We start from the raw sequence: 144,179 nt of genomic DNA, 5'->3' as shown, positions 1-144,179 counted from the left end.
ATTCCACATCTCAATGAGCCTAACTGCTACTTGTCAAACTGCTAGAGTATCAGAGAAAAATTTCCATAGTTATCTGAAAAGACTAATAAAATACTCCTTTCTTTTTTCAAATACATTTCTGTGTGACACTAGATTTCCTTTGTATACTTAAAACAGCAATAGACATACAAGCCAGATATTAAAAAGATTTATGAAAAAGGAAAACAGTGTCATTCTTCTTACTATTTGGGGGAAATAATATTTTTTTCCACAAAATTATCATTTATTATTAATATATTATATAACAGTTTACAAACTTTATCATTTATATTTTTAATGAATTAATAAAGAAACATTAAAAATTTTTCAATGTTAACTTTAAATATCACAGATAGCTATGTTTTACAACCCACATAAACAAAGCTCTTTGAAATTCTCAGAAACTCGTAAGAGAATAAAAGTGTCCTGAAACCAAAACGTTTGAGAATTGCTACTCTGGACATTACATGAAGCCTTTCATATGCATAATCTTGCTTAATTTTCACAGCCATTCTTTGCACTATATATACTACTACTATTTCCATTTTACATTTGATAAAAATGAGTCTGAGAAAGTTTAACAACTTGTTCAAGATCAAACAGCAAGTAAAAGAGAAGTATAAACTCAGGAAGTAAGTACAATAAACAATTTGTTTTGAATGGGAGCAGAATGGTGAAATTTTCACTGAGAGAGCAAATTTGAGCTGAGGGATGACTCAATAGTTAAAGAAGGGAAGGGAGACTTCCCTGGTGGTCAAGCGGCTAAGACTTCATGTTCCAAATGTAGGGGGCCTGGGTTTGGTGCCAGGGAGCTAGATCCCACATGCCACAACTAAGAGTTTGCATTCTGCGACTAAATAGCCTGACTGCTGTATAGCTAAAAAAATAAAAGTATTTTTTAAAAACTGGGAGGGCGGGAGTTCTAGGCAGTATGGGATAGCATGCAGGTTTGTGAATGAATGACTAGGGAAGGGGTTCCTAGCTGGTTTTGTGCCATGGATCCCTTTGGCAGTCTGGTGAAGCCTACTGAATATTACTGAGCATAATGTTTTTAAATGAATAAACCAAAATACATATGATTACAAAGAAAGTCAATTATATATTACATATTCCACTATCAAAATATTTTTGAAAAACAGAACTTCTGATATAGTGTTAAATATGCTTCTTTCGTTATTAGTGCATTAAATAACAAATTATAGTGGTAAAAGGTATTGATGAACATACATGATATTTTTGGAACAACTATAAAGTGATATGAAAATATGTGTGATTTCTACTGACAAAGCTTTGTTGTCTACATTTATTATGGAAGGAAATGCTATTTTCCAGTTAGAGGTCAGTGAAAATGCATAAACTTTTTCTGTCCAAGTTCACATATTCAAGGATCTTTGGACTTCAAAGATGCCTGGTCTAGGGTAAGTTTCACGGCCTTTTATTTATGTTTCCAGTCCTGGGGGTAGGCAAGCATTAGTGAACAATGGACAAACAGTAGCAGTAGTCATAATAGTGGTAATAATAGGGTTAAGAGTGATAACAATTACAGCAGTAACTGTTAAGCACTGACTACTGCCAAGAACTCTTCTAAGTGCCTTACATGTAAAGATCAGAAATCAGGAGGCTCTTTTATTTTATTGTACTTATTTGTTTTGTTATATTCCTTTGTTCTTATCAAGCAGCTCTTTATTAGGAATAAAGAAACCTAAATAATTCAGTCAGGATGAATAATCGAAAGAACTGGAGATAGAAGAGTTTGGCTCCATTTTCAGCTCTAAAATTCTATAATTTTTTTTTTTAAGCCTTAAGTGTTGAAATGTTGAATTACAGCTTTGTAGCTCATGTGACTATGTTATTTTTAATAGTATTCATAAGAATATAGGATACAGTATAGCATAGTTCAATTATTCTACAACCTATGTGAAATATGTATAAAATTATAAATAGGGGGAAGTTATTAACCTGGTTAAACTGAATTTTACAGTATTTTTGTACTTTGAAGACTCCAACTTTTTATTACATACTGTTTAATTCTATCTCAAACTAATCATTCATTTCTCAGAATTAAGAGGTACTTTCCCTATACCATCGGTTTAGCAATTGAAATATTCTATAACCTATTCGTCTAACTTTTTTTTTTCACAACTGCATTATAATACCTTTGAGGGCAAAGAATATATCTAACTTATAGTTTATGTTCCTCATAGCACCTGTGAGTGTGAGCACTTTGGTGGATGAGTTACTATGAAATGGTATAAAATTCCATGTTGAATCAAGCCTCCATTTTCAATGTTATTCTAAGTATTCCAGACAATTCTGTTCCTTTCATGTTATCAATGCCATGAAATCTGCTGCTTTTGTATTTATTTACATGGCAGCCTTTTCATATTCTTCATGGTATTCCCAAATGTGATTAAGATGGCGGAGTAGAAGGATGTGCCCACATCTTCTCCTGCAAGAACTCCAAAATTACAAGTCGCTGCAGAACAACCATCAACAGGAGAATGTTGAATCCCACACAAAAAAGATACCACACTTCCAAGGGAAAAGGAGAAGCCTCAGCAAGACCTACCCCAGCAAGGTTCAGTTCAGTTCAGTCACTCAGTCGTGTCCGACTCTTTGTGACCCCATGATTCGCAGCATGCCAGGCCTCCCTGTCCATCACCAACTCCCGGAGTTCACTCAGACTCATGTCCATCAAGTCGGTGATGCCATCCAGACATCTCATCCTTTGTCGTCCTCTTCTCCTCCTGCCCCCTGTCCTTCCCAGCATCAGGGTCCTTCCAGTGAGTGAACTCTTCGCATGAGGTGGCCAAAGTATTGGAGTTTCAGCTTTAGCATCAGTCTTTCCAATAAACACCCAGGACTGATCTCCTTCAGAATGGACTGGTTGGATCTCCTTGAGTCCAAGGGACTCTCAAGAGTCTTCTCCAACACCACAATTCAAAAGCATCAATTCTTCAGCACTCAGCTTTCTTCTCTGCTTTTTAATATGCTGTCTAGGTTGGTCATAACTTTCCTTCCAAGGAGTAAGCGTCTTTTAATTTCATGGCTGCAATCACCATCTGCAGTGATTTTGGAGCCCCCCAAAATAAAGTCTGACACTGTTTCTACTGTTTCCCCATCTATTTCCCATGAAGCGATGGGACCAGATGCCATATTCTTCATTTTCTGAATGTTGAATTTTAAGCCAACTTTTTCTCTCTCCTCTTTCACTTTCAACAAGAGGCTTTTTTTAGTTCCTCTTCACTTTCTGCCATAAGGGTGGTGTCATCTGCATATCTGAGGTGATTGATATTTCTTCCAGCAATCTTGATTCCAGCTTGTTCTTCCTTCAGCCCAGCGTTTCTCATGATGTACTCTGCATATAAGTTAAATAAGCAGGGTGACAATATACAGCCTTGATGGACTCCTTTTCCTGTTTGGAATCAGTCTGTTGTTCCATGCCCAGTTCCAACTGTTGCTTCCTGACCTGCATATAGGTTTCTCAAGAGGCAGGTCAGGTGGTCTGATATTCCCATCTCTTTCAGAAATTTCCACAGTTTCTTGTGATCCACATAGTCAAAGGCTTTGGCATAGTCAATAAAGCAGAAGCAGATGTTTTTCTGGAACTCTCTTGCTTTTTCGATGATCCAGTGGATGTTGGCAAGTTGATCTCTGGTTCCTCTGACTGTTCTAAATTCAATTTGAACATCTAGAAGTACACTGTTCAAGTATTGCTGAAGCCCTGCTTGGAGAATTTTGAGCATTGCTTTACTAGCATGTGAGATGAGTGCAATTGTGCAGTAGTTTGAGCATTCTTTGGCATTGCCTTTCTTTGGGATTGGAATGAAAACTGACCTTTTCCAGTCTTGTGGCCACTGCTGAGTTTTCCACATTTGCTGGCATATTGAGTGCAGCACTTTCACAGCATCATCTTTCAGGATTTGAAATAGCTCAACTGGAATTCCCTCACCTACACTAGCTTTGTTCGTAGTGATGCTTCCTAAGGCCCACTTGACTTCACATTCCAGGATGTCTGGCTCTAGGTGAGTGATCACACCATCGTGATTATCTTGGTCGTGAAGATCTTTTGTGTACAGTTCTTCTGTGTATTCTTGCCACCTGTTCTTAATATCTTCTGCTTCTGTTAGGTCCATACCATTTCTGTGCTTTATCGAGACCATCTTTAAATGAAATGTTCCCTTGGTATCTCTAATTTTGTTGAAGAGATCTCTAGTCTTTCCCATTCTGTTGTTTTCCTCTATTATTTTGCATTGATTGCTGAGGAAGGCTTTCTTATCTCTCCTTGCTATTCTTTGGAACTCTGCATTCAGATGCTTATATCTTTCCTTTTCTCCTCTGCTATCGCTTCTCTTCTTTTCACAGCTATTTATAAGGTCTCCTCAGACAACCATTTTGCCTTTTTGCATTTCTTTTCCATGGGGATGGTCTTGATCCCTGTCTCCTGTACAATGTCACGAACCTCCGTCCATAGTTCATCAGGCACTCTGTCTATCAGATCTAGTCTTTTAAATGTATTTCACTTCCACTGTATAATCATAAGGGATTTGATTTAGGCCATACCTGAATGGTCTAGTGGTTTTCCCTACTTTCTTCAATTTAAGTCTGAATTTGGCAATAAGGAGTTCATGATCTGAGCCACAGTCAGCTCCTGGTCTTGTTTTTGCTGACTGGATAGAGCTTCTCCATCTTTGGCTGCAAAGAATATAATCAATCTGATTTCAGTGTTGACCATCTGGTGATGTCCATGTGTAGAGTCTTCTTTTATGTTATTGGAAGATGGTGTTTGCTATGACCAGTGTGTTCTCTTGGCAAAACTCTATTAGCCTTTGCCCTGCTTCATTCCATATTCCAAGGCCAAATTTGCCTATTACTCCAGGTGTTTCTTGACTTCCTACTTTTGCATTCCAGTCCCCTCTAATGAAAAGGACATCTTTTTTGGGTGTTCTACCCGGTCTCGTAGGTCTTCATAGAACTGTTCAACTTCAGCTTCTTCAGTGTTACTGATTGGGGCATAGGCTGGATTACCGTGATATTGAATGGTTTGCCTTGGAAACGAACAGAGATCATTCTGTCGTTTTTGAGATTGCATCCAAGTACTGTGTTTCAGATTCTTTTGTTGACCCTGACGGCTACTCCATTTCATCTAAGGGATTCCTGCCCACAGTAGTAGATCTAATGGTCATTGAGTTAAATTCACCCATTCCAGTCCATTTTGGTTTGCTGATTCCTAGAATGTCGATATTCACTCTTGCCATCTCCTGTTTGACCACTTCCAATTTGCCCTGATTCATGGACTTGTCATTCCGGGTTCCTATGCAATATTGCTCTTTACAGCATCGGACCTTACAGCACCAATCACATCCACAACTGGGTATTTTTTTTGGCTTTGGCTCCATCCCTTCATTCTTTCTGGAGTTATTTCTCCACTGATCTCCAGTAGCATATTGGGCACCTACTGACCTGGGGAGTTCCTCTTTCAGTGTCCTATCATTTTGCCTTTTCATACTGTTCATAGGGTTCTCAAGGCAAGAATACTGAAGTGGTTTGCCATTCCCTTCTCCAGTGGACCAGGCTCAGTCAGACCTCTCCACCATGATCTGCCCGTCTTGGGTTGCCCCGCAGGCATGGCTTAGTTTCATTGAGTTAGACAAGGCTGTGGTCCGTGTGATCAGATTGGCTAGTTTTCCGTGATTATGGTTTCAGTGTGTATGCTCTCTTGCAACACCTACGGTCTTACTCGGTTTCTCTTACCTTGGATGTGGGGTATCTCTTCACGGCTGCTCCAGCAAAGCGAAGCCATTGCTCCTTACCTTGGACGAGGGATCTCTCCTCATGGCCGCCCCTCCTGACCTTGAACGTGGAGTAGCTCCTCTTGGCCCTCCTGCTCCCGCACTGCCGTTGCTCCTTGGATGTTGGATTGCTCCTCTAAGCCGCCCCCTGGACCTCGGGTGTGGTGTAGCTCCTCTCGGCTGCCAATAAGGTAGGAAGGGCAAAATCACATTTAGAATCAAACCCCATACCCATCAGAGATGCTTGCCGGGTGCAAAAGGACCCAGAGATCCCACAGAGACTGAGTCAGATCTGCTTTTGATTGTCTCCTGCAGAGGTACGAGTCAGCAGTGGCCTGTCACAGGGGCAGGGGCTCTGGATGCAGAAGTTCTGTGTCACATAGCCTGTGGGCTAAGCCCTCTTGGAGGAGGTTGCCATTAATCCCACCACAGAGCAGCTGAGCAGATGACCCACAAAAAAAAGACCTGTAGCTGACTGTAGCTCAGATCATGAACTCCTTATTGCAAAATTCAGAGTTAAATTTAAGAAAATAGAGAAAACCACTAGACCATTCAGGTATGACCTAAATCTAAGCCCTTACAAATATACAGCGGAAGGGACAAACAGATTCAAGGGATTAGAGATGATAGACAGAGTACCTGAAGAACTATGGATGGAGGTTCATGACATTGTACAGAGGGCAATGATAAAGACCATCCCCAAGAAAAAGAAATGCAAAAAGGCAAAATAGTTTTCTGAGGAGCCTTACAAATAGCTGAGAAAACAAGAGAAGCAAAAGGCAAAGGAGAAAAGGAAAGATATACCCATTTGAATGCAGAATCCCAAAGAACAGCAAGGAGAGGTAAGAAAGCCTTCCTCAGTGATCAATGCAAAGAAATAGAGGAAAACAACAGAATGGGAAAGACTAGAGATCTCTTCAAGAAAATTAGAGATACCAAGGGAGTATTTCATGCAAAGATGGGCACAATAAAGGACAGAAATTGTATTTACCTAACAGAAGCAGAAGATATTAAGAAGAGGTGGCAAGAATACACAGAAGAACTGTACACAAAAGTTGTTCATGACCCAGATAACCACAATGATGTGATCACTTACTTAGAAGCAGACATCCTGGAATGCGAAGTCAAGTGGGCCTTAGAAAGCATCACTACAAACAAAGCTAGTGGAGGTGATGGAATTCCAGTTGAGCTATTTCAGATACTGAAAGATGATGCTGTGAAAGTGCTACACTCAATATGCCAGCAAATGTGGAAAACTCGGCAGTGGCCACAGGACTGGAAAAGGTCAGTTTTCATTCCAATCCCAAAGAAAGGCAATGCCAAAGAATGCTCAAACTACTGCACAATTGCACTCATCTCACACACTAGCAAAGTATTGCTCAATATTGTCCAAGCTAGGCTTCAACAGTATGTGAACCATGAATTTCCAGATGTTCATCTTGAAATGTATTTAGAAAAGTCAGAGGAACCAGAGATCAAATTGCCAACATCTGCTGGGTCATTGAAAAAGCAAGAGAATACCAGAAAAACATCCACTTCTGCTTTATTGACTATGCCAAAGCCTTTGACTGTGTGGATCACAACAAACTGTGGAAAATTCTTTGAAAGATGGGAAGACCACCTGACCTGCCTCCCAAGAAACCTGTATGCAGGTCAAGAAGCAACAGTTAGAACCAGACACGAAATAACAACCTGGTTCCAAATTGGGAAAGAAGTATGTCAAGGCTGTTTATTGTCACCCTGCTTATTTAAATATATGCAGAGTACATCATGCTAAATGTCGGGCAGGATGAAGTACAAGCTGAAATCAAGATTGCTGGGAGAAATATCAATAGCCTCATATATACAGATGACACCACCATTATGGCAGAAAGCAAAAAAGACTAAAGAGCTCTTGATGAAAGTGAAGGAGGAGAGTAAAAATGCTGGTTAAAAAAACAACATTCAAAAAAGGAAGATCATGGCATCCAGTCCCCTCATTTCATGGCCCATAGGTGGGGAGACAAAAGAAACAGTGACAGACTTTAGTTTCTTGGGCTCCAAAATCACAGATACAGATGGTGACTGCAGCCATGAAATTAAAAGATGCTTACTCCTCGGAAGAAAAGTTATGACCAACCTAGACGGCATATGAAAGAGCAGAGACATTACTTTGCCGACAAAGGTCTGTCCAGTCAAAGCTATGGTTTTTCCAGTAGTTGTGTATGGATGTGAGAGTTGGACTATAAAGAAAACTGAGTGCTGAAGAATTGATGCTTTTGAGCTGTGGTGTTGGAGAAGACTCTTGAGAGTCCCTTGGACAGCAAGATCAAAGTAGTCAATCCTAAAGGAAATCAGTCATGAATATTCATTGGAAGGACTGATGCTGATGCTGAAAGTCCAATACTTTGGCTACCTGATGTGAAGAACTGACTCACTGGAAAAGACCCCAGTGCTGGGAAAAATTGAAGGCAGGAGGAGAACGGATGGCAGAGGATAAGATGCTTGGATGGCATCACCAGATGTCACTTGGATGACATGAGTTTGAGCAAGCTCTAGGAGTTGGTGATGAACACGGAAGCCTTGCATACTGCAGTCCATGAGGTGCAAAGAGTGGGAGACGGCTGAGTGACTGAACTGAACTGAACATGGTAATCCTGAGCTGTCTCTGCTGTCACATACTGAGAATTGTTTAAGAGATGCATACTCTCCAATTGAAGCTACAAGAAGGGATTAAAGATAAATGTTTGCAGTGATCCCAACTCTGAATAGTATACCACTTCCTGAGTATGTAGATTCTTCTGCAGTGTAAAAGCCTTCGTTTAGTCAGTAAACATGTACTGGGTATCTCCTATGGGCTAGGATAGATCAGTTCAAGTACAGAGTGAAACCAAGCTGAGGACGGAGCATTGCAAGGTGTTTGTTTTGTTGAATCTTAGTGTGCACCGAAAGGAGTGGTGTGATGAACTAGGCAAATAGGAAAGGGACAGTGAGAATAACAGTCATGAGAAATAGCGAGAAGACACCCTCATCTGCCTCTCCTCCTCTGAGGCAGTTAGGCATTGATGTGGTATTTTATGACACTGAATGAGGATAAGGGAGGAGAGGGAACTGAGGAATTTCTATCATTGGAAATTCTGCCTAATGGCCGATACTAGAGCATTTATGCAGCTCACTGTAGGCTCTCAAAGAGATTTAGTATAAAGGGGACAAGACACTATCTCTAAAACAAAGTCAGAATAGAGGTTCATATTCTTCTGCTTGACATAGAGGCTGCTTCTGTATGGAATAAACTTGATGAAGAGAGTACTTTTATAAATTGTATTTTACTTTATTACTAAATAATAACAGGTAGCATTTATTATTTGCTAACATCCACCCTTGATGTTAAGGGCTTTTAAACATTATTATTGTTACTTATTCTATCTATGATTGTTAATAACAACTAACATTTATTTTAGTTCAGTTCAGTCGCTCAGTCGTGTCCAACTCTTTGCGACCCTATGAATCGCAGCACGCCAGGCCTCCCTGTCCATCACCATCTCCCGGAGTTCACTCAGATTCACATCCATCGAGTCCGTGATACCATCCAGCCATCTCATCCTCTGTCGTCCCCTTCTCCTCCTGCCCCCAATCCCTCCCAGCATCAGGGTCTTTTCCAATGAGTCAACTTTTCACATGAGGTGTCCAAAGTACTGGAGTTTCAGCTTTAGCATCATTCCTTCCAAGAAATCCCACGGCTGATCTCCTTCAGAATGGACTGGTTGGATCTCCTTGCAGTCCAAGGGACTCTTAAGAGTCTTCTCCAACACTACAGTTCAAATGCATCAATTCTTCAGCACTCAGCCTTCTTCACAGTCCAACTCTCACATCCATACATGACCACTGGAAAAACCATAGCCTTGACTAAACGGACCTTAGTCAGCAAAGTAATGTCTCTGCTTTTGAATATACTATCTAGGTTGCTCATAACTTTTCTTCCAAGGAGTAAGCGTCTTTTAATTTCATGGCTGCAGTCACCATCTGCAGTGATTTTGGAGCCCCAAAAAATAAAGTCTGACACTGTTTCCACTGTTTCCCATCTATTTCCCATGAAGTGATGGGCCAGATGCCATGACCTTCATTTTCTGAATGTTGAGCTTTTAGTCAACTTTTTCACTCTCCTCTTTCACTTTCATCAAGAGGCTTTTTAGCTCCTCTTCACTTTCTGCCATAAGGGTGGTGTCATCTGCATATCTGAGGTTATTGATATTTCTCCCGGAAATCTTGATTCCAGCTTGTGTTTCTTCCAGTCCAGTGTTTCTCATGATGTCCTCTGCATATAAGTTAAGTAAACAGGGTGACAATATCCAGCCTTGACATACTCCTTTTCCTATTTGGAACCAGTCTGTTGTTCCATGTCCAGTTCTAACTGTTGCTTCCTGACCTGCATACAGATTTCTCAAGAGGCAGGTTAGGTGGTCTGATATTCCCATCTCTTTCAGAATTTTCCACAGTTTATTGTGATCCACACAGTCAAAGGCTTTGCCAAGTCTATGCCCCAACCAATAACGCTGAGGAAACTGAAGTTGAATGGTTTTATGAAGACCTATAAGATCTTTTAGAACTAACACCCAAAAAAGATGTCCTTTTCATTATAGGAGACTGGAATGCAAAAGTAGGAAGTCAAGAAACACCTGGAATAACAGGTAAATTTGGCCTGGGAATGTGGAATGAAGCAGGGCAAAGACTAATAGAGTTTTGCCAAGAAAATGCACTGGTCATAGCAAACACCCTCTTCCAACAACACAAGAGAAGACTCTACACATGGACATCACCAGATGGTCAACACTGAAATCAGATTGATTATATTCTTTGCAGCCAAAGATGGAGAAGCTCTATACAGTCAACATTTATCTAATATTTAGTTTTTCTCAGGCACTATTTGAAGAGTTTTACATATATTGACATATTTAATTCTAACAACCCTGTGATGTAAGGAATTATTTTCTTCATTTTACAGATGTTTAAATGAAGCCACAGAAATGTCAAATAATTTATCCAACTACACGTAGATAGTAAGGAACAGAGCTGAGAGTTGATGTCATCGATGTACCAAGATGCTGCTGTAATAACTAAAGGAGGTAACGTGGGTAATATGCTAAGTGTCTATCACACAGTAGGTATGTTTTTGCTTTCCTCACCTTCTTCCTTTTCCCCTCATCAACTTTCTGTAAAAGAATGAGTTTTTAACTCACAAGGGTAAACCAAACAAATTTCACCTTGCTTTCTCATCATCAATGAAAAAAGATTTCCTTTTCTAAAAAGAATAAATACTTTATTCTTTGTGTGTGGCAAAGAGTTGGACACGACTGAGCGAGTGAACTGAACTGAACATGGTAACCTTGAGCTGTCTCTGCTGTCTGTGTGTGTATGCTCCGTTGCTCAGTTGTGTCCAACTCTTTAGACTCCGTGGACTCTAGCCTGTTGGGCTCCTCTGTCTATGGGATTAGCCTGGCAAGAATACTGGAGTGGGTTGCTATTCCCTTTTCTAAGGGATCTTCCCAACCCAGAGACTGAACCCACATTACCTGTGGCTCCTGCATTTGCAGGTGGATTGTTTACCACTGAGCCACCTGGAAAGCCAATTTCATTCTTTATTTACCTTAAATGGTCTAGTGGCTAAAAAACATGTAGCTATAAGAAGTCCTAGAAGAAAAGAGAAGGAGAGAAAGGAACTAACATTTATTCAAATCTTTTTTTTTTCTTTTTAAACTTTTAAATTTTATATTGGCTATAAACAATTAACAAACAATGTTATGATAGTTTCCAGTGAAGAGCGACTTGAAATCTTAAATTCCCAAGTACTGTGCTAGGAACTTCACTTGTGATTGTCATTTATTCCTCACAACAATCCCTGTCAGGTATTGATTATCATCCTTATTTTTTGGATAGCATTCTGAAACTAAGGGCATCCAGGCAGCTTCCTTGTTAGGAATGGGTGGAGCTCCAGATTGTCTGCAGTGTGTATAATGCTGCTGGCTTCATCACAATCTCAGGAGCTCTGTCTTTGGAATATTTGACCCCAGAAAATTCCTAACTTGGAACTCAAATAAGAAAGGGATGAGGCTAAATAATTTACTTAGGCAGGATTTTACTGGCAAAAATCAGTCTTTTATTTCAAACAACTTCCTGAACAAAACAGCTGTTTCTTCCTGAGCCTTGGTGGCTGAGTCAAGCAGCATTTGCCTGAATGTTAATCCTTAGATTATGCATTTCTTAATCAATTTGGCCGTAATTAGGTTGAGCTTACAAATTGTTATTCCGGGAATAATGATTGTCTTTAAGAGGCAGAAAGGAAAGCATCAGCATCATTCTTTGCCATCTCACCTCCCTGCAAGAACGCTCACTCACTGCCTAGGAGGGGTAGCAAGGCTCAGATTTCATTCCTATAGGTGGGTGACCCATGACCCATGGGCATATGGTAACACTGATATGGGCCCAGGGCTTGGTTTAAAGTTAACTTCTGTTTTCATATTTGTTACTCTGGCTTGACTTTTTCTTTGAGGTAAAGGGACCATAACACTGATATCAGCTGTATCCTGCTAGCATAACACTGGTGCTTGAAAGATTAATGAACACAATGATTTTCTTAGGTAAGTATGTCTTCATTTGGATAACTTCTTTCATCTGAGCAGCTTAATACATTTTGTAAGTATTTCCTCAGTCTTATATGTGAGGCAGGGTAAAGTAATTCTTGCAGCTTTGGCCAAGAGCATGCAAGTCCAGTGATGGGGGATTGTATTTGTGTTATTCATTGTTGTAGCCTTAGTAACTAGCATAGGATGCTTAATAAATACTTACTGTTGAGTCTCTTCTTCCCAGCTCAACTGACAGTCGGAAGTCAAATCTTGCACTGGTCATAGTCATGGTCAGTTTTTCCCAGCTCATCCCTACCTTTCTTCCCTTTCCTGGTATCCCTGGCAGTTTAAAAAGAAGCAGAGTGAAGAGAATCAGTCCTTAGCTCAGTTCCTACCAATTCAGAAAGAGACTGAGTTCTCCCTGACTGCAGCCTCTGACATTTCTGATATCCCCTTTTGGATTTAGCTCTCTAAATCTGTAATCACTGTGCGCAATTCCTAGTCCGTCTGTCTGATAATTCCCTGCCTTCCTGGATTGTGTGCATGCTCAGTTGCTCAATCGTGTCTGACTCTTTAGCGACCCCATGTACTGTAGTCACCAGGCTCCTCTGTCCGTGGGATTTTTCAGGGAAGAATACTGGAGTGGGTTGCCATTTCCTGCTCCAAGCGACCTTCCTGACCCAGGGATAGAAACCACATCTCTTACGTCTCCTGCATTGGCAGGCAGATTCTTTACCACTGTGTCCCCTGGATCATCTATACCTAATGCTTAGCTTTGCTTTGTTACCATCCAAGCCTCAGGGTGTCAGGGAATCTGAAGCATTTTTTCAGCGATTTTATGGGTGTGGACTCTGAGACCCACACAGCCTGAGAAAGATGCAGGTTGATCTCATGCTCACAGGGTTGTGTCGGGTGTCCTCTACCATGTTCTCAGGATAATTCATTGAAATAAAGTTAGATGTCTCTTTTATCAAGCATTTTTCTGAGGGATACAGAAACATATTGAAAAAAATCCCCGTCTTTGAGGACTTCCCTGGTGTTCTAGCGGTTGAGATTGTGCCTTCCAATGCAGGGGGTGCAGGTTCAAACCCTAATGGGGGAAGCTAGGATCCCACATGTCTTTCAGTCAAAAAGTCAAAACATAAAACAATATTGTAACAAATTCAACAAAGACTTAAAATAATCCCTATCTTCAGGGAAGTCAGTCAAGAGAAACACAAGCCTGCAATACAAATAATTGCAATACAGCAGAAGTACCAGCAGGAGCTCTGTGAAGGGAGTAACTGCTGCTGCTGCTGCTGCTAAATCGCTTCAGTCGTGTCTGACTCTGTGCAACCCCATACATGGCAGCCCACCAGGCTCCCTCATCCTTGGGATTCTCCAGGCAAGAACACTGGAGTGGGTTGCCATTTCCTTCTCCAACGCATGAAAGTGAAGTCGCTCAGTCAAGTCTGACTCTTAGCGACCCCATGGACTGCAGCCCACCAGGCTCCTCTGTCCATGGTATTTTCCAGACAAGAATACTGGAGTGGGGTGCCAATGCCTTCTCCAAAGGGAGTAACTAATACTGCCCAAAAGACAGAGAAAAAACTAAGCAGAGAAGGTGACAGCTGAGGAATAAGAAGGTGTTACTGTTCCACTGGGACATCTCCAGTATGAGTGGACATAACTGGGGCATTCTGGCCCAGACCCAAGGCATCTTCCCCCAACATGTGACAAGTGCCAAGACTAAATGAAAGGTTTCATTTTGCTGTTAGATGAGGGCTTCCCTGGTAACTCAGCTGGTAAAGAGTCTGCCTGCAATGCAGGAGACCCTGGTTTGATTCCTGGGTTGGGAAGATCACCTGGAGGAGGGCATGGCAACTCACTCCTGTCTTCTTCCATGGACAGAGGAGCCTGGCAGGCTACAGTTCATGGGGTTGCAAACAGCTAGACATAACTGAGCGACTAAGCACATCACATTGCCCTTTTATTACCCAGCTTCTATTTAACACTCAGCCCCTGAAATCTCCCTGTTGAAGACCATCCCTCTATTCTCTCATCTACACGTCTCCAGAGGTAGGCATGTGACTTAAGCTTAGCTGATCAAAACAATTAATGCCACTGGCTACAGTAATAGCTGGAATTTTGAGCATGTTGCCCAGTCAGAGCCAGTGAAATGGAAGAGAAGTTTTGCTGAAACTTCTGGGGAAGAAACTTTCTTTTTTCCTCCTGGACTTAATTTATGAAAAGATGTCAAGTCTGGGGCTGCTTCAGCCATATTCCCAGGTGGTCTGGAACCGACATGGAGGAGAGCAATGCTGGGAGAGATAGAAAGACTATTCTCGGGACATACCTTAGGCCACAGTTTAAGCCAGGCAGGAGCCAGAACAATCCTTGGCCACTTCTACTTATCAGCAGATGAAGCCCCTTTTTGCTTAGGCCAATTTGGATTGGATTTTCTGTCTTTCTTTATTCTGAAGAGGAAAACATCCAAGAGGGAACATGAATGCACTCCAAATACTGGAAGGATGTTGAGTAAGAGGATTCTTTGAATATTCTTATGTGTCTCCAAAGGATGGAACCTTAATCAGTAGGGAGATGTATTAGATGGTCAGATTTCAGATCAGTATAAGTAATAACTTTTTAACTTTGGGGGCTCTACCCAATAAAAGCAGCTAGAGGCTTTGATTCAACATGTAGTTGGTGGAAAACATGAGAGAGTGGAAGAAACATGCCTGCCCTCCCCTGTTAAAAACATCTTAAGATGGTTCAAGACAATTTAAAAGTGGTCTGAGTTACCTTTATCACTGTGTGAGATTTTAATACTAGAGCTTTCATTTAGTTTTATAATTCCTCAAAGTCAAAGAGAATGTGACTATTTATTGTTTTACTCCTCTTCTCTGAACAAACCATATATTATGACAAATCAGTTTGGGGACTTGGGACTATAATCTGTTTAATGAAAGAGAAGAGAATCACATGTAAAAAGGGCAAGAGTTGCTTTGTGAAACTTTTGCTTCACTTTTATAAATAAAACATACAGAGTAAGAGAGAGTATAGAGTAATATCTATAAACATGAACTTTGGAATTGGACTACAAAGATTAAAATTCTAGGGTTACTACTTATTAACTGTTATGAGAATTAAATGAGATGATATAGGTACAGAGCTGGGCAAGATACTGGCACAGACTAAGCACTCAATACATTTTAGCCACTCTGTTATTATTACTACATGATAATTCTTAGGAATTATCAGGCCCTCAGATTTTGCCAGGGCTTCCTGGTGGCTCTGATGGTAAAGAATCCGCCTGCAATGTAGGAGACCTGGGTTCAATCCCTGGGTTGGGAAGATCCCCTGGAGGAGGGCATGGCAACCCACTCCAATATTCTTGCCTGGAGAATCCCCATGGACAGAGGAGACTAGTGGGCTACAGTCCATGGGGTTGCGAAGAGTTGGACACAACTGAGCAACTAAGCACTTAGCACTTAGCACAGATTTTGCCAAACGACTAGCAGCTTTAAGATTTTCTAAGGGAGAAAAAAAAATTACCAAATGTTTATTGTGTCTTCTGGGAAGACAATTGTCAATTGCCATCCAAAGCCAATAGCAAGAACATGAAAAATAACCAAGTTACCAGACTGCACACCTTCCTGTTAGACAGAGGGCTTGTTTATTCATCGTTATAGAGTACCTGAAAAATAACTGTTTAAATGCTATTAACCATCTCAGAGTATCTGGAAAATAACTGCTTAATGTTATAAACCACTTCTAATATTTGGTCTCATAGCTCCTGATGCTCTTTCCACTACCTAAATCTCCTCTGTCCTTTGTTTCATCAAGAAATGTTTCCTGGTTCTTAAAAAAAGGAAAATCTCCCTCATCCCCTTCCCCTAAGTGCCCCACAACATGCAAGGAACACACACACACATACTCTCACACACACCCTACACACACCACACATATGTGATACCATATTAATGACTTTTCAATCTTCAGGGATATAGGCTGTTTTTAAGCATCTATTATATATCCTTGTCACTGAACTCATGATTTCCCACTTTATCTCATTCAGAACCCATGGATGAATACCATCTGGTCCTGGTGATTTACTGCACAGAGTCCCTCAAGGTGCTCCATACCTTTATCCTCAGAGACTGAAGAATCTCTGTCAAGGCCATTCTCTGCTTTGCCATAAAATGTGTCCTTGGAACAGGAATTTCCCCATTGTCTTCTCCAATAAATACTGATTCAAAATATTCATTTAGCTGCTCCTCTCCTTCATCATTCCATTTAAGATCCTCCTTCTCCTAATGAAACCTCTTAACATAACAGATATAGTCACCTTATAAAATGCCATGGACTCTTTATTACTATTATTATTTATCTTGATGTTTCTGTGTGTTTTGCCCATTCGATCTTTAACCTCTGTTACTTCTCAGCTGATACAGTTTGAATTTCCATCAGAGTATGTGGCTTACACAGAATGGTCATTAAAAAACTTTTTTTTAACATTTTTGGCTGCACTGGATCCTTGTGGCTGCATGCAGTCTTTCTCTAGTCGTAGCAGGAGGGAGCTGCTCTCTAGCTCCAGTGCACAGGCTTCTCATTGCAGTGCTTCTCTTGATGCAGACCGTGGGCTCTATAGTATGCAGGCTTCAGTAGCTGAGGCGCGTGGGCTCAGTTGCCCTGTGGCATATGTGGAATCTTCCCTTGGACCAGAGAGTGAACCTGTGTCCCCTGAATTGGTAGGCGGACTCAACCATTGGACCACCAGGGACATCCAGGAATGTTCATTTTAAGACAGAGCACCTTTAAAACGGTTACTGGTCTTTTTTTTTTTTTTTTTTTTTTGCTATAAAATGAGAATGTGTTATGCCTAGAAATTTTGGAAATTTTTGAAAAGTAAAAGAGAGCACATCTTTCTCAATGAGCACTGATGGTGTGTGTTTCAGGGCCCAACTTTTGCACTTTTTTCTGAAACGTAACCTGTCTGATTCCCTCCTCTCTTTCTTGTGTGCTGTGCTGTGGGGGAAGTGAGGCACCCCTCCCGTACCTCAAACACGGTTGGGATGTGTCTTCACTCAGCCTGCATGAAGAAGATGTTATCAAGTTTGTCCTGCAGGCAGGCCTGGCCTGAGAAGACCCTAGCTACTGGATGGCTCGGGGCGCTTGCCACTCCGAAGATTCATCGCATTCTCGATTTTCACCGAATTCCACTTCCTCTGTGAAACCCATGCTTCACCAGGCTTTCTCTTTTGCATTGAATCCCTTTTTTGTCCCACCAGCCCCCAGTTTGCATCACTTCCCCTTAGATATCTTCAGATCTCTTACATGTCAGTGAATTTCAGTCTCATGGTAAGGGAACTCTGACTTGGCCCTAGAACTTTGTCTGTTGAATGCCCCTTCTCTGATGGGTCAACCCTGAGGGTCTTTGTGAGCAGAGTCCTGGTCACCTTCCTTCTGCTTCCTCCCAGTTTCCCTAAGAACACCTTCGTGCAGCCCAAGCCAGGACAGATGTGCTCTGGAGTCAGACAATGTGAGTTTGAATCATGATCTCTGGCCATCTGGACTAGTAATGAATTTCACTGAGGCCATTATTACTTCATCTGAAAAATGGGACGATAATACAGTCTGTACCTTATAACACACTGTTCATTTTATTATTTATCTAACTCAGATAACATATGCTATGGGGAAGGTGTTTTTTTGAGGAGTTTTCAGAGATTAACAGCTAGTTTAAAGCCTTATAAAGTTTGGATTATTTATTCATTTATATGAATTATTTATTCACCTATAACAAAAATTTCATTACAATTGTTTCAATGTAGGAAAAAACAGGGAGCTAGAATATTTAATTTTTAATAACAATTATTTTATTTTTTCTTATGACATTTTCAACTTTGAAGTTTGTATTAAAAAAAAATAGCTATAAGCAGTGTTATGAGTGAATAATACCACTCCCCCGAAAGATATGCCCATGATGTGACCTTATTTGGAAAAAGGATTTTTGCAGATTTAATTAAGGATCTGAAGATGAGATCATCCGTGATGAATGGGGTGAGCCCTACATCTGATGACACAGATTTCTGTAAGAAGAGGAAAAGATATCCACACACAGAAGAGTAAGCCATGTGGAGACAGGGACAGATTGGGGTGATACCTCTACAAGCCAAGAAACACCCCAGGATTCCTGACAGCCCCTAGAAGCTGAGAGAAAGGTGAGACATGGAGTTTTCTTCACAGCCTCCAGGAGGAACCCGTCCTGCCAAAACCTTGATTTTGGACATTTCTGTCTCCAAATCTGTGAGATAATGAACTTCTGTTGTTTTAAGCCACCAAATTTGTGGTAATTTTTTATGGCAACCTTTGGAAACTAGTATATTTTGTTATTGCAAGCTAAAAATCCTATATTGGGAGATCAAGACAGAAGAGAAACAAACCTACAATCACCACTAAATTATGATCAAATTAATCAAAAGCAGTAGATTTCTAGACTTGTAAAACAAACAGCAGCATAGCTCATAGCTACAAACAGTTAATAAGAGAACATAAAGCCAAGTAAGTCATGTCAGCTGCTCAAGGCTGCTGAATGTTGCTCTACTCTTGGGATACCAGCTTTTTAAGGTGAGATGCTAATTCCCTATTATAGTTGTGCAATGATCAATTGAAGTCCACATGATGCAAGTCTATTCCTCATTTAATCAATCAAATGATATCCAATAGTCATGTGAAAATTTGAGCAGTGGAAGATATCCTTGCATATGCTCTATTACTTTATTATGAAGCTTAGAAATGAAATAATGCAAATACTACTCCTTGCATATTTACTGGCACCTAAGAAGAGCAAGGGCACCCCACTCCAGTACTCTTGCCTGGAAACGCTCATGGATGGAGGAGCCTGGTGGGCTACAGTCCATGGGGTCACTAAGAGTCGGACTCGACTGAGAGACTTCACTTTCACTTTCATGCATTGGAGGAGGAAATGGCAGCCCACTCCAGTGTTCTTGCCTGGAGAATCCCAGGGACAGGGGAGCCTAGTAGGCTGCTGTCTATGGGGTCGCACAGAGTCAGACATGACTGAAGTGACTTAGCAGCAGCAGCAGCAAGAAGAGTTTAATGAATGTTGTCCTTTCCCTGTAGAAAACAGGTATTCATAACACATACCCATGAATACAGAGCATTTTTACACACAGTAGGTGTTTTGTAAATACTGAGAGTACAGATCTTTTTCTTTCTTGAATTTCCTTGTTTTTTTTCAACACCAACTACCATGGTGTTTATAATCCAAGCCAATTCTTCCATGCACCTGATAAAAAGTAAGAATTTATAATGACAGAGGGATGATATGATATGTTCAGGGTTGATTTTTAAAAATCTTTTAAATTATACCACTATAAGTTATACAGCCATGTATGTAACTACTGTCTTCAGGAAAAGTGAGGAACTGGTGATAAGATGTAATAGAATAACAAACATTCAAAGACTGTCCTCACGTGATCCTGTCTGTTTCTTCATCCAATGTCTCAGTCCTCTTAGATCAACATTTGTTTGTGTCCAGAGCTTAAAAACAAGGCAGAGGAAAGTCCTGAGGAACACTTGAGATGAGATGTGGGTGCAGCAATTAATGAGTGATTCTGAGATAATAGCAGCAGGGTTGTGTGGTTTTGTGGAACAGACTAGTTTTAAATTGAACAGAAAGTTTTAAATTGAATTGGAAGGGCAGAGACAGGGAAAGCTTTTTGGATGAGGACTTTCAAATTGGATCTTAAAGGAATATTAGACAATAGACTTAAATGTGTTTGTAGTCCTGCTAATGACACATTTCTTTCTTAATTCCAGACCTAAACTACTGCATAGAGCCTAACGTGTAATAGATAGACTTCAGGTTAAGTGTTAGCTGCTCTGTCGTGTCTGACTCTGTGAGCCCACTCTGTAGCCCACAGGTTTCTCTGTCTATGAAATTTTCCAGGCAAGAATACTGGAGTGGGTAGCCAGTCCCTTCTCCAGGGGATCTTCCTGACCCAAAGATTGAACCCAGGTCTCCTGCATTGCAGGAGGATTCTTTACCATCTGAGCCACCAGGGAACATGTAATAGGAGCTTGTCAAATATTTACTGAATTTAAAAAAGAAAAAGGAAGTAAAGAACAAGTGAGTCATCTTTGCCTCTTTTATGCCTCTTCAGTCTGATCTTAATACATAGATCTGTTGATGTCATTCACCTCCTCTAAAGCTTCACAGATGCCCTGCAATCTCTAGAGAAAGAGTAGAAAATGATCTTTGAGTCAAATAGTGTTGGGTTTGAATTCCAAATGCCTTCAGATCAGCCTCGGTCCTATCCTATGTGTTCTTAGCTCTCTTTCACACCTTTCTGTCCTTTTGATACCTAAATCTAACCATATTATCTCTCCTACCTCCCACCTCTCCCTTCAAAAGTTTATGTGGCTGCCCCTCTGTCTGCAGAATCTGGTGTCTAGCATCTTCTCCAGCTTCTGCTTTCTGTACTCTTTAAACTTTTCACTGTCTGGAAGGTGTCACATTTTCTCTTTCCTTTGGGCCTTTATGCATATTTAGAGTGCTTTACTTGGAATAGTCCTCTCTACCATATGCCACCCTCCCCAACCCAGCCACCCTGAGTATTAAGCTAACTCCTGTGCATCTTTCAAGTCAAGGCTCAAATGACACTTGAGGCCTCCCCTGCCCCCAAGTGGGTCCTGGGCTTTGAGGCTTGCAGAACACCTACACTTACTCCACCGTAAAACACACCACAGTTGATTGTGGTGATCTGCTTTATGATGGTTGTCTTTCCTACCTGGACTGGAGGTGCTGAGAAGGCAGTGACTATGTCCCATTCAAAATTGTCTTTAGTACCTGGCATAGCAACTGGGCCAATGAATATCTTTTGAATAAATTCAGTTCAGTTCAGTTCAGTCACTCCGTCATGTCCAACTCTTTGTGACCCCATGGACTGCAACATGCCAGGCACCCCTTTACATCACCAACTCCCCTAGCTTGCTCAAACTCATGTCCATCGAGTCGGTGACGTCACCCAACCATCTCATCATCTGTCGTCTCCTTCTCCTCCTGCCTTCGATCTTTCCTAGCGTCAGGGTCTTTTCAAATGAGTCAGTTCTTCGCATCAGGTGGCCAAAGTATTGGAGTTTCAGCTTCAGCATCAGTCCTTCCAATGTATATTCAGGACTGATTTCCTTTAGGATTTACTGGTTGGATCTTCTTGCAGTCCAAGGGACTCTCAAGAGTCTTCTCCAACAACACAGATCAAAAGCATCAATTATTCGGCACTCAGCTTTCTTTATAGTCCCACTCTCACATCCATACAGGACTACTGGAAAAACCATAGCCTTGACTAGATGGAGGTTTGTTGGCAAAGTAATGTCTCTGCTTTTTAATATGCTGTCTAGGTTGGTCATAACTTTTCTTCCAAGCAGCAAGCATCTTTTAATTTCATGGTTGCAATCATCATCTGCAGTGATTTTGGAGCCCCCCAAAATAAAGTCTGACACTGTTGCCATTGTTTCCCATCTATTTGCCATGAAGTGTTGGAACCTGATGCCATGATCTTTGTTTTCTGACTTGAGTTTTAAGCCAACTTTTTCACTGTGTTCTTTCACTTTCATCAAGAGGCTCTTTAGTTCTTCTTTACTTTCTGCCATGAAGGTGGTGTCATCTGCATATCTGAGGTTATCGATATTTCTCCCGGCAATCTTGATTCCAGCTTGTGCTTCATCCAGTCCAGCATTTCTCCTGATGTACTTTGCATATAATTTAAATAAGCAGGGTGACAATATACAGCCTTGATGTACTCCTTTCCCAATTTGGAACCAGTCTAGTTCTAACTGTTTTGGAACTGTCCAGTTCTAACTGTTGCTTCCTGGCCTGCATACAGGTTTCTCAGGAAGCAGGTCAGGTGGTCTGGTATTCCCCATCTCCTTCAGAATGTTCCACAGTTTGTTGTGATCCACACAGTCAAAGGCTTTGGCATAGTCAATACAGCAGAAGTAGATGTTTTTCTGGAACTCTCTTGCTTTTTTGATGATCCAGTGGATATTGGCAATTTGATCTCTGATTCCTCTGCCTTTTCTAAGCCAGATGAATATCTGGAAGTTCATGGTTCACATACTGATGAATCCTGGCTTGGAGAATTTTGAGCATTACTTTGCTAATGTGTGAGATGAGTGCAGTTGTGCAGTAGTTTGAGCATTCTTTGGCATTGCCTTTCTTTGGGTTTGGAATAAAAACTGACCTTTTTCAGTCCTATGGCCACTGCTGAGTTTCCCACATTTGCTGGCATATTGACTGCAGCACTTTCACAGCATCATCTTTTGGGATTTGAAATAGCTCAGCTGGAATTCCATCACCTCCACTAGCTTTGTTCATAGTGATGTTTCCTAAGGCCCATTTGACTTTGCATTCCAGGATGTCTGGCTCTAGGTGAGTGATCACACCATCATGATTATCTGGGTCATGAAGATCTTGTTTGTACAGTTCTTCTGTGTATTCTTGCCACCTGTTCTTAATATCGTCTGCTTCTGTTAGGTCCATACCATTTCTGTCCTTTATTGTGCCCATCTTTGCATGAAATGTTCCCTTGGTAGCTCTCATTTTCTGGAAGAGATCTCTAGTCTTTCCCATTCTGTTGTTTTCCTCTATTTCTTTGCACTGATCACTGAGGAAGGCTTTCTTATCTCTCCTTGCTATTCTTTGGAACCCTGCATTCAAATGGGTATATCTTTCCTTTTCTCCTTTGCCTTTTGCTTCTCTTGTTTTCTCAGCAATTTATAAGGCTTCCTCAGATGGCCATTTTGCCTTTTTCCATTTCTTTTTCATGTGGATGGTCTTGATCACTGCCTCCTGCAAAATGTCACAAACCTCCGTCCATAGTTCTTCAGGCACGGTCTATCAGATCTAATTCCTTGAATCTATTTGTCACTTCCACTGTATAATTTTAAGGGATTTGATTTAGGTCATACTTGAATGGTCTAGTGGTTTCCCCTACTTTCTTCAATTTAAGTCTGAATTTGGCAATAAGGAGTTCATGATCTGAGCTATAGTCAGCTCCCAGTCTTGTTTTTGTTGACTATATAGAGCTTCTCCATCTTTGGCTGCAAAGAATATAATCAATGTGATTTCAGTATTGAACATCTGCTCAGTAAATCTTTAATACAATTTTCTGTTGATGGCTGGGGCTGTGTTCCCTCCCTGTTCTTTGACCCGAGGCCAAACTATGGTGGAGGTAATGAACATAATGGCGACCTCCTTCAAAAGGTCCCATGCACGCACTGCTACACTCAGTGCCCCCAACCCTGCAGTGGGCAACCACTGACCTATGCCTCTGCCAGAGACTCCTGGACCCTCACGGGCAAGTTTGCATCAGTCTGTTGTGGGGTCATGAATATCTTTTGAATAAGTTAATGAGATCTAAAATTTACTGGCTGCATGACCCTGGAATGATAACTTTGCCACTCTGAATCTCAGTTTTTTCTTTTATAAAATGAAGATAATAGAACCTCATAGAGTCTGGTAACCTCTAAAGTGTGTTAGTCGCTCAGTTGTGTCCGACTCATTATGACCCCATAGACTATAGCCCACCAGGCTCCTCTATCCATGGGATTTTCCAGGCAAGAATACTGGAGTGGGTAGCCATTCTCTTCTCCAGGGGATCTTCCCAACCTAGGGATTGAACCTTGGTCTCTTGCATTGCAGGCAGATTCTTTATTGTCTGAGCCAACAGGGAAACCTAGTACGCTCTAAAGTATCTCTAAAATATCATATTAATATCTGCTTGTCTAATATTACTGGCCTTCCATGAGTAAATCCTCACTTGTCTTTTTACCTTATGTTCTGCTTCAACCGTTAATGGCACCAAAATGGACTTCTCAGCTTTTTCCTGAACACTGTCCTGTGTTTCCCCCATTGTCCCAATGGGACAAATGGGACAAATGCTGTTTTTCCTTCCTAGAACTACCTTCTTCTCTTCTCCTGATTTCAAAACCTCCATCTTAGCTCCATGAAGTCTCCCTTGATTTGTCTTAGTCAAGTTACTCCTCCCTTCAACTTTTGCTACATGTTATCTGCCCTTCTTCTAGAACATTTGTCACGTTCAACATTATGAAATAGTTATTGATGTACATCTTTCAGTTTAGCAGGCTCTAGAGTCAGTCTTCCCGGATTCATGTCCCAGACCTGCCTGCTAACTATATAGCTGTTGCCTATCTCATACTTGCTTCACTTAGTATGATAATCTCGAGGTCCACATACTAAGTGAAGTCAGACAGAGAAAGATAAACATGATATCACTTATATGTGGAGTCTAAAAACAATGATATAAATGAATTTATTTACAAAACAGAAATGGACTCAAAGACTTTGAAAACAAATTTATTTTTACCAAAGAGAAAAGTTGGGGTGGGGAGGCAGAGATAAATTAAGAGTTTGGGATCAACATTTACACACCTCTATATATAAAATAGATAATCAACAAGGACCTACTGTTTTGTACAGGCAACTGTACTCAATATTTTGTAATAGCCTATATGGGAAAAGAATCTGAAAAAGAATGTATATATGTAGCTGAATTTGCTGTGCACTTAAAACTAACACAACAATGTAGATCACTTATGCTCTAATATAAAATAAAATAAAAACCGAACTAAAAAAATAACAATGGCCTAGTTAGTCAGTTTATCTAAACCTTGATTCTTTTAGTCAATAAAGTGGGAATAATAACAACCATCTCATAAGTTACTGAGGGTCACATTAAATGAGATTATGTAAGTAGATCATTCAGCACAGTATCACAAATATAACCAGTGATTATGTGATTGGCATAATTAACATTATCATCCTCAGCAGCACCTTCTTCCTAATTAAACTCTGAATTCCTTGGGGATGAAGATGTTTTTATAGGATTCCCCTGTTGTACTTAGAACAATGCCTGCCCCCATAGTTGATGCTCAGCAAATGTTTGTTGAATGCAGGCATAAATAATATAGACAAATATAGACAAACAATGACTTTTTCTTTTGCTACAAAATGATGCAAGTTGACTGCATTTTTTAGCTTTTTAGTAACTACTGTCCCTGTGGATTTCCCTCAGCCTGAACATTTTGAAATAGTGCTAGTAGAATAGGCCCACTATGTTGCCATCAGTCTGGAATTTGGAAAATTACAAGCAGAATTAAAGAACAGTATTGGAATTATTTATTCTTTCTATGCCCCTTTATTGCATTCATTTTAGGAGAAATTATCTATTCTTGTTTAACAAGAAGATTACATTACATATTCATGTAGAAAGAATTTTACCAATTTGTGGAAACTTCTCAGATCTTGCCACATGTTAGATGTCAGGCAATGTCTCATTTGGAGAGAGGAAAAAACAACTAGAGTTACTGTGATTTACTGCAAGGCAAATTATTCTGAATTTCCTTGGTAAAAAGAAAATGAAAGCTACATTTGTTAAATATCATAGAGGTTCATCTTCTAAACAGCCTCTTATCTGGAAAATATATGTAGTCATTTTCCTGACTTAATAAGGAGATAAAGCAAGTTTCACTTATCTTAATTTTGCTTGTAATGAATATACTAGATGAGATTTTGCTATGATATGTGACTGCTCTTTCATTAACAGATTAGATAATTGCCCTCTTGGAATGGACCAACTTTATTATTTAGCACCTGACTTAATCCTGAAATAATCCAGAACTTTTTTTGAAAGTCAGTGTGCAGAGCTATGGTTAGAGGAAGTTCACTTCAATCGCTCAGTTGTGTCCGACTCTTTGCAATCGATGGACTGCAGCAGGCCAGGCTTCCCTGTCCTTCACCAACTCCCAGAGCTTGCTCAACTCATGTTCCTTGAGTTGGTGATGCCATCCAACCATCTCATCCTCTGTCATCCCTTTCTCCTCCTGCCTTAAATCTTTCCCAGCATCAGGGTCTTTTCCAGTGAGTCTGTTCTTCCCATCAGGTGGCCAGAGTATTGGAGTTTCAGCTTCAGCGTCAGTCCTTCCAGTGAATATTCAGGACTGATCTCCTTTAGGATGGACTGGTTGGATCTCCTTGCTGTCCAAGGGACTCTCAAGAGTCTTCTCCAACACCACAGTTCAGAACCATCAATTCTTTGCTGCTTAGTTTTCTTTATAGTCCAACTCTCACATCCATACATGACTACTGGAAAAACCATAGCTTTGACTAGGTGGACCTTTGTTGGCAAAGTAATGTCTCTGCTTTTTAATATGCTGCCTGTTTATCATAGCTTTTCTTCCCAGGAGTAACCATCTTTGAATTTCATGGCTGCAGTCACCATCTGCAGTGATCTTGGAGCCCCCCAAAATAAAGTCTGTCCCTGTTTCCATTTTTTCCCCTTCTATTTGCTGTGAAATGATGGTACTAGATGCCATGATCTTAGGTTTTTGAATGTTGAGTTTTAAGCCAACTTTTTCACTCTCCTCTTACACCTTCATCAAGAGGCTCTTTAGTTCCTCTTCACTTTCTGCCATAAGGGTCATGTCATCTGTATATCTGAGGTTATTGATCATTCTCCTGGCAATCTTGATTCCAGCTTGTTCTTCAAGCAGCCCGGATTTCACATAATGTACTATGCATAGAAGTTAAATAAACAGGGTGACAACATGCAGGGTGTTAAGTTAAATAAGCAGGGTGATAGCCTTGATGTACTCCTTTCCCAGTTTGGAACCAGTGCGTTTTTCCATGTCTGGTTCTAACTGTTGCTTCTTGACCTGCATACAGATTTCTCAGGAGCCAGGGCAGGTGGTCTGGTTTTCCCATCTCTTGAACAACTTTCCAGTTTGTTGTGATCCACACAGTCAAAGGCTTTGGCATAGCCAATAAAGCAGAAACAGATGTTTTTCTGGAATTCTCTTGCTTTTTCGATGATCCAATGGATGCCAACAATTTGATCTCTGGTTCCTCTGCCTTTTTAAAATCCAGATTGAACATCTGAAAGTTCTTCGTTTACATACTGTTAAAGCTTAGCTTGGAGAATTTTGAGCATTACTTTGCTAGAGTGTGACATGAGTGCAATTGTGCGGTAGTTTTAACATTCTTTAGCATTGCCTTTCTTTGGGAGTAGAATGAAAACTGACGTTTTCCAGTCCCGTGGCCACTGCTGAGTTTTCCAAATTTGCTGGCATATTGAGAGCAGCACTTTCACAGCATTATCTTTTGGAGTTGAAATAGCTCAGCTGGAATTCCATCACCTCCACTAGCTTTGTTCGTGGTGATACTTCCTAAGACCCATTTGACTTTGCATTCCAGGATGTCTGGCTCTGGTGCATCATGGTTATCTGGGTCTAAGATCTTTTTTGTATAGTTCTGTGTATTCTTGCCAGCTCTTCTTAATATCTTCTGCTTCTGTTAGGTCCATACCATTTCTATCCTTTATTGTGCCCATCTTTGCAAGAAATGTTCCCTTGGTATCTCCAATTTTCTTGAAGACATCTCTAGTCTTTCCCGTTCTATTGTTTTCCTCTATTTCTTTGCACTGATTACTGAGGAAGCCTTTCTTAGCTCTCTCTTGCTATTCCTCGGAACTCTGCATTCAGATAAGTTTATCTTTCTTTTTCTCCTTTGCCTTTCACTTCTCTTGTTTTCTCAGTGATTTGTAAGGCCTCCTCAGATAACCATTTTGCTTTTTTGCACTTCTTTTTCTTGGGAATGGTTTTGATCATGGCCTCCTGTACAATGTCATGAACCTCCGTCCATAGTTCTTCAGGCATTCTATCATATCTAATCCCTTGAATCTATTTGTCACTTTCACTTTGTAATCGTAAGGAATTTGATTTAGGTCATACCTGAATGGTCTAGTGGTTTTCTCTCCTTTCTTTGATTTAAGTCTAAAAGGGACTTAGGAATGATGCTAAAGCTGAAACTCCAGTACTTTAGCCACCTCATGCAAAGAGCTGACTCATTGGAAAAGACTCTGATGCTGGGAGGGATTGGGGGCAGGAGGAGAAGGGGACGACCGAGGATGAGATGGCTGGATGGCATCACGGACTCGATGGACATGAGTCTGAGTGAACTGCTGGAGTTGGTGATGGACAGGGAGGCCTGGTGTGCTGCAATTCATGGGGTTACAAAGAGTCAGACACGACTGAGCAACTGAACTCAACTGAACTGATACTAGGCCTGAGAAGTCATGGGTTTCCATGTGCCTTGGGAATAAGCCACTGCCTGCATGACACAGCTTCACAGGAAGTTGAAAGATTTGATCTCATTTAACTGTTGATCAAGGTGTGAAGGGCTTCCTAGGTGGCTCAGTGGGTACAGAATCCACCTGAATTGGACCGAGCACCCGTGCACAAGGTCTGAGTTCCATTCACACCAGTTGTTCGAGGGGAGGATCTAAGACAGTGGAGAGCTTGGAAGTCAACTACTGCAGAAAATGGGTTGGCAAGCTATGGTCTACAGGCCGGATCTGGTTCACTATCTATGATTGTATAGCCCAGAAGATAAGAACAACTTTACACTTTTAACTGGTTGGAAAAAAATAGAAAGAAGAATGATATTTCATGACATGTGAACATTACATAAAATTCAAATTTCAGTGTCCATCCATAAAGTTTTATTGGAACAGTCACATTCACCAGTTTCCATATTGTCCGTGGTTGTTTCTGTGCTTCAGTGGGAGACTTGAACTGTCACAGTAGAGACTGGGTGACCCTGAAATCTTGAAAATGTATTGTCTGGCTCTGTACGGAAGAAGTTTGCTGACCACTGGTGTAGAGGTGGCGCTAGTAGTGAAGAACCCACCTGTCAATGCGGGAGATGTAAGAGATACAGGTTTGATTCTGGGTTGGGGAGATCCCCTGGAGAAGGGCATGGCAACCCACTCCAATATTCTTGCCTGGAGAAGCCCATGGACAGAGGAGCCTGGTGGGCTACTGTCCTTAGGGTCACAGAGTCAGACATGACTGAAGCGACTTAGCCCCATATAGAAGGAAAGAGCATTAACACCCATGGAGTCAGTCTCAGGTTGAATCCTATCTCTTTCAGTTACTAGACGTGGAACCTTAGTCAAAGTGACCATTCATTCAAGAAACATTTCTTAAACTCTTACTGTTTCTCAGAGACGTTGCTTGGCATTTGAAATGTAGTGGTTTTCACACCTGAAGGGTTACCAATACTAGTTTGCTGGTTTCACTGAGAACGTTAAATGAAAGTAAGTATTCAAAGTACATGGCGTCTAGACGTTGCTCAATAAATGCTTCCCCCTGCCGCTCGCTCTGTCATTTATTAGGAGTCAAAGATGGGGAAGCCACTTAATTTCTTACAGTATTTACTCTTTCAACTATTAAACAGCTCAACAAATGATTTTTGAAAGTCCACAGATAACCACAGATAGCCATTCCACCCTAGTATTTTGGGATGGCTGTAGAAGTGGGGTAATGCTAGGGTTCCCTGGAGGTTCAGAGATGAAAAATCTGCCTGCAGTGCAGGAGACCTGGGTTCAATCCCTGGGTCAGGAAGATCCCCTGGAGGAAAAAATGACAGTCGATTCCAGTATTCTTGCCTGGAAAATTCCATGGACAGAGGAGCCTGGCGGGCTACAGTTCATGGGGTTGGAAAGAACCGGACACAGCTGAGTGACTAACGCTTTACTAATGATGGGAAAGATTGAGGACAGGAGGAGAAGGGAGCAACAGAGGATGAGATGATTAGATAGCATCTCCGACTCAATGGACATGAGCTTGAGCAAACTCTGGGATATAGTGAAGGACAGGGAAGCCTGGCTTGCTGCAGTCCATGGGGTCATAAACAGTCAGACATGACTTAGTGACTGAACAACATCAACAAAGGAGGCAAAATGGTGAGCTGAGGGCTGGCTGGGACCTAGCCTGGCATCTCAAGTGGTGATGTGCTGTGGACCTAGGGGAAGAGAGGCGTTGAAAAGGCAAGGCCAGGGAACCACAAACAAATGACTTTATAGTTTTGGTCTGGGCCTGCTTTCTTCAGATGTAACCTTCTGTGGGACCCAATCTTGGGTGCAGATGGTCTTTTGATATCAAAATACTTTCAATGGTTAGAATACTTCTAGTATGTGATGGGGCCAGAATTTCGAATCCTAGGCATTCTGATTCTGCTGCCATTAGTCATTACACCCGTGCCTCTCAAACTGGGGTCTAGAGTTACATGGATATCTCATCAGGGTTCCTAGAGTGCTCCACAAAAGCCTCTAAATTCAGAGTTTCATGAGAATCTTAGGAAAAAGAGTCAAAAGGTCATATAAGCACATTCCGGACACTCCAGTGATCCTTTATAACCTGGTATTGCCCTGTGGTGCCTTCTCTAAGTCTGCACTTGTGTTTACATCAGGTAATTTTAGTGGGCTAATAAGGAAAGAACAGAGGCAGCAGATCTAATAAGAAAATAATGTGTTGACACCATAGGAAGGTCAAATGATATTACTGCTTACTCTAAGGACAGAGATTTCACAGTAATTCTAAGTGAGAAAAGAGTTGGGAGAACCAAATCATTATACAGCACACAGGGGTGTTGGTGTGCTGGGCGAAACTGGAACATGATTAGAATGGCAAGCTAGTTTTTGCAAAACAGCAGCCACTGTGTAACTTGGATTTTATTAGTTTTGTGATTTTGCTTTGGTTTAATACATTGTACAAAAAGCTATGTGCATACAACATTTTAAAATCCAGTTGTTTAAAACCAAGTTTTAACTCATTTAAATGACATTTGATAAAAATGGTTCCAGTGATGTTCCAAATAACTCTTTATTATTATGTGATTTTGCCTTATTTTACAATTTGAAGCTTCACTGAATGAGGGCACTCTCTAAATTCTTTCTAAAGTGTTAAAAAGAATAGCCTAGAGCTGGAGAAAAGGCAGAAGAAATTTTACACACATTTTTGTGTGGTTGTCCTGTGCTTGTGTTGATGAGGTTATTTTTCCTTGCACAGGAATATGTCCAAAGGAGATAAATGCTGAAACTTCAATATGGTTATTTAAATGATAATCCTATTTCTTTCCTATTTCTTTGGTCCTGATCATTCAATTTCTATTCCTGTGATTTTTTGCTTATCAATGAAATGTCTTTTCATCAGATTCTGATGCTTATGCTACCATCTTCAGAATGGTTCTTGGTTCTTATTTATCCAGAGAAACGGAAAGGAACTATCAGCCACTGCTCGCCTCTCAGCACTTATGTTATAAATATATTTATTTGTTTAATGTCTGTCCTCCCATTAGAATGTAAGCTATGTGAAAGTAAGGTTTTTCTCTTGTTTGTTTCATTCAGGGATTCAAAACTGGAGGCAGTTTTTCATCCAGGGAATATTTAGCAATGTCTGTTTGTCAACTAGGATGGGGGCTACTACTGTCATTGGTAGGGATAGAGGCCAAGGAAGCTGCTAAATACCTTATAGTACACAGGACAAGCCCCCCTCTCCCACAACCAACAATAAAGAAGGCAGTCAAAATGTCAATAATGCTGAAGTAGAGGAACCCACAGTTGAAAAGTGGTGTCCAGCAAGTAGCAAGACTTACAAGTATTTGTGGAGTAAATGAAAAGGTAACTGACATATAATATGTGTCAGGGACTACATTAGAGGCTTCATAGATGTAGCAAGGTCATCCACTGAGATACTAATTTGTTTTGGTTCTCACTGGATTTTTCCTGGCTCCCTTTCCAGAAAGGTCAGAGTCGGGCATTTCCTGTCCTCAGAGTCTGTGACAATGTTAAGAAGTGGCAGAAGGAAAGTCCTCTGCTTGCCTTTGTGAAGGGTGAGTCACTGACATTGTGCCATATATTCTGGAGGGTCTTTCTGTGGCCTTGTGGAGAGAGGAGTATAGAGTCCTCATAGTGTCAAAGATTTAAGTCTTTTTTTCAACCTGCTAACCTAGAGTTTTGAAGTTGGATTTAGTTTGAAAAAATAACACGCCATTTTTTGTATATATCAATCTGTAGAGTAAAATTTATGCATTTTGTACATTATTTGTTTTAAAAATTCTTAGTCAACCGTGCAACACAGTAGGCGTTACTGTTGCCATTTTATAGATGAGAAAACTGAGCTGAATTAACTCACTTCAGATCATACAGATTACAAATGAAAAAGATAGGATTTGATCCTAGCTCAGTCTGACTTCAGAATCCCAAACCAGGGTTTGAAAGAGCTTGTGGGTGACAAGATAACCTACGCTTTCACGCAGTATAAAACTTCCTTCCTGGACCATTTCTTTTCTCACTAGGGTGGTTTTTGCTCCTAAAAATGGTTTTCTCTTTCTCCCCAGGTGGACTATTGATTAATTAACTAATACTAGCACCTACTGTATTCTTTGGAAGGAATGATGCTAAAGCTGAAACTCCAGTACTTTGGCCACCTCATGCGAAGAGTTGACTCATTGGAAAAGACTCTCATGCTGGGAGGGATTGAGGGCAGGAGGAGAAGGGGATGACAGAGGATGAGATGGCTGGATGGCATCACCGAATCGATGGATGTGAGTTTGAGTGAACTCCAGGAGCTGGTGACGGACAGGGAGGCCTGGTGTGCTGCAATTCATGGGGCTACAAAGAGTCAGACACAAATGAGCAACTGAACTGAACTGAACTGAGCACCTACTGTGTCCAAAATGTGAAGCTACCAGAGACGGCTTATAGGTTTTATTTTATGTGTCATCTCTGACCATTGATCACTGGCTATAAGTGTGTTGAGAAGGCTGAATGTAGAACTGAGCCTTCATCAGTTAGCCATCTGCTGCTGTGTCAGGTGGTTTGCACATGGTCCACACATTTACACTCTCTGAGGCAGTAAGGGCCAAAGATGAATAAGGTCTCCTATGGAAATAGCCAACCTTCAAGATTCAGCTCCAGTCCCATTATTCCCTCCAGAAGCTTTCCTGACCACTCCAGCTTCTCTCTCTTCTAATCCTATAGTCAAGGTGAGACAGGGAAATAGAACAATACTCATGAAATTAGCACAGCTGCATCTGAGTACTCCCCCTGTATGTATCTCACTTCCTCAGCTGGACAGCAAGGAACTGGAGCTCAGTGGGCAGTGCTGCTGGAGTGCCTTGTCTCTCACATGGCTGAATGTAATAGTCACTCAGTGAATGTTTGCTGAAAAGAGGGTTAAATTGAGTGAATGAGGTGGGATACTGTATACCTTTACCTATTGCTTGCTCCTTGGAAGAAAAGTTATGACCAACCTAGACAGCATATTAAAAAGCAGAGATATTACTTTGCCAACAAACGTTTGCCTAGTCAAGGCTATGGTTTCTCCAGTAGTCATGTGAGAATTGGACTATAAAGAAAGCTGAGCACTGAAGAATTGATGCTTTTGAACTGAGTTGTTAGAGAAGACTCTTGAGAGTCCCTTGGACTGCAAGGAGATCCAACCAGTAAATCCTAAAAGAAATCAGTCCTGAATATTCATTGGAAGGACTGATGCTGAAGCTGAAACTCCAATACTTTGGCCACCTGATGCGAAGAACTGACTCACTTGAAAAGACCCTGATGCTGGGAAAGATTGAAGGTGGGAGGAGAGGAGACGACAGAGGATGAGATGGTTGGATAGCATCACTGACTCTATGGACATGAGTTTGAGCAAGCTCCGGGAGTTGGTGATGGACAAGGAAGCCTGGTGTGTTGCAGTCCATGGGGTCACAAAGGGTTGGACACAACTGAGTGACTGAACTGAACTGAGCTGATTCTTATTGGATTGAAGAACCTACAAATATATACAAGATCTCAAAACTGAACAGTTCATGCCTAACATAGTAAAGGTCCTCCAGGATCCTGTTCTAGCATTGTGGTTAGTATATGTTCTGCCTGGTCAGTGTTCCTCAAACATCTGTAGTTGTTAAATATTTTGAGCATGTAGATTGAACATTTCTGTCTAAAACTCTGTCTAAATCATCTCTAGAAGTCATTATCCCATTTCTTGTTTTATTCATCTCCTAGGAGAAGGCAATGGCATCCCACTCCAGTACTCTTGCCTGGAAATTCCCGTGGACGGAGGAGCCTGGTAGGCTGCAGTCCATGGAATCTCGAAGAGTCAGACACGACTGAGCGACTTCACTTTCACTTTTCACTTTTCTGCTTTGGAGAAGGAAATGGCAACCCATTCCAGTGTTCTTGCCTGGAGAATCCCAGGGACGGCAGAGCCTGGTGGGCTGCCGTCTATGGGGTTGCACAGAGTCGGACACGACTAAAGCGACTTAGCAGCAGCAGCAGCAGCAGCAGCAGCACTTGGCATATCCAAAACACTCCATATTTTATTTTATTTATTTATTTTATTGTCTATCTTCCCCCTGAGCAAGGGGGAAGAATGCAGTGAAGACAGGAGTTTTGTCTTGTAGAGTGCCTGGTTGTTTCGATTACTAAACAGTAGCTGCACAAACAAACAACCCCAAACCTAGTGGCATAAAATAATAGTCATTCATTATGGGCAAAGATTTCGTGGGTTAGAAATTCAAACAGGGTACACAGTAGGTGTATTAGTTTTCTACTGCTCTTTGACAAATTGCCAGAAATTTAGCAGCTTAAAATAACATGCATCTATTCTCTCAGTGGGTCAGGAGCCTGGGTATAGCTTAGTTGGGCCCTCTGCTCAGAGACTCGCAAGATTGCATCTAGAACTCAAGATGTTGGCTGGGTTGTGTTTCTTTCTGCAACGAGGGCCTTTCTCAAGTTCACATGGTTGTTGGCAGAATCCAGTCCCTTATGGTTGTAGGACTGTTCACATTTTCTTGTTGGCTGTTAGCCAGGGACTGCTGTCAGCTTCTAAAAGCAGTCACTTTGCACGTGGCCCTCTCACAACATGGCAGCTTTCTTCTTCAAGGCTGGCAAAAAGGGCACAATCCCTCTTTCAGTAGCTTTTACTTTATTATATCTGGCTCACCCTGGATAATCTCACTTTTTATTAACTCAAACTCATCTCATTTGGGACCTTAATTACATTTGCAAAATCTCTTCACTTAGCCATGTGACATAATTAAGAGAGGGATATTCTATCATATTCACAGTCCTTCCCTTTTCCCCTCAACACACACTGAAGGAAGGGGCTTATACTGGATGTATACACAAGAGTGGGTGCAGGGGGAATCTTGGGGGCATCTGAGAATTCTGCCTACTGTAGCAGAAGTGTCTTGTAACAGAATCATCATGATGTTGAAGGTTGAGGGAGATCTCTGCTGGGAAGACTTGAATGGCTGTGGGGAGTGGTCTCTGATGGGAATGGCTGAAGGCTGGAACCATTTGTGGGCACCTGTACCCAGCTCTCTGGCCTCTAGTCAGAAAGAGCTCAATAAAAAAAAAAAAGGAAAAAGAAAAAAATCTCAGCTGGGATTAAAGACCAGAGACATATGTGGCCTTTCCTTGCGGACTGTACTCTCAGCTTGGGGGCTGGTTCTGAGAGGAAGCATCCCAAAAGGGATTGTCTGAAAGTATTTCAAGAAATCAGGTGGAAGCTGTTTTTTTTTTTTTTTTTTTATGACCTAGACATAGAAGTCACATAGCATCACTTCTGTGCCATAAAACTTTTTAGATTCCAAAGACATAGACATAGGAATGAAATCAAGAACAATTATTTGGCAGAGACATATTTTAAATGATGAGTAAATTGAACAGTGAAAATATAGGGAAAAGTGTTGGGCAAAGGAAACAGCATATGCAGAGGCATAGAAACATGGAAAAAACTGGGTACTTTAGGGAAACTGTAGGTAGTTCAGTGTAGCTAGAGCACAGAGTGTGTAGGGAAAAATGGAAGGTGATGAGTGTGGAGACGTAGAGGGTGGCCAGGTTGCAGAGAGACTTGTGGGTTATGCTATGCAGTTTTTCTGGAAGATTTGAGGACACACTGAGAAGTACCACGAGTTCAGGGAGGCATTTTAGAAAGATTCTTATTGTGTGTGTAGTATAGGCATAGATTGGTGGTCTGGAGAGCAATAAAGGGCTGCTATAATAATTCAGATGAGAGATGATGAGAATGAACTGTGGCCTTTGCATTGAGAATGGAGAAGAGAGGACAGTTTGCCACATCAGAGTCTCATTCAATAATTGTAGCATTGCTTTACTTGTTTACTTACTTTTGCATTCATTGCAAGCTGAATTCCTGTTCTTACTATTCATCACAGAGATTGATGTTCATCTGGAATGCGTGAGTGTTGAAACTCATCGGCATTAAGTCAGTCATGGTGTACAGTGCATCTGAGCACTACTCCCTATACAATCTTTACAGCTCGGCTCTGAACCGGCTCCCTTGGTGATGAGTGTTGGTGATGAGATATAAATACATTGAGATGAAACCACGACAGTCACCTTGGCTTGGAATACAGCAAGGAGACAGAATCTGATTCCTGCTTTGCTTGTGTTCAAAGCAGCATGACATATTTGTACAGGAGTGTTCTCTCTGGAGTGTCAAGTGCTTAATAAATATCACCTCTGCACATTTTTTTGCAAGTAGAGCCAGTTGAATTCCCAGGTTTCTAGGCCTTTTGCAGAGTTTGAGGTGAATGAAATTCTTCTATTTTTTTTTTTTTTCTTTTCACCAGAAGATTATCAAAGGGTTTATCACTTTTAGGATGAGGACAGATTCTTGACTCCTTCCTGCGTGCTTGTGTGCTAAGTCACTTCAGTCATGTCTGACTCTTTGCGACCCTATGGACTGTAGCCCACCAGGTTCCTCTGTCCATGGGATTTCCCAGGCAAGAAACCCAGGAGAGGGTTGTCATGTTCTCCCCCAGGGGATCTTCTCAACCCGGGGATCGAACCTACGTCTCTTCGTCTCCTGTACTGGCAGGTCGGTTCTTTATCACTAGTGCCACGTGGGGAGCCCTGACTCCTTCCTGCTGACCCTTATATTGCATATTGGGAAACTAAGCTGAGGGTAAGACAAGGGCTTAACAGCTGGTCAGTGGGGACACCAGGGGGAAATTCAGATCACACATCCATGTCATGTAACTAACGGACTTGTCATCTTTAATACCTGAAACAAATATATTTTGTTTAATGCATGTTTAGGAAATCTTGACATGAAGAATCCCTTCAATTCTGTTCAACAATGATTTATTTAACATGTAGCAAGCGCTATTCACAATGAGAGATTAATAACAACAAAAATACCTGTCCTCACGAAGCTCCCATTCTAGTAAGGGGAAATAATAAACAATAATGATAATAAAGAAATTATAACTAAAATTACATGTGTGCTAAAAGTAGCATTTAAAATCAATAGTGCATTAGAAGGTGAGGTGTTTTATAGCAAAAGGAAAGGTGAATGAATAGGCTGGCGGATCTGAGGGAATGGTTTGTAATCTTAAATAGGGAGATTATGGTATGCTTATTAAAAGATGTTTTTCTCCTCAGCTCCACCCCGTTATATTTGAAAGCAGAAGCCACTTAAATTGCTCAATCTTTCTGAGCTCCAGGTTCCCATTCATTCACTCAATCAGACAACACATTATTGTATTAGTGATGTTGGTTCCCATTCACGTTTTGGAAAATATCAATAAAAAACCGACACAGTCGCTGCTCTCATCTAATCTAGCAGGAAGGCGGACTTTAAATAAATTTTCAGAAAATAAAATGTTTGAAAATGAAAGCTTGGGGTGCTGTGAGAGCAAGCCATAAGGGATGTATAACCTAGTGTAGGAGTCTGGGAAGACCTCTGAGAAATTTCATTTATGCTGAGGCCTGGAGAATAACTGGGAAAGTAGGATGGGCTAGGACGGTAAAGGGTGCTCTGGATGGAGGAAACAGCCTGTGTGATGAGAGTCTGGGGTCTTTGATGACTCGACAGAAGTTTAGTATGGCTGGAGCAAAGAGGATGAAGTGGGAGATGTCTGGAGAGGTAAGTAGGGGTCAAATCATACAGGGCCTGTAGCCATGTAAATTATCTGCAAAACAGAGATGAAGAATGATGCACAGCATCTGGCATTGAGTAGGTATGCAGCAAATGATGGCTGTTAACCATGTAAATGATGACAACAGTAATAATGACATTCAGCAGTGCATAAGCCTAAGCCAGTTGAAAGCTGGTATCTTTGGCGTATCTTCTGGGTAAGGTAAGCTTCATGTTAGAGGCAGGAGGCTGACTTGGGAATGAAAACTGAATTTAAGTGAAAATGAAGTTATCCATTGACTTATGAGCCCAATGTGCATGTTTCCTGATTTTCTTGGCAGGTGCTAAGAGAGTTTGAAATTGGAAACAGGTAGATCTGGTTCCCAGGGTTAAGTCTTCCACAAACTGAGACCATGACCTTGAACAATTTTTTTTTACCTCTCTGGATCTCAGTGATTTTACTGTAAAATGGAGAAAGTAATACTGTTCACACTCAAAGGGCTCATTGAAGATCAAATGGAATATTGGGGAAATTTTATTGCAACTTCTGTAATGTGACAGTTTGGTTTGACTTACTCTTCATTACATTAATGGGGAAAAGATCCTAAGAAAAAGCCTCCTCTTTGTATTTTCCCAAGACCAGGTTCTTTCGGTCACAACTGTGATGTATTTCAACATTTCCCAGCCTGTGTGCTGATGCCTTCTTTGGTTATTAGGGAATACTGTTCTGAGGCTCCAGTGGATTTATAGGGCTGCCTTAAAATTCAGTCTAAGCTGAAAACAAATACAAAGTCGGGAACTGGTGGTTAGATCATATGACATTCATTCACAGTTCTCCATAAATAATGGGGTCTGTTTAGGTGGCAATAGACAAGTCTAATCTCCCCCATATTACTGTAATTATTAACTACTACTCCTAAAATCTATGGAGTTATCCTTATTGTTATTATTATGAAACTCAATCCCATTTCCATGTCATAAAGATAAACCAAATCTCATTTCAATTAGTTACAGCAGGAGGGAATGAACTTTAAACAGACATTTAATTTCTGAAAAAAAAATTAGGAAGTTCTTCATGGAAATGTTATGGCATTTTGAAACAGATTAATAGTTCAGTGTGAACACATCCACCCTGCAGCTAAATGATGGGTGTATGGTGATGAGGAGATAGGTTAAATGAGCAAAACCAGTTGATACCACTGGTTTGGTTCTAATCAAATAATGTTCACTTTATGACTCTTGAGTGCTATTCTTTTTTTTTTTTAAATTCACTTTACAGATTGAATTATTGGTCTTCCATTATAGATGTATTTTATTTATTAAGAGAAAGTAGTTGACTTTCAGGTGATGATAAAATTTAACAAAAATATTGCCACCCTAGATGCTATGGAGAGATTTACATTCTCCCCCAAAAAGTCAGACTCCCAAGATGTCGACCTGTAGCTGGGGGCAGAGGGGAGGGAACCCAGAGCTGATTCAGAAAGCTTGTTCATTCTTTCTTTTAATCTTTTCTTTTATTAACATTCATATCCAAGAGTGTGCCCACTTTTCAGCAGCTGAACATGACAAGGGGAAAAGGTTTCAGTGATGAATTCTGGTGTGTGTCTGTAAATTTCATGCTTGTGAAGTTGGATTAATAGCAAGGCAGACTGAAGTCCTTTTGTTCTTGCACAAACAGCTACAAAGCAGAGAGCGACAGTGTGAGCGTCCCAGTCTAGCAAGGCCTCGAGGCATGACTGGGGGGACCTCATCGTCAATCTCTGGCCTCTCTTCTGAGGGCTAATTATGGCATTTGTTCCACTGGGACCTGGATGGGAACCACGAAACGAATGTCAGCAAGACTTCAGTGTTTCTTTCAGCCTCCATGAAAGCTGGATTTGAAGGCAATCTTTCAAATCTGTTGCCATGGAATTACCATCCAAGGCCTTTATATATATTTCTTGGTTCTTAGGGAAGGAGTCTATAAGCTAAACTGGCTCTTGTGTGGTTACAGAAGAATTGGTTTTGGGAGTTTTGGAATATAGTTCCTTGAGGGCATAGGAACTGTTGATAGATGTATGATGGGATTAAACCCTCTACTCCTGGAAAAGAGAGGCCAATTCACTGTGCTGTTATACAAAGAACAAGCCTTTTGGGGGATCTCTCGTAGACAATTGAAATAAGTTAATAAGACTGTTATTAACTGTTTACCTAACACTTGTTATTTGTTATAAACAAGTAGAGCAGTTTATCTAACATCATTTTAAAAAGCATCTCAAAGTATTTCATCTAATTCAGTTTAGCACAGTTTATAGCCCTACTAATTAGCTTAGTGACTAGACATAGTTCTTCTTAAATGAGGGCTTATCTTCACTAACTCTTTGCAGAGAAATGAGAAAAATAAGGGCAACGTAGCTTTCCTATAAAGCCTAATTAATTTTTCAACTTTAGGCATTGAAGATATCCTTTTTTTTATGAAGTGATGCTGGCGGAGGAGCCTGGTAGGCTGCAGCCCATAGGGTTGCTAAGAGTTGGACACGACTGAGCAATTTCACTTTCACTTTTCACTTTCATGCACTGGAGAAGAAATGGCAACCCACTCCAGTGTTCTTGCCTGGAGAATCCCAGGGATGAGGGAGCCTGGTGGGCTGCCATATATGGGGTCGCACAGAGTCAGACACGACTGAAGCAACTTTGCAGCAGCAGCAGCAGCAGCAGCTGGTGGTAGATGGTAGTTGTTTTTTCAAATGCTCTTTACAAAATACAGAAGATGACAAACTTAGGTTTATTATCACATTAAAAAAGCTGTTTTTAAAATTTTCAGGTCAACAAAATTCCCAAATCTGAAAACTACTGTCACAGCAAGGGCTTTAGAGTTAGAAATACTATACTTCATGACTCACCAGCTATTTGATCTTGAGCAAGACAATTACTTTTCTGAGACTTGATTCTTCTCATTTGTAAAATGAAGACCAAAGTATCTATCTCAGAGAGATATTGTAAGCTAGCAACATTCATAAAAGTAAAACATTGGAAATGGTCCAAGTTAATGAATGCAAATGTTCACCAACTGGTGACTGGATAAACAATGATAGACCTATGCACGGAATACTATTCAGTAATAAACAAGAATGAACTACTGATCCATGCGATAACATGGGTAAACCCCTAAAATATGTTAAGTGTAAAGAGCTAAATACCCAAGACTACAAACTGTATTATCCCACTTACACTAAACATCCAGAAAAGACAAATCTATAGAGGCAGAAAGTAGATTCATAGTTCCCTAAGGCAGGGAGTGAGAACAGGGATTAACTGCAACTGGATATGACGCATCCCTTTTGAGTAACAGAAATATTCTAAAACAGGACCATGGTGATGCCTGTACAACTGCTGTTTACAAAAAATTATTGAGTTATATATCTAAAGTGGTGAACTTCTTTGGTATGAAATAATACCTCAATAAAGCTGTTTAAAGGCTTCCCAGGTGGCACAGTAGTGAAGAATCCACCTGCCAATGCAGGAGATGCAAGAGACGTGGGTTTGATCCCTACGTTGGGAAGATCTCCTGGAGTAGGAAATGGCAACCTACTCCAGTACTCTTGCTTGGAAAATTTCATGGACAGAGGAGCCTGGTGGGCTACAGTTCATAGGACTGCAAAGAGTTAGACACAATTGAGTGTGTGTGTGCACACACACACACACAGCTGTTTAAAAATTAATTTTAAAAGAAAAAAGAAAAAAATAAACTAACATCTGTGAAGCACTTAGCCTATTGCTGGTATATGGTATGTATAATTAAAGTGGAAGTTGATCAGTTGTGTCTGGCTCATGGACTGTAGCCCGCCAGGCTCCTCTGTCCATGGAATTTTCCAGTCAAGAATACAAGAGTGGGTTGCCATTACCTTCTCCAGGGGATCTTTTCAACCCAGGGATCAAACTTGGGTCTCCTGCATTGCAGGCAGATTTCTTACCATCTGAGCCACCAGGGAAGCCCAATGATCAATAGATGCAGAAAAAGGTTATGACAAAATTCAGTACCCATTTATGATAAAAACTCTCCAGAAAGTGGTTATAAAGGGAACATACCTCTATATAATAAAGACCATATTTGACAAACCTACAGCTAACATTATACTCAATGGTAGAAAGCTGAAAGCATTTCCTCTAAGGCCAGAAACAAGACAAGGGTGCCCACTCTCGCCACTTTTATTCAGCATAGTTTTGAAAGTCCTAGCTATGACAATCAGAGAAGAAAAAGAAATAAAAGGAATCCAAACTGGAAAAGAAGGTACACTGTCACTGCTTGCAGATGACACGATCCTATACATAGAAAATCCTAAGGACGCCACCAGAAAACTACTGGAGGTTATCAATGAACCTGGTAAAGCTGCAGGTTACAAAATTAACACACAAACTTTAAATTAAAAAGCCCCATGTATAATTAAGAGCATCACAATTAGAACCATGTTGGCTAACTTTTCAGAGAACTCTTCCTCCGCTATGACTTGTTGGACTTCTCACAAGGGAGTCATTAGTTAAAATCATTATGATTTCAGTGTCTATGTGTTACTATAGTTAAAATACATCCCTGCCTGCAAGGAAATTGCAACCCAGTTGGGGAGACAAGACCTATGCATTAAGTAATTAGATGCTTAAATAAGCCATTTTAAGATTAAATTCCAAGTTGAGTCACAAAGATAGTTGTTGGTCTGAGACTTCAGAAAAAAGTAAATTTTCTATGTCAGAAAAGGGGCCCGAAGCTGGATTTTGAAGCATGAAGAAATCAGGTAGAGGAGAAGAGGCAGAGGGATGTTCCAGAAAGGAAAAGAAGGATAAACAGTCACAGAGAAATGTCAACCATGATCACTCAGAGAGCTAAAAAGAGTTTGGGCTTTGACGGGAGACAGATTTGAGTTCGGACTCTGGACCACCTTGGCAAACTGTGTGACCTTGAGCAAGTAACAATTTCTGAGACCTAATTGCATTAACTATAAAGAGGTGGAAATAATACCTATCTCTCGGGATTAATGTTAGTATTAAGTGAGATATCCTACACAAATCTCTTAGCACGATGCCAGGCTTATAGAAGGTATTTAATAAACATGAATTTCCTTTCCTTCTATGCCCTCAAAAAGGTGATAATTTGGTTATGAAGCACATACTAGGAATAATTTTTTTAAAGACAATATCAGATTAAAACCAAATTTAAGAAAAATTTTAATTTCTAATTGGAGTATAGTTGGTTTGCAATGTTGTGTTAGTTTCTGCTGTACAGCAAAGTGAGTAAATTATACATATATCCACTCATTTTTAGATACTTTGGCCATATAGGTCATTACAGAGAATCGGGTAGATTTCCTTGTGCTGTGCAGTATGTCCTTATTAGTGATCTACTTTATATATAGCAGTATGTTAAAACCAAATTATATAGTTAATCAGACATTTTTATTTATTTTAAGATCTAGTTTATCAATGGATGCAGCTTATATTTCTCTTGGCAATACTCTTGATAGTTTTTTAAAATCAATCTTAATATGGTACAATTTACATATAACAGAGTACATCCATTTAAAGTATATAATTCAATGAGTTTTGAAATACGTATATACGGTGTGACCACCAGCATCAGGATACAGAACATTTCCATAATTCTCAAAAGTTCCCTCATGCTTTCTATCCTCCTTTCAATCCTGGCCACAGGTAACACTGTGTTTTCCATGACTATTGGTTAGTTTGCTCTTTCTAGAATATGGTATAAATGGAATTATGCAATATGTATTCCCTTGTGCTTGGCTTCTTTTGTTCACAATGTTTTTCAGATTTACCCATATTGTTGCATTTTAGTAGTCCATTCCATTTTATTGTTAAGTGGTATTCCATTGTATGGATATATTGCAATTTATTTATCCATGCTGGAAGAAATTTGAATTGTTTCCAGTTTTTAACTGCTGTGAATAAAACTTCAGTAAACATTTGAATACACCCTTTGCTAAACATATGTTTTCATTTTGGGGAGGTAAATACCAAGGAGTAGAACTGCTGTGTCGTAAAGTATATCTAACTTAATAAGAAACTGCCAAGATTTCCCAGTGTGGTTGCCCCATTTCACATTCCCAACAGTAGTACATGAGAGTTCCAGTTTCCTACCTCTTCATCAAAACTAAGCATTGTCAGTCATTTTAATTTTAGCAGATGGTTGGTGAGAAATCACAATATCTCACTGTGATTTCTAATTTATATTTTTCTGATAACTAATGATTTGGGGCTTATTGGCCATTTGTATACTTTCTCTTGTAAAATGTCTGTTCAATTCTTTTGTCCATTTAAGAATTTGGGCACTGGTAGTTTTAATCATTTTTAAAATGTCTGTCTTACCTTGTAATTGTTGTTCAGTCACTCAGTTGTGTCTGACTCTTTGCAATCCCATGGACTGCAGCACTCCAAGCTTCCCTGTTGTTCACCAACTCCCAAAGCTTGCTCAAATTCGTGTCCATCGAGTTGGTGATGCCATCCAACCATCTCATCCTCTGTGTCCCCTTCTCCTCCTGCTTTCAATCTTTCCTGGCATCAGTGTCTTTTCTAATGAACTGGCTCTTTGCATCAGGTGGCCAAAGGATTGGAGTTTCAGCTTCAGCATCAGTCCTTCCAATGAGTATTCAGGACTGGTTTCCTTTAGAATGGACTTGTTGGATCTCTTTGCTGTCCAAGGGACTCTTAGGAATCTTCTCTAACACTACAACTCAAAAGCATCAATTCTTTGGCATTCAGTCTTCTTTATGGTCCAACTCTCACATCCATACATGACTACTGGAAAAAACCATAGCTTTGACTATACAGACATTTGTTGGCAAGGTGATGTCTCTGCTTTTTAATATGCTATCTAGGTTTGTCATTGCTTGTTTTACAAGGAGCAAGCATCTTTTAATTTCATGACAGCAGTCACCATCTGCAGTGATTTTGGAGCCCAGGAAAATAAAGTCTGTTCCTGTTTCCATTGTTTCCCCATCTATTTGCCATGAAGTGATGGGACTTAGGCCATAATCTTCATTTTTTGAATGTTGAGTTTTAAGCCAGCTTTTTCATTCCTCTTTCACCTTCATCAAGAGGCTCTTTAATTCCTCTTTGCTTTCTGTCATAAGGGTGATATCATCTACATGTCTGAGGTTATTGATATTTTTCCCGGAAATCCTGATTCCAGCTTGTGCTTCGTCCAGCCTGGCGTTTCACATGATGTACTATGCATAAAAGTTAAATAAGCAGGGTAACAATATACAGCCTTGACGTACTCCTTTCCCAATCTGAAGCCAGTCCATTGTTCCATGTCCAGTTCTAACTGTTGCGTCTTGACCTGCATACAGGTTTCACAGGAGGCAGGTATGATGGTCTGGTATTTGCATCTCTTTAAGAATTTTCTACAGTTGTGATCCACACAGTCAAAGATTTTAACATAGTCAATGAAGCAGAAGTAGATGTTTTTCTGGAATTCTGTTGCCTTTTCTATGATCCAATAATGTTGGCAATTTGATCTCTGGTTTCTCTGCCTTTTCTAAAACCAGCTTAAACATCTGAAAGTTCTCAGTTTGCATACTGTTGAAGCCTAGCTTGGAGAATTTTGAGCATTACTTTGCTAGCGTGTAAAAGGAGTACAATTGTCTGGTATTTTGAACAATCTATGGCATTGCCTTTCTTTGGGATTGGAATGAAAACTGACCTTTTCCAGTTCTAGGGCCACTGCTGAGTTTTCCAAATTTACTGGCATATTGAGTGCAGCACCTTCACAGCATCATCTTTTAGGATTTGAAATAGCTCAGCTGGAGTTCCATCACCTCCACTAACTTTGTTCGTAGTGATGCTTCCTAAGGCCCACTTGACTTCTCAGTCCAGGATGTCTGGCTCTAGGTGAGTGATTACATCATTGTGGTTATCTGGGAAATCCAAAGAAGGAAAGATAACAATTTACATGGGGAACTGGGAAAAGCTTCATGGAGAAGTTGACATTAGAGGTGAGTCTGGAAGCTGAAAATGATTAGGATGTTTGAGGATGGAAGGATAGGGAAAGGTACTATGGGTCAGCAGAGGGACTAGGAAGCATGAGGAAAAGCCCAGAGGTGGAAAGGCTGAGGTAATGGTCCACAGACCAGCTTGAAATAAGACTGGTGAGTAGGCATATGTCCCAGCAATCCCATTATTGGGCATATACCCAGAGAGAACCATAATTCAAAATGGAACATGCATCCCAATGTTCATTGCAGCACTATCTAAAGTAGCCAGGACATGGAAGTAACCTACATGTCCATCAACAGAAGAACGGCTAAAGAAGATGTGAAACATGTATGTGATGGAATATTACTCAGCCATAAAAGGAATGAAATTGGGTTATTTGTAGAGACATGGATAGACCTAGAGACTGTCATACAGAGTGAAGTCAGAAAGAGAAAAATAAATAATGTATATTAATGCACATATGCGAAATCTAGAAAAATGACATGCTGCTGCTAAGTCACTTCAGTCGTGTCCGACTCTGTGCGACCCCATAGATGACCTTATTTGCAATTTGCAAAGCAGAAGTAGAGCCATAGACATAGAGAACAAATGTGGGTACCAAGGGAGAAAGGGGAGGGTTGGATGGAATTGGGAGATTGGAACTGGCATATATACACTACTGATAACTATGTATGAAATAGATAACAGATTAGAGCCTATAGTATAGCTCAAGGAACTTTACTTGATGTTTTGTGGTAAGCTAAATGGGAAGGAAATCCATAATAGATGGGATATATGTGTATGAATAAGTGATTTACTTTGCTGTACAGTAGAAACTGATGCAACATTGTAACACAACTATATTCCCCCAAAAAATAAAGGCTAGAGAGTAGGGAGCAGCATTGTGGCAAGTAAGTTCAATACACTTGTCTCTCACTTGGGGAGAGTTGCCTTAGAATGGAAAAAGAGCTTCTTAGAGAAACACACATGACAAAAACTCTTACTACTTCTAGTCAATTGTAAGTGGTAAGACTCTATTCAGGATATAACTAGACAGGCTAGGTCCCATACTCTGAACTCCCGTAACACTCTCATTTCAAGGTTCTCTATGCTTGTTGATTTACCTGCTTGCTGGGTTGAAGTTGGATGAGGGCAGGAATCATGTTGGTTTTACTAGTGTATTATTTCAGGGCCTGTTTATTTAATGAGCAAATTAATGAAAAATAAACTTCATTTCTGAGATTTAGAATCTTTGCAATAGAATAAATAGCTGTGAATTTCTACAGCTATTATAATAGTAAACTACCTAATTGACTGGAAAGTTTAACTAGAAGATTTTGTTTGAAGATTCTGGGTTTTATTCCAGCATTGTCTGTTTTAGCAGGGATTTTTACATTTTATAATAATAAGAGCTATAATGGAAAAAGGCACTTACTCTACACCAGACATTGTATTAAAATGTTCTTTATACAAAATGAGAAATTTGATGTCAAAAGAAGGTGAATTATTTGCCCATGATTCATAGTAAGTAGCAGAGTTGGGATTTGAATTCAACTCTGGTTGTGGGTAAAGTTAGTGTTTTTAACCACTCTGTTCTACGGGGACATTGGACTGGTGTTACATCACTGATTCTTTAAACAAAGTTCTTCAACTTGAGCCCATTATTCCTACAGAAGCTTCCAGGTGATACTCTTGATTTGATCAAAAGTGTGAATTTGAGCACCCAGGTTCTACCTTCAACCTAGACTAGCGTCTGCTGACCGGAAATGTGAAGTACAGTGACCAGTGGCTTGCAGAATGTTGAAGCTATTTTGCAGTTTAATTTTACTACCTTGCTGTTCTAGTGCAAATTTGGAGATAGCCTATTCATGGCACTTGAAAAGGATTCTCCTATGTTTTGCCTTTCTTTGAAACTGCTGAAATTTGGGAACTATTCTAAGTTAGGTAGCGTCTGCTAGGGTGCTAAGGGGAACAGGCTGCAGAGGATGTCCAACATAGCCTCGTACCTCTTTGCTTGGTAAATTTTGTATCACCTGAAAAATTTCCGCTGTTAAAAAAAAGAAGAGGGACTTCTCTGCTGGTTCAGTGGTTAAGAATCTGCCTGCCAATGCGAGAGACGTAGGTTTGATCCCTGGTCCAGGAAGATCTCACTTGCCATGGGTAACTAAGCCCGTGTGCCCCAACTACTGAGCCGTGAGTCCTGGAGCCAGTACCCTGCAGCAAAAAGGGCCACTGCAATGAGAGGCCGGCACGTCGCAACTGGAGAGTGGCCTCCACTCACCACAGCTAGAGAGAGCCCAGGCACAGCAGGAAAGACCCAGTGCAGCCATGAATAAATAAATAGACAATTTTTTTTAAAGAAGAAAAAATTCAATGAAAATTTATGCATTTTCCATGTGTATTAATTGTAGGTAAATCTGATTTTAGAAACAGCGTTGAGTACACTTGAAGCCAATCTTTAGGCTAAAATTTAAACACTCAAGTGGTTTCCTATTATTTTCAGTTGACTCAAGGAGCTATTTTCTCCTTTTTTCTACATATTTTTCAAACAAACTGTGTGTGCCTTCATACACATATATGTACCAGAATGCCTCCTTAAAACAAATAGTTTGGGTATGGTGAAAAACATATTCCAAGTAAGCCATTGCTTTTGTCGCATATCTTATGTGCCTTTGAGCACAATTCCTGAAATTCATTTCGTGGGCATTCACTTAGAATTTTCTGAAGAACAATTTCTCTGTAAATTATTAACTTTTTATTGCCACATTTCCTAGATTCAATCAGATTAACATTTAGTGTCATTTCTCAAATAGGGATAATCATCCTGATTATGCTTTGGAGAAAGAGCTTGCACACTATCTACCTTTTAGGCTTTTAATTTATCTTATTTATTTGGCAGGAATGTGTATATGTGCCGGGGCAGAGAGAAGCGGAAAGGGATGACACTTGATGGGAATGGATAAGTTGAGAATCATTCCATATTGAGTTTACGGCATTTGGTTTCCTCTGCCATGGGCATATCAGAAAGCCGACAAAATATGCAGGCTAAGGAGGACGGATTCCCTAAGTGGCTTCTGAATACAACATTTATTTCTAGCCAGTAAAGTTTAGCAAACCATGTCCGGTGCTGTTGACAAGTAGCACAAACTGAATGACAACAGTATGCTTTTGATGTGCTGGAGAAGGTAGGATTTGAAACTCCTTGCTTTACTGACTCGCCACAGTATGTGGTAAAGTCCAAAGGAGCAGCGATGCCCACACTGAACCCCCTTGCTATGGTAGCAGCTACTTCAAACATAGTTTCATGAATAGAAGCTCATTTGACCCTTGACCAGAACCAGGCTCTAAATTGGCAGTCTGAGAATCAGAGTAATTTGTATCATTTCAATTAGTTACTTGCTGCATAACGGGGAGGTCATGACTTTCTGCTGTGATTACTGCCCATGGCAACCAAGCTTGAATGTACCATCAGTTTCCAAATACTTTCACTTAATAAATGTAACTTCATAAACAAGGCTCAATTGTTGGGGGTGCACAACAAAGTGAATTATCCACTCCACAACTGAACGAGCGGAAGATGACATAACTTTGTCGGCAAGATCCTTTCAAATTTTTTTTTTTTCCTTAAGGGAGAAGCTGATAAATGGGGTTAATAACATTGGCTGAATGAGCAGTATTGATCTTTGGCTATGTAAAACAGCCAGGAGAGAAGTGAGTTTGTGTAAGAGCACTGTTGTAGTTCTGAAAGCCGGCAGTTTTCTTTCACTGTTTGCTCTGTATAACCAAAATTCAAAAATCCTAAAATCAATGTTGCCATTGTTGGATCCAAACAGCACACCCTTCCACAGACAATGCAAAGAATTTCAAAATATAGATAGCTCTCTGATACATACAGATCTGATTGTAAGAAACATTGGGTTGTTTTCTTTCTTGAACAGAAAGGGCAGCTTGTTTCAGGGTGAAGACAATGGTGTGTCTAGATGCCTGTGAAACTTCATGAACCCAGTGCAATAATTCAAGCCTTTGATTCGAAAAATGTTTTGTATGTCTTCCTCCACATCTGCAAATACCTCCACTTTCCCTTGATGCCAGCCAAGAGTTGTTAGCAAGTCAATGTTTTCCACTTGAGGAAGAAAAAAAAGTTCAGCACGTACATAAGTTTTGCTATTTGGCTTTTGTTTTTTGAATTAAAATAAAGGTTTCCTTCTTCCATGTCACAATCTATTAGCCAGTGGGAAACCTGGTATCACAGTTCTCTCCCATTCACCCCTGCATTTGTAGCAGATTTGACGGTGTGTGGAAACCAACACGGGCACTGCTCTGTGACTGTGTCACCTACAATCAGCTTGTGCTGTGGCTCAGATTAATCATGACAGTAGGCAATATTTCCAACATTATTAGAAGAGAAACCTAATATTTTGGGACATCAGGGATCTCTGAGCTGTTGTCCATCAAACTGAGAACCTTCATTTCCTACTCCTTGGATGGGTAATCTTAAGTTTTAACCACTTAATGGACAAAATGCTTCTTTAACCAAAAATAAAATAAAAGAGGAAGATGTGGCTATTCTGCTATTTAAAGATGTGTCTTGAGGTTATGCCCAAAAGGTTTGGCAGTCATGCTGTCCAGTAGTGGACTCCCATTCTTTCTTAAAAGCTATCCATCCTCATTCCTAAGTTTTTCTGGATTTCCATCCTTGGGAAGCTTTGTGATTAAAGCTGTGGATGGTGGTAGGATAGAGCTCTGTATGCTGCTGTTAAACTTTTATCTTATACATTTCCTATCATGTAAACAGAATGAAGATTTGCCAAGGACATCACCAGAACAATTTCCAGGAAGGAGATTGAGTTTGTGTTTGAAGGATACTTATCAATATCCTTATTTATAATAAGGATACTTATTATAAAAAATGGATTAAAAGTATATATGCCAAGTTATGTGATTCAATTTGACAGTACCATTTAGAAAGTGTATAGTTTTTAGGTCTGAATATACTTGCTTTGATGTACTTTTACCTTTTGTCTGGCTAATTTAGTTACATGACCAGGACTAAAAACTGGGTACTCTATCAATCCTTTGATACTCTGAATTTTCTTCTTTGTTGTTAAAAACCAAGACTATCAGATGCTAATGCAGATGCTATAGAGAACACACCATCATTCATGGCTTCCCAATGGTCCAAATCTTTCTGTATTAAACTTTCATTGAACATCTAATATAGTCTAAATACTAGGGATTTTAAAAAGCCTTTAGTCATGTCAAGGCAGCACACTGTGCTTTGAGAATCTGGTTCCTATTAGAAATGATGTATCATGATGACACAATGTGTCATCCATTCAGTTCATAGATACAGGAAATCAGAGCAACCAGGGGCTGTTGCCACACTTCTGGGTTCCTGTTTTAGACCTCTTCCTTTTAGCCCCTAGAAAAGAGTAAGTTTCAAATAAATATGTGTGGAATGAATGATTCCTCAAACTAATTTACAGGCAGTATTATCAGAAAGAGATCTAAGTCTTGATACATTTCCTTCGCATTTAGCAAGTTTTGGTATGTGAACAGCTTAACATTTTCTAGTTGAAATTATATAATGTATAAATTGTATAATAACAGACACTATACAATTAACTGATCTCGCTCTACCTTCTCATTCAATCTCAGGAAAAGAACCTGATAAAGTTCAGGACTTTTCCTGGGATCTTTCTTTCCTTTTTAGGCTTTGGCTGCTCCCAGGTCTATTCATCATCATTTTAGCTTTGAAAGTCGGTTCATTTGTCTTGTTCCCTCAGTTCTGTCACCTCAAGCTTCGAAGGTTGAGTCCCAGTTTCTTGATTGTGGTCTTTCACTGGCCCACTCCCTGCTGGTACCCACTCCATCATTCTTGCAGCTATTTGATCTTCTTGGTTTTCTCTGTGTCAGACTCTGCTCAGCCACCTGATGGTTTTTGGTTCCAGGCTTGCCACATATTGTCCATTCTCTTTCTGACTTGTCATTCCGTCACTAGGTTAAGCTTCAACCTTTTCTTTATTCTTTTAATTAAGAAATGGTTTATTGTGTTTTTTTTCTGATTGCATAGTCATACTTTGTTATGGAAATTTTGGAAAAATGAAGAAAAGCACAGTGAAAAACTAAAACATCTACAATCTCACCATCTAGAGAGCCTCACTGTTGCCATTTTAGAATATGAGTTCCCAGATGCTTTTTTCCCACTATTTTCCTTCCTTGTTTCCTAATTTTTTTCCTTCCCATGTGTTTTGGGGCTGTTTTGGATAGCTTAGAAAATTATTGGCTTCTTGAGCATTTTTTTCTTTTTATCATCAAAAGCATTACTTTGAGCATTTTTCTTCAAAGATTATCTCCAAATGCTATAAAATTCCGTTTTCTTCTATTGCCTCTGTAATTTTCCTTCTCATTTCCTTCCCACAGTTTCAGGCCCACATAAAATAACTCATGGTTTAATATAATACATGTTCTCCATAGACTTTTTGGTTTGGCCTGCTTGGATGTACTCTGTTATGAAGTTTTAATCTTGTAATAAGATTGTAATCTTCTTTGCTTTTCCACACATGACTGGCACTATTTTTTTTCTGGGAAAAATATAGGGTATTTCAAGCTTTTATGCCTTACAAACCCTATTACTGGTGGTTTAGCTGCCAAAGAACATAGGGTATAATACCCAGATTACCTTTCTAGACTTCCCAATTATAAAAGAGACCTATATATGTCATCCAGAAGTTAGGCATAATTCTACAAATTATGCACTAGTTTCAGTCTTTTTAAAACCTTAAAAGGCTTCTTGATCATTCACTCATTTACCCAGAAAAAATTTATGGTGCATCTTTTTTGTCCAATAGAAATATAATGTAAGCCACAAATGTGAACCACATATATAATTTATTTTTTTCTAGTAGCCACATTAAGGAAGGAAAAGTAAACCAGCAAAACTAATTTCAATTATATATTTAACTGACACAAAAGAAACAACTCATTGGAAAAGACCCTGATCCTGGGAAAGATTGAAGGCAAAAGGAGAATAGGGTGGCAGAGGAGGAAATGGTTAGATAGCATCACCGACTCAAGGGACATGAATTTGAACAAACTCCAGAAGATAGTGAAGGAAAAGGAAGCCTGGCATGCTGCAGTCCATGGGGTTGCAAAGAATCAGACATGACTGAGTGACTGAACAATAATTCTGTTTAACTTGATAGACTCCAAGTATTTTGTGTGCTTAGTTGTGTCCAACTCTTTGTGACCCCATGGACTGTAGCCCGCCAGGCTCCTCTGTCCATGGAGATTCTCCAGGCAAGAATACTGGAGTGGGTTGCCATGCCACCCTCCAGGGGATCTTCCCAATCTAGGTGTCAAAACCAGGTCTCCTGCATTGCAGGTGGAGTCTTGAAAGTCTGAGACACCAGGGAAGCCCAAAAATATTCTGTATAGATAATAAATATAAAAATTTTCAAAACTGTTTCTCGTGTCTTCAAAATCAGTGTTTATTTTATATTTGCAACACATTTAATTTGAATCAGCCCCATTTCAAGTATTCAGTAACCATATGTGGCTGTGGCTACCTTATTGGACAGCACTATTCCAGAGACTCTTGCTGAAAAGTCTTATGATGAGCAAGACAGATACAGTCCTCACACATAGCCTGTACTCTGATAGGAAAAGCAGTCATACATAAGTGAATATTAATATTATACCTACAACAAGAACAAATGAAGAAGCAAAAATGCCAGGCTAGGGCAAGTGCCAATTCAAATAGCTACACATCCAAACTATCTCTGGGACTGGGTTTGGGTCAGGGGGAAGAAATTCAAGTTCTCTATATTGTTTCCCCCATTAGGTTTGTAATGAACTAATTGTGTGATCTTGTGTGTGTGTGTGTTTTCAGTGGCCCAGTCATGTCTGACTCTTTGTAATCTTGGGCCAGTCAATTAACCTCTTCCTTCTGGACTCAGATTTGAATAATCACCCACAGCTCCTTGACTCTAAAGAACCTACATTAAGAAACAAAATAGAAGAACCTACAGTTAGGCAACTCTGCCCTATGTGTGTGCTCAGTTGCCAAGTTGTATCGAGCTCTGTACGACCCTATGGACTGTAACCCACCAGGATCCTCTGTCCATGGAATTTTCCAGGCAAGAATACTGGAGTGGGGTTGCCAATTCTTCCTCCAAAGGATCTTCTTGACCCAGGGATTGAACCTACATCCCCCGTGTCTCCTGCGTTGGCAGGCAGATTCTTTATCACTGAGCCACCTGGGAAGCCCAACTCTATCCTACTGCTTTCCATAATTATTAGTTTAATGTCTGTGTTCCCTGCCATATTGTAGCTAATGTGAGGTTAGAGAATCTTCCCCATTTGTCTATTTCTGCCTCTTCAGCAACATCTTTCCATATTTTTTGAATGAATTAATAACTGAAGGAGTGATGAAGACTGAAAGGCTTCCCACTTAAAATCTCTTGTTAGGATTAAAATTCATGTGTTAGTTTCAGTTCAGTTCAGTCACTCAGTCATGTCTGACTCTTTGTGACCCCATGAATTGCAGCACGCCAGGCCTCCCTGTCCATCACCATCTCCCGGAGTTCACTCAGACTCACGTCCATGGAGTTGGTGATGCCATCCAGCCATCTCATCCTCTGTCGTCCCCTTCTCCTCCTGCCCCCAATCCCTGCCAGCATCAGAGTCTTTTCCAATGAGTCAACTCTTCACATGAGGTGGCCAAAGTACTGGAGTTTCAGCTTTAGCATCATTCTTTTCAAAGAACACCCAGGGCTGATTTCCTTTAGGGTGGACTGGTTGGATTTCCTTGCAGTCCAAGGGACTCTCAAGAGTTTATGTTCTCCCGTATGCTGAACTTCTCCCTGCCTCCTCCTCTCCTTTTCTGTCATTTCGTAACTATTTGGGTAAGGCTTGCTTACTCTGTATCAGAAATTGTGAAAGACACTGGTAGGTAAATATAAAAAACTGACAGAGTCCCTGCCCTCAAGGAGCCTGGAGCCTTTTGATGTGTTGTTACAATTGATAACAGCTAGTCCCACCACTTCATGGGAAATAGATGGGGAATCAGTGGAAACAGTGTCAGACTTTATTTTAGGGGGCTCCAAAATCACTGCAGATGGTGACTGCAGCCATGAAATTAAAAGACACTTACTCCTTGGAAGAAAAGTTATGACCAACCTAGATAGCATATTAAAAAGCAGATACATTACTTTGCTGACTAAGGTCCATCTAGTCAAGGCTATGGTTTTTCCAGTGGTCATGTATGGATGTGAGAGTTGGACTGTGAAGAAAGCTGAGTGCCGAAGAATTGATGCTTTTGAACAGTGGTATTGGAGAAGACTCTTGAGAGTCCCTTGCAGTTGCAAGGAGATCCAACCAGTCCATTCTGAAGGAGACTAGCCCTGGGATTTCTTGGGAGGGAATGATGCTGAAGCTGAAACTCCAGTACTTTGGCCACCTCATGCGAAGAGTTGACTCATTGGAAAAGACTCTGATGCTGGGAGGGACTGAGGGCAGGAGGAGAAGGGGACGACAGAGGATGAGATGGCTGGATGGCATCACTGACTCAATGGACGTGAGTCTGAGTGAACTCAGGGAGATGGTGATGGACAGGGAGGCCTGGCGTGCTGCGATTCATGGGGTCGCAAAGAGTCGGACACGGCTGAGCGACTGAGCTGAGCTGAGCTGAACATTTACAGAGTTCTTTCTTTGTGTCAGGTATTTGATTAAGCACTATATTGTGCTTTTATGTGTAAAAATCTTCAGTTTGGTATGTTGGGTATTATTTCATTCTCATATTACAGGTGAGGAAATTCAAGCTCAAAGAAGTTAGATGGTTCACAATTGCATTGCTAGTAAGTATTGGAGTGGGGATGCAAAGCATGGTCAGAGATTATGCTCCAAGCCAATGTACTAAAAATCCTCCAGAATCTTTAGAGCCTGGGATGACCTATTGCACATTATGCAAAATTAGATAAAGTGTCATCCTTAAAATGAATAACTGGTTAGATATTAATATTTTAAAAATAATAAAGGGAAGTGTGATCTGTCTCCTCACTAAATCCTCCAAAGAGCTATTTCTTAGCCCACTTACTTTATGCCTATTTCTAATGTGTATGTATGTTTATATATTTCATATTTGTGTTTACATATATAAAATCTAAAAGATATACAGATGGCAGTTCTGAGATCCTAAGTCACACACTTCTTTTAAGCCTGACAGATGATTGACCATTTCTCATTGATCAGTTTTATTCTTTTCCAAGGCAGAGTTGCCCTTGAAACCTTAACTATTACCATGAAAATTCCACTAATTCAGTTATTTTGCCAATATCTTCCTGTCCTGAGGGTGTTTATCTTCCTTTCATTTCCTCAGCCAGCCCCCAGTGGCTTCCCTCCATCCCACTCTTTGTGTGTAAGCTTCCCTTAGGAATTTATGGAGCAAGAGTGCAGCCAGCAACTTTCTACACCGATTTTCTTTAGGTAATGATTTTCCAACTCCTCTCATCTCTTGTTTGTTTCATCCTTCTTCTCTAAATGTAAGTTTTAATTTTTCACAAATGTTTTGAGTTCCTCCCCTTAGATTCCTTGCTGCTCTTCCACTCAAATTGATGTTAGTTGTAGTTTAAGCTGAGGTGAAGTCACTCAGTCGTGTCTGACTCTTTGCGACCCCGTGGACTGTAACCTACTAGGCTTCTCCGTCCATGGGATTCTCCAGGCAAGAATACTGGAGTGGGTTGCCATTTCCTTCTCCAGGGGATCTTCCCGACCCAGGGATCAAACCCGGGTCTCCCGCATTGGAGGCAGACGCTTTAACCTCTGAGCCACCAGGGAAGCCCCCTAGTTGTAGTTTAATTCTGGATAACAATATTGCAATATGATTATTCTTCATAACTTTGAGCAATCCTTTCTCTCAAAAATACTAAATAGAAGTATCAAATAATATGAAGTTCAAAATCGTATCTTTGACATAGTTTTTGAACAACTTATCTCAAACAATATTTATAAAACTGCATTAACTTTTTTTTGCAATCTGAAAACTTCCAATCTGCATTAACTTCCCCTCCTGACTTTCCCCTTTCTGTGAGGTGGTATTCCATAGTGGTTACAAACATGGACTTGGTGTCAGACACATGCAGGTTCAAATTCAGTGACTGCCAGTTGCTCCTGGACCCTATTGTACCTTGTGCTTTCGTCTCTGTGCTTTCATTGGCTCATCTATAAAATGAGGATGACAGTACTTGTACTGTATGGCTAAAAGCTAATATTTACTTACTCTAAGTAATACTTTTATGATAACATCTAATCTTCATAGTGACCCTATGAAGAGAGAAGTCACATTGTACAAAGAAACTGAGGCACGGAGAGGTGAATACAATAATCATAAATGTAGTGTTTATAAATTTGAATTTTTTCAATTAATGCTATAGCACAAGCATTTTTCATGTTGACATAACTTTTAATTGCTTAGAAAATATATGTTTTAATGGTGACATATTAGTTAACTGTGTGGTTATTCTTTTATTTGCTTAGATATTGGCTTATTAAATATTTGGATTGTTTCGGTTTCTTCTCTATTCAACATGATATTGTGATGAACATATTTGGACATAAGATCCTTCTGTAATTCCAATAATTTCTTTGTCACAGATTCAAGGCAGATTAGAATCCAAGGGCAAAAACACTTTTTTAAGCTTCTGCCGCCTATTCTTACACTTGTTTTCCAAAAGCTTGTATAAATTTACATTCCCATTATTGGACATGAAGTTCTTTTCTATTTCTGACCATTTCTTTGTCACAGATTCAGGAAGAGGAATTAGAGTCCAAGAGCAAAAATACTTTCTAAGGCTTTTTCTGCCTATTGCTACACTTGTTTTCCAAAAGGTTGTATACATTTATGCTCTCATTAGCATGAGCGTGTCTGTTTTACTGCCCTCTTCCCAGGTCAAAGTCATCCTGTAAAGAGCAAATAACAAAGGTTGCAAAGCCTGTAACGCGGTGTCTTTCCCTCTAGCTACCTCAAAGAATGGGTAGTCTTTTCTACACTGTCAGCCAGCCTGCACTGGCCTAACCCTTCCCGCCAGCTTCATCTTGAGTTAGCAGATAATGGTCAGCTGCCCTTTAATCTCACCAGAGGAGTCTTGACATTAAGGATGATGCTTCTGTTATCATGTGGATAGTTAGAGCTTTTATTTGGCAAAGTCCAGCTAAATTGGGTAGATTTGTAAAAACTAAGGTGTAATTATAAGATGAAATGGTTACAGGTATTTGAATTGCATCCTTAGCCTGAGAAGTAGTGAACATTTGCTGCTTTGGACAGCAAAGAGTCTGTGGAAGAGTAGCTCTATGAGTTCTTTTCAGGAAAAACAAAAAAAACCCTCAACTTTATCAGGAAGATGATGTTAATTTATTATGTTCCCAATAATGGGTTCTGTGCTCAAAATTTACTTTCTTACACATACTAGCTCTGTAACCTTGGACAAGCTACGAAATCTTACCACCTCTCTATTTTCTCATCTTTAAAATGGGGATAATATTACCTATGACTCAGGGCTTTTTAAAAATAGAAATAAGATATGTGAATTCTTACTGCAAGTACTCAAGTCATGGTTCATTGCCTGATTGAATTTTGTTGCTTTTATATAAGAATCGTTAAGATTAAACTTTTTTTCCTGAAGCCATATTTGTTCAGACTAGATGTTAGTTGATCTTTGGCTTTAAAATCAGAGGGGCTGTTAATTAAACTATAGACTAAATATCCAGACTTTTAATATCCTGGGGGCCACTGCTCATACCTCCAAAGAGAAAGCACAAATTAACTCAGGAATGTTTCTCTCAGAATTGTGCTTGCAGTACTTTAATAAAACAATACTCATAATATAAACACCTGTTAGAAAATGAAAACCCCACAGCTGAAGAAAGAAAATCCGTGGAGTTCTAGTTCTGAAGCATGTCTGGGTCATAGCATCCTACTTTGACTTCTTGGTACTTTATGTAAAGCAAGTACATACTTTCAAGAAAAACTAGTGAACTACGTACAAGACACCCCTAACTTTTTCTTTCTGTGTGTGTGAGTTTGTTTTACCCTCTACCTTTTCAGCCAGAATGGAGGATAGATATTTCAGAATGCAAGAGAATGGCCATGATAATAAGAAAAGACAGTTTAAAAAAAGACTGGAAAGAAACACATCAAGATGCAAAAAAAGCTTACATTTACTGAGAGCCTTTAAGATGCCAAGCCTTGTGTTTAAGCACTTTTCAAAGGTATCTTTATAATAACCAGTGGAGCAAGTACTACTGTTATTCCCATTCTACAGAGGAGAAAACTGAGCCTTGGACTGTTGAAGTGACTTGTGCAAAGCAAGTGTATATGAGATCTGGAATTTAAGGCCATGTCTTACAGATTTGATTTCTTGGGTCTACCCTAGATGTATGAGTATGACATTTTTAACATCTAGCAGGTAGCATGAAAAATGTGACTACAGTAAGAAATTGTCATAGAAATCAAAAGCAGGAAAAAACACCTTGTAGATTATCCAGACTAACCAGACTTTCTCTATATTGTGTGGGAACTGAGGGGCAGAGATGCAACTTTTCAGAGATCACACAACCTACTCTGTGGCCAAGTGAAGATACAGATTGCTATCATTTGTATTAAACTTTCAAAAATCTTATATTATTAATAGTGAAAATTTCAGCCACACACAAAAGTAAAGAGCCTTCTATCATTCAGTTTTACAGTTACCCATATTTTACCATTTTTGATGACCTTTTTTCTTTTGATAGCTCTCTTTAGCTTTTTTTTTTTTTCAGGTACAGCTTTAAGTTTAATGTTGTAGTGAGTAATTTGAGAATTATGTATAATAATATATGCATGTAAGCATAGATACAGAAAGAGAATTGCTTCTGTTAAATCTGCCTTATTTAGCTTTTTACTTTAGATTGACTCTTTTTTTTTCTTTTTTTAAATTTTGTATTGGCATATAGACGATTAACAATGTTGTGGTAGTTTCAGGTGAACAGCAAAGGGACTCAGCTATTCCTATACATGTATCTATTTTCCCCCAAACTCTCCTCCCATCCAAGTTGCCATATGACATCTGTTTTCACTCCTCAGTGAGAAGGGAAATTTAAAAGTGACTAGAAATAATCATGAATTCTATTTAGTTGGGAAAGAAAGTGCCAGGATGAGAACATTTATGTTGCTCCCAACTAATATTCCATTGTGGTGCTTAGTTGCTCAGTTGTGTCCAACTCTGTGACTCCGTGGACTGTAGCCTGCTAGGCTCCTCTGTCCATGGAATTCTGTAGGCAAGAATATTGGAGTGGGTTGCCATTCCCTTCTCCAGGGCATCTTCCCGACCCAGGGATCAAACCTGTGACTCCTGCATTTCAGGATTTCCCAACTTTCCATATCCAAGATAATTTCCCCTCCAGAGCCAACTGAGGCAGAGGAAAGAGGTACTTGGAGTAGGAATTATAATTAGTTTTGTGAGATTAGCTCATCAGAGTCACATTTGATGTTAAATAACTGGCTTCTTAGTAAAATTCTCATTGAACTTGTTTCCCTGTTTGATCTGCTATACCCCCTCCCCCTCCCCCCAAAGGAGGGCACATTTTAACAAATTTCTTCAAGCTAGGACATTTAAAAGATCAAAGAAGATACCAGAATCCATCCATTAGCTTTTTATGAACAATGGTTCCCAAACATCTTTCTGCTTAAAATCCTATTATTTTTGTTAATGGTAATATTTTTGTTATTTCACATTCACTAAGCACCAACAATTAGCTAGGCATCAGTTAAGAACAAAGAAAATCTGTTTCAGCACTTAGGTGCTCAAGGCCCAGTTCTCATGCCCCTCTGCCCTCTCTGTGTCATTTCTGTGCCCAGTATTTGTCTTTGAAGTTCAGTTGTGCCTGATCCACAGAAGAGAACCTGAGGGAAATGAATACAGCTGAGCATGGACTGCCATTACCAGAGGGTCAGCTGTGTCTTTAGGAGTATCTTTAAGGGGTCACTTCATTCTCCCAGAGTCAAGGGGTAGCATCACTGTCAGGAGGGCAGAAGGGGTAGTTAGAGGAAAAAAAAAAAAAGGAGCGAGAGAAGAGGAGAGGAAGCTGGAGTAGTTCTTTTTAAAAATCAGTAAAGCCCTAGACCTAGAAATTTATCTCTGAAGAGTCAGATAGGAGGAGGAAAAGGGTCCATGCTTAAAATGCCAAAACGAAGCCCAGCAGATTGATTCTGTGCAGCCAGCATCAATCATGCAGATAGATTTTGCCACAAAATGGTCCAATGTTCCTTTTTTCTTCCTTTCTCTGACTTAGGCGTCCAGATGGTGCATGAACAGTGAAGAATGGGTGGATATTTTAAGACATCTTAACTAAGGTAGGGATGGCGACGCTAAGTATGAATTTCCCAGTTCTCCTTTCTCTATACACAAGAAATAAAATTCCTGTACTGAACTGCCAAGAAGTATCTGTTTCAATGGAACTTTGTGTTGTGCTGTTAAATCAAAGCTTGAGTATTCCCTTGAGAAAAGGAGGCTTTGAAACTAATTACTTTCTCTTGGTAGGGTCTATTTTTATAGGAGTACATTTAAGTGATTTTAATATATTAATAATCTACTAAGTGCTTTGGACTTAAGTTTTCACAATTAAAATATTTTTAAACTTACTAAGGTTATAAAAGTAATATGTGACCATTGAGGAAAAATTGGGAAATAGATGAAAGCACAAAGAAGAAACTAATCACCTATATGTCTACTTTCCCAAAATAACCATTGATAGCATCTTGATATATTTTTTGTCTTTTTTAAATAAATAAACAATCATGCTTGCATAATTTAGCTATTTATTTTCTTGTCATTGGAGCTTTAATGTATCAAGTATAAAAGAAATAATAGAAATAATATATAATTTAGGTCAGGTGAAAAATTAAAATGTAGGCTAGAATTTATAGAATTAATTTTGTAATTTTAAAGCATCAATGGTGAAATTGTAAGCTGTCTTGTCCTAAGACATGTTATAATTCCCTTTAATCAGCAACAATGGTGAAAACATGTGATCTAAAATTGTAGCATTTGCTTACAAACAGAAAAAAGAAGAAACAAAGAGAAACTATATGGACTTGCAGGCCATAAGAAAGCCTTGTGTTACTTAGCATTTAAAATCGTCAAAGATAGAAATTAAAAGTACAAAAGTTGAAGCATTGGTGACCACAGCAAGGCCTCCAGACATGAGTCAGCCACAAAAAATGCTCAAACTCATTTAAAAAGCTCTTTGTCATGGTCCAAAAAAACAACATTTTTAGTGTTTTCCTTTGACTTCACATCCCGCTATTGCAAGTACATGGCTAATTATTATCTGAATGATATCTATTATTCCTGTGTTCCAACCGGATATGATCCAAATATGGCCACAAACACATTATAGTGTGCAGCAAAATCAAAAGAATAATTCTGTTTTTAAGGGTTAATGGTATTTTCACTCCTCCTCAGTTTGAAACATGGACAATTGCTCTACTGTTGTCTATTCTAGGCAGCTGTGCAGAATAGTAAAGGTTTGGAGATCTTTGTAGGCAGGAGAAAAATTAAGCCTTTGTACACTTTTTGTTCAATATATTCTACCCAACACCCATATGTAAGAGTTGGACTTGGGAGTTGCAACAGGCTAAGGAAAGTTTGCACAGATAGACAGAGTTATTCAAAATTCTGTGCCTACTAAGCTCTGAATCACAAAGTGCAGTTACAAATCTTTTAGAGATTATATATAAAAATCCTTTCTTTAATTCTGCCCACTGTATTCTGTGGGTTTCACATATTATTTTTGAATAATGAACACATTAAACAGAATTAGTTGAAAGTTAGCAATTACCTCACCTTTTTCAGTTCTCAAACTGGTACTGTTCTTAAGCCTCTGAGAAATGGAGTGGTCTTATGAAAGAACATATCCATGTGTAGAAGGAAAAGCAAAAATATGAGTATAGTTTTAGATATCTAAAAAATGAATTTCAAATAATTGATGACTGTGGCCACAATTGAAAAGATATGGTTAAAATCATTTGTGCTTCCATTTGGTTTCCCAGGATGTACTATTCTGTATCTTTCTTTATGTCTCCTAAGCTTGGCATGAATGCAAACTATTCCTAACCTATATATGAACTGGGAAGTGTGAGCCAAGGTGACAGGGAGGTGGAATATGGGATAAGAAATATCATTGGATCTAGGATTTTATTCCATTTGTCACTTTGGAAATCATCTCTAAGAAAGATTTAGAAATCAAATGCCCTTTCTTATCTCACTCTTGTAATTGTGGGGAAAGGAATAATAATAGCACATAATATGTGTCAGGCACTACCTTTTTAGTATCCCATTTAATCATCACAACAGCTTCACAATTAAGTCAAAAGCTTACCGTGGCTGAAAGGGCCCGATATAATTTTGGCCCCAGTGACCCCTCTGCTCTCTTTCCCCACTTCTCTCCTCTTACATAAACCATCCCAGCCATGCTGGCCTTCTTATTCCTCACATATAACATATGCACTCCCACTTCAGGGACTTCATATCTATTGCTCCCTCAACCTAGAATGTTCTTCCCCCAAATATCTGAATGGTTTACTCCCTTACTTAACTTGGATCCCTGCTCCAACTTCACCTCATCAGTAAAGCCTTCCCTGATAATCACAAAAGAACTAGCAGACCTTGCCACTCTGTCTCCTTACTTTGCTTTATTCTTTTTAACAGTGCTTGTCACCACTAACTTTATATATTTGTTATTGTCTTTCATTGCCCATTAGCGTGTAAGCACCTTGAGAATTTACAGAATTATTTAAGAACTAGCCTTTGTCTATTCTTTTTCCTCCACTGATTGCTATGCTCAGAACTGCGCCTGACACATAGTAGACATCGATTATATTCATTGAATGAAGGAGCGAATGAAGAAACTGAACCTCAGACTGGTTAAGTAACTGTCCCAAGAATACATAGCACAGGGCAGAACCAAGATTAGAACTTGCATCCTTCCAGGGGCAGGTGGCAGACAGGATGCGATATTGGAATTGAGCTTCAAAAAATAAGCAGAACTTGTATCTAGAGTTTTCTGCTGCTGTTGAAATGATGTTGCCTACTTGTAGCTTTCACATCACCATTCCTTTTTAACATTTTTATTCCACTTAGGAATAAATCTTATTATTCCAGGAATGATGAATCACATGATACCAAAAGGATAGCTAACCAACTTGCTTACATCATAATATTTTTTCCTGTCTATCCATTCAGTGGGCAATGGCTCCTGGCATTTAAAGCTATGACTCAGATATGAAACTTGGCATAAGAGGGGGACTTGGGGTGCTCTCATTGTTCATAAGCATGGTTCACTGCTACACGTTCAGATCAGCTTCTTATTCCACGTGAAGCACTTAGCGCTATAGCTGGCCCTTGGTCTCAACACACGATTATCATTATTATTAGCATTATAATTCCTTGAACCATCTTCATCCATCAGTTCTGCTGTCTCTGGCGCTTTGGACAAGCCCTGTGCTTTCCCGGCCCTTGGCACCTGTGACATGTGGACAGTTGCAAGCACCTGGTTTGCTCTGACCGCTAACTTGGACACAGAGGAATCCTGAACTCCTATTTATAGCATCCACTGATATTTTATCAGCCTTTTGGCAGATTGCATCTGTGTGAGATCTTCAAGAAAACTTATGGCTTATTTCGCTAAACACTTTTGTTTAATCCAGAGAAATATACATCCCATTTTTCTCTACTGGCAGGTTTGATGATGTGTCCTTGAATGAGTTGCTTCAGCTCTCTAAACCACAGGTTTCCCTATATATAACATGAGAATAATAATGTTTTTATTATCATAGTAACAGAAGGAGTTAGAGATGGGATACAGTATATTCTTAAAATTATGTTGAAATATATTGTCATGCATGTTGAAATTATTATCATTTTGTGGTGATAAAGAGACTGGTGATGAAGATGCTGCTGCTGTCTTAAGTAATATTGGGAAACCACACTCCTGATATCCTTCCTCTGTCCTTTGAATTATGTTCTAATTAACACCTTTCTACTTCTTCCTCTTCTCCCTTATTCCAGTAGAAGCTGCCCAGGAAGTTTCTGCTGGCAGTTCTTAGAGCCAGGAATGTAATCCTCAGACTCAGGAAAGCATGCCCCCCACCCCCCCACTCCCAATCTGTGCTCATACAGGTCATGCTCTGAGCTGTGGATATTTTCTTTCTCTGCTTCAAACAGCTCTGTAAACAGCTCCAGAATCTTTGATCTTTCTCTTTTAGCACCACCTTAGACTATCTGTTGTTAGGCCTTAAGCCCATTATCGCTTTCTGTCCATCTGCTTCTAAAATGCTCTAAGGGGTCTATGGTGTACAGTGAGGCCCTGGAAGGCAGGAGCCATGCTTCATCCATCCCCAGCACAAAGCCCAGCGCCTGGAGGGAGAGAAGGCTTGCAGTGGGTGTTTGTGCTCTTGCTGAAATTTTCTCTCCTCTTCCATCATCCTGCTCTACCTACGCCTATTTGTATCATCTGAGTTTTGTACAGATATTCCACCTCAGCTTGATTTTTTCCTCCTGTGTTTATTCCACTAGGTTTACATTTTCTTTTTAAAAATCTATACACTTGGTTAAATACTTTAGCTACTGGAAATATCTATATGGTCATTAGAAATTTTAGGAACTTTTTCAACAGTATATTTTACTCTGTTGCTTCCCTCTCCGGAATTTTAAATGGAGAACAGAGCTTCTCTCCCTTTGAGCACTGCTTTTTATCAGATATTAAATTTCTTCCTTTTTTTAAAAAAAAAAAATAGAGATTTGCACCTCCTTCATATATACCTGGCAAATTTCCCGGACTTTGGGAAATTAATTTTGGCCATTATCCTAGAAAGAAAGGGAACTATCTTTCACTTTATATTCATAATCTCTGTTTTTTCTTGTATCTAAATCCTATTAATTCTACTAGCCCACTTCCATTTTTGTTTTAATAATAATAACTAACATTTATGTAATGCTTTACAGTATAAAAAGTATTTTCACATCCACTGTTTCATTTGAGCCTAACAATTCTATATGAATGGCAGAGATGGTACATTATTATTCCTGTTTCACAGATGAGAAGAAACAACCACACCCCATAGAGTTAAAGTAATTTTTCTTGGGTCCATTAGTTTACAGAAATTAGAGCCTTGAAGTTGAACCCAGCTTTCTCAGTCCAAATCCTATTTGTCTCCTACTGTTCTACACCATGTATCTCTAGAAAAGCCCTAAACATCTAGGTTCAAAGGTCAGATCTGTTATTTATGAATTTCGTTTTCTCTTTTTTTAGATTGCCATTGAAATCCATCCAAAACCATTTCTTAGCCATGATATTGGTTTTTTGTCTTAAACCTACATCTCCACTCTTTCCTTGGCTCAGTACTCAACTAAGAAAGTCCATCCTCCAGGAGAGTTTCTCTGACTCTTCAGGCTGGATTAGGTGGCTCTGATTAGAGTAGCCAGGGACCCCAGCTCATCTCATGCACCCTCATACGTCTAGGTAATCGTCCCTTCCCTTATCTGCATCTGTAACTACTGGGCGATGAACTGTGTCAGGGCACCAGCCAGCCTGTCATTCCCACCTTTGTGACCCCAGAATCTAGCACATTGCCAGGCACAGAGTAGGTGTTAGCAAGTATTTATGGAATAAATAAATGATTAGTGACAAGAGGAGTGGAAAGATTCTTTTGGCGGCTAATACGAAGAGATCCCAAGGAGGTCTTCTTTTGTTTCATGTGTTTGGGGTGGGGGTGCTTTGTGCAGGGGGTGAGCGTGGAATAGAGCCTGCGACTATGTGAAGGGACAAAGTCATCACAAAGCCATTTCTCTTAAGTACAAAAAATAGCCCTGTGACATTTCTTATAAAGGAGAAAGGGTATATTCAGCAGTGAACTATTTCTTTCTTTCTTTAATCATTGCTGATTTTTCTTCAGAGTCTGTGGCTATAGGTCATGTCTTTATGATTTTTCTTATAAAAAGCAAAGTGTTTTAAAAAAACAAGTAAATGTACTAGTTTTTATTAAGGAAGGGCAGTGGTTTTTGAAATTATACATCTCTCTGAAACAATTTTAGAAATATGGATGTACCAGATTACTAGAAAACAGTGAATAATTTTGCATTCTTGAAGCCAATATTGATTGACTTAAATCTGGCCAGTGATATGGAATCTGAGTTGATGGAGAACAGAAAGTATTAATACCACATTTGGGTGTTTCAATTCATCTAGCTGGCCCAAGATCTCAGTGTCTTTTATGCTGTGTTTGTGTGTCTATAATTAAGGTTGCATTTGGATTTTGTATAACAAAATCCTATTTCTAGAGGTGTATAACTCCATTAAAAATCCCTTTGGGCACTCATGGTCTTTGCCTGTGGAAACAAACAAACTTCAGTCCAACCACTGGGCAAACTGAAAATGGAAAAGGAAAACAATTGCTTCTAGTTATTACTACTTTTTTTTTAGCATCTTAAAAAAAAAGTAGCCAGAGGGTTTGAAAAGCCTGAATATAAAATAGCACTATTAAGTTTTGTGTGTGAATTTCTTGATATCTCTTGGAAACTCTTCTCTCTGTTAAAGCCAAGTTCAAGTGTCTGCTCCCAGTTTTGTCTTCACCTATCTTCATTTTCTTTTGTCATTTGAATGCACTTGCTGTTCAGGAATGGAAGTTTATTGGACAACAGCCTCAAGTGACATAAAAAATGAAAAAGGGAGCCAAGTTCTCTTTTCTGTGAGAAGACGGGACATGACTTCTCATGTGAGGATACATTTCAGATCCACTATGATAAGGCTGAAGAATATTCATTCAACTTTACATATGATTCCCTCTGTCCTTCCAGGACTGTTTCCTTTCCTGCAATGCAGGAGACTCGAGTTTGATCCCTGGGTCAGGAAGATCCCCTGGAGAAGGAAATGGCAACCCACTCTAGTATTCTTGCCTGGGAAATTCCATGGACAGAGGAGCCTGGCAGACTACAGCCCATGGGGTCACAAGAGTTGGACATGATTTAGTAACTGAACCACCATCACCACCAGGTCAAGGGCTAATTTTCCCTATGCCTGACATCATGCCCGACATATTTGTTTAATTTTTAAGGAGTTTGTATCTCTGCATGAAAATGGTGATGGGTAAAATTGCAATGCCTAGCCTGTAGTAGGGTCTCAAGAGTATTTTGTTGACTTGAATGTTGAAATGGTAATTCTAAAACACTTTCACAGTAGCTTAAGCACGTGTGCGTGTGCTGAGCCATTCAGTCGTGTCCAGCTGTTTGCGACCTCTATGGCCTCTAGCCCACCAGACTCCTCTGTATATGTGATTCTCTAGGCAAAAATACTAGAGTGGGTAGCCATTCCCTTCTCTAGGGGATTTTCCTGACCCAGGGATCGAAACTGGGTCTCCTACATTATAGGCAGATTCTTGACCATCTGAGCCACCAGGGAAGCCCCAGCTTAAGCATATTAATAGTCATAAAAATATCACATATTTTATCATGCTTTCCAGTTATAAAAATGTTTTTACAACCATTAGCTGATGGTATACAATAACCCTATGAAGTAGGCACAACAGATTTTATTATCTTTATTTCTCAGATGAGGAAACAGGGGCTTGAAAGGTCAAATGGCTGACTTATTGATATATGAGATTCATCCTATGTAACAACATCTTTGGTTCACAAGACTCATTTTTTTATGCTGAAGCAAAACACTCAGCATGTTTTGAGTAATACTTTTTATCAGATAAACTGTACAATATTGACAGAAAGGCTTCTCTGCCTACGGAAATCCTTTCCTCATAGTCAATCCCTTACTGACCTAGAGGGGAGTTTTCTATATCCCCAAAGCTTATCTGTCAATATTCCACCACTAGTCCAATAAAAGGTATTACTTGAAACTTGTCCCTATATTTTGTCTGACCAATAAAGGCAAGTAATTAAAAATATTGAGTCAGGATTCAACGCATATTGGGTATTGTTATGCTCTATTAGCTACATTCTTGAAAAATAATTCACTGCCTAACTATTAAAATAAAGTTTATTTATTTATTTTTGTTTTTTTAAAGTTGGTAATTTGGACTTTTCCAAAAACTAATCCAGATTTTCAGAGCCAGGTACCCTTCAGCCTGCCCCATACCTGGCCCCTTTATAGCTGGAGGGAGCACAGATGAGGCGCTGAGCAGCAGGTGATTATGAAACAGGACCAAAAGGTAAACAGGTCAGATCATTAAGCTGGCAAGACAGGGTGGCTCCTTTGAAGAGGGAAAGGCAGAAACATGGCAGGGTCTTTAGTTCTATTTTGACTTAGCCAAAAGTGGGGTGATTTAGTTCTGTTTACCTACTTTACAAAGTAGAGTTATTGTTACTCAGAACCCAGAGGTATGTATAAGACCTCCCTAGAGAAATGGGGTTTCACATGGGATACCCATTAGGGCTCTTGTAGCCACTGACCATTTCCACTCTCCATCCACACTCAGAGCACTCCACTCTGTGCTACAGGTGTAATGAATGGTTAACTGTTACACTAAAATATAAGCTCCATGGGGTTAGGATATTTTTAATCTGATTTTTCATTGCTGAATCCTAAGTACACAGAACAGTTCCAGGCACACCATAGGCACTCTATACATATTTGCTGAATGAATAACAAGACAGATCTGAAAAATTGAGGAGAGGAAGGAAATTCAGGCAGATACACAATTGACAAATTCTGGGAAGGGGAAATGAATGTTTGAAGGACAGTAAGGAATGTAGTCTGGCTAGCAGAGACTTTTATAAGGAAGTATTACTTATTATCAATGCAAAGTAATAGAGGAAAAACAATAGAATTGGAAAGACTAGAGGTCTCTTCAAGAAAATTAGAGCTACCAAGGGAACATTTCACGCAGAGATGGGCTCGATAAAGGACAGAAATGGTATGGACCTAACAGAAGCAGAAGATATTAAGAAGAGGTGGCAAGAATACACAAAAAAAGCTATATAAAAATGATCTTCACAACCCAGATAATCACGATGGTGTGATCACTCACCTAGAGCCAGATATCCTAGAATGCGAAGTCAACTGGGCCTTAAGAAGCATCACTACGAACAAAGATAGTGGAGGTGATGGAATTCCAGTTGAGCTATTTCAAATCCTGAAAGATGATGCTGTGAAAGTGCTGCACTCAATATGCCAGCAAATTTGGAAAAATCAGCAGTGGCCACAGGCCTGGAAAAGATCAATTCTCATTCTAATTTCAAAGAAAGGCAATGCCAAAGAATGCTCAAACTACCACACAATTGCACTCATCTCACACGCTAGCAAAGTAATGCTTAAAATTCTCCAAGCCAGGCTTCAACAGTACATGAACCATCAACTTCCAGATGTTCAAGCTGGATACAGAACAGGCAGAGGAACCAGAGATCAAATTGCCAACATCCATTGTATCATTGAAAAAGCAAGAGAGTTCCAGAAGAACATCTACTTCTGCTTGATTGACTATGCCAAAGCCCTTGACTGTGTGGATCATCACAAATTGTGCAAAATTCTTCAAGAGATGGGAATACCAGACCACTGTACCTGCCTCTTGAGAAATCTGTATGTGGTCAAGAGGCAGCAGTTAGAACAAGATATGAAACAACAGACTGGTTCCAAATAAGAAAAGGAGTATGTCAAGGCTGTACACTGTCACCCAGCTTATTTAACTTATATGCAGATTATACCCTAGTGGCTCAGAGGTTAAAGCGTCTGCCTCTAATGCGGGAGACCTGGGTTTGATCCTGGGTCGGGAAGATCCCCTGGAGAAGAAAATGGCAACCCACTCCAGTATTCTTGCCTGGAGAATCCCCATGGACGGAGGAGCCTGGTGGGCTACAGTCCATGGGGTCGCAAAGAGTCGGACACGACTGAGCGACTTAACTTAACTTAATCATGGGAAATGCCAGGCTGGATGAAGCACAAGCTGAAATCTAGAATTCCAGGAGAAATATCAATAACCTCAGATATGCAGATGATGCCACCCGTATGGCAGAAAGTGAAGAAGAACTAAAGAGCCTCTTGATGAAAGTAAAAGAATAGTGAAAAAGTTGGCTTAAAGCTCAACATTCAGAAAACTAAGATCATGGCATCTGGTCCCATCACTTAATGGCAAATAGATGGGGAAATAGTGGAAACGGTGACAGACTATTTTTCTGGACTCCAGAATCACCGCAGATGGTGACTGCAGCCATTAAATTAAGATGCTTGCACCTTGGAAGAAAAGCTATGACAAACATAGACAGCATATTAAAAAGCAGAGGCATTACTTTGCTAACAAAGGTCCATCTAGTCAAAGCTATGGGTTTTCCAGTAGTCATGTACGGATATGAGATTTGGACTATAAAGCAAGCTGAGTGCTGAAAAATTGATGCTTTTGAGCTGTGGTGTTGGAGAAGACTCTTGAGCATCCCTTGGATTGCAAGGCAACCAAACTAGGCAATCCTAAAGGAAGTCAGTCCTGAATATTCATTGGAAGGACTGATGCTGAAGCTGAAACTCCAATACTTTGGCCACGTCATGCGAAGAGCTGACTCATTATAAAAGACCCTGATGCTGGGAGGGATTGAGGGCAGGAGGAGAAGGGGACAACAAAGGATGAGATGATTGGATGGCATCACCAAATCGATGGACATGAGTTTGAGCAACTCTGGGAGTTGGTGATGGACAGAGAAGCCTGGCGTGCTTCAGTCCATGAGGTCACAAAGAGTTGGACACGACTGAGCAACTGAACTGAACTGATTGCTTATTACCTGTAAGAGGCCTCAAGCAACAATCATAACTTAAGTGCAGTACTTTCACAACACAGTCTTTATCACAGATCTTAAATGCCGTCAGGCCAAGTACAGAATTCTCAACTTTAGTTTGTAAAGATCCTCACCTGTGTCAAAAACCTAATAAAAGCAAAAACTTCAAAGTTCTAGCATCATCATTATTAATGACTGACCAAAAAGTGACATGGATCTGTCACTCAAGTTGGCAGCATCAGGCTTCTCAAGATTAGTGTTGTATCCTTTGCACCCAGCAAGTGTATCCTTTGCATCCATTAAAAAAATGAATGGATGAATATGTGTCACGATAAGTATATCTACAGAGGATCATTGTAAGAATGAAATAAGACAACATAAGTAAAGTTCTTGCATAGGGCCTGGCATGGAGCTAGTGTTTGATAAACAATTAGCTCTAGTACTAACAATGACCCTCAGTTTAGTTCAGTTCAGTCGCTCAGTCGTGTCTGACTCTCTGCGACCCCATGAATCGCAGCACGCCAGGCCTCCCTGTCCATCACTATCTCCCGGAGTTCACAATGACCCTAGACAGTAGCTATATCATCTTCATTTTACAGACGAGAATGTGAGGCTCAGAAAGGGTAGGAAACTTTCCCAAAGTATCCAGCTACTCTGACACCATAGCTTGTGTGCTTTTCCCCATTTGTAGAGATAATGATGCTTCAAGATTTGACAGTCATTTCTGTTGGGTGCAGTAAATAGATGAGCCAGAAAATATCAGTTTATTCTGTTCCAAGAAGAGTCACTGTGAGGCAAATTCTTGGAAATGTTCAGAGATAGTACAGAATATAAATGAAAGCAGAATTGGGTTACTGATTTTGCTAGACGACCTAATATTGTGGTTAAGAGACTAAAATATGGTATTAGATGGCTTTAGGTTAGAGTCCCAGCTGCTCCACTTAACAGACTGTGATTTTCAGCAAGTTACTTAACTTCTCCGAGTCTCAAGTTTCTCCTTTATAAAATGGAGATTCAGAAAATCACTTCTTTCATAGAATGAGATAAAGTAATGTATTTACATGTTTAGGTAAGCAGTCTATAGCACACCCACATGTATCCCATTTTGGTTATAAAGAATTGGCTGCATAATTGGATTTGCTTATTGGGTCTGCCTTGATAACAATTAAATTGGCATCATGGAAGCAGTGAGAAGTCAGTTTTGAAGTGGGCACTCCATTAAGACAAATGGCTTGGAAGGGATGCTCCCGCTTCCCTTGATGCTATATTGTTTTGGTCTGTCTAGCCGGAGAGCAAACCAAACAGCCGTGTATTGATTTACGGTATAAAGACGCTACCTTTACAAGATGAAGGGCTAGAAACTTTATTTTCTTTTAATGAAAGTTCAGCTTCTGTAGACCATAGCCAAGTCAGCTAGAAGGAACAAAGAAGAATGTGGGTTTTTTTTCCCCCACCTACAGATTTGATTGCTTTTAATCCCAAGGGAGAACAGAGTCAGAAGGTATTATTAAAGCATTAGCCCAATAACCTCTTAGAAAGATGGTGACCAATGTAAGCTTATAATCTCTAACTGGTCAAAAAACAGCAAATGAGACCAAAAAGTGACATAAATCTGTCTTGTACGGGAATTGGCAATTCCTAAATCAGCTGAGGAAAATTCATTCAGTGTGTTATTTATTATATAGAAAGTCATACTATATACTATGTTTTAATTGCTTGCAGTAATTGGCATTCTATCAGTTTGTTGATGAAGTCTCCATGTTATTTTCTTCCATTTGCAGTTCTTTATCTTGAAGAAAGTTTTAGGAATTTACCTATATTCTAAAAAGAGTGAGAATATAGATACAAACACAGTGATGGAAAAATAATCTTTCTGGTTTTGAAAATCTATATTATTTCTTCTATTAGCTTAATATGGAATTCAGGAATGTGGAAATCCATTAAAAATTTAACATTCGGAAGTTAATGTTTAACCTTTTATAACATGGTACACTTGTTCTGGATAGTTAATTGTATAGTTTAAAATTCATTGGTGGTATGTTTTAACACAATTTACATTTGAAATTTGAAAAAGTGGATGGAACTAATGGAGAAATATTGGGTTCCTCACTAAATTCTCTTTTGACTTCTCTGAAATGCACCGTTTTGAAATTAGATTTTAGAACAGACTTTTAATGCAAATATAGTAATAGAAAATCTATGTGCTTTGTTCAAACAGATAATGGAGTTGAAAAATCAAGGAAAGGAAAACTGGAAGATAGAAGAGCTTTTGTGTAATATGGCTAGAGGTTTCAAACAAAACTAGGCATCAAAATATTAGAACATGCTAACAGAACCCCATTGTCACCAAAACTAATTAGTGTTCTGCTGTTTAATGCAAACGCTACATGCTGTCTTGACCTTTTTACACGTCGTGTCTAAGGTTGTGCCATAAAACAGAGGGAAGCACAGAATGCCTCCAGATAGCCTCAGAGGTTTTCTTTTTTAAGTAGTTCAATTGATTGTAACAATGCAGGCTGTGTGTAGGACTTATTTAAAGGTGCTGTTTATTAGATCTTGATTACAAGGAGCCAGTGAATTAAAGTAATGTCATGCTAGGGAACAGTTTCCAGGGCAGAATGACTGCCATTTCTTTTTAATGTGATGCTGCATGGTTTAAAATACACTTAACATAGAATGCATGACTTTGAAAGTTAGCTCTCAGTAAACCCACACGACAGACAGAATGTGGAGCTGTGGATTCTCTGAAGAAGGTACAATAAAGCAAGATTTTCATGGTGCAGCAATGCAGTGCTAAGAAACAGTTATTGAAGAAGATAACCCAGCAGGATAGTAACTTGCAGACAGACACAGAAGGGCCTTTCATTTGAAAAGCCCCAGGCAGTTTGGAGGCTCTGACTCATGAGCTTCCCTGCAAGGCAGATGTGGTTTGGTAGTTCAGCAAGCGTCTTTTTCTTCTGATTTGGACTCTGACTCAATGTGTTTTCAGAGATTTGTCAAAGGACAGAAGAGGTGTAGAACCTTCTGTGGCTCTTCAAAGCTTCCATGGTGAAGTCCACACTTCTTAGGACAGTTCACAAGATTTAAGAAGTCCATGTATCCCAGTAGTTAAGCGCACAGACCCTCGGTTCTGATTGGTTGGAATTATGTTCATATTTTGCCATTTAGGTGGCATGAGACAGGCAAATAATATTCTCTAAGTCTCTATTTTTTGGTATATGTAAAATGTAGATGATAACAGTACCTACCTTATGGTTAGTAGGAAAGATTTATTGATATACATTAATATACTTTATATACTTTGATATACCTTTAATATACTTAGCATGACGCTTGGCATATAGCATGCTTTCAAGAGGTGGCAGCCAATGATATTGATAATGATGACTATTAACCACCGTTCTAGCCTCATCACATGCCGCTTGAGCTACCAAACCAGCATTCTTATTTGTGGCCACATGACTCATTCACTCTTTCCAAAGCACTACAAGCATTTTGTAAGTATTGTAGATATATAACATGGGTTATGTGTGGGTTTCCCTTGATAGATATTCAGTTCCTGGGGAGGAAGTCATATGTCTGACACATAGTACATTTCCAATGAGTGAGTGATGATTGGAATGAGACTTCCTCAAGGATCCTTTGTTGGTTTTCAGAGAGCAACATAACCCAAAATGGATTCCAAAAAGCATTAATCCCATACAAATATTTCTAAAAAGAGGGTTTTGGTCAAATAAGTTTGTGGAAAACTTATTCTATTCCTCTTTCAAGAGTTCAAGATAAACAGCAACATGTTAAAGAATTAGAATTCTGGGTAAAGAAGACTGTTTAATTTGACTCAGTGTTTAGTCTGACCAGGAACCTCACTCCACACTGTACCCCTACCAATTAACCTTCATTATCAATCCCCCAAATAAATTTCATTATTGTTATTCTTTTTGTGTTATTATTATTCTAACCACCCAGCACTTCTTTAAATCACAAATAATGACCTTAGCCATCATTCCTGCATAACAGAATTTAACAAGATTTTTTGGAAATTGAGGAGCGGCACTAAGGATTCCACCAATGATTGCCCAGGTCTATATCCTGTGAATCATCTTTGATCCCTTTTAGTTCATCCCTCCCCTTCTTGCAAAGACCTCTCTGGTTGTCCTTGGTAAAGATTCTGGCACATGTCCCTCTTTGTTCCCACTGCCACCGCACTGTTCCATTCCAAAGTGTTATCACTTGACAACTACAACAGGATGCTAAGTGGTCATTTGTGTCTCTGTCCTCTGTTTGTTCTGTATACTGCTGCCACGTAAATGTTCATCATATCACTTTCCTGGAGGAAGACGTCAAGACTCCTTGTTGTCAAAAGACATGGTTTCCAATTTGGGTTTCCTTCCAAAAGATGTTGGAGATACTGAACAGATGGGGCTCTGGATTCTCTACATCTGCTCCACCCAGAGCAGCTCTATTAATATTTTTTATGTATATTGAAAATAAGATTTTAGTTCCAAGAAAGGATTCTGAATTGTTAAAAAAAAAAAAAAAAGGTGGGCTGGGAGAGAAAGAAAGCCACTGGGCAAAATTGTTATTTTGTCATTCAGGGGCCCCTACAAGTTAGTTTCTCATTACTCTTTTCCACAAAGTTTTGCTCAAACCTCACTCATTTAAGGAAATGGCAACCCACTCCAGTACTCTTGCCCGGAAAATCCTATGGATGGAGGAGCCTGGTAGGCTGCAGTCCATAGGGTCACTAAGAGCTGGACACGACTGAGCGACTTCACTTTCACTTTTCACTTTCATGCATTGGAGAAGGAAATGGCAACCCACTCCAGTGTTCTTGCCTGGAGAATCCCAGGGACACGGGAGCCTGGAAGGCTGCCATCTGTGGGGTCGCACAGAGTCGGACACGACTAAAGCGACTTAGCAGCAGCAGCAGCACTCATTTAATCATTATATTTTGGCAGTCCTTCTTATATCTCATCCCTAGTCCTTTGCTTAAGTTGTTCTTAAACTGAACACTGATCCTGTACCAACCATTTTACTATAAGCAGTTTACATACATTATCTCACATATTATCAACAACAGTTCTATGGGCCAGGTGCCAATAATTGTTCCCATCTTACAGATAAAGCTTAGAGAAATTAAATAACTGGACTAGAGCCGTTTAGCTAATAAATGGAAGAGCTAGGACTGAAGTCCAGGCCCATCTGACTTCAAGTGTGCTGCCTTTTGCCTGACAGCATATAACAGCTGCCCTTCTTTCAAGTCTGCATTTTCCCCGCAAAATCGTCTCTGATTACTGTATCCTATAATACTTCTCCCTTTCATGAACTTCTTAACACTTACTATAGCTACACACACATATACCCTCTGCTATATTTTTAGGGCCAATGTTTTGTTTTTACAGTACATTCGCTGAGGGTACGGAGATTTTGTAGCTTATCTTCCCTCTAGAGCCCCACTGCTTTCAACCAGTGTTTTTCCAAAGGCAAGGGGTCACAAGGTTGACATGAACAGACAGATCGTGAGAAGTGTCAGAAGGCCTGAATTTTAGCTCCCTAGCTGGAGGCGGGAAGGGCAGAATGAGAACCTGGAGCCCTAGATTTCTTAGTTGTTATAAAAAGGGAAATTGACATGCTCCATGCGTGTGTGCCAAGTTGTGTCTGACTCTTTGTGACGCCATGCACTGTAGCCCGCCATGCTCCTCTGTCCATGGGGATTCTCCAGCCAAGAGTACTGGAGTGGGTTGCTGTGCCCTCCTTCAGGTGATCTTCCCAACACAGGGATCAAATCCTCACCGCTTAATGTCTGCTTGCATTGGCAGGCAGGTTCTTTAACACTATCACCACCTGGGAATACATGCTCAATATCTGCCATTTAATGTTGTTTTCAGAAGTAAATAAAAACTTTTAAAATGCTTGAATGCTGCACACATGCTCAGTATTGTTATTTCGGTGGACTTCAGCACACATGGATTAATAGACTCCAGAAAATGATGAGCCAGAGCAGACCAAAAGAAGCTGGACAGAGGTTGACAGTCAAGACCATTCAAACCAATGGATACATTTTCTCATTGCAACACTGTTATCCTTTTAGTCATCATTTAATGCAGCCCTGAGCTTTCAATAATCAGAATCAACCTCCCAGGTCAGCAAGCCAGAGACTAACCTTAAAACGAAGATAATACTTGTAATTTAAAAAATTCTAGTGGCCAGAAATAAAACATTTGTTACATTAAAGAAAGGCTACTGCACACCATACCAAGTCTCTTTTTGTTGTCTGGAGAGTTATAACAATCCTCTCCTGGCAGTTAGTTTTAAGATCATTAAATGATCCTCATTTGCAATATATTTGCAGAAGATTACAGCCATCTAAATTGACCCTGAAGGAAGACTTATTTCATTAATGGGCTGTCCTGTGCTAATGCATAAAGCTAGAAAAATATATCTATTAAATTCTTAATGTGTAAATGATGTTTCTGGCTTTCTTCTTAATTACAAAGCAAAATGAGCCTGAAGTGCACTATGTCTAGGAAAAAATGATCAATTTAATCCATCTTTCAGGGGAAGAACTTTTTTAGTCTATCCCCAAATTCCAGCTGGGAAAGCTCTTTCTAGGCATCAGAGTGGGGACTTTCTGCTTCCGTCAGGGCTACAGCAAAATGCGCAGCCTGGCTAGCTGGGGTACATTTCTCTCCGGGTTCTAATGAACATTCTATACAAAGAGGAAATGTGAGTTCTTAGACACGGTGCCTCCTCCCATTCACACAGTAAACCTAGCTTCTGCTAACTTTTCCTTGAAGCATTATTCAGAGACTTTCTGTGTGGTGGTACAAATGCATAACGAAAATGAGTGTGGATTTGAAAATGAATGATGCTGTGCTATTGCTCACTTATCATATACATGCTGAATATTAATGCAGCTATAGAAAGAGATTTACTGTATGTATATATTTCCAGTGTATGGGCAGAATCGCCTAACTAAAATCATAATAGAATGTAAGGATAACTGAGGGGACTCAAGAGCACCTCCATTTATCTGGTGTGAGGTTGCTTACAGTGGCAGGCAATATTTGTATGGGAAGTTCAGGGGTTTCTGTTCAGAGATGGCAGTTAGTGATGGTACTTTGATTTCCCAGGAGTTTTAAGTAGTTAAGACTAATAATTCTCTTTAGACAAAAACATAAATACACCAAGTCCTCTCTCTTCCCAGTTTGTATGTTCTTCTTTGAGAAGCAGAAATTAAGCAGAACCATCTCATATTTGTTATGCTCTTTGGAAGGAGCAAATTAACAGTTATTGGCAGTATGAAATATAACACATATACACATGTTTGGTTTTGAGATGCCCTGATTTTTAATTTTGCCATATGTGATACCTTTAAAAAGAAAAATTGAGGTACTGGTACTCAGAACTTGATAAATACCCAAATTTCACACATAGCTGTTTCCTATTCCAGTCCTGATTTTATGATACACTTTCAAAAAAAAAGTGCTTAAAATAAATGAAACAATTAAAATGGATAGCATTTATGAATTTGAGGGTTTTTGAAAAAATACAGAAATTTGAATATCATAACCAACTAGCTATCAAATTTATGATTTGTTTATTGTTGAGCATGATTCTTTTTTATGCTCTTATAGTTTTCAGTGTATGAATATTATTGTCAGTTGGCTTTATAGGTCTTTCTGTGAAAACCAAGGAAGAAAAAAAGCAATATTCCTTCTAAAAATTTATTTTGTATTTTTCATGTGAATGAGTTGTACTCATCAATGCTGAGAAGGAAATTCCTATTCAAATATTTATAACAGAATAATGCCCCAATTAAATCTGATCAGCAGACTTTCATAGATTCTCTAATATATTCTTAGCATGGTAGTAAAGAAAAGAAATCTTTTGAAAGGGGGAAAAAAAGAGAAAGAAAATGAAAAAAATTTTATCTTGTGGACATTTTATAAGTTGAAAAATTTTGCATTATGAGTTTTTTTTTTTAGAATGATGAATAAAATGTGTAAGAGAAAGTGCTCATATATTGCTACTTGGCTTTTACTCCACCAAAATGATTTCTGAAAGCTGTGCAGAGGGAGGATTTTTATGTTAAACCATCTACACTATGAGATCATTATATTCCTATACACTGAGGACAAGCAGGAGAATATAACTCTGATGAAAGACCCAGACACGTCTCTTCCTGCGCCATTGCCGAGAAGAGGAATAAACCTAACTCGGGAAATAGTATTACAACAGTTGAAGGTCTTAGAACAGTCTAAAGTACAAAATGTTGTGTTTGATTATGGTACCTCTGATCCAGTTGGAGAGCACCAGCAGATCTGGAAAGTAATTTTATTTAGGAATTTTAATCCCCAGCATGTAACAAATTTGCTTTTGGACTCAGTTTTTATCTGTAGTCTAGGCACCTCAGCTCGGAGAAGGCAATGGCGCCCCACTCCAGTACTCTTGCCTGGAAAATCCCGTGGACGGAGGAGCCTGGTGGGCTACAGTCCATGGGGTCGCACAGAGTCAGACATAACTGAGTGACTTCACTTTCATGCATTGGAGAAGGAAATGGCAACCCACTCCATTATTCTTGCCTGGAGAATCCCAGGGATGGGGGAGCCTGGTGGGCTGTCATCTATGGGGTCGCACAGAGTCGGACACGACTGAAGCGACTTAGCAGCAGCAGTAGCAGCAGGCACCTCAGCTATTTTTCTACTAACTTTGGGGAGAGTCATTCCTTCTGTCGCAGTCTTGTACAGATCAACTTTTTTAAAAAGTGAATTAATTTCCAAGAATAGTTGTGTTAGTGGTTCTCAATCAAGAGACTTTTGCCCCCTAGGGGATATCTGGCAGTGTCCAGAGACATTTTTGAGGGCCTTCTCTGATGGCTCAGTGGGTAGAGAATCTGCCTGCAATGAAGGAGATGCAGGAGACGTGGATTGGATCCCTGGGTTGGGAAGATCCCCTGGAAAAGGGAGGTGGCAACCCACTCCAGAATTCTTGCCTGAAAAATCCCGTGGATGGAGGAGCCTGGAGGACATGACTAAGGACCACCACCCAAGAGACATTTTCGATTTTCAAGCCGGGGGTGGTGGGGTGAGTGGGGAATGCTGCTGGCATATGGTGGATAGAGGCCAGGGATTCGGTTAAACATCCTATAAAGCACAAGACAAACCCAACTCCATCCTGACGTCAAAGAAAAATCCAGCCCAAAATTTCAGTGGTTCTGAGGCTGAGAATCCATGAATTAATGTAATGCTGTTCAGTTCAGTCGCTCAGATGTGTCCGACTCTTTGCGACCCCATGAATCGCAGCACCCCAAGCCTCCCTGTCCATCACCATCTCCTGGAGTTCACTCAGACTCACGACCATCGAGTCAGTGATGCCATCCAGCCATCTCATCCTCCGTCGTCCCCTTCTCCTCCTGCCCCCAATCCCTCCCAGCATCAGAGTCTTTTCCAATGAGTCAGCTCTTCGCATGAAGCGGCCAAAGTACTGGAGTTTCAGCTTTAGCATCATTCCTTGCAAAGAAATCCCAGGGCTGATCTCCTTTAGAATGGACTGGTTAGATCTCCTTGCAGTCCAAGGGACTCTCAAGAGTCTTCTCCAACACCACAGTTCAAAAGCATCAAACATATAAATGCAAAAACTTAATAGTCTACCAGAGTAAATACTTGTTTTTTGCTTATGTAAAGTCAAAATGTATGTTTCTGATCAGTGATCAGGTTTCCTCCAAATAGGGATTTAGAGACCCAGGCTCCCTCCTCCTTGTGGCTCTGCATCACTTAAACATGGTATCCAAATGTGCTGGAGGAGAGTGTATGAAGGATTGCTCTTAGGAGATTTTTATGGACTAAACTTATGCCCATAGGGTTCCCCTGGTGACTCAGATGTTAAAGAATCTGCCTGCAATGAAGGAGGCCCATGCATTGATTCCTGGGTCAAGAAGATCCCCTGGAGAAGGGAATGGCTGGCTACCCACTCCAGTAGTCTTGTCTAGATAATTCCATGGACAGAGGAGCCTGGTGAGCTACAGTCCATGGGGTCACAAAGAGTCAGACACAACTGAGCAACTAACACACACACACACACACCCATATCCATTTGACCTGGACTAGTCACATGGCCACACCTAACTGCAGGAGAGGCTGAAAGCTAAGTAATGCATTTAGCTAAGTACCCAAGTAGAAGAGGAAGTGGGTTTAGAATACAGCAAGCCACTCTCAACCACACTCCATATTTTTTCCCAGCAAATATTAATTTCTATTCAAATGAATACCCTTCCTTTCATTTTCAGACCATTAGAAATTACAGTTTAACTAAAAATCTTTTCTGCCTAATTTGATGTCATTTGCAGTTTTGGTAGCATGTCGCAGCTCTTAAAGTATTTTCACATACATTATCTTTCTTGATCCTCATGAGAATTATGTGAGTTGAAAAGAGAAAAAATATTTAATGAACATTTACACAGATCTCAAGAATTTATACTATCTCATTTCATTCTTATACTAGTCCTATTTTAGATACTATCATTATTTTGCATTAAAAAATAAGGTTTAAAGAGGTTAAGGGACTTGGTAGAAATGCCAAATCCTATGCTTTTGCTGTCTCCTGTGAGATAATTGTCAGGTATTATTAACCTCCTTTTTCAGCTAAGAAACTCATATCTAAAATCTTACCCAGGGTTCAGTTCAGTTCCGTTCAGTTGCTCAGTTGTGTCCGACTCTCTGCGACCCCATGAATCGCAGCACGCCAGGCCTCCCTGTCCATCACCATCTCCCGGAGTTCACTCAGACTCACGTCCATTGAGTCCGTGATGCCATCCAGCCATCTCATCTTCGGTCGTCCCCTTCTCCTCCTGCCCCCAATCCCTCCCGGCATCAGAGTCTATTCCAGTGAGTCAACTCTTCGCATGAGGTGTCCAAAGTACTGGAGCTTCCGCTTTAGCTTCATTCCTTCCAAAGAACACCCAGGGCTGATCTCCTTCAGAATGGACTGGTTGGATCTCCTTGCAGTCCAAGGGACGCTCAGGAGTCTTCTCCAACACCACAGTTCAAACGCATCAATTCTTCAGCGCTCAGCCTTCTTCACCAGGGTTACACAATTATAAAGTGGCAAAGCCAGGACATGAACTCCTCTCTTGCATTCTCAATCCTGTGCTTTCTCCCTGACTACTCCTCTGCTGATGTACTCTATTTCACCAACCAAGTCTATCAATAAAGCATTAAATTTTCTCTTAGAAGGATCAGCCTTTCTAGAATCCTATTCACTATATCCCCTTAGGGTTGACAATAACCCACGAATGATTGTTACTTAAGCTTGGGACACACAGGAGAGTTCAGATATAAGATAAAATAAACCTGGGTCCAAATCTTCAATGCTTATTAGCTAGGTGGTGCTCAGCAAGTCCCTGAACCTCTCTAAGCCTCAATTTCTTCATCTGCAAAGTGAAGATGAAATGCCCATTTCTCAGAATGGCTCAGGGTGAAATGAGACACTTGTGTAAAGTAATTCACAAAGTATGTGCTTGGTGCTCGAGAAATGTCCATTCCTTTCTCCCCTACTTCATCTGCTGTAGTGGATATTTGTGGGTTTTCAGCCTTATCGCATTCCTTCTTCTTTTTTTTTTTTTAATAAAGCTGTTCAGTTGCTCAGCTGTGTCCGACTCTTTGCAACTCCGTGGACTGCAGTGCTTCAGGCTTTCCTGTCCTTCACCATCTCCCGGAGTTCGCTTAAACTCATGTCCATTGAGTTGGTTGATGCCATCCAACCATCGCATCCTCTGTCATCCCTTTTCCCCATCATTCCCAGCATCAGGGTGTTTTCCAGTGAGTCAGCTCTTTGCATCAGGTGGCCAAAGTATTGGAGCTTCAGCTTTAGCATTAGTCCTTCCAGTGAATATTCAGGGTTGATTTCCTTGCTGTTCCTGGGTCTCTGCACATGCTCTATGCTACTGGGCCTCCAAAGCAAGCAGACATATATTAAGGAAAAATTGCCAGGGGCATTCTCATCCTTAAACATTCTACATAGGTAAAAACACTTCATATATCTAATAAGACTGACCAGAATGGATTATTGGGTTAATTTGTGGGGGGTTGGGAGAGAAATTGACAGACCACATAATTTCAGGGCCAATGAGACAGATATATATACATATTCTTTGCCTTAATTATGGACAAAACTGAATCTGGCCTAGATTACCATGACTGGAAATTCCTTAAGGTCAGGGAACATGTCTAAGTTTTCTTTGTATTAATCAATTTGCACAGGTTCTGGAAAGTCATACTTGGATAAATATTAGTGACTGGTTTGATTTCCTTGCTGTTCAAGGGACTCTCAAGAGTCTTCTTCAACACCACAGTTCAAAAGCATCAACTCTTCAGCACACAGCCTTTTATTTGTCCAACCCTCACATACATATATAACTACTGGAAAAACCATAGCTTTGAATATGCAGACCTTTGTCGGCAAAGTGATGTCTCTGCTTTTTAATACACTGTCTAGGTTTGTCATTGCTTTTCTTTCAAGGAGCAAGCATCTTTTAATTTCATGGCTGCAGTCACTGTCCACAGTGATTTTGGAGCCCAAGAAAATAAAGTCTGTCACTGTTTTCATTGTTTCCCCATCTATTTGCCATGAAGTGATGGGACTGGATGTTACAATCTTTGTTTTTTGAATGTTGAGTTTTAAGCTAGCTTTTTCACTCTCCTTTTCACTTTCATCAAAGGCTTTTTAATTCCTCTTCACTTTCTGCCATAAGGGTGATATCATTGGCATATCTGAGGTTATTGATATTTCTCCTGGCAATCTTCATTCCAGCTTGTATTTCATCCAGCCTGGCATTTCACATGATGTACTCTGCATGTGTTAAATAAGTACAGTGACAATATACAGCCTTGAAATACTCCTTTTCCGATTTGGAACCAGTCCATTGTTCCATGTCTGATTCTAACTGTTGTTTCTTGACCTGCATACAGGTGTTGCAGGAGGAAAGTAATGTGGTCTGAGATTCCTATCTGTTTAGGAATTTTCAATAGTTTGTTGTAATCTACACAGTCAAAAGCTTTAGTGTAGTCAATGAAGGAGAAGTAGATGTTTTTCTGTAATTCTCTAGCTTTTTCTATGATCCAACGAATGTTGACAATTTGTTCTCTGGTTCCTCTGCCTTTTCTATATCCAGCTTTTACATCTGGAACTTCTTGGTTCACATACAGTTGACGCCTAGCTTGAAGAATTTTGAGCATTAATTTGCTATTGTGTGAAATGAGTGCAATTGCACAGTAGTTTGAACATTCTTTGGCATTGCCCTTCTTTGGGACTGGAATGAAAACTGACCTTTTCCAGTGGCCATTGCTGAGTTTTCCAAATTTTCTGGCATATTGAGTGCAGCACTTTAACAGCATCATCTTTTAGGATTTGAAATAGCTCAACTGGAATTCCATCACCTCCACTAGCTTTATTCATAGTAATGTTCCCTAAGGCCCACTTGACTTCACACTCTAGGATGTCTGGCTCTAGGTGAGTGATTACACTGTTATGGTTATCTGGGTTGTTAAGACCTTTTTTGTGTAGTTCTTCTATGTATTCTTGCCACCTCTTCTTAACATCTTCTGCTTCTGTTAGGTCCTTTTGATAAAGACACCCCCATATCTATTTTGGGCATTCTCTCTTTCTCATTGTGCATAATATTGATGGGGATGTAAATCAAGTTTCTCTTCTCTCCTTTAGCCATGGGATGTTACCAGGACCCAAGTTGCGGTAATCAGTCTCTTTCTCCTAGGATTCTGAACATTAAGTGTAGTAATATAAAGACAGAAAAAAAGGTTAATATTCATTCATTTGAAAGGCACGTTACTATGGAGATTCTTAGAGCTGCATTTTCTTTTCCAAACGTGCTTCTTCAACCATGCAGTAGGTTCTCTATACAGCTGTATCTTTCCAATGCAATCTTTTTCTACTAAAGTTAACCAGAATGAGTTTCTTTGGCTTATCAAATAACCCAAAAAACTTACCCAGTTCTATGGTGATTAATTTTTTTAAATCATTGACAACAATGTCAAAAGGTGCTAATTGCAGAAGCTTGATAAAGACAAGATCTATTACAGCTATATTTTTTCCTCAATATAATAGACCTGTTCAGGAGGATATTAAATTAGTGCAATTGGATTGTTTTTAAACCATAATCTTGTAGAAACTGATAAATTTTTGATGATCATTCACTAATATTTATCCAAGTATGACTTTCCAGAACCTGTGCAAATTGATTAATACAAAAAAAAACTTAGACATGTTCCCTGACCTTAAGGAATTTCCAGTCATGGTAATCTAGGCCAGATTCAGTTTTGTCCATAATTAAGGCAAAGAATATGTATATATATCTGTCTCATTGGCCCTGAAATTATGTGGACTGTCAATTTCTCCCCGCCCCCCCCCACCCACAAATTAACCCAATAATCCATTCTGGTCAGCCTTACTAGATATATGAAGTGTTTTTACCTATGTAGAATGTTTAAGGATGAGAATGCCCCTGGCAATTTTTCCTTAATATGTGTCTGCTTGCTTTGGAGGCCCAGTAGCATAGAGCATGTGCAGAGACCCAGGGAACTATTTTATTGTAAAATTCCTCTGGGAGTTGCTGATTTCAAACCTCACAGGCTTCAAAGCCAACATGTGACGGCTCTGGAACTGCTGTAGGAGAAGGTTTCATGCAGCTGAGATGCCTCCTCCACACTCTACTACTCAATTATTACACCGTCAGCCTCTTCCGACCAGTGCTCCCTTTCTGGGGTGAACAGCTGGAGCAGGAAGGTTAGAAAAGATCATCTGTTAGTGCTGGGAAACAGTGCCTTCTAGCCAAGAATGTAGAGAACAAAAATCGTACATTAGTATCTGATGACCTTACTCCAGCCCTTTTAGGAGTCTTTAGTTCACAACGTATAAAATTAGACTTGCCAAAGGATACTCTCTATACCTTGTTCAAGTCCCAGAACCAAACTGTAAGGAGGTGAATGCATTCCCTTAGGGCTGGTACAATCAAATATCTATTCATTGTCAGGTCTATATTAGTGAGGAATCAACTGATTCAGTGATGGGAAGTCACTTCTGAAGCTGAAATTTGATATGTAGAGATAAGGTGGCAGGATTTTAAAAGACTAGAATCATTTTTCAATCAGCCAAAAGTTGGTTGAGTGCCTACTATATGCAGGGCATGTGTACTCTTTCCAAGAAGACATTGTGATTACCGTCAAGCTGATTAAAATATAGTTGATGAGCCATTACCTCTATATATCTTGTCCCTATAGACATAAACCTTTGAGAAACGCCTAACAGCAAACAAGTCATTCAACTATGTTTCAACCACACAGTCCTTTCTGTTGCTGGGAGATGCTACATCTCTTTTCACCATAGTGCCTTTTTATAAATGCTAATTCTTATTCATATACTCAGTTTTTATTGAGTGATTTCTTTGTGTCAGGTACACAAGACTCATGAAACTTACTTTCTAGCTGGGAGAACCAGGCATAGTGAGTGAAAGTCGCTCAGTCATATCCGACTCTGGGAGTCCATGGACTGTAGTCCACCAGGCTCATCTGTCCATGGAATTCTCCAGGCAAGAATACTGGAGTGGGTTTTTATTTCCATCTCCAGGGGATCTTCCCAACCCAGGGATCAAACCTGGGTTTCCTGCATTGCAGGCAGATTCTTTACTGTCTGAACCAGGAAGCCCCCCAAAAGTAAAACATCATCAAGAACTGTTAACTACTATAAAGGAACAGTCACAGTGTGATAGGGTAGACGGTGGCTGGTGCAGAGTGCGGGGTGAAGCTGCATCCCATATGGTGGATGGGGTTTCTTGGAATGAGCAATTTTGAACTGAGATACAAATATTGGACCCAGTTATAAGAAGAGCTTGGATAAGAGCACTCCAGGCAGAGGGAACAACAATTGCAAAAGCTTCATGAGACAAAATGAACTTACATGTTCAAAAAAGAGAGAGAAGATGAAGGGGCTAGAGAAGAGTGATGGGGGGTAGGTGATGAATTGAAGGTGAGACTAATAAGAGACAAGGTCTTAAAGGAAGGCGGGACAGATCTTAGGTTGTCACAGGCTGTAATAAAAAGTTTGCTGTTCTGTCTGGAATGACCTGGCACTTACTCTCTGCTTAAATCATACTTCCCTCCTTAGCTCAAATGCCTCCTGTCCATGGAAGCCTCCTCTCATACCCCAGTCTAGAATATTGTCCCCATGAGTTGATCTCACAGCACAGTGTACTTCTATTTTGCTGCACTTGTTACTGTTGAAGATAAATAATTATTCACGTAATTATTTGTTTAATATCTTTTCTCCAAACTAAACTATAGGATTCTTGAGGGTAGAGATTGGTTTATCTCTTTCACTGCAATGAGAAAATTAAATTTACTCACTAAACACTTAAATTTTTAGCCTTTGCTATATGCAGAACATGTAGAAGATGCTCTCTCTCTGTCTTTACACACACACACACACACACATATGCACACATACATATATATGGACACACACACATATGCACACATACATATATACGGACATACACACACACACACTTATGCACACATACATATATATGGGGCTTTCTTGGTGGCTCAGATGGTAAAGAATCCATCTGCAATGCAGGAGACCCTGGATTCAATCCCTGGGTCAGGAAGATCCCCTGGAGAAGGGATGGGCTGTCCACTCCACTATTCTTGTCTGGAGAATTCTATAGACAGATGAGCCTGGTTGGCTACAGACCATGGGGTTGCAAAGAGTTGGACATAACTGAGTGACTAACATAGGCACAGATACATATATGTCTATATTTATATATGGAATGAAAAAATGACAGTGTCGTTTTTATCCATTGCCTTCAATCACTTTCTCTCCTGGAATATGCAGCTGCTCCCTTTGTCCAAGAGGATGCAGAGAGTTCCACGAGATGTATATAGGGTCATGTTTCCCACTCAGAGGTTTGAGTCAGGGCTAAAGCTGGTGAACAGCAACTCCATTCTTTTCCTAAAGTCTTTGACCATATGTTTTCAGTTCTGAGTGAGAGCGAGGTGCTTCCTTCTCTAACCTTTTTTTCTTTTCAAATCCCTCTCTTCCTTTCCCCCTAAATTAACAGCGTATGGAGAATAGCTGGTATAAAGAAAGAGAATGTTAGAGGTGAGGATCATGGACAAGGTTCACATCATTAGTTTTTTTTCATTGCAAGCCATGATTTGGGCCATATTATAGATAAAAGCTTATTGTAATTGTTAACTGTACTAACAGTTACATTATGGTACCAGATATGACATCCTTATATACATCTAGGAGTCATGCTGAATAGCCAAGTGAATTAGATTTAGAAGGAAATTTGGGTTTCATTCCATGGAGCCTGTCCATAGAAAATGGACAGGATTTGAGGACAATACTATGGTTTGTCTTGGATTGTCCAGTAATGGGTCAAGAGGCAATGTTGCTAAGAGTGAGCCCTACATATAGAATCAAACCTAGTTTTAACTCCAAGCTTTGTTACTTGGTAGCTATGTATCCATATGCAAGTTAATTTGTTGGACTATTAGTTTTGTAATCTGTGAAAGATTATAACACTTAACTTCACAGGATTGATAGGAAGATTAAATGAGATGTTCAAAGAATAGCTCCTGGTCCATAGTAAGAGTTCAGACACAAACGTTTGCTGAACGAATATTATACTATCCAATGAATTATGTTTTCCTGATTGATCATGAACTAGAGTTATTTCCATTCATTCATTCAATAAATACTTATATTTGCTTAAAATTTTCAGAAACTGGTTTTAAAGACACTTCTTTTCAGTGTCTGGATTAGAAAAGAGTAAGTTAAATATATTTCTGGATTAGAAAAGAGTGAGTTATTGAAATCCTTGAATGATAATAACAATAACTACCAGGCACTGTAAGCCTACCATGAGCCAAGTACTAGGAAAATGTTTTTCCTATATGATCTCACCTACTCTTATCACAGCTTCAGAGAGAATAACTAAGTTTCCCAGGTGATCCAACTGGTATATTGAGGGACCAGGATTTTAAACTAATTGGCTGGACTCTAAAACCTGTGTTCTTAACAGATATCAAATGCAGCCTCCTTCCTGAGATTGTTGTGAGGGCCAAATGATACAGCACATGAATATGCTTTATCACACCAATAAAGCACTGTGTAAATGGTTCTTTACTATCATTAGTATCATTAGAAGTGATTGATTTGGTGGTATTACCCAGGGTCAACTATGCTTCTGGGGGTAGCCAAATGCCTGTTACTACGTGCACTTGAAAATTGTATTATTTAAATTAAGTTTTTGCTTCTGTTTTATTCAGAGGTCTAAAGTTTTCTTTCCTCCTTGCCTGACCTTTCCAAATTAGATTCGTTGATGGGTGGATGGATGGCAAGTGGCCCTTCTGTGTCTTTCTGGAGGATGCCCATTCAGTGCCTCCTTGTTTATAACAAAGGCATAATGGCAATTGGCCATGCTTTGCTTTTGTTTCAAGCCTGGGAAAGAGCATCTTTCTTAAAATCACTCTGATTCAGAATTCTTCCAAACCACAACACAGTGGCTTTGTAAAAATCAGGTGACTTTGAACTCATCATATTCTCATTTGATAAGAGAAGGGGAAAAAGTCTAAAATGTCATTTTCTGTTCTCTGTGTTCTAAGCACCCTGTCTCTCATCAGTCCCCTGCCAATACCTTACTGGCATTCAATAAAAATGTATTTTCACTTTACAAAATGGACTAATCAGGTCTTTTGGTTTTTTCCTAATTCGTGTCCTCAAGACATACAGAATATCTGCTATCTAAGGAAATGTTTATTTGTTTTGTTCTATTGTCCAGTAAGCTTATTACAAGTTCCGGCTCTGTATGTGTGTTTACATAGATAATGTGTCACATTAAAACCAGAGAAAATCATCTACTAAATTATTCTTTACGTGCAGCAAATCAATCTGGTCCCTTACTCCTACCAGAGAAGTGCAAATGGCACTGAACATCCTCAGAGTGGTTCATGTCCTTGACAGGTCAGTCAGAGGGTAGCTGAAACTGAAGAAGTCATATGCCACAGTGCCAGCGGAAATGAAAATTATACCACTCATACTAACGAGTGCATTTCCAAAGGGACTATTTACTGGCATTAGAAGTCTCTAAGCAGATGCCTCTGAACTTAAAATACACTTAATTCCTAAGGATTGTCTTGTAATTAATTTACCCAGATAGACTCCATGAGGAGAATGCAGGGCAAAGCATCACGTTGCTCAGCAGTTTGCAAACTTCGGGGAACACTAAGATAAATGATTTGATTTTTTAAAAACATCTATATTTATTTCCCTTATAACAGAATTGTGACCAGCATACAGTAAAGAAAAACACTTTCCAATTTTATAATCCAATCTCCTTTAAAAAAATCCAGCTACTGTCACAGGAAGGACTCCATGTAGCTGACATCAAAAGAATATCACTCATACTTTGGTTACAGCTTTTATTCCTATTGCTAGTCTGTAAACATCTCACTGAATGTGGCAAGCTATCCTGACTGTTTTCGTTATGTACACAGTGCTGTACAACAACGAATAGTTTTAACATACCTCTAATTAACAGGGCTTGTATTTCATGAAGAACAGCCAAACCCCACGTGACTGCTGACAGCTGTAGTTTTCCAGTTTTAAGGAGTACAGTTTTTTAGATGTTCAGATTTTTTTTCGGAGGTTCTGGTGAAAATTTGATAAAATGCCTATCCCTGAAGGTTAAATATCATGGTGTGACATTTGGATGAGCTGGCACACTAATCGGGGGGCATTAATTCCCCGTCAGCTTTCTGGTTTTTTCTCTCAAAGCTAGAGTTTTGGACTCGTTTGAATCAGAGTCCAAATCTTGCTGTCCCCTTGACTTTAGGTAAACTTCTTAACCTGTGTAGGCCTCAGTTCAATTCCTTAATAAAAGAAAATGATGATTATGATAATAACTGGTGGAATTTGAAGAATGATGACGTAACATATATGTTCTACCTAAAATAGTGCCTGGCACTTACTTAATAAGTGGTGGTTTTTATTATTACTATTCGCTTTTACACTACAACACCTTACTCATTTATTTTATTCCCTTAAAAGATATTTATCATACAAATTGATAAAGAAGTTGTGGTGTATATATACAATGGAATACTGCTCAGCCATAAAATAATGAAATTTTGCCATTTGCAACACCATAGATGGGCTTGAGGGGTATTGAAAGTGAAAGTGAAATTCTCTCAGTCGTGTCCGACTCTTTGCAACCCCATGGATTGTATAGTCCCTGGAATTCTCCAGGCCAGAATACTGGAGTGGGTAGCCTTTCCCTTCTCCAGGGGATCTTCCCAACCCAGGGATCAAACTCAGGTCTCCCACTTTGCAGGTGTATTATGCTTAGTCAAATAAGTCAGGCAGAGAAAAAACAAATGCTATATGATATCACTTATATGTAGAATCTAAAAAAAAACCCTAGTGTATAGAAAAAAAAAGAGACAGATCCACTGATACAGAGAACAAATTAGTGGTTACCAGTGGGAAGAGGGAAGAGGGAGAGAAGCAAGATAGGGATAGGGGATTAAGAGGTAGAACTACTAAGTATATAATAAATAAACTACAGGATATATTGTACAGCACAGGGAATATAGCCAACAATTTATAACTGTAAGTGGAGCATAATCTTTTTTTTAAAAGTATTTATCTTGTGCTTACTCTGTGCCCTGCACTGTGTGGGCATTTTCACATATCTCATCTGTCTTTGTCTTCACTACAACCTCACAAGTAGGTTTCATCGTCACTAGTTTATAGATGAGAGCAATGAAGATAGAAGGGTTCAGGAACTTTCTCAGATTCACATGTCTAGTCAAGGATGCAGCCAGACTTGACACTCAGGTCCATCTTTAATAAATACAGATTTGTGTCTACTAGGAATTAAGCACCCAACTACTGCACTGCGAAGACCAAGATTAATGCGACATGGCTCCACTCCCCAAACATCACGTTCTATTTGGGGGTGAGGAAGGAAGAGACAAGTACCAACAAAGCCAGACCATGACAAAGTCTATCCTTGTGGTAAAAGAGATGTGAAGGAGACTCAAAGAGTGTACAACTACTGTGACTGGGGAAACTGACAAGGAGAGTGCAGAGGAGGTGACTTTTGAGCTGGGTCTGGAAGAATGAATGAAATTTTAATAGATAAAAAAGAGTATTCCAGGTAGAAGGTATTTGCAGCATGAAGATGTGAAGGCTTGGGGTATTTGATGTGTGCTAAAGATGAACATGCATGCTTAGTTGTGTCCAGCTCTTTGCAACTCCATGGACTGTAGCCCACAAGGCTCCTCTGTCCACAGAATTTTCCAGGCAAGAATACAGGAGTGGGTTGTCATTTCCTATTCCAGGGGATCTTCTCAACCCAGGGATCGAACCCGCATCTCTTGCAACTCCTGCACTGGCAGGTGGGTTGTTTACCACTTGCCACCTGAGAAGCCCGGATGTTGAGGACTCCTAGGTTCAAATCAGGAGCTTCCCAGGTGGCACTAGTGGTAAAGAACCCGCCTGCCAATGCAGGAGTTGTAAGAGATGTGGGTTCAATACCTGGGTTGGGAAGAGCCCCTGGAGGAGGGCATGGCAACCCATTCTGGAGAATCCCAATGTACAGAAGAGCCTGGCAGGCTATTTTGCAAAGAGTCAGACACGACTGAGTGACTAAGCATATCATAGCTACTTCCAGACTATTATTCTACTAATCATAAGCTATTATGAGTACAATATATACTTCAGTAGTGACCACATTATATTAATATTCAGTGGTATAAAAAGTAGGAATAATCATGGTTTTTGTTTCTGGTGCTGCCATAATGAAATACCACAAACTGGGTGGCTTTAAACAAGAGAAATTTGTTATCTCATAGTCCTAGAGGCCAAGTGTATGAGATCAAGGTGTTGGGAGGATTAGGTCCTCTGGGAGGCACTGAGGGAGACTCTTCCATGTCTCCCAGCTTCAGGCAGTTGCTGGCAAGCCTTGATGTTTCCTGGCTTCTGGATGCACCAAACTTTTCCCTTCACCCCATGGTGCTCTCTGTCTGTGTTGACCGCTGTGTCTCTTTTCCTCTTCTTCATTTGGAGAAATAAGACATCATGAAGAAAATGAGGACATCCATCATTGGATTAAGGGCCCACCCTACTCTAGCATGTCATCATTGTAACTAGCTACATCTGCAACAGCCCTTTTTCCAAATATGGTTACATTCTGAAGTTCTGAGAAGGACATGAACTTCCTGGGGAGACACTCTTTAACCCCAGTTGAATTGCCAGTGCATGGTGATAGTAAGTAGACTGAGATGTGTTTAGGCTTTTTAATTCTCTACAGATAATGTTGTACCTAGTGTAGACCATTCCACTGCCCTTCCCCACTCCTTGGTGTACCATTGTTAATAGAATCTTACTTATATAATACAGTAGTATTTTACCCCCTTATCCACGGTTTCACTTCCTAAAGTTTTAATTACCTACAGTCAAGCATGGTCCAAAAACATTACATGGAAAATTCCAGAAATAAACAGACAATCCTTAAGTTTTAAATTTGGCACTGTTCTTGGAACATATTCCCTGAGGATAAGGATTAGGGGGCAGGAAGACTAGTGTGTGCTGTCATATCCATTTTATTTTCCTTGGAACCCTATAGAATTTGTTTCTGAAGGCAAGCACTCTTTCATTCATTTTTAAGTTTACCTTGGCCCTTAGTAATTGCTCAAGAAATGTTTGTTAAACTAAACTGTTTAGTTTGATGACTATTTCCCTGCCCAAATTATAAAAATTAATTCCTTATATCCATACTTCACACTTATAGTGAAGATACTGAAAGTCCTATAGCTGATATTTTAAGATGAAAAATAATCCTATTTCATCCTGTGAGAAGATTAGGCTTTTGTAAAATGCAGAGCTATTTCTAACACTGTTTTAAGTTCCAGTTGTGCTGCATTAAGGGGAATATTTTCTCAGTCAAGTAATATAAAGAAAATGGTGGATCACTGAAAGAAAAAGGTGTGATACAACACCTTTATATTAATTATGTTATTGTAACATAGATTATTATATTTCAAAGAAGATTCTATAAAGCACAAATTAGAGAGAGCTCACTCTCCTCAAGAAAGCTCAAAGTTTACCTATATAAAACCATGCTGTAATTTTTTGTAAATGCAATTTGTTTGATATCATTTGGAAAGTGATTGAAGAAAATAAGAGTTATTCATTCATTCATTTATCAAATACTTTATTGAATTTCTTACTACATGTCAGTTTCTATTCCATATTCTTGGGATTTCTTTATTGCCAATTTTTACATAGTCAGGTAATAGTTTGCAGCTGATAAATGTGCCAAATGAAGAAGAAAATTTCCATCCTGAGGAATTTATAATTCAGAAAGTCAAAACCCAAAGAAACTGTCACTTTCAAAATATCAGGATATTTCCAATCTTTGCTTTTTCTTCTTTTGACTCCATGACAGGTCAGATATGGCAAAGTAATTTGAAAGTCTGAGGACATTTATGTTGAGCAACTTACCATGCTAATGACAATTTGGGGGCCTCTACCCTGCATGGAGGAAAGTCTTACGCATTAGAGACAGTGTACTGAGCAGTTTATGTCTTACATTTTAATGCTTATGGGTTCATGGGTTCATGGGTTCATGTAAGTGGTTCACGTAAGAGACAGTGTATCTCATTATGTGGAGACTATAAAAATATTTTTGTGGACATGTTCAAAATAACTTTGAAGTTAGAAATTTGTAGCTTTATTGTCTGAAATTACACTGTGAATTTTATTCCATCTTGATATACACACATCATCAAATAAATGTACCAGTTTTCTACTCTTTTCCTATTTTTCATATATATGTACTGTGCATTGATATTGGTTTAAGCAATCTAGGGCAGTGGAAGAATCATGGAACCGAGGTCAAGAGATTTTGGTTCTTTTTCCCATTTCAAGAAAAAGAAATTGTTTGACCTTGACAAAATCACTGAAATTCTTTTTCTTTGCTTACAAGGATATTGAACTAGTTGAGTTTACATATATTAATATTTATAAAACAAGAAGTCCTCTTTAAAGAGTAGCATTGAAATATATTCATTACTGTGTGTAAAATACATAGTGAGAAGTTGCTGTATAACACAGGGACCTCAGCCTGGTTCTTTGTGATGACTTAGGGGGTGGGGGTAGGAGGGAGGCTCACGAGGAAGGGTTATATGTATACTTATGGCTGATTCACAATGTTGTATGGCAGAAACCAACACAATATTTTAGGGTAATTATCCTCCAATTAAAAAATTTCTTAAAAAGAAGAAAAAAGGACTCCTTCATCCAAGTCCATTGAATTATTTTACTTTCTATTCTTTGACTCTCTTTTTATGTAACAGCATGATTTCATAATTTTCTGAGCTCCTCCTGGTCTGATTAGGAAAGATCTCCAGAGAATTCTGCTCAATGGACTGTTTGGGGACAGCATCACAAAGTGGCTCAGCAATTCCTTGGGTAGACTGTATGTTGGAAGGGATGTTTCGTCTAAGTGGTTTTGTTTCCATTCTCTCCTCCAAGAATATGGCTTCAGGCTCAGTCACCTTTTGCTGTGAGGCTGAGCTTTGCCACACTCAGGGAGTAGCATCTGTTTCAGTGTTCATACGTATTACTTAAATTAACCTCAGGCTAGGTCTTCAAATTAAATTTCAAGTAAATTGCTTAAAATTCATAAGGATTCCTGTGTTCCTTGTTACCGTGCAAAGCCTTGACTGAGAGCACTTCATCTCTGTGTCCCAGTGCCCGACATGGAGACGTCATGAGACAAGCCAGTGTGGAGTGACATGGGTCGGTTTCCCTTGACTTTGAAGACAATTTCACCTCATCTTGGGCAGATATGTCTGTCTCCCTGACAATTTTGTATAGGTAGATATGTTGCATATTGAATTATATTTTAAATATACTAGCTATTTATATTTACTACTAGTAAATATGGCTTTTCCAGTGGTCATGTATGGATGTAAGAGTTGGACTGTGAAGAAAGCTAGCACCGAAGAATTGATGCTTTTGAACTGTGGTGTTGGAGAAGACTCTTGAGAGTCCCTTGGACTGCAAGGAGATCCAACCAGTCCATTCTGAAGGAGATCAGCCCTGGGTGTGCTTTGGAAGGACTGATGCTAAAGCTGAAACTCCAGTACTTTGGCCACCTCATGCAAAGAGTTGACTCATTGGAAAAGACCCTGATGCTGGGAGGGATTGGGGGCAGGAGGAGAAGGGGATGACAGAGGATGAGATGTCTGGATGGCATCATTGACTCAATGGACATGAGTTTGGGTGAACTCCGGGAGTTGATGATGGACAGGGAGGCCTGGCGTGCTGCAGTTCATGGGGTTGCAAAGAGTCGGACATGACTGAGCAACTGAACTGAACTAGTAAATATACTAGACAAAGGTACAATGACATACTTGGTGGGACAACCACTTAATCATATGTCCATATAATAACTTTACATGGGCTTCTTGGTAAATCACCCCCACTTCTTCACCTGGGAAGTGAAGATTGAATTTCAATGGCTCCTGAGGTTCTTTCACCACTAAAATTCCTTCACTGAAACTTAAGTTTTTTATGTAATAGCTTATTTTAAATTACAATTGGTGTAATTAGCATTACAGTTTGTCTTGAAAGAATTTTGATTCTCAAGACTTTCAAGTACATTATAGTGATTATGAGCACATATTTTGGAGATGGACAAACCTGGGTTCAAATCTCAATTCATTTATCAAAAGCAAGTTGTCATGCCTCTATCAGACTCATTTTTCTCATTGGTAAGTGAGGGTAATAATAAGATCTGCCTTATAGAGTTTTTGTTAGAATTAAATGAGACAATGTACATACACACTTTTTTTAATACTGCATAGGGGTTCTCTAGGCAAGAAAACTGGAACGGGTTGCCATTTCCTTCACCAATGGACCACGTTTTTATCAGCACTCTTCACTGTGACTCATGTTGGGTGGCCCTGCACGGCATTGCTTCACTGAGTTACACAAGCCTCTTTGTCACCGCAAGGCTGTGACCCCCTGAAGAGAGAGAAAAAAAGGGGGTGGCAGAGGATAAGAGGGTTAGAATGCATCACCAACTCAATGGTTATGAAATTGAGCAAAGGGAGATAGTGAAGGACAGAGGGGCCTGGAATGTCACACTCCATGAGGTCACAAAGAGTAGGACATGACAGCCCCTGAATAACAGCAACAACACATCACACTTAGGACAGTACCTGTCACAAGCAGCTATTTTTCTTACTGTAAGCACACTGGGATTGAGATCATGATGAAGAAAAACACTATAAATATATTTGTTTAATTTCAGATTGAAGATAATGACTGCAGGAAAAGACTAACTAACTTTATTTATTAAGCTGTACTTCAGATTCACTAGAACTCTCTCATCTGGGTAAGAAAATGTCCATGGAGATGAGAACAGCCGTTACACATCAGAAAGGCACTTGGATTGATAAATCATCCCTTGCTGTTGTACTCTTCAAATTAGCAAATGAAAGAGCATCTTTTAGCAATGGGGTGATATTTATAAATTAAATTTATTGATACACATGGTCTTGGTTATTATTTTAATCTTCCTCTCTAGGTATTTTGTAAGAAAATATAAGTCTTGTGTTTATTTCTGTTTGTTAGTGCTTTGATAAATCAGACATTTTTAGTATTCTATCAATGGCAAAAGTCTAATTACCTTATTGTATTCTGATTTATTTCTTTCCTTACTTTCTTTGCATCTGCAGCGCAACAAATGAGTCTCTGAAGAGATATATGTTATGATACAGTGTCAGTGAAATTAATCCTGATCAATTTTAAAGTTCACGTTTTTATTTGATGACTTTCAAGGGAATCACTAAAACTGAGATTGACTTGGTCTCTTCTTTTGTTGGTTAAATATTGTTGTTTGAATGTGGTGGATCCAAAGTGAAGGAAAAGGCCCTTTTTATGCTCTCAACTCTGTTCCATTTCCAAAGAAAAGCTGCAGCAATTCTTCTTGCCTATATATAAAATGAGGCTAATTGGTCAAAAAGAACACAGAGGCTCTGGTGGGCTTATAAATTTGGCATCTCATGAAGGCCAGAAGGCTAAGTCTTCCAAAATGAGAGAATTTTGAGTGCTATTGAAAATCTACACTTAGCGCTTTCAGTTTCTCCAAAGTTTGATTTTTCACAGTAATAAAATTGTTGTCCCATGTCTGTGTTACAGCTAACATCTTTGTCTGATGTTACATGTTTCTTATTTGAAAAACAAGAGAAAAGTTTGCACCCAAGTAAAGAAGAATATTGAGGTGACTTATTAAAAACAAAATTCTGGATAATATTTAGTGTTTACTTTTCCATGCAAAAACACTTAAACCCCCTTATATAATTTGACATATAGTTTTAGAGTTCAAGTACAAAGCACTTAGCCTGTAGTTGATTGAGAAAAACCAATGGTACAGGGAAGGAATTTCTGCTCTCCTCCACAATTGAAACTTGCCGAGATTTCTTGGTAGCTAATATGAAATACATCCATGTATAGCCTTCATACTGTTTTTTAAATTTATTTATTTTTGATTGGCGGGTAATTGCTTCACAATATTGTATTGGTTTCCGCCATGTATCAGCATGAATCAGCCATAGGTGTACATTTGTCCCCTCCCTCTTGAACCTCCCTCATGACTCCCACCCTATCCTACCCCTTTAGGTTGTCACGGAGCCCCGGTTTGATGGCCCTGATCATACAGCAAATTCCCATTGGCTCTCTATTTTACACATGGTAATGTATAGGTGTTCATGCTATTCTCTCTATTTGTCCCACCCTCTCTTTCCTCCTCCTTCCTTGTGTCCGTAACTTTTCATGCTGTTTATATAATTTTTATCCTTTTATGTCCTACACAGGTATTTCTTTTTTTGTAATGCCATTTTCTTTGTTCTGTGTTTAGTCACAAAAAATAATTCTAAAAAAAGTAAAGAAATATGGATGTTTCCAGAAAAATCTTTAACACTGTATACAGAAGCATCAGAAGCATATTTAAATATAGTATTAAAAATTCTCAATTTTCATTTTGAACTTTATTTCATGCTAAGCATAAATGAATATTGAAGGAAATGGTCATTAAGTAATTCAACAGGAATTGAAAATATTATAAATTTAGCAATGACCAGCATTTGATATATAAAACTTGTGCAATTATGGGGTGAAGGGAGAAATCTGAAAACCACAGCTATTTAGATTCACTACTTTCAAATTCATGAAGCTACGGAAAGAAATGTTTCTATGGCCACTATCCTAATACACTAATTATTTAGAATCTCCCCTCCAGCATAACCACCAAAAATCAAATCTTGAGGGAACTTTGGCTAACTTTAAATCACATAGCTCATTGTTCTGGGAACAAACCGATTTTATTTTTTCTCCTCCCTTTTTTTTATCGTTAATGTCAAGCAAACATTTATTTCAGGTGCAAAGCCTCAGGATATGTTAGTGAACACAGTGGCTGGGCTGTGCTAGCGCTTACTGCCCACTAAGTGGGTGGGAAAAGGGTGTTGTGACCCTCTTACCCTTCCCACCAGTCTCCCTAACAGCTTTGGCCTTCAGGTCAGCTCAATTTCCCCTCCACTGAGTGGCCATTACGGTGCCTGCTCGGTGATAAATGCTTTTTGTAAGAGACTGCTTTGCCGGCAGCTAGCACTAGGGAAGTCTGCCACCCGGGCCAGCCAGACAAACTAACATGCTAGCCCGCGATGGGCCTGTTACCTAGCAACGTGCCTGGCCTCACCAAAATGAATAGACCCACAAACAAAAATGAAAAGGAGATAAAACGAGTCAAAGTACAAGGGGGCGAAGAGGTTAATATTCCTCTGTCGAATAACTTCGTTTCGGAGAATTGCATTTTAACCTTTTTTTTTTTTTCAAAGCTGAAGGTGGAAACATGTATTGGAAATTAAATTAGACCACATTTGTATTTTTTTCAATGTTTTCTTTTATGCAGAATTTTCTGTCCCTCTCTGGCCATAATTTTCTAACTTTCTCTTAAAGTGGAAGGAGGAGCAACATTGGAAGGAAACACACAGTGGATAAATAAATATTTCATGTTTCCTACATCATCTTACTGTGTGGCTTTGAGCAGGTAGCTTAAGTTCTCTGTTGCCCAATTTCTCCATTGATAAAAGAAGATGGCAGAGGTAACTTATTAAATACAATGAGGGTGAGGTGTAATGTTTCACACCAGGTAAAGACTCCCATTTTCCTTAAATCTGAATACAGTGAACTCTTATTCTACAATGTAAGATGTTACCTTATAGATTAGTGAAGACTGTGCTCCATTAAATAAATGGCTTTAGCTTTGACATTCAGTGAAAAAGTGAAAAAAGTGGAAGTATTAGTTGCTCAGTTGTGTCCGACTCTTTGGGACCCCATGGACTGTAGCCCACCAGGTTCCTCTGTCCATGGAATTCTCCAGGCAAGGATACTGGAGTGGGTAGCCATTCCTTTTGCAGGAGATCTTCCTGACCCAGAGGTTGAACCTGGGTCTCCTGCATTACAGGCAGATTCTTTACTGTCTGAGTCACCAGGGAAGCCTCGGGGCACCCCAAAATTGTTAGGCCATTTTGATGCTGTATGTGTCTGAGTGTGTGCTTGTGTGTGTAATTTTGAGTATCCATGGACGGAGGAGCCTAGTGAGCTACAGTCCATGGGGTCGCAAAGAGGCGGACACAACTAAGCTACCACCACTGTTTGTTAGGTAAAAATGAATGAATGAGTCCAGATTTATTCAAAAAAGTTGTTTCACAAATTTTTTTTAGGACATCTCATTCCAAGGACTGGTATCTTGATAATTCCTACCATAACTGCCATCAACAGAAATATAAATGCATGATTCATAAATTTTTCAAATCCCCTTCTTATCATCCTCCCAATCACTGGCCTCTTTCAGGCCACCAGCTCACATTTGGATTGCCAGTTTAGCCTCCTAATTTCCATATTTCAAGTTTTCTCCCCTGTATTATACTGTCTGCCAAAGATAGCTGCTCAGTTATCTGGAATCCTTTGCTTAAAATCCTCACTTGGCTCCTTACTGCACAAACTCCCTTTCCTGACTCCTAAAACCCCTCACAGTGTCTCATCTCGGACTACCATGCATTGCGAGTCCTACCCTCATCCACAGAACTGCTCTCTGTTCTCCAGATGCACCAAGCTCAGGAGCCCCCTTCCTGCCTCTGCATATACTGTCCCTGTGTTAAGAAAGTACTTCCGTGTTCCACTTCTCCATCGAGAAAACTCCTGGTCCTTCCTTAAGATTCCGGTCACGTGCATTTCTTCTACTCTCAGGTATATCCCTCCAATATGCTTTCATGGCCCTTTCTACCTAGGTCTCACCTTGAGCAAGTCCCTTACTCTGTTGATTCACATCTGTAAAATGACATGGTCATGTACGGATGTGAGAGTTGGACTATAAAGAAAGCTGAGCACCGAAGAATTGATGCTTTTGAACTGCGGTGTTGGAGAAGACTCTTGAGAGTCCCTTGGACCATAAGGAGATCAAATCACTCAATCTTAAAGGAAATCAGTCCTGAATATTCATTGGAAGGACAGATGCTGAAACTGAAACTCCAAAACTTTGGCCTCCTGATGCGAAGAACTGACTCATTGGAAAAGACCCTGATGCTGAGAAAAATTGAAAGCAGGAGAAGAGGATCACAGAGGTTGGATGGCATCACCAACTCGATGGACATGAATTTGAGCAAGCTTTGGGAGTTGGCAATGGGCAAGGAAGCCTGGCACGCTGTAGTCCATGGGGTTGCAAAGAGTTGGACACAACTGAGCCACTGAACTAAACTGAACTGAAATGAACTGAATAGCACTTACTTCCTAGGATGGGCTTCCCAGGTGACTCAGTGGTAAAGAATCTGCCGGCTAATGCAGGAGAGTGTGGGTTTGATCCTTGGGCCAGGAAGATCCCCTGGAGGAGGAAATGGCAACAGACTCCAGTGTTCTCATCTGGGAAATCCCATGGACAGAGAAGCCTGGTGGGCTACAGTCCATGGGGTTGCAGAGAGTCAAACACAGCTGAGCAACTGCACACGCACTTCACAGGGCTGTTATAAGGAGTAAATGCATTAATAACATAGAAAGTGCTTAAAACTAACTATAGCACCAATAAACCCTGCCCTTAGATCTCAAACATTGCATTTATTTGATAATCACTTTGTCTCACCTCTCAGATGATAAGATTTCCTTGAGGGCAGGAAGTATGCCTTAATTAGCTTTACATCCCTCCTGCTGGACATTTGTTTGCCATTATGATAAAGTGTCTGTCTACAATGCCGGAGACCTAGGTTTGATCCCTGGGTCGGGAAGTTCCCTGGAGAAGGAAAAGGCAACCCACTCCAGTACTCTTGCCTAGAAAATGCCATGGACGGAGGAGCCTGGTGTCCATGGGGTCGCAAAGAGTCGGACATGACTGAGCGACTTCACTCACTCAATGAAGTTTTTGCTACAAGAATGAATGAATGAATGCTTCTATGGCTACCTGAGTTAATGATGGATTTTGTGCCCTTTATGGTTTAACATCCTTTCTTTTCAAAACAAATGTTTCACACTTAGTAAACTTTCCTCATGGGGCTTTTGGTTTTAGGATGCTCACGAATACAAGTGTTCTTTTCTCCATCTTCTGCTTCTATTGGAAAACCATCATAAACTCTCTTTTATTACATGGGCTGAACTTGGACACTTGAATTCCAGAGTTGCCTGGAAAACCCCTGTAAAGTGATTGTGCTATTTTTTGTTTCATGGCTATTAGATTTAGCTTCACTGTAGATTGCCTATAAATTTTATGGGGTTCAGTCTTTAAACGAGTGCTCTGACTTGTCATCTCCTTCTCTTTGGTGTTATTAGAATCAATAGTACACTTTAAAATCTAAAAATATGCTTATTTATCTTCTTAAAAAAAACTCATGTTGAGTACAAATAATTATTTTTAAAAGTAGTCACAAGTTTGTGGCTGACTATAGAATAAAATTCCAGGGACCCACAGACTCCATATGACATTGATCAATTGATCAGCGTACAGTATTAAACAGGGAAGAGTAGGGTCTTTAGAGCAGAACAGAGACATGAGTATTCTTTCCAAACACAGAAAATCACCCCCCCATGGACACCTGAGAGAAGATGAAACTTCTTGGTAAACTTAAAAGCCTGACAAATCTATTTTTCTTTTATCTTAAAGAGAGGCAGACTGTACTTGTGGAAAGAACATGGGCTTTGGAGACAAACCAACCTGGAAATGAAACTCATTTTACCATTTAACAAAACAGGTTAGACTAATCAAGATGCTTATCCTTTCTGACTCTCGGTTTCCTTATCTGTAAAATGGGAATCTTTCTTCCAAAATTTGATAGGATGAAATGAAATGCCACATATAAAATACCAAGCAGAGTGAGGGTACAGTCGTTGCTCAGTAATTATTAGCTTCCTCCCAAAGCTCTTTTTTTGTTTGTTTGTTTGTTTGTTTTTCCGCTCCCATCTAATATAAAAGAAACCCCAGACACACCATCCTAACTCTCCCTGAGGTTTTTATTTTCTGCCATCAGTACCTACCTCCAAGGATGAGATTTTTCTTTGAGGCTCTGGCCCCCAAATAATCCTTTTCACTCTGTTCCCTTTGAGATACTCTGGGATGTCAAAAAAACAAACAAACAAAAAGGACTCTATGTGGGGGCGGAGTGAGGGCGGGAAATGAAGAGTACAATAAAGGTATCAATAGCTGGCTCACAAAGCAGTTCAGTAACTTGAGACTTGAACCCTGACTGTTTGGCTCTCAAGCCTGTGCTTTTAACTGCTATTCAATTGCTGTCCACAAAGACAAAGGATTGTCTGGGGACAGGAAGTTGGTGTTGGAGAGGATGCTAGCTTTGGATCAGCCCCTGAATTTGAACTCCTTCTTGACCACAGATACTTAGTGAAGCCTTGGTGGTCGCGGTTTAGTCGTGAAGTTGTGTCCAACACCTGTGACCCCATGGACTGTATGTAGTCTGCCAAGCTCCTCTGTCCATGGGATTTTCCAGGCAAGAATACTGGAATGGGTTGCCATTTTCTTCTCCAAGGGCTCTTTCCTACACAGGGACTGAACCCAGGCCTACTGTATTGCTGGCAGTCTCCTGCATTGCAGTGATTCTTTACTAACTAAGCCACCAGGGAAGCCTTCCGTGACCATAACTGCCCACGTGCTTGGTGCAGCAGTGACCTAGGCTGGCATGGCCTTCACTTTCATGGCGCTCACTGTCTCCTTAATGTCCCACCTGCCCATGTCTTCATCCCAAGGTGAGGATAAGAGCCTCACTTCCCTCTGTTACGGAGTAAAGTGAAACAATAGGAGTTAAGTGAAATAATATTAAGAGACTGTTGAGCATTTCATCTGTATGCTAAGGGCTTCATACAGGTTATCTTATTTCATGCTTCTAATCATCTCCATGTTATTTTACATATAAAGAACCCAGGCCACTTGCCAGGGTTGGACCAGGGTGAACCCTGAAGCAGGTCTGCGTGCTGCCAGTGCACGTTCCCGACACTGAACTAAGGAATAAGAAGTGGCTGGCAGAGCCCTGGACACATTGTAGTGGTTGGTGCTCCCTGAGCTGGCAATCCCCTTCCTTCCTCCTCCCCTCTCTCCTCTTCTTTCATGCTTTCCTTCCCATCCTCAATCTTAAGTGCCCAGACAGTGAGAACACAGAAGTGAGAGCGAGAGATATGCAAAAGGGGCAGAAAGACTGACATGATGCCCTTCACAGTTCTCCCCACGGAAGCCCCATGGCCAGTACCTATATTCATTAAGCTCTCTTGGAATCAGTTTGGCTTTCCGAAACTTCGGTACTTAAGAAGATCTTATAATTATATTCATGAGTTGTGTTTTCATCTCTCTTCCTTTCTTAGTGTATGCTTTTCAATTTGTTTCCTCATCCCTCACTCCTCTTCTCTCATTTGCATACTCCTGTGTCTACCACATACTCAGTCTAATGATAAGACAGGGACTCCATCCAAGAGCTTGGGTGCTGCTGCTATTTCCATCGGTGACTTGAGCAGAGTTCCAGGGGTTTATAGCTCATTAGATTCTTGTTGGAAGTTTGGCCTGGCAATCAGGATCTCATTGTTCTGGATACCATACACATGTTGCTCTAGAGAAAAACAGCTTCAGAATGGCTTGCTCTCTTTCAGTGATCTCTGCCCATATGTCTCTTAGGTCTAGAGTTATCATGCATAGGTAAGTTTGAAAAACATCCTAGAAAATGAGAATGAGAATGACTTACATTTACAGGATAAATCTTGAAAGTGAGAGTCTTTTTGTGCCAAGAAATTATCTTGCATTGACCCTAAAGACTATTTTACAAGATTTCTGGGGATGGAGTCAACCACAAAAGAAAGTGTAAACACAGAAAGTTTAAGCCTTGTAAACTATACAAGCTGTCTCTATTGTCAGGGACACAGGTACCAACATTTAATGAGCATCTTACTTATATAACAATTTTTAATCCTCACAACAACCCTGCAGTAAGTGTTTTTCTTAGTCCCATTTTACAGATGAGAGAAATAGAGCCCAGAAAGATTAAATAAATTGCTTAAGATCTCACAGCTAGGAGATGGGATTAAGGCTCAGATGTGTGTGACTCCAAAGGCATTGCTATTCACTGCATTGTATCTCACAGGTAAAAATCAAAACAGTTGGTCTAAACAAGCTGTTCACATTGGGGTGGAAGGGAGGGTCTGGTAAGTGATAAAATTGCTGCAGGGAATGATGATGGGAAATTAGAAGGTGTCCCGGTAAAGAGGTAAATAGCATTGGGAAGCTTTGATTGTAATCTCAGGACAGGGAATAGAAGGAAAAGTCTAGTTCAAGGTGGTGGGAAGGTCAGGTAAGACCAAGGCAGGGTGCTGAGGTCCTTAGCGGGTGATGGAGACTTGCTTCTCAGATCAAAGAGAATAACACTGAAATTGAGATTATGTAAGAAGTGCTAAAAGATGGCTAATTGGAGACCCAATTACCAAGAAGGTTAGCAGTGGCTGGAGAGTGTTCAAAGAAATATAAGACCCATGGTTCTTATGCTCAAGGAATTCACATTGTGATGGGGTGAAAATAGGTGTGCACTTACACTAAAAAATTACAACATAGGCCATGTGGGTGACGCGCTAAGAGTGGCAAACTTGGTGTGTTTCCTCCCTGCTCCCCCATTTGTGCCAAGGATATTGAGCAGCACAGAAACATTATAGATAGGCCTTCGTGACCCACCTCCTTGCCTTCTTCCCCAGACTCCCTCTCACCATCCCTACATATCATGGCCACAGTGAGTCACTCTGTTTCTGCCGTCTTTCACTTTCAGAGCATGGCACCTGCCAATGCCCATCTGGAACACACTTTGCCTGCCTACTCCCAGTTCCCAGGTCCTAGCATAGTCCTCATTTGCAGGAAGCCTCCCCTGACCCTTATCTTGTCACCTGAGGTCTTGGTCCATCATAATCTTCTTTGCTTTCTTTTATAATTGTAAACTCTGTAAAGGTTGGGACCAGCTTTATTTTGTTCACTGTGGTTCAGTTCAGTTCAGTTCAGTTGCTTAGTCCTGTCCAACTCTTTGTGACTCCATGGACTGCAGCAGTCCAGGCTTCCCTGTCCATCACCAACTTTCAGAGCTTGCTCAAACTCATGTCCATCGAGTTGGTGATGCTGTCCAACCAACTCATCCTCTGCCGTCCCCTTCTCCTCCTGCCTTCAATCTTTCCCAGCGTCAGGATCTTTTTCCAATGAGTCAGTTCTTTGGATCACGTGGCCAAAGTTTTGGAGCTTCAGCTTTAGCATCAGTCCTTCCAACGTATATTGAGGACTGATTTCCTTTAGGATGGACTGGTTTGATATCTTTGCAATCAAGGGACTATCAAGAGTCTTCTCTAACACCACAGTTCAAAAGCATCAGTTCTTTGGTGCTCAGCTTTCTTTATGGTCCAAATCTCACATCCATACATGACTACTGGAAAAAGCATAGCTTTAACTAGATCGAACTTTGTTAGCAAAGTAATATCTCTGCTTTTTAATATGTTGTCTAGGTTGGTCATAGCTTTTCTTCCAAGGGGCAAGTGTCTTTTAATTTCATGGCTACAGTCACCATCTGCAGTGATTTTGGAGTCCCCCAAAATAGTTTGTCACTGTTTCCACTGTTTCCTCATCTATTTGCCATGAAGTGATGGGACCAGATGCCATGATCTTTGTTTTTTGAATGTTGAGTTTTAAACCAGCTTTTTCACTCTCCTCTTTCACTTTCATCAAGAGGCTCTTTAGCTCCTCTTCACTTTTTTCCACTAAGGGTGGTGTCATCTCCATATCTGAGGTTATTGATATTTCTCCCGACAATCTTGATTCCAGCTTGTGCTTCATCCAGTCCAGCATTTCTGATGATGTACTCTGCATATAAGTTAAGTAAGCAGGGTGACAATATACAGCCTTGACGTACTCCTTTCCCAATTTGGAACTATTTTATTGTTCCATGTCCAGTTCTAACTGTTCCTTCTTAATCTGCATACAGATTTCTCAAGAGGCAGGTCAGGTGGTCTAGTATTCCCAACTCTTGAAGAATTTTCCACAGTTTGTTGTGATCCACACAGTCAAAGGCTTTAGTATAGTCAAAGAAGCAGAAGTACAGTGACTAGCACAGAGTTGGTGCTCAATAAATATTTTTGTATAAATGAATGGATCATTTCATGATCACTCGGTGTCTAGTATAGCACTGGGAACTATTAAAAAAGCTAGGCATTATTCTAAGATCTTTACATGTATTAACTCCTTTAATCCTTATTACAACTTTATGGGATAGGAACTATTATTATCCCTGTTTTATAAATGAGAAAAGGAAGTTCAGGACCCAGGCATTCTGATACCAGAAAACTTATATTGGAACATATGGGAATGACTGTTATTTTTCTGGAGTCACATCTTTTAAAATTATAGGATATATTCATTTTTTATTGGATTAAGCCTTGAATTGGGTCATTCATGTACATTCTGCTATAAGAAGCTCCAAATCTGGTGAAGTCCTGGGCTAGCATCACCAGTGTCACTTTTAAACAAGAGGGGCAACAAGAGGGACTTCCAGAAATGAGGGAGTTTCAAGGTAGTTGGTGGTCCTCTCTCTGGAAGATCAAATGAAGAGGCCGCATCTGACTGTAAGTGTGTATGCTAACAAACTAGTTGGAGGCACTGCTACTAAATATCATTCATAAGTAACATCTGCTTTAACTCACATCCTTTCGGAAAATAACAACATCTTAGCATGCTCTGATAATTGAGTCTCTAACACCTGCAGGTGAGAAAACACAGATGGAATCATGGCACTAACAGATTTCTTACATGGGAACTGGGCAAAAGGGAGTGGAAGGGTTAAAATAATACAGTTCTTCACTATTGTGTTCATGATTGCTGCAGAAACAAGCACCCCCTGCAAAGGTCCCCCGGACCTAACAACTCACTGCTTGCTCGACGCCATGTCAATAACAGGAGCTTTGCCCATGGAGCACATAGTAAATAGTATTCCTTAACCACGTGTGCTGCTTAGCTGTTTTGTTACATTGAGCCATCAAAGCTTACTGAGCAGCCCCTGAGTGCCAGGCACTGACAAGTCCAGTAAATGCTGTTGGTGCCCCACCCATAGTTCTTGGCACTCACCTCCATGTTCTGAAGGTTGTAAGCACCTATGACTCTCCCTGAGGGTGTTTTCAGGTCCCAGGAGCACAGTTGGTCTGTAAGAAGACCAACAGATGGGGAGTCAGTGGATAAATGCCCAGCTGCCCTACCCCTTAGTGGGACAACATGTGGACATATTCTCCAGAGGAATTGGTGTCTTGCTTGATTATTCCTGGGTCAGGAAGATCCCCTGGAGAAGGGAATGGCAATCCACTCCAGTATTCTTGCCTATTGACAGCGTCTCCTCATTGACAGAGGAGCCTGCTGGGCTCCAGTCCACAGGGTTGCAAAGGGTCGGACATGACTGAACAACCACACTTTCACTTTCTTATTAGCCTCTTTCCCTCTGCTGTTTCCTCTCCCTAGTCTTCTCCATTTCCCAAATAAACTATTTGTACTTGAATGCTTGTCTGAGAGTCTCCTGCTAGGGAAATCCAAACTCAGAAGCTAGGCTATGGGAAGATAGAGGCAATCAAGACATGTCTGCCTTCAAGATGTTCACAGTCTATAAGATGAGAAAAACAAAATAATTCAGGGATATAAAAGTGTAAAAAATGCACACACAGGAGGTTATGGAATGTGGAGGAGAATCACAGAACTCACGGGAGTGTGGAGAGAGTGGAGTGGGGCAATCAAAGAGGACTTGCAGCAGGAGAGAAGACGAGTTGCTTGCCTCAGTGGTAAGTATCATGCTGTAAACGGTTTAATATTTGTAGAATAAATGATCTGTAACACAACACTTGTGTATCTATACAGTTACAGAAACACTATAAAGTGGAATTTTCACTCAGCCAGGGGCTTAGATTGCTAACGGTTTGGATTCGGAGGAAATACTCCTATCATGTATATGCGTTGGTTTGTATCATTCCTGTGTACCTGGGTTCCTGGTTCATTTCCTGTGCACACCTCCCACCATGAGCAGTTGGGGCTACAGTCAGGGTGGACAAACATGCTAACATTCCTGCTCTGCACGCTCTTTTCCAGTGCAATGCCAGGATTTGTTTCTCTGTTGCTCCCTGATGCCCACCACATGGTCTTGGTGGTGCTCCCCATTATTTTCCTGTGCTGGCATAAAAACAAATCATTATCATATACTTTTTTGTGCCTACTTTTTCAGAGTTTGCCCTTAAACTCTAAGCTTCACAAGGGCAGGGAGCTTTCTGTTTTGTTCACCAGTGTATACTCTGTACAACACAGTGCCTGCCACATGATGGGTATCAGTCAGTGTGCTGAATGAATGGATTGTTGGATTACATGAACAGGAACTCTTTGTAGAGAAAGTCAAGCTCTCATGAATTATTATGTCATAGCACTTGGCCCAGGACGTGGTAAGCACCATTAGAAGTTCATCAAACAAATGCTTTTTTAAAAGCTCAGTGTTAAAGAATAACCTCTATTAGTGACAGAAGGGAATTAGAACAGAATGTTTAGTACCTTTTATATTTTTCTTTTCTTGGTTGCCACTTTCCTTCAAATAGAAAGTCATTTCCGTAATTGCAAATGGTCATCAGTCACAGAGCTGCTATGCCAATCACTCTCCCTACCTCTTTGGGCAGCTCCCAGAAGCTCTTTCAGTCACATCTCAGAGCCTCAGAAGACGGTTAGGACTGAATGCCAAGTTCATGTTGAGTAAAGCAGCCACTGCCAGTGTAATTACCCAAATGAGAGCCTGGCTAGACTGCCAAGGGTTAGCCTCTTGATTCCTCTCACAAGTCCAGTTTTGACAGGTGGTCAGGTTACTTTCAAAAAGGAGATAATCTTTCTCCAAAGTGAGTTGCTAAATATCCAAAAGAGAAGCCATGCAAGAAAGCTAGTTCTCAGAACTCATGAAAGCTCCATGCTTACATCCACACCAGCTGTAAATGGGGTCTTCTCTTGGCAGGACCCTCACTGGAATAGAACCTTTCCTAGGAGATGTCTTAATCTCCCTTAAGAAGCTCTGTGTTTTTGGAGGATCACAAATCTTGTGCATGAGCTGAAACATCGTTTATTCCAAACCTTGGCATCCCAGCTGATCTTTAAGCACATGCTCTTAGAATAGTCCTGGCTTTATGATAAGGACTCTTGACATATGGTTTTAGGCTTGTCTTGATAGGAAAAAACAATGAGAACACCACCGACAGTAATGATGACTATTTATTGAGCTGTATGTGTATTATCTCATTTAATTCACAAAACATCCCCATGAGGTAAGTATTACTACTATTCACATTTTGTAGATGAGGAAACTGAAGTTTAAAGAGATTATGTAATTTTCCAAGACCATTTAGCTAGTAAGTGGTGGGGCTAGGATTTAAAACCAGACCCTTGTTTCTAAAGCTTTCTGCTGTTGGGCCCACGATCAGGACATGAAAGAAAAGAATCATTTGGAAGACTAGAAAGTCATACCCTTTTGCAAGTTGAGTCTCCAAAAGATGTAGCTTCACCCAGGGGCTTCTTTGTTGCTTCACAACAGGCCTTACACGGCAGATGAAGGATGTAACACTGAAAGGGAAGATGAGCAAGTAAAATCCCAGCTTCTTATTGATTGTGAGAAAATCCACTAATGTATTTATTTTATAACCTGATGATAGATACAAGTGACAACCATGTAGAGCAGAAACCAGAAGCGCATTCTCTTGACCTTTTTATAATATGTTACTCTTCAGGCAATAAGTGGCAAAACCAATATCCCAGCATGTCTACCAGGGTCAGAATGTGAGTAACCTCTACTTTTTTCTTTCCTTAGTCATATTAGGCTAGATTGTGCTGCAATAACAAGCAAACCCCAAACTGCAGTGGCTGAAAACAATAAAGGTTCATTTCTTACCCCTGCTACCTGTTCTTCATTCTTCATAGGCCTTCTGCTCCTGATTGTCTCAGGCAAAAATATGAGCTGATGAAGCCTCCCACAGCTGGAATGCCGATGGCTGCTATCTGTGCAGAAGAAAACCTGACAAATCACTCACTGGCTCGTAAAGGATCCTGCCTGCAATGGACACCTGTCACTTTTGCTCAAAATTCATTTTTTAAGGCACATCACATAGACCCAGTTAACTTAAAGTGAGGGAGCATTTACTTAGAAGGAGACGAAATTGAAATACTGGTAAATAGTATTAATGACTTCAAAATAAGATCCCTCAATCACATTCAAATATGCTTAGCTAAGAACAGATAACATTGTTCACTTAATAAAATAGATCTTGATTATTTCAAGCAGGTTATCATGGAACCTACCACAATATTTCCTTTGGCCACTGTTTATTGGTCAGCCGCTCACACATAGCCTTGAGCTTTGGAGGTCAGTGAGGGTCTTATTATCTTTGATTATTTAGTCCTAGTACAGTGCTAGCAGCATCTGCATTATTCATCTTGGGCTGAAATAAGAAAATACCCAAAATGGAAATTAATTTTCACAAAGTTCTAGAGACAAAAGCAAGATCCAAATGCCAGCATGGTTGGTTTCTGGTAAGACCTCTCTTCCTGGTTTGCAGACGGCTGTCTTTTCATTCTGTTCCACAATGGACTTTCCTTGATCCATGCACATGGGGGAGAGACGAGGGGAGAGAGAGAGTGTGAACTCTCTGGTGTCTCTTCTTAAGAGGATACTAATCTTATTGGATCAAGGCTCCATCCTTATGACCTCATTAAACCTTAATTTCCTCTCTAGTGCAAATATAGCTGCACAGGGCTTAAGCCTTCAACATTTGAATTTTAGCGGGACACACTCAGTTTATGACATCATAGTAGGCGTCAACGTTTCTTGAATGAGTGGATGGATGAATGAATGAATGATTCCAAGTAACCGATAGTCTTCCTTTTCTGCCCAGCCCCTGATCATATGCCAATTTTCCCCATCTTCATCTCTCTTATACTCTTTCTTCAGTTGTGAGGTTCATTCATTCTTCAAGACCCAACCGGAACATTGCTACGCTGAGGAAATCCTTTCTGATCTAATCAAACCCTCCTCTACCTCCCTAAACCTAACTAGTTATTTCCTCTTCTCTTCTTGTGGAACACTTGATACCTCCCTTGGTTAGTGTACTGATCATATGCAATTATAATTTTACACAATAGATTACCTTCCACACTGGTCTGTGAGCTCCTACAGAGCAGGAACTAGTAAGAGATGCCTGGCACTGGCTATCGAACCTGATTCACGTAGTGCTCAAAAATGTGTTGGTCAAATAAATGAATGGATGAATGTGTCTTCTGATGTGTTAGTTTTCTACTGTGATTGTGTGTGTGTACACCTATGTTTGGCATGCAGTTTACCCATATGCATACCAAGACTGGGACTGTCCTTAGCTGCAGGAGAATCAGAACACATTATGTTTCTCATTAAAACACATTCAATCAGGTGGGAGGGGATATATATGTATATGTATATGTGTGTATATATATATATATATGTGTATATATATATATAATTAGGCGGTGCTAGTGGTAAAGAACCCACCTACCAATAGAGGAGACATAAGAGACTTGGGGTTGATCCCTGGGTTGGGAAGATCCCCTGGAGAAACAAATGGCAACCCACTCCAGTATTCTTGCCTGGAGAATCCCATGGACAGAGGAGCCTGGCGGGCTGCAGTCCACAGGGACTCAAAGAGTCAGACACAACTGAAGTGTTTTAGCACACATGCATAATTATGACATTCATATTGATGTATTGAAGAGACAACATTGTAAACCAAACATCCTCTAATAAAAAAATTTTTTTTTAAATTCACAATAAAGCACATTCAAACATACACAACAGAGGCAGCCATTCTTGTCTCATCTTTGCTTGATTTATTCTCAGCTGTGATCCCCATCTGGCACCTGCAGGCTTGATGCCACCTCTTTGGAATCTGAGCAGTCCTCCAGGATGGCAGGGAACACACCTCTTCACCACCACTCTATCCCCAGAGCACAGCATGAAGCATGGAAGCTAGTGAGCACTTACTTAAGGTTTGTTGAATGACAGAGTTAAGCACCAAGGCCCTAGAAAGGCAGGTCCAAGAGGATTATTTTAAGAGATTTTCGACTTTAAAGAGGAAAAGATCTGACATCACAGAAGACTTGACATAGAAGATGCTCGTGTCAGATACGCTTGGCTGGGTTCCAAACTGTCATTCCAGAACCTTTGAGGAGATATGACTATCTCTTCTACTTGTGAAGATCTGGGGATTGGAGAGTCCCCAATATTTCAGCCTGCTGTAGCATTGCTGAACACAGGCTCCATACAGTCTCTGATGGCAAGGCCTGAGTCTTTGCTCTACAAAGACCGTATCTCCAGGAGGATGGTTTACAATTCTGTCTGTCCAATGCATGGATGGTTGTGCATGTGTGGCCTTAGCTTTGTTCAGAAGGTTTCAGGGACAGAGCAACTCCCTATCAAGGTAGACACTCAATAAATACGCATGACAAGAAATGAAACAGTGTTGTTCTGTGCAAATACAAAGCCTGCGAGCAGGTATGTCTGTTCCGTGTAGGAAGCAGGACCCAGGAAGAAAGCAGGGGGGCCTCGCGTGCCTTTTTCCTATCTGCCTCTGCAAACGAGTCTAGTGCCCTGGCCTCCACCAGTAGGCGGTTGGCAGAGGCTGCAGGCCGGGCCTGCGCGGCCCTGGCAGCCGCGAAGTGGAGGGTGAACCCGATGGCCTCTTCAGTCTATTTAGCAGGCTCTGAGATGTGTAAGTACATTATCTGCAAGGCTGGTAAAGAGCGCTTGGGGAGGATTTGTGGGTCTGTGGGAAGGACAAAGAAAAATGTTTTCTAATAAATTATTCACCGTCTCACAATCCCTTTTGGGCAGATTGTTGCTCTGTTTGCCCCGCACTGCTCGGAGCTTCTTCCCTCCGCATCCACAAGCGCAGTTTCTCACCTCCAGAGAGCAGCAGAGATCTCGGGCAGGCTGCTGCGGCTAATGGTGGCAATTAATAACTTGTCATAATCCCGAGGATGAAAGCGAAGGCGCCCCATCAGCAGGCGGGTCATGGCGCTGCTCGCAAGCAAATGAGGTGCAGGTGTGGCCTCCGCTCCGCACAGCGCCGACACCCGGGGCAAGACGCCAGCCCCAGACCCGTCCGCCCGCCGCCCGCCGCTGGCCGCTCCCGGGAAGCGCACAGCCCCCCGCCGGATTCACTGCGGTGCGGAGATATCCCTGGAATGTATCAATAAATCAGATCACTCAACACAGAGCCTGCCAAACACTTAATTGCACCCTTGAACACCGTTAACTCTGCCAGGCCCAACTCGCCTGGGATTTTTACGCCCCCCCACATCCCCGACTTGCTAAGAATTGCACATCTCAAACTCCCGCCTCCACGCAGGTTGTCCCCCCGCCCCGCCCCCGGACCCCACCCCCTCTCCTGTCTACCGTGTGCAAATACTGCAACCAGTAAATAAACAGCCTGATCTGATGAGCTCTCCGTTCCCCCGGTGGAGCCAGAGGACACGAAATCCTCGTCAGGGTTTTAGGAAACCAAAGAACGCAGAAGCACTTATTTCCCGACAGCTCCAGCCCCATTGCCTTTTCTCTTGTTTCCATTGCTGTGGGTCAGTTCTGCTTGAAATGAACCAAGTTTACAAATCTCTTCTGGTTTGTACACTCCTATTATGCATACGAGGTGATGCATTTGTAACTGTCACACAAGTCAGGGTGATACAGCACTCTCATCTGACCCTATTCATTTAAATGGGTGCGTCTTGATGACATTGATTCATGTTATAAGTTATATCCATGCATTATAATCTTTATGTGTCACCCTACTGGTTATTTCTACCACAATGCGGGGGAGGGGGACCGGGGGGAGGCGACTGGAGGTACAGCAAATGATGGTGAGTAGGGTTTGAGAGTGCTGTGAACAGTATGAAGTCCATATAAACTCCAAAGCTGTCTAGATAAGTTTATTTTGTGTCCCTATCTTGAGAGAAGAAAATTTACATGCAGAATAGTCCTGGGAGAGGTGTCTTCCGCTGTAAATATTCTGCTAACTTATTAATATTTGGAAAATGTGTGCTTCAAATGCATTTCACACCAAACAAAAGGGGTAAGTAAACATGATTATGCATGCATGTAAGTCTTTATCAAGGTGGGGTTAATAATGTTTTAAAGCAGAACTATTTCTCATGAAAATAGCTGCTCTTAATAGCCTCTGTCTCTTTATTGTGCTTCTTACTGAAACATAAATCACTAATATGTTTTCAGTGGCAAAGTACTCTCTTTTTCCATTGTATTCACAGATTTAGTGGCATTTCAAATAGATAAACACAAGCAACATCTATCAACACTACAAAAAGGGCGCCTTAATCAAAGCTCCAGGTCCCGGGTCTCAGCATCTCCATTTACCTTGAGATAAATCCATTGGTGTGACCACCACTGCACCGGGTGACAAATCACCCCAGCCGGCCGAGCAGCGCAAGGGCTTATTGGCCTTCCTTTAAGTGGTCTTACCCTTCAATGAAAAGGATGGGGCTTGTCAAGCAGGACCAGATTAAAGTTAGACAAAAAGAAATGATCTGTTATTAGAAAACTCCGATTGAGAATCACAAAACAGGAAAGAAATATGAATAAAAATTTCCAGGGGGAAGACCATCTGATCCCAACAGAAATTAACTCCCATTATGGGCATGAGGTAATAGATGGCCTGTAGTTGGTGCTAATGGGGATTTCAGAATAAGGACATGCGGGGGCATGGTTGGGGGTGTTAGTAGCGGCCCTGTGTGTTCAAGTGCAAAGTTCAGGAGTGGCCTGGGCTCCTGGCTTCCTGGGCTAGATTGTAGTGGTCAGGTGGAGCAAGGAAATTACAACAACCTTATGGATGTGAACACTCATTCATGATTGCCTAGGTATTTTCCAGAAGGTTAACCCTGACAGGAACCTCAGAGGCAGGTTGATTTTCCCATGTCTGGCAAAAGGGAAAACTAAAGGCCTAATGTGACTTGCCCAGGCATATAGCTGAGAGCAGGACTGAAGGTAGAACTGAGATGATCTGTCTGCTACCAATTCACTGGTACTCCATTATTTGGCCTCATTTTGGGAGATGACCTTGTTCTGCCTCTGGATTTAAGGATCTTGATTATTTCCCCAGTTAATAAGAAAGGGAAAAGAGAGTGGGGTCTCATAGTCAGTGAGCCTTCTTAGTGAAGTCTTGAGTTTAAGTTTGATGCTTGTACAAATAACAGTAGCTAAGGCTTTCTGTTTCTTACCAGGTACCAGGCACTGTTCATGCATTATCTCATTGTATCCACAGATAGCTATCACTATCATCATTTTCATTCTACAGATGAAGATAAGGTGACCTAAATAACTGAAGTAACTTGCCAAGGTTGAATAATAAATGGAGAAGTTTGTTTTAGGCTTGAGGATTTGTGCTCAGGACCACTATCAAGACTTCAAGGCAATGACCAATGACATTTCTTTTAAGGAAAGCATGTACAAACAAATACAACTTAATAAACAAAATGTATGCGATAACATATACACAAAAGGGGGTGAAAACTTGAGTGTTAAGGAAAAAAGCATGAGATTCCACTGATAAAAATAAATAAAATGCCTTCTGATTTTCCCCTAGACCTTCAGATTCTCCTCTGAGAAAAGGAATAAAAAATTAGGTGACTAAGGGACTGATGACCAGTTCCATTTTTTAAATGTGTAAGCTATGTTCCATTAGTAGTCATATAGATATGAATCTGTATGCACATATGTGTATGTGTGTGCTAAGTTGCTTCAGTCGTGTCCAACTCTTTGTGGCCCTATGGACTGTACCAGCAGGCTCCTCTGTCCATAGGATTTTCCAGGTGAGAGTAGTGGAGTGGGTTGCCATGCACTCCTCCAGGGGATCTTCCTACCCAAAGATAGAACCCACGTCTCTTATGTCTCCTGCATTGGCAGGAGCATTTTTTCTTTTCTTGTTTTTTGTTTTTGTTTTTGTTTTTTACCACTAGTACTACATGGGAAGCCCCATGAAGATATGTTACGTAACTATTCAAACAGGAGGGAGTTCAACATAATACAGAATGAATTTGGAAACCAATGGTCCCAGGTTTAGATGCCAACTCTGCCATTTCTAGCTCACGTGATTTTTTTTCTTTCTCATTTTAGTTGTGTATTTCTGGTTCTTGAGCAAGGCCATAACTGCTCCAATTCTGTTTCCTTACTTGTTTTATAAGGGTATAATGTCAACTTCACAGAGGAGTGGTGAAGATCGAATGAGACACCAGATGCCAAAGCTTAGCAGAATTCCTCCGGAAGGGTAAACGCATGGCAGCAGAATATATACCTCCACCGCCCCACTCCTGCCCTCCCTCTGTTGGGGAACTGAGAGTCACCCTCAGCTCATTTCTTGTCCAGCATCATAAAAAGGTGCTGACCTCAGAGGTACTGAATGGACAATAGCCTTGTCCACACGCTGCCCAACATCTAGTGTGTGCATAAAAATGCAATGAAGCTTCTGAATATTGATCCTCCACAGAGATATTTGAAAATTGCCAATTTTTTCATTTCCTTATTTCAGATTTCCTGTCAGATGGGTATAGGAAGGGATTCTCAAAGATGGAAGAAGGCAAGCTATCAGGATTACTGGAGAGAAAGAAATTGCAAACACATAGCAAAAGAAATTTTCAAAGAAATCCCAGTCCCCATACTTGAGAAAGCCAGACCAGCTGAATCTGCCCATCCAGGGAGTTAATAGGTCCATTGGATCCAGGGAGTTGATAGGTCCATTGGATCCAGGAAATTAATAGGTCCATTGGATCCAGGGAGTTAGTAGAACCATTGGATCCAGGGAGTTAATGGGTCAATTGGATCCAGGGAGTTAGAAGGTCCATTGGATACAATATGATGCCACAAGTTATCTATCTGTCTGTTGTATTTCTTAGGGTCAAATCTAGGAAAACAAGTTTAAAAGTATTGATACCAAGCTGGTCATTACTATATTTGATTTGTAAATATGTCATCTTATGATAGCATTTACGGGGGCCATTGTGTCAAGAGCTTGTTTTCTTTAAGTATTTACACAAATAATCAAGCTAGGTAAAGGAATGTTTTATATGCATTCTAATCTCAGAAATTTGTAGGTAATAACGCAGGGGAAGTACTATTTGCCAATTACTAGTGCCTCCATTCATCAATACAACTGCAAGTGCATATTCTCTGTGTATAACTGTATAATTCACTCCAGTTTAATAGGAAGAATAAAATAAAATATCTATATCAAATGTTTCTAATGTTTAAAGTGGCCCAAGCATGTATTATGTTTCATTTTTATTTAAAAACATTAAGAATGTGCAAGGCAACTGTGATGGATAATTACAGGCACAGCTATTGATATATTTTGCATTTGTGTTTATGTCTAAATACCTACTGCCTTCTTGATAAACTTCAATTAATATGCCTTCAAGTACTCTGAATGTAATTTTCTGATTAAATACATACACCAGACTCACCACCAACTCATTAATTTCACATAAATTGAATGTTAGTGTTTATATGCAGTTAAATGTGAGAAATAGCACGTCCAATAATCATTTTGCATTTAATATGAACTGAGAGGGTTTTCTTGATTCAGTCCTAACCAAATCCCTAGGACATAAACGAGGTAGTAACTGAATTCTGTGGCTTCAGAATTTGCACATTTAATGGGAAACAATTTGAAAGCCTCTGCTGGTCATTGGAAAGGCTGTTCCATTCTGCTTTTTCCACAGAGCAAAATCTTTCTGCGAACAATGCTTATTATTGATAGGTTTAAAACACCTCAGGTGCTTGCCCATTGCGTGTACCGCTGTCACCCTGTCTTCTGAGCAGTGGGGAAGCAGTGATGGATAACATAGAGAATAATACATGATTCTTGATTGAATGCAAAGCTATAATTCAGTCTTGGGGTTCTGCTGACGTCACAGTGCATGAGAATACAACTCAAAGAGGTGTTTCTTTTACTTATTTTTTAAACCAGGCAATCCTTGCATTCAGATATGGAGCCAGTGGATCAAGCCACAAACTCCGAAGACTTCCCTGGTAGTCCAGTGGTTAGGACTTTGACTTCCAAGGCACAGGATGCAGGTTTGATTCCTGTTCAGAGAGCTAGGACATCACATGCCTCATGGCAAAAAAAAATTGAATCATTAGAGAAAAAAAAAAAAACAGAAATAATATTGTAACGAATATTGTAAAGACTTTTAAAAAAACTTTCACTTGACATAGACTCCAGTCCTCCAGTGGTTTTTAAGGAGAAAATCTTTTGGGGGTGTAATTCCCGAGGCTGAGATCTGTGCCCTAGGTGAGCAACAAGAGAAACTGACACGGAGCATGTTGCTGGCTCCTATCCAGCCCGTTCCTTGCTTTGTTTTGTGACGGGAAAATGGAAAGTGTTAGATAGGAGAATAGAACGCTCTCCTCCTGACTCTTCAAGATGTCTTCTGATCCAGGGTTTCCAACCTTTTTCTGCTGAGATTTATTGTCTGAGAGTTGTTCCCAAGGCTCTCACCCCTAGGGATTCAGATTCAGTGGGTTTAAGCTGCAGCCTGGGGGAGTAGGTATATTTAACAAGTAGTCGAAGCTGATTCCTTAACAGAGTTTGCAAACATCCTTATCAGTCTCTCTTGGTGTCTTGCCTCAGAATTTCTTCTGCATTTGCAAGCTGCTTTACACAGTTTAGCAATCAATATAGTATTGGTTGATGCTGCCTCCAGTTAAATGAGAATATTTTTGACAAAGGATTTAACACGTAACACATAGTATGTCTCAATAAATGAAAATGTCTCCCCTTCTTGCTTTAGTTGCCTCATCAGAAACGTGTCCTCCCAACCTCAATATTAACAATTCAAGAGTGAAGATCAGGCTGTGTATTTCCTCTGTAGGCTCTGAAGTAATAAAGTAGGTATTTGAAAGTGATACATTGATTGATTTATGCTATCAGAGCTAGGATAAGACTGGCAGCTCCTTTTCTGTTCATACTTTTTTTGAATATCTAGAGCTATAGTACTTCCAAGGCTTATCAGGGAGTGAGTCTCTTTTCAGGCTTAGTTTACCCAGGTCACACTTCCCATGGTGCCTTCAGCCTTGCAAAAATGAATAATAATAATAATAAACAACAGCAGCAGCACTTTTATAGTACTTACCATGAAGCACTCCTCTCAGTGCTTCACGCACTACATGTAACTTATTTGCTATGCTTAGTTGCTCAGTTGTGTCCAACATTTTGCAACCCTATGGGCTGTAGCCTGCCAGGCTTTGCTGTCCATGGGGATTCTTCAAGCAAGAATACTGTGCCCTCTTCCAGGGAATCTTCCCAATCCAGGGATCAAACCCAGGTCTCCCACATCACAGGCGGATTCTTTACCTTCTGAGTCACCAGGGACGCCTGTATGTAATTCATTTAATCCTCCCAATATTCTTAATAAGACAGGTTCTATTATTATCATTTTGATTTTATCAAGGAGGAAACTGAGGCACAAAATTTAAAAATTTGCCTAAGGACAGTAAGTAACAAGGCTAGGATTTGAACCCATGTAATCTGGCAGCCAAAGATGGAGAAACTGTATACACTCAGCAAAAACAAGACCAGGAGCTGACTGTGGCTCAGATCATGAACTCCTTATTGCCAAATTCAGACTTCAGTTGAAGAAAGTAGGGAAAACCACTAGACCATTCAGGTATGACCTAAATCAAATCCCTTACAATTATACAGTGGAAGTGACAAATAGATTCAAGGGCTTAGATCTGATGGACAGAGTGTCTGAAGAACTATGAACGGAGGTTCATGACATTGTACAGGAGGCAGGGATCAAGACCATCCCCAGGAAAAAGAAATGCAAAAAGGCAAAATGGTTGTTTGAGGAGGCCTTACAAATAGCTGTGAAAAGAAGAGAAGCAAAAGGGAAAGAGAGAAGGAAAGGTATGCCCATTTGAATGCAGAGTTCCAAAGAATAGCAAGGAGAGATAAGAAAGCCTTCCTCAGCTATCAATGCAAAGAAATAGAGGAAAACAATAGAATGGGAAAGACTAGAGAACTCTTCAAAAAAATTGGAGATACCAAGGGAACATTTCATGCAAAGATGGGCTCGATAAAGGACAGAAATGTTGTAGACCTAACAGAAGCAGAAGATATTAAGAAGAGGTGGCAAGAATACACAGAAGAACTGTACAAGAAAGATCTTCATGACCCAGATAATCACAATGGTGTGATCACTCACCTAGAGCCAGACATCTTGGAATGCATAGTCAAGTGGGCCTTAGGAAGCATCACTACGAACAAAGCTAGTGGAGGTGATGAAATTCCAGTTGAGCTATTTCAAATCCTGAAAGATGATGCTGTGAAAGTGCTGCACTCAATATGCCAGCAAATTTGGAAAAATCAGCAGTGGCCAGGACTGGAAAAGGTCAGTTTGCGTTCTAATCCCAAAGAAAAGCAATGCCAAAGAATGCTCAAACTACCGCACAATTGTACTCCTCTCACACACTAGTAAAGAAATGCTCAAAATTCTCCAAACCAGGCTTCAACAATACGTGAACCATGAACTTTGAGATGTTCAAGCTGGATTTAGATAAGGCAGAGGAAACAGAGATCAAATTGCCAACATCTGCTGGATCATCAAAACAGTGAGAGAGTTCCAGAAAAACAACTACTTTTGCTTTAGTAATTATGCCAAAGCCTTTCATTGTGTGGATCACAACAAACTGTGGAAAATTCTGAGAGAGATGGGAATACATGACCATCAGACCTGCTTCCTGAGAAATCTGTATCCAGGTTAAGAAGCAACAGTTAGAACTAAACATGGAACAACAGACTGGTTCCAAATCGGGAAAGGAGTATGTCAAGGCTGTATATTGTCACCCTGCCTGCTTATTTAACTTATATTCAGAGTACATCATGAGAAATGCAGGACTAGATGAAACACAAGCTGGAATCAAGATTGCCAGGAGAAATATCAATAACCTCAGATATGCAGATGACACCACCCTAATGGCAGAAAGTGAAGAAGAACTAAAGAGCCTCTTGATGAAAATGAAAGAGGAGAGTGAAAAAGTTGGCTTAAAGCTCAACATTCAGAAAACTAAGATCATGGCATCTGGTCCCATCACTTCATGGCAAATAGATGGGAAACAAGGGAAACAGTGACAGATTTTATTTTCTTGGGCTCCAAAATCACTGCAGATAGTAACTGCAGCCATGAAATTAAAAGACACTTGCTCCTTGGAAGAAAAGTTATGACCAATCTAGACAGCATCTTAAAAAGCAGAGACATTACTTTGCCAACAAAGGTCCATCTAGTTAAAGCTTTGATTTTTTCAGTAGTCATGTATAGATGTGAGAGTTGGACTATAAAGAAAGCTAAGTGCTGAAGAATTGATGCTTTTGAACTATGGTGTTAGAGAAGACTCTTGAGAGTCCCTTGGACTGCAAGGAGATTCAACCAATCCATCCTAAAGGAAATCAGTCCTGAATATTCATTTGGAAGGACTGATGCTGAAGCTGAAACTCCAATACTTTGGCCACCTGATGCAAAGAGCTGACTCAATGGAAAAGACCCTGATGCTGGGAAAGACTGAGGACAGGAGAAGGGAATGACAGAGAATGAGATAGTTGGATTTCATCTCCGACATGAGTTTGAGCTCTGGGAGTTTGCAATGGGCAGGGAAGACTGGCATGCTGCAGTCCATTGGATCACAGTGTAACCCCACACAACTGAGTGACTGAACTGAACTGAACTGAACTAATTTGGCTCCACAGTCAGTACCTTTAACTAATATTCTATATTGCCTTTACTAGGAACATGGTTAGTCACTCACAGAGTCCTAGAACTATTGTAGTACCTTGGACACAATCTAATCTAAACTAATGTTACAAGTAAAAAGATTGAGACCAAAGAAGGGAAATGATTAACAGAAAATAACCCCACTAGATTCTCTCTCTGATCCCAACCTTACCCTCCTATATGTGATTACATTAAGTTTCAGAACATCTGTCTTGGAGACTGGTCCTGCCTAGTGCAGGACTCCTTTTGTTGAAGCTGCACAGTATTCTGAATGTTATATACCAGCAAAAAATATAAACATAAAGCTGAGCTTGCAAGAAAGAAAGGGCTGTCCCAGGCTCCCCTAAGGGTTTAGTGGTTAAGAGCTTGCCTGTCAGTGCAGGGACATAGGCTCAATCCCTAGTCTGGGAAGATCCCACCTGCTGCACAGCAACTAAGCCCATGTGCCACAACTATTGAGCTACTGCCGTAGAGCCCATGCCCAACAAGAGAATCCACTTCAATGAGAAGCCCAGGCACCGCAACCAAGAGTAGCCCCCCATTTGCCACAACTAGAGAAAGCCTGCACTCAGCAATGAAGACCCACTGCAGCCAAAAATAAACAAGCAGATCTTTTAAAAAGAAAGGGATGTCCCAATGCCAGTGACGAACAGAAGTTGCCATGGGATAGAGGCTGTAGTTAGTATTGCTGTTACCGTATAGTCAATAATACAGATACAAGATCCAGAAGGTACAAAAAGTATACAATAAATACTATGGCTCTCTCTACCCTTGAGTCCCAGAGGCAAATCAGGATTTTACAGTCCATGCCAATGCAACTATATACGTTTGTAAATTCTTTTGTTGTTGTTTATACAAATGATAGCATATTACATAGATTATTCAGTGTGTTTCTTCACTATGCAGTGTATAGTGAAGTGGTATATAGTTCCACAGTGTTACCTATAGAACTACCTAATTCTTTTTACAGTTATAGATTAGTCTATTTTATGCATGTATCAAACTTTATGTAAGCAGGTTCCTATTAGGGGAAGGTTGTTTGCATGTTTGTTATTTCTCTTTTTGTGGGTGTATCCACTGGGTAAATTTCCAGAAGGAGAATTCCCAGGTCAAAGAATAAATTTTAAATTTTTATCAGTAAGCATTGTATTAATTCAATTCCCTGCAATAATCTTCAAAAGTGATTCGTTCCCCACATTCTTTAAAAGCCAGTATTTTATCCAAATTTTTGTCTTTTGTCAATCTTGTATATAGTTCTCACTTGTATTTCCTTTATTATTACGAGATTTAGTACCTTTCCACATGTTTGAGTCGTTTTCCCTTTTCTTTAAACTGTTTGTATCATTTGCCCATTTTACTATTGTTGAAGCATTTTATGTATTAAAGAAATTAGCCATTTGATTACACTACATAAGGCAAGAATGTTTTCCCAGTTGATTTGCTTTTTTACTTTGTTTATGGCAGTTTTTTTCTACAAAGAATTTTGTTTAAAGTTTTTATGAGTTTAAATGTATCAAAGTTTTCTTTTATGGTTTCTGAATTTTATGTCATATTTAGAGAATCCTTCCCATTGCAAGATTACATAAAAACAAATTCTCTCATGTTTCTTCCACAACTTTTATGAATCATTAAAAACAATCTTTGATCCATCTGGAATTTATTTTATTGCAAGACGTACAATGGATCAGGCTTCCTGGTGGCTCAGCAGTAAAGAATCCACATGCAGTACAGGAACCTCAGGAGATTGGGGTTCAATCCCTCGGTTGGGAAGATCCCTTGGAGAAGGGAGGTGGCAACCCAATCCAGTATTCTTGCCTGGAGAATTCCATGGACAGAGGAACCTGGCAGGCTACTGTCCATAGGGTCACAAAGAGTCAGACACGACTTAAGTGACTTAGTATACACACATGCATGCATGTACAATGTATCATACTCATTTTTTAAAAACCAATTGTCTAAACACCATTTGTTAAATTATCTGGAACCCATGTATATCACTCTACTAAAGATGTATGTAAAAACTGGAAAAATGGTGACCACTAAGAGTTGTTCCTAACTAGGTAAATCTTGAAAGGGAGAAACAGGAAGGTGGGGCAGAGAATAAGAGACAGAGAGAGAAAGGTCAATATTTGGCCAGGAGTCCAAATTCAGACTGGAGAGTTTGAATAAAGATACAGTAGGCTTATAATTAATTGATTCCAGTTGACTCCATGCAGGATGCATGGAGTCTTCCTTTTTGACAATCACTTTCTACATTCTGGAGATGATTTTGCTTTACTGAGCAATTCCACTCCTGGATATATCTGGGAAAAACCCACTAATTCAAAAAGATGCGTGCACTCCAGTGTTCATTCAGTTCAGTTCAGTCGCTCAATCATGTCCAACTCTTTGCAACCCCATGAACCGCACAGAATGCCAGGCTTCCCTGTCCATCACCAACTCCCGGAGTTTACCCAAACTCACGTCCATTGAGTCGATGATGCCATCCAGCCATCTCATCCTCTGTCGTCCCCTTCTCCTCCTGCCTTCAATCTTTCCCAACATCAGGGTCTTTTCAAATGAGTTAGCTCTTCGCATCAGGCGGCCAAATGTGTTCATAGCAGCGTTATTTACAATTGCCAAGATAAGGAAGCAATAATTGAATGGATAAAGATGGGCCTGTGTGTGTTAGTTGCTCATTTGTGTCTGACTCTTTTTGACCCCATGGACTATAGCCCACCAGGCTTCTCTGTCCATGGGATTCTCTAGGCAAGAATATTGGAGTGGATTGCCATGCCCTCCTCCAGGGGATCTTTCCAATTCAGGGATCAAACCCAGGTCTCCTGCATTGCAGGCAAACTCTTTGACATCTGAGCCACAAGGGAAGCAATCTAAGTGTCCATTAACAACTGAATGGATAAAGATGTAGTATATATACACACGCACACATAAACATACACACAATGGAATACTACTCAGCCATAAAAAAGAACGAAAATTTGCCATTTGCAGCAACATGAATGGACTTGGAAGGCATTATGCTAAGTGAAATAAATCAGAAAAAGACAAATACTATATAATATTACTTATATGTTGAATCTAAAATATTAAAATAGTGAATAGAACAGAAAATAAGCAGACTCACAGGTATAGAGAACAAACTGGTTTTTCCAGTAGTTATATACAAACATGAGAAGTGGATCATAAAGAATACTGAGCACCGAAGAATTGATGCTTTCAAACTATGGTGCTGGAGAAGACCCTTAAGGATCCCTTGGACAGCAAGGAGATTAAACCAATCAATCCTAAAGGAAATCAATCCTTAACATTTGTTGGAAGGACTGATGCTAAAACTGAAGTTTCAATACTTTGGCCACCTGATGTGAAGAGCTGACTTATTGAAAAAACCCTGATCTTGAAAAGACTGAGGGCAAGAGGAGAAGGGGGCAACAGAGGATGAGATGGTTGGATGGCCTCATCAACACAATGAACATGAGTTTGAGCAAACTCTGGGAGATAGTTAAGGACAGGGAAGCCTGGTGTGCTGCAGCTCATGGGACTGCAAAGAGTCAGACACAACTTGGCAATTGAACAAATTACTTATCTGTGAATCTAAAAAAAGGAAAAACTAGTGAATAGAATAAAAAAGAAGGAGACTCACAGATATAGAGAACAAGCTAGTGGTTACCAGTGGGGAGAGGGGGAGGCAATAAGGGTTAAAGATTAAGAGACACAAACTACTAGGTATAAAATAAGCTACAAAGATGCATTGTACAACATGGAGAAAATAGCCAATATTTTACAGTAAGTGGAGTATATCCTTTAAAACTGTGAATCTATACCTCAATAAAAGAAAAAATAAGCAAAAAAAGAATATAGCTACATCAGATAACTTGGATGAACTAGAGAAAGGGAAAGAGTCAAGGGAGAAGCAACAGGATCCAATGGGCTGCATGCCCGAGGGAAGGGCCTCTGCTCTGCCCTCCATCCTCCTGAGGCAGAAACTCTGGAGGCAGGGAAGGCAAAAATCCCAGGTAGGTTTGGAGGGATTCAAAAGCAAAGACAGCCTGAGCCAAATTTGTCAGTAAGGTCTATGTCGGGGGGAGGCCTTGAGTAACATTGACCAGCAGAGTAGACCTAGCCCAAGGGGAGTCTGTGGATGGATGGGAGATAAAACCACATACTATGGCCCATAGCAGGACAATTAGGGTGGAGCAGAACACCCTCTCTCTGCTCATGAGATATAGCAGTCTTAGCAAGGAAGACAATGCAATGACCCAGATGGACTAACGACCCAACAAGCAATGACGCATTCCAGAGAATGCTAGTATGGAATGATGATTACTGAGGACATGATGACTCCCTCTCCAGCCCCTTGGCCTTACAAAAACCCTTGGAACAAGAAGGCAACCTCAAGTAAACATGAGGTTGCACAGTCCAAGATTAAGAATTTGGCCCTTGACAGACAGGGGCTCGTAATAGAAGCACACTTTTACAATAAAAGCATAAAAACCATTTCTTCCATACTTGAGTTTGGGAGCAAGGTTCATAACTCCTGGATGTTGTTAAGAGATAACCTGAGGCATATTAAACATCTTAGGGGTTTATTTGAGCAAATATCAATTTGAACTAAAGTGGAAATAGCTTGGAACACTTCACCAACAGGAACTGGGGAGAGAAAAGGTGGAAGCAAAGTAAGGAAATTATTGATTGGTTATAGCCTGAAGCCTAATTGGTTGTTTGTGATTGGATGTCCTTAGATTTCAACTACACGACCTAGAGGCAAGTCAGGCTTAGATTTTGGTTTGCTTGTGCAGGCGGCTGCAGCATCAGAATCACCTGTCTAATGGCCTCCTTGTTAAATTAGCTTAACAAGGTCAACTATTGAAATCATTGCCGCAAACTGGAGAAGCATCTCAGACCGCAAGTTCAAGAGAAGAATAAGAGGAGAGACTTCAATGAAGTGGCTCCTGGAACAGTAAAAATGGGTTAATAATGAGGATAATATTCCTCCTTTTGGAAGTCCATTAAATTTCAAGGCATTTTTGATTTGTTGCTTAATTTGGTTGTCAACCTTGTGAGATTATAGAGACATATTATTATTATCTGACTCTTACAAATGAAAGCACTGAGAACAACAACAAAAAAGCTATCACTTGGCTTTATTATCCAATAAACTAGGGCAGGTCCTTCTCAACCTCAGCACCAATGACATTTGGGGCTGGATGATTCTTTGTTGTGGGGATGTGTTGTGTGCACTGAAGGGTGTTTGGCTGTCTCCCTGGTCTCTACACACTCGATGCCAACAGCATCACCGATGGCGACAACCAAGAATGTCCCCAGATATTGCTGAATGTTCAGAGGGAGCAAAATCTGCCCCCCATCTCAGACCACCTCCACTCACCTTCCCCGCTTGAGAACCACTGACCTAAAATGAGAGCTGAGACATAGTGCAGTGTCTGGACTCTTAGTTCCAAGTACATAGAAGAAATCCAGGGCTCCTCCCTCATCCCCCCAGGTCTAGCCTGCCATAACACCAACACACCAGAAACCTCTTTAAAATGTTCTCACAGCATTTTATCTCTGAAAGCAACCTTACCATTCATCTCTACACTTTCAATTTACATGTGAAAATGCTGAACTTTGTAAAGTTTCAGTTATTTTTTCAAGAACATGAAGCTGGTGTGTAGGGGAGCTGGCACTTGAACCTGAGTCTCCTCTGTCAAAGTCAGGATTTGACCTGCTACCTCATCGATGCCTAGAGCTGACATTGGTTCAGAAATACTCCAGAGCTGCCTTGGGAAGAAAAGCTGGATATTTCCTAGCTGGCTGTCCCTCTATAAAAAGATATTTTTAGCAAAATGGGGGAAAGTCAGCATTCAACTCAATTGAAAATATGTCTGGCATTAATTCATTGTTAATTGACCAGGATGAGTAAAAAGATGGCTACTTCCAAGGCTTCTCTAATGGAACTATTAGTGAATTTTCAGGTCAACTAACTCCTGTCACTGCCTGACAAGGGAAATGGCAATCATTTGCCAGTGTTAGCACGGCTCTCGCTGCTCTTGAAAACTGGAATCAGTCATCCTGGGATGTCAAGTTTCGTGTCTCGACTCCGTCTGTAATCCTCTACCCCACACTCCTCCACCCAGAAACCCTTAACTTCACTTGAATGGCCTCAGGTTTGCCTGAAATATGCATGAATTTTGCCCCTCCAAAGAGCTTCTTCAGAAATCTGGTTTGATCCCTCACACAATGCTGTAGTTTCATCAGAATTACCACCTACGACTCCCATTGATCAATGTGAAAACCAAAGTTCAGGCAGCTACTTGACTTGCCAAAGTTTTCATAGATGGTAAATGGCCAGACAAGATTTCACATCCAGGGTCCAGCAACAAGTCCCCTGCTGGCACTGCTTGGTGGCTTTCTTTTGCCACATCATCTGTACCGTCTCCCTTCACTTTGCTTATTTTTCTTTCTTTTCCCATGACACTCTTTGTGTGTGTGTGTGTGTTGGGAATGGAGAGTTGGATAAATGGGAAACCATTTCAGTTACTATAACTAACCATAGTTCTCTTGTTTAACAAATATGTAACTGAGCATTTACTTTTAGGAACTCATCTAGGTGCTGGGGATGCCGATTCATAAGCTAGGGCCCCGGGTCCTCAGAATGACTTTCAAAGCCCACCATAATTTGATCCTGAGCTACCAGCCTCATCTTGAGCCACTTTCTGTCATACAACCTACCCACCGACCGTCCCAACAAGCCCAGTGCTCTCTCACTCTCTTTTCTCTCTTCTTTGAGTGTGCTGTCTGGAGGGCCTTCTCCCTCCACTATCTTGTAAACCCCTACTCTTACATTAAGGTTTTTTCAGGTGTCACCTCCTCTATAAAAGCTTCCCTGCTTTTCCTGGTGAAGCTAGTCAATTACATCTCTTTTTGCTGTGATGATTGGTTCATACCTCTGTTGTAAAATGTTCATACTGTATTATAATTATTTACTTTCATGTCTGACTCACTTGTATGATGCTTGAAGGCAGGGCTCATGGCTTACTCAAGGGAGTATTCCCTAGACTAGTACATGATGGGTGGCTGATATACATTAGTTGACTAAACTCAACCCTGAATCAGAAAGAAAGGCAAAAAGGCACAGAAAATCTGTAGACCAGAGTTATTTAAAACAAAATATCATATGATATCACTTACATGTGGAATCTAAAAAAAAATGACACAAATGAATTTATTTGCAAAACAGAAGCAGACTCACAGACATAGGAAACAAATTCATGTTTACCGAAAGGGCATGGTGAGGGAGGGGGAGGGATAAACTAGGAATTTGGGATTAACATATACACACTACTCTATATACAATAGACACCAACAAGGACCTATTGTATAGCACAGGGAACTATTTTTGTAACAACTTATAAGGGAAAAGAATTTGAAAAAATAGGTCTATGTGTATGTATCTGAATCACTTTGTTGTACATCAGAAAATAACACCACATTGTAAATCGATTATTCTCCAATAAAAATAAATAAAACAATGAACTGATAACTTGTTAGTTACCATTGGACACAGGGCTCAAACCTTTTACTGGTTCTTGGTCTTTGATTAGTGTACACATCCCCTTTACTTAACAATCCCTTCAGAGCAACCGCTTCTATGATTGTCTTGAGTGAATTCCAGGGAAGAAGAAAGCAATTGACGATAATACCAATCACATTTGCCCCATCACCTCTGACCTTCAACCACACCTTCACCACCATTAAAGCAATTCAACAAGTACTCCAATAAACTTGGATTTGATCGCCAGTGGCAAATATTTATGAAATATTTACATATTGACAGCATTAGATAACAATTTCCAAAGAACAGTTACAGATGCTATTCTTCTCAATAACCACGGAAGTTCAGTTACCCTCACTTTACACATGGGAAAACCGAGGCCCAGAAATGTGTTCAGAGTTACTAAGCTAGGAAGCAGGAGAGTCAAGATTCAAGATACAGATCTTCTTACTCCAAATCCCATGTTCTTCCAATTCCATGCAGTTCTTTGAGCACAGAACATGTATTTTGTTTATTCTTTTGTCTGTCCAGAACAGTGCAATATGCTTGTTGAATAGAGGTATTTTGATATACAGGGTTAAAACTTCGTCTTTCTCATCTATATTTAATTTGTTCATTTTTCATCTACTTTTATCCACCCCATTCATATCAAGTTTGTGCATCCCTGCAATTGCCTGCCATTGTGCTCAGCACTAAAAACAACAGGTATTTTTGTGTCTCCAGCACCTACTTTGCATGATCTGCACATAGGGTGCTTAACAAATGTACGTGTGTGTGCTCAGTCACTAAGTTGTATTCAGCTCTTTACAACCCCATGGACTGTAGCCCTCCAGGCTCTTTTGTCCATGGAATTCCCCAGGCAAGAATACTGGAATAAGTTGCCATATCTTCCTCCAAGGGGTCTTCCTGACCCAAAGATGGATCCTGCGTCTTCTGCGTCTCCTTCATTGGCAGATGGATTTCTCACCACTGCGGCAATCCTTTTGCATAAATAAATGGTCTGCAGCAGGCTCAGGATCACTGAAGTAACACTGAGCTGTGTCATCTTTTCTTTCACCTACACTTCACATCAATCTATTATCTGTTTTTACGTATGGAAACATTGAGCACCAGTGGAATTTAATACCTCTGCTTCAGGAGTGTTTGGATTTAAATCTTGATTTCATATTTAAAATACGAATTTGATGCACCTTCTAGAAGCAGCTGTGTTGTAATTAGAAGAGTCCAGTTCTGAAGTCAGAAGCCCTGAGAGAATCCCACCCCTGCTACATACTAGCTGTATGGCCTTGGAGGAATCCCTTAACCTCTAGGACTCAGTGTTCTCCATATATAATGAGGAAAACAATACCTCATCTGCTGACCACACATGGTTATTGTGAGCATAGTAAGTACAAGGATAAGTGTAAGAAGGACTAATCCAAGGCATTGACTTGGGCCTTCTTCTGAAAGGACTGTGGCCTACCTGCCTTACTCTTCCTGAGTCCCAGGACAGTGCTTGCTGATATCACCTGGATGGGTCATTGTCAATGGATAACTATGGACTCTCCATATTAGAACATGCTAATTATGTTTATTCAGCTGTAGGAAATGTGTGTGTGTGCGCATGCCTGTACATTTGAATGGGTGCAGTAGAAAGTGTGAGTTTGGAGGTCAGACAGAGCTGCCTTTAAATCAGTCCTACATTCATTAGACATATAACTTTGGACAAGTTATTGTCACACTAACCCTCAATTCCTAATCTGTAAGATGCAGATAATAGGTTGTTACGAGACTGAAACAAGACTAAATGCCTCTAGGATGATCTAAGCTTGTTCCTCAATAAATGGTAGCTTTTGCTATTGTCAACATTATTATCTATAAATAATATGCATTCTGGTTCTGGTATTGACCCTAATCCCTCCCTCTGGTTCAAAATTTGGAAAGGAGTACATCAAGGCTATATATTGTCACCCTGCTTATTTAACTTACATGCTGAGTACATCATGAGAACTGTCAGGCTGCAAGAAGCACAAGCTGGAATCAAGATTGCCAGGAGAAATATCAATAACTGCAGATATGCAGATGATACCACTCTTATGGAAGAAAGCAAAAAGGGGCTAAAGAGCCTTTCAATGAAGGTGAAAGAGGAAAAGTGAAAAATCTGGCTTAAAATTCAACATTCAAAAAATGAAGATCATGGCATCTGGTCCATCACTTCATAGCAAATAGATGGGAAAACAATGGAAACAGTGACAGACTTTATTTTCTGGGGCTCCAAAATCACTGCAGATGGTGACTGTAGCCATTATATTAAAAGGTGCTTGCTCCTTGGAAGAAAAGTTATGACCAAACTAGACAGCATATTAAAAAGCAGAGACATTAACTTTGCTGACAAAGGTCCATCTAGTCAAAGCTATGGTTTTTCCAGTAGTCATGTATGGATGTGAGAGGAGAAGGGGACGACGGAGGATGAGATGGTTGGATGGCATCACCAACTCAGTGGACATGAGTTTGAGTAAACTCCGGGAGTTGGTAATGGACAGGGAAGCCTGGCATGCTGCAGTCCATGGGATTGCAAAGAGTTGGACATGACTGACTGACTGAACTGAACTGAACTGAACTTACTTTTTGTGGCCCTATTAGACAACTCCCCATAACAAGAGCATCCTGGGATTTTATTCTTTTATAACTTTAATGGTCAATATTACATTAATTGTAAAGAGCTCTATAGATGTTAACTTTTCTTCTTTTGGCAGGGGGAGGGGATGGGTGCACAACATGGCATGTGGGATCATAGTTTCCCAACCGGAGATCAAACTAATGTCCCCTGCAGTGGAAGCATGAAGTCTTAACCACTGGACCACCAGGGAGATCCCCAGATGTTAGCTTTTAAGGTTAGCTGTACTAATATTAGTATCTGATGATTACTAAGTTATGGACAAAAACTAGGAAAGTTAATATTTCACAGATGCTTATTAAAGGCTACTGAATTTCACTGAAGTTAAGCAGTCTTGTTCATAAATAAAATAGAACAAAAAGAACTTCCAAGATATGCATTGCATCTTGCCAATCACTACTAGAATAATCTTCCCTTTGTCACACCTTCTCCCTGCTCAAGAACATTTCATTGTATGCTACTGCCTTGGGATCATCCAAACTTGTTATTCTGGAAGTGCTTTCATAACCTTTCCATCCCAACCCTATATCCTGCTACTGCCTCCTCTCCTCCTCCTTCCACCCGAAGTGAACCTATTGCTCCAAATAGCTGCAGTACTCACTGTCCACAAATTATTCCATGTGCATTCTTGCTTCCTCACCCTTGATGTAGCCTTTCTCCTCCTTTTCATGTCCCCTTCACCCCCACCTGTCCATCCAACTCTAGACCTCCTTCAAAGCCAAGCTCAGTGTATACTTTCCATAGAGATCACTCTTGCCCCTCAATTCTGAAATTACCAGTCATCAGCTTGCTCATTTGATGTTGCCTATATGACCATAGTAGTTTACCGGTGGTTTCACAGAAGTTTTCTCTAGTAATAAAGAGGTTTATCTAGTAATAACGATAGCTGCTTCTTATGGAACATTCCTATGTTCTGCTCTCTGCTGAGCGCTTACAAACGTTATGTTTCATTTTCACAGTCACCCTAGGTAGGAGATCCCCCTTTGATAGATAAAGAAGAATCAAAGGCATAGATTGGTTTTGCAAGTTACCCCAATTCACAGAGTTGATAAATGGCAGGGATGAGAGGCACACTCCTTTCTGATTGAATCCAAGGGCCAACTTCATAAGCATCACACATGCTGTCTGCATTTTGCAATGTAGCACAAACAGGTTAAATGGTACAACCATGGTAAATGACAGCCAGCACTCCTACCCAGCTTAGTCTCATCCAAACAACTTTTCAGTATACTGAATATATGATATTGCCTCTTACTGTATTTAATGTTTGTTTTGTTGTTTAGCCTGACACAAAGGTTGTCTACTCAGCTCAAAAATTTCTGAAGACAATGATTAGGTGACTGAAGGTTTGGGCCTCAGACAAATGACTAGTGGTTAAGGTGCCAACAGTGGGCCTGATGATGTATGTAATGGCTTGAGGTGGGAGGAGATGGGCTGATGTGGGCTGCAATGACCATTTCCTTAGTAAACCTGGGTAAATCTTCATGGATTTCTCTTTGAAGAGTAACTACCTTGATATTTCAAAAACCTGCTTTAGTTTGTGCATCTGCTGAAAGCCAGTCAGTCTCTGCTATGACTGCTTTTGTTCCGCTAATGCCAGGGTTGCTCTGTGTAGTCTAGGGGACTGTCCAGGGAAAAGACTACAGAGAATCAGTGCCTGTTAAAGTGAAAAAGCTGAAGTTCCAGAGAAAACATCAAAATACTCCCATTCTTTTCAATACAAGACCAGATGCTCAGCAGCAGGTATGTAGAATGAAAGCGACGACAATATAATAGCAATAAACATTTTACGTGCCTGCAGCTACTGTAACAAAACCATCTAACAGAAATGACTCTCAATGCCCATGTGGGGTGTGCTGGGGCTGCGCCTTTCACACATGTTTTGCATATGGCGCCCAAAACTACAGTGTAAACGATGGAAATACAATAAAATCTCTTCTCTTTCACTTTTCTGAGGTGGTTGGTGTGAGGAAAATTTGCAAATAGTGGCTGCATGTAAACTGAGGGAAATTTGCAAATGACACATAGCTTATTGTAGCGCAGTAGCCTTAATAATAATCAAGCATAGCACCTGCCCTGAAAACATGTTAGCTATGCAGTTTCCATTTCAGTAATAATACTTACAACTATAGAGCACCACATAAACATGCCTTACAGTACTAACACAGTCTCTCTTCCAGATTCCATTACATCTGTCCATTTGCTAAACTTCCGCTTACCATCTGATTCTGGGGTACAGTATGTAGAAGTTTATCATTGCCTCACTCCTACCCCATATTCTCCAAAAACTTCTATCTGTAGTAAAGCTAACACTTTGTACTCCATCTGACTCCCTTTGCCTGTCTCAATCGGTTTGGGGAGAGGAGAGTGATCCTATTGATTGTACCTCCCTCAGACTCCAGGGTGAAGAGTTATGACAGCGTATGATGGGCACTTGGTATGGTTCCCGCGCAGTAAAGGGGAACTGCTCTTCAGTTCAGCTCAGTCACTCATTCGTGTCCGACTCTTTGCAACCCCATGAATTGCAGCACGCCAGGCCTCCCTGTCCGTCACCAACTTCCGGAGTTCACTCAAACTATGTCCATCGAGTCAGTGATGCCATCCAGCCATCTCATCCTCTGGCGTCCCCTTCTTCTCCTGCCCCCAATCCCTCCCAGCATCAGAGTCTTTTCCAACGAGTCAACTCTTCACGTGAGTCGGCCAAAGTACTAGAGTTTCAGTTTTAGCATCATTCCCTCCAAAGAAATCCCAGGGCTGATCTCCTTCAGAATGGACTGGTTGGATCTCCTTGCAGTCCAAGGGACTCTCAAGAGTCTTCTCCAACACCACAGTTCAGGCATCAATTCTTCAGCGCTCAGCTTTCTTCACAGTCCAACTCTCACATCCATACATGACCACTGGAAAAACCATAGCCTTGACTAGACAGACCTTTGTTGGCAAAGTAATGTCTCTGCTTTTGAATATACTATCTAGGTTGGTCATAACTTTCCTTCCAAGGAGAAAGTGTCTTTTAATTCATGACTGCAGTCACCATCTGCAGTGATTTTGGGGCCCCCCAAAATAAAGTCTGACACTGTTTCCACTGTTTTCCCATCTATTTCCCATGAAGTGATGGGACCAGATGCCATGATCTTAATTTTCTGAATGTTGAGCTTTAAGCCAACTTTTTCACTCTCCTCTTTGACTTTCGTCAGGAGGCTTTTTAGTTCCTCTTCACTTTCTGCCATAAGGGTGGTGTCATCTGCATATCTGAGGTTATTGATATTTCTCCTGGCAATCTTGATTCCAGCTTGTGTTTCTCTCAGTCCAGCGTTTCTCATGATGTACTCTGCATATAAGTTAAGTAAGCAGGGTGACAATATCCAGCCTTGACGTACTCCTTTTCCTATTTGGAACCAGTCTGTTGTTCCATGTCCAGTTCTAACTGTCGCTTCCTGACCTGCATATAGGTGTCTCAAGAGGCAGGTCAGGTGGTCTGGTATTCCCATCTCTCTCAGAATTTTCCACAGTTTATTGTGATCCACATAGTCAAAGGCTTTGGCATAATCAATAAGGCAGAAATAGATGTTTATCTGGAACTCTCTTGCTTTTTCCATGATCCAGCAGATGTTGGCAATTTGATCTCTGGCTCCTCTGCTTTTTCTCAAACCAGCTTGAACATCAGGAAGTTCATGGTTCACGTATTGCTGAAGCCTGGCTTGGAGAATTTTGAGCATTACTTTACTAGCATGTGAGATGAGTGCAATTGTGCAGTAGTTTGAGTATTCTTTGGCATTGCCTTTCTTTGGGATTGGAATGAAAACTGACCTTTTCTAGTCCTGGCCACTGTTTTCCACATTTGCTGGCATATTGAGTGCAGCACTTTCACAGCATCATCTTTCAGGATTTGAAATAGCTCAACTGGAATTCCATCACCTCCACTAGCTTTGTTCGTAGTGATGCTTTCTAAGGCCCACTTGACTTCACATTCCAGAATGTCTGGCTCTAGATGAGTGATCACACCATTTTGATTATCTAGGTCGTGAAGATCTTCTATGTACAGTTCTTCTGTGTATCCTTGCCACCTGTTCTTAATATCTTCTGCTTCTGTTAGGTCCATACCATTTCTGTCCTTTATTGAGCCCATCTTTGCATGAAATATTCCCTTGGTATCTCTAATTTTCTTGAAGAGGGCTAGTCTTTCCCATTCTGTTCTTTTTCTCTATTTCTTTGCATTGATTGCTGAGGAAGTACTTGGATGCAGTACTTGTATGCAATCTCAAAACGACAGAATGGTCTCTGTTCGTTTCCCAGGCAAACCATTCAATATCACAGTAATCCAAGTCTATGCCCCAACCAGTAACACTGAAGAAGCTGAAGTTGAATAGTTCTATGAAGATCTACAAGACCTTTTATAACTAACACCCAAAAAAGACATCTTTTTCATTATAGGGGACTGGAATGCAAAAATAGGAAGTCAAGAAACACCTGGAGTAACAGGCAAATTTGGCCTTGGAATATGGAATGAAGCAGGGCAAAGAATAATAGAGTTTTGCCAAGAAAATGCGCTGGTCATAGCAAACACCCTCTTCCAACAACACAAGAGAAGACTCTACACATGGACATCACCAGACGATCAACACCGAAATCAGATTGGTTATGTTTTTTGCAGCCAAAGGTATAGAAGCTCTATACAGTCAAGAAAAACAAGACCAGGAGCTGACTGTGGCTCAGATCATGAACTCCTTATTGCCAAATTCAGACTTAAATTGAAGAAAGTAGGGGAAAACACTAGACCATTCAGGTATGACCTAAATCAAATCCCTTATGATTATACAGTGGAAGTGAGAAATAGATTTAAGGGACTAGATCTGATAGAGTGCCTGATGAACTATGGACAGAGGTTCATGACATTGTACAGGAGACAAGGATCAAGACCATCCCCATGGAAAAGAAATGCAAAAAAGCAAAATGGCTGTCTGAGGAGGCCTTACAAATAGCTGTGGAAAGAAGAGAGGTGAAAAGCAAAGGAGAAAAGGAAAGATATAAGCATCTGAATGCAGAGTTCCAGAGAATAGCAAGAAGAGATAAGGAAGCCTTCCTCAGCGATCAACGCAAAGAAATAGAGGAACTGCTTTTAACTAAGAGCAATTTGGGATGTGACTCACCCCCACTCGATTGTCCCTAAGAGTGGGGCTAAGAAGACCCAGCAGGTGCACCTTGCAGACTGGTAAAGCCAGAGGTTCCAGGACCCCAGAGAGTTTTGGAAGGAAATGGCATTGCCACCTGGGACTGAGGACTGTCACTGGGAGCCATAAAAATAAGTTATTGGAAGGATGCAGACTGCTGTCATGTTATGATGATTACTCCTCTGCATCCCAGCACACGTCTCCCCACTGCCCTCCTGCTCTCATATAGCTTCACATACATGCACAAACACATGCATACACACAGAAGTGAACTCTATGGGAGCAGGGTCTTTGTTGGTCTTGTTCAGTGTTATCCCTAAGAGTCAAAAACTGTGTCTACACAGAGGAAAAGGAGATGGTGGGACAAGCGGAGAGAGTAGGACTGACATACATACACTGCCACGTGTAAAATAGATCACTAGTGGGAAGCTGCTATATAGCACAGGGAGCTCAGCTCAGTGCGCTGCAATGAACTAGAGGGGTGGGATGGGCAGCGGAGGGAAGTCCAAGTGGAAGGAATACAGCTGATTCACTTCCGTGTACAGCAGAAACTGACACAACATTGTAAAGTAATTGTGATCTTATTAAAAAATAAATAAAAAACTGCATCTAGAGCAATTAAGGCCTTCAGAGAATGCATTTGTTAAATTTATTCAGTCATTTGCTCATTCATTCTGCAAACATGTGGTGAGTGCTTACTATGTGCTAGGGACCATGGTAGGTCTTCCTGTGTGTGGTATGTTGGGAAGACACTAGGGCTCTGGAACTGCTCCTGCTTGTTGACCCCCATCGGTGGATGCATCTCGCTGGGCTTTGGTTCCCTCACCTTCCCAAAGAGGGACAGGCTGCATGGCTCTTCTGTCTCTCCCACGGCCAACATTTCCTGAGGATGGAGGCAGATCCTCCACAGCTTCAGGAAAACAATCCAGTTCTTCAGTGAACCCTTCTTTGTCCTTAGAGGTGGTGGCAAGGAGGCTGATGGTTTAACCAATGACATTTGGAGGGCCCACAACCCAGAGGAATGTTTTTCTGGACCACGACAGTGAAGCCTTCCTCTACACTTCTGGGATTTATTTAATCTCTCAGAGCTTCACGTGTCTCTGGAATTACTGTTGTTGTTTTTCTTCACCAGGTGCTGTGTTGGGACAGCTCCAAGCCTAGTAGAAATTTGTCTCTTTTTAATTATTTACCCAGAATGTTACATTTTGGAATTGCCTTGGGAATAGGCATTACCCATTGACAGAATGCTTAATGGGAGCCTGTCAAACTACTCCTCTAGGATAGGTTAAAAATGACACCCATCTGCTGGGTTCTTCGAAGCTTCCCCAAGTTTCTTGCAAAGTTGATTTTGAGTTGGGTGGCACTGACCCTCATATAACTGATGAAAATACTGACCATAAATTCAAAGATCAAAAAGGAATTTGAGAAGGAAATCATCTCCTCCCTTCTTCACCCAGATGTTGCCTCTTTCTTAAAGAAAAGAATAGTCATGTGTTCCTGAGCCCCAGGATGTAAGGTGACCCCAGGAATTGAGCAAGTCTGTCAGGAAAGAGACTGACCTTAGGTTGCTAAGCAGCATCTGGTTACTGTCCATACCTGGTCTGGGCTAGTCCTGGCTCTTCCACTGACTGACTGTGGGACCTTGAGGAAGTTGTTTCCCTCTCTGAGACAAAGTCTTTTCTTTGAAAGCGGAGGATGCTGGTCCAGTGAATTCTGAGGTCTTTCCAGTCCCAACATTTTGTGTCTGAGACTCAGCGTCACACTCCTGACTCTCTTGAGACACCTAGACTCTGGGCCCTGACTGCATCTAAGCAATCTTCTTGGATTTGATCCCTTTCTGCCTTTGACCTAAAGCAACTATAAGCAGATATTTTTGGTAAAGGTCTCGATAGTAGTCGAGACCTTAGTCTTCTTGCTCCTGCTCGACTTTACCATAATAACTGAAAGCAACCATCAGTAACATGCAAAAGCATTGGGTGTTTCTGTGTTTGAGCACAACCATTTTTTTTTTTTTTTTTATGAAGACAGATGCTTGGCCCCCTGGCAGTAGTTTGTAATGCCTGACCTATAAAATATCTTCACGAGACTTCCACCTTCTTTCATAGTCCCTCCCTGGCCGCATGACACAGGTCCTGGTACATCCTGACCAGCCCTGCTGACTACACTCTGGCACAATGATCAGGCAATTTCAAGAAGGTGATTATTTGTCCTCTTTCAAATATGTAGAGGTCAAAATGTACTGGTTTGCTTTTGTTCGTTTAGCCATTTATCCACTCATCCTATCTCCCATCCATTTCATTCAACACACATTCACTGGTCATCTCCCATATAACAGACATATCCTGGGTTCTGGGAACACATGTGGAAGTTCTGCCCAGTTTGGTGGCGAGCCCAGGTTCGCACCATTGGGAGCCTGGGCACTTACGGTGAAAGCCGTCCAAGATCCAGTCAGCTTGCTGTCCTGCTTCTCTTTCTCCCTTTTCAGATTCCCAGGATCCTAAAAAACATCTGGATGCCAATTGTATTTATTCAGTTTTGGGGCTTCCCCAGTGTCTCAGCAGTAAAAAACCTGCAGGAGATGCGAGATCGATCCCTGGGTCAGGAAGACCTCCTGGAGGAAGGCATAGCAACCCACTCCAGTATTCTTGCCTGGAGAATCCCATAGATAGAGGAGTCTGGTGGGCTACAGTCCATAGGGTCGCAAAGAGTCAAGACAACTGAAGCAACTTAGCACACACACCCACATTCAATTTGTAAGTATAGCTGCTTCCTCTGTTCCCTCCTAGTTTCTCTTTTATTATTTTATGTATTTACTTTTTTTTTTTTTTTACTGTGCTGGGTCTTTGTGGCTGCATGCGGGCTTTCTCTAGTTGCAGAGGGCAGGGGCTCATCTCTAGTTACAGTGTACAGGCCTCCCTCTGCTGTGGCTTCTCTTGTGGAGCAGCAGCTTCAGGGCATGTGGGCCTCAGGAGTTGCAGCCCATGGGCTTAGAGGTCCCACGGCATGTGGAATCTTCCTGGACCGGGGATGGAACCTCTGTCCTTGCCTTGGAAGGATTCTTAACTGCTGGGCCACCAGCGAAACCCCATTCTAGTTCTCTTAACTTGAAGAGGTATTTTCTCCTCAGTTGAATGAGACTTGATTGTATTTCCTATCTGTCCAAAGAGGACATTACACAGAACAGCAGAAAGGACTTCTCTTACACTCTGAGCAGAAGTAAATTGCCTTTGGGATAGCATTGCCAACAAGAAGCACACTTCATTCTTAGAATTTCTATATACTCATAGATTCCCAGCTGAACCAGGGGGAAAAATGCCAAAAGCGCCAGGTTAGCTGAGTCACTCCTTTAGCAAGAAGATTCCACTAGCAGGGGAAAAAAAAAAGAGGAAAATCAATATTCCTTTGTCTGGGCTTGGGAAAGTGCTAAAGTTATTTAGGCCATTAAAGAGCAATGAATACAAATAAAAACGAATCCCTCTCATCATTAGTAGTAAAGTTGCTGTTGAGTTTTATCTCTCTCACCAGGAGATACACATAAATTGTCAGATATGGCAAACAAGGAAAGTAAACTGACTTCCAAGTCATTAATACAAAAAACTGAGAAAAGAATGTTCTGATTTAAAATTATAATAACATTTTCTAATAACATATTATGTTATTCTTTCAGGAGAAAATGATTCTTTGAAGAGTAACATAATGATGATGACGATGGCAATGATGATTTTGCTCAGAAAACAAGTGATTTGAGTAGGTGCATCGTCAAATTCAGAAGACTAGAATTCCACTTATTACATGATACATAATTGAGTCGATAAGTGTGTGCATCTTTTCCTCTTTTTGTCCTCATCTTTCCTTTCTCAAATGTTTATTGAGCCACTCATGATGTTTTAAACACTGAACTGGGTTCTGGAAATAGGATGAGAGAGAAGACACCATCGTTCTTTTGCTTAAAATCCTTCAGTGGCTGCCCCTTGCTGTTAGAGTAAATACAATCTATGTCTGTTGTTGTTTAGTCTCTAAATTGTGCCCGACTCTCATGAGGCAAGAATACTAGAGTGGGTTGCCATTTCCTTCTCCAGGGGATCTTCCGACCCAGTGGTCGAACCCATGTCTCCTGCATTGGCGGGCAGATTATTTATCACTGAGCCCCCAGGGAAGTCCAAAATGCAATCTGCACCCTGTCCATCTCTCCAGTTGCATCTTTCCTCAGTCTTCATGCTTTAGTGCTGCAGGCATCTGGGCCTTCCAGCTTCTCCCCCAAGCCCCAAAGCCCTCCTCCCTCAGAGCCTTCCCACGTGGTGT

This window comes from Capra hircus, chromosome 3 (genome assembly GCF_001704415.2).
Source record: "Capra hircus breed San Clemente chromosome 3, ASM170441v1, whole genome shotgun sequence".
Taxonomy (NCBI): Eukaryota; Metazoa; Chordata; class Mammalia; order Artiodactyla; family Bovidae; genus Capra; species Capra hircus.
This window is presented reverse-complemented; position numbering follows the sequence as displayed.